This window comes from Toxorhynchites rutilus, chromosome 3 (assembly GCF_029784135.1).
Source record: "Toxorhynchites rutilus septentrionalis strain SRP chromosome 3, ASM2978413v1, whole genome shotgun sequence".
NCBI classification, from domain to species: Eukaryota; Metazoa; Arthropoda; class Insecta; order Diptera; family Culicidae; genus Toxorhynchites; species Toxorhynchites rutilus.
This window is the reverse complement of record NC_073746.1, coordinates 248289564-248393276: the sequence shown is the minus strand read 5'-3', so window position 1 is coordinate 248393276 and position 103713 is coordinate 248289564. Positions and strand designations below refer to the sequence as shown.

The following is a 103713-nucleotide window of genomic DNA, read 5'->3' as shown; positions in this document are numbered from 1 at the left end:
TTACAAAACGTGGTGTATCGTCCTTCGGTTCTTCCAAGCTCACAAAATACTTCTCATTCCTGCTCATATGCAGACTTGCACCTGAGTCAACGATCCAATTCACGGCAGCATCATCCCAGACACTGAATGCAAACTTTTCTTCCTCCGATTTTGCAATTCTGGCCTTCGGTTGTTTGGGGACAGGTTTTCGATCATCCACGGTATTACCGTTCTTCTGGTTTCGATCGTTCTGATCCTGATCCTTCAGCCACAGCTTACAATTCCTTTTCTTGTGGCCAACCTTCTGGCAATGATGACACACCACGCTCTTGGTTTTCCCGTCCGCTTTCAACACAGTTGGATCCGCTGATGAAGATTCATTTCGCTTCAGAACTTCGTTGATGATCTTATTCTTCACGATTTCCAGCGTAAGTTCTTCTTCAGATCGATTCTCCAGAGTCGTTATCAGCGCGTCAAAGGAACTAGGTAAGCTTCGGAAGACCAGGATCACTTGAAGATCACTGTCCAGTTTCGTACTGGCGTTCGAAAGCTTCTCAAACAAATCTTCGAATTTCTGTAGATGCTCTTCGACGTCGTCGCCTTCGTGATACTTCAGATCACATATTCGTTTCAAGAGATGCACTTTTGAAGTTAGCGATTTCTTCTCATGTTGCTTCTTGAGATTTTCCCACACGGCTTTGGCAGTTGTTGTATTCCGGATGTGACCGTGTTGGCTCCGGCTGAGGAGTAACCCAATCGTCGCACGAGCTTGTTGATCACCATCTTACCATGCAGCAACCACAACAGCATTCGACTGATCAGCAGCCAGCTCCGGTTTCGTCCCAGGAACTACATACTTCCACAAGCCTTCCCGAACGAGTAGGAATTCAACGTCTAGCTTCCAAGAATCGTAGTTCTCGTTGGTTAACTTGACGATTCCGGTCCTCTCCATCTTTTCAATTCTTCATAAAACGCAGGCCCATAACCTGTTGAGAGTATTAAGTGGAAATAAAAAACGTCTGGTCGAGTTGAGAGAACAAATTGGAATGAAAATTTTATTTGACTACTTCTAATATACCAGAGTACTACGATGAACAAACAACTGTTGCGATGTTGTTATAGTAACGTTAGTTACAAGTTGCTACGCTTCCATCAATGACATACGTGACAATTGTCATCCCACCTCAAACACCGCGCAGAAACAGGCCGATTATATTACATATCAATATTTGTTTACGAATGCTGCAATCGTTCGTTGTTATCGGGGGTTATTGGGTATTCACAAGGAGGAATCGATTCCCCCTTTTAGCGTTAATAATTCTTTTCTGGCGGTGTACAGGAGGACGGCGTATGGAGGCGAAGGATGAACCACGAGCTCACGCGACTCACCGGTGAACCCAGTATCCAGAAAGTGATCTAAGCTGGAAGGATTCGCTGGGCAGGACATGTTGCAAGAATGTCGGACAGCTATCCTGCAAAAATGGTGTTCATCGGGAATCCGGCTGGTACGAGACGACGAGGAGCACAACGAGCAAGGTGGTTAGACCAAGTGGAGCATGACATGGTTAGCACGGGGTTCTTTTCTGGCTAAACGAAGTGGTATGATACTCACTTTATTCGAAAGATGAAATGTCTAAGATTTATATGCTTGTTACTTATTTATTGCTAAGTCAACGTTAGTCGTACGTCCACTTTGCGGTTATATCAAAAATATAATCCACTTCTTGTTTTTTACCAGAACTTGACGAATTGTCACCAGCGTAACATTAAAATTAAAATATTGGTTTATTTGCATAAGCGATTTTGAGGTATTCGAAGCTGTTCTGACTATTTCCCGCTTATCCCGGCCAGAGAGCTTCGATTTGCGTGGAGCTGTTTCTCCTTCTTGTCGTATCCTTGAGGATTCGTCAAATAATTGTGCACTACTTGATGGGATTGTCCAATCCGACGAGAAACCTCTGATACCAACATTTTCTTGGTGAAATGCATCGATTTGTCTTTCTTTTCTCTCCGTGAGCACTTTTCTCTTCGGCATTTTCCAGATTTATTGATCAAAACAACTAAAGCAACGGAAAAACGTAACTGGTCTTATAGAAACTTGACACTTGAAAAATACAAAACCTTTGGTTTACGCTCAGCGCTTGTACACACACATATGAAAATCATGCAGTGTATGGTAGTCACCAATCTTGCATCATTTATTTGCAAATATCTGAAAAACCGCATTCCCGGTCGACTGGATGCAGGGCATCCTTATCACGGTCCCAAAGGGCTGAATGCGACAACTGGTATCAAGCTGCTGTGCGTATTTCTTAAAGTCATGTGCAAGGTAATCCTCAACACGATCAAGGAGAAGCAAGAGGCGACGCTCTGATGGCAGCAGGCAGGATTTAGAGCTGATAGGGCCTGTAACCAGAGATGCCAACCTTCCTGATTTTTCAGGATTTGCCAGACTTTTTAGCACGCTCCCTGATATCCTGACGAACTCTCAATTTATCCTGATTTTTCTTAAATGATCCTGATTTTTGTACTCTTTACATTATTCGTAATAAATATAGGAACCAGCCAAAGTTTTCTGTCATGGTAGTTGACCGGTTCGCACTTGTATATATCATACATTAATTTGAACTTTGTACTTAAATTTTTTATCTCTGACCTCAATTGTTTCGTGTCTTCCCAAAACAGTGCTAGAAAAATTCATGAAACCAGATTGTCTGACGAATTTATGAAATTATAACGAGATTGAGTTTGAGGAACAACATTGATTTATTGAGGATAATGTGTATGTAGATGTATCCCCAGAGTTGTTAATGTAGGAAAACGTTTCAAAGTGTAAAATTACTCAAGAGAAAAATTTTGAATTCACAGTCAATATAAAAAGATTTTATATGTAATTTGTTCGTCTGATTCAAAGTAGAATAAACTTTAATGATGGGACTATGGTAGATATATCTATAGTCGTACTAAATATCATAAAAATTAGGAAAAATTCAACAAGTCTTCCACTGTTGATATGCTTTCCTCATTCGTTGGGTAAAGATTTATTCCATAGCATGGATGATGAATTCAGTGAAAATTTGAATATTGATTTCCCTGCAATTGACTGTAGTGATGATGTAGGTTTTTCGGAAAAAATATAAAAAAAGTCAGGTGAAACACTAGCATTCCGATTATGCGAAGATTTATACAATGCTTACTAATTCTTTTACATATCCGTTCTTCACCCGAAGGAAGATATACTCTGTTTCTGGTGGGATTTGGAATGGAATCTGTATTATGAGCTACTACCAAGCAACCTGTTTCTCACATGTATGGCTCGCAGCAGTTTTATGCGAGGAAGCAAACATGTTCCGGGATGATAGAATATTTAAGCTGTGTGAAAGATAGCGAAAGATTGTGAAACAGAATCATGGATATAAAATTAAATTATAATGCTTTGATTAAAAATGCTGTTTTTGTTTTCTTAAAAATCGACACTAACTTTTCGGACAACCCAATATCTATCCTGATTTATCCTGATTTTTATTTTCATTCTTTCGATTTTTTCAAATTATAGTTGGCAACCCTGGTAACGACCACATTGCTACACTGCGCATCATTATCGAGCAAATCAATGAATTCCGGAAGTTCTTTCACCTGGTGTTCGTCAAGAAAGATTTCGACTACCTCTAATACGATAACCTCTGGAGCTCCCTGAGACGCCAAGGAGTTCCGGATGAACTAATCAGTACGAGGCCTTTGAGTGCCGTTTTGCACAGGTCTTGTCCGAAGAAATCCGGGTAGCGGCTGGTGTTAGGCAAGGATGTTTACGAGGGCAGTCCGATAAATACTTTGGAAACAAAAAAGTCGTACGGGACCAAATTTAGAGAATATGGTGGATGGGGCAACAGTTCGTAGTGCAATTCGTTCAATTTGGCCGTGGCGATGGCGGAATTTTCATTTTTTCCATTTTTCTGAAATCCGCGGACACGCCCGCTTCCACACACGGTCAAAACAAAACTACGAGTCCGATTCGGTTGAAATTTTGACAGTAGCCGTTTACGAGAATGTACCTCACGATAAGTGATCTCTCTTGCGATACTGACACCATCGGGCAATGAGGCTAAGTACTTATCGGACCACCCTCGTACTTCTATCACTGCTGTCCCTCTTCGTCATCGACGAGATCATGAAGGGCACTGTCGACCGTGAACCGAACCGTAAACTTAGGATGAAACACCTCAACGACTTGCTTTAGCGGACGACATTGCACTAGTATCGGTGCGACGCTCTGTTATGCAGAGTAAGTTTGACGGCGGCATATTAAGGCCTGATAAAGCATTTATTTTACCTCAGAAGTACAATTCAATAAGTACGCACTCTGCCCCGTACTGTGCGCACCTTTGCCCTCACAAGGGGCAAAAGTACGCATTTGTCATTTTGTATTAAAATAGGTTTTTGTCTAACTACAAACAAAACTCGAGAAATTCTTGCACTACGTTTCAAAGGTAATATATATAGTTACAATTTGGTAAGCAAACTGAATTTTATTTGCTTTTATTTCAAGAGTTATTGGTCTCGCACTACTTTAAATATATGCGATTGCAACACATGAAATTCGAGCTCGGTAAGAAATTATCTCGATTTACAAAATACGAAATTTTGCTCGGTGTGATAATAATGATAGTGATTGGATCGAATTCTCGATTGATTTACATAATAGGGCCCTATAATAGTACAATAGAGCTAACGAGCAAAATTCTTATCGGGCCTAATTCTCGAACACACTTCACGGTGGAAACAGAATAAACGGCACGCCACTGAACTACGTTTTACGAGTTAGTGAAGTGTCGAAGATAATAATGAGTTTTCAGGCAGAATGAGCACTTCTGAAATAAAAAAATCATTAATGAAAATTAACTTCTTCGTATCAAACTGGTATTCAATGTGAGTGGAAAACTTTGTTTTCTTCGTGTGATATAATAATCTTATACAAAAATTTCATCTGAAGATAATTTTATATTATGATGATAATATAAAATATTACACCGTACCGTTGTCATCGCGGATACGTTTCATTCCGTTTCCACCGTGAAGTGTATTCGAAGTCTATTCGAGAATCAGGCCCATCGTCTTCGATGTCTATAATAGGGCCCTATATACTGACTCGATTATATAGTTCGAAAAAATTATATTATTATATTGTATTATATTATAATTATATTTCAAATATGATTTTTTCAAGAAAAAATGTAACATTTCAAGGTTAAGGTGAAATTTAAGTGTTAAGTACAGTGGTGTAAAAATCGTGATTTTTGATTATTTTGCTTGAATTTTCACCAGGAATTGTTTATATCGATATTGCAGCAAAAATAAGAAAGATAAAAGTTGGATGTCAAAGAACAAATTGTAGAGCGGTTAGAGAGCTTTATTCTGATTTATAGAAATGATCATGTTTAATATGTATTTTTAGGATAAACCTCTCTTCCAAAATGTTTTTTAAAGATACTAATGCAACCATTCCATGTCAAACCAATGTAATGGTTTTCAGATTTTCGTGAAAAGTGGTAATCTACACATTATACCCGTTTTTTTTTATTTTTTCATTGGGGTGACCATTTCCATTTTTTCCTCTTTTTTCTAAAAAATGATTTTTTTTAAAAACTCATAACATTCGAACTACTACATCAATTTCGATGATCGACGTATCAAATTAAAGGAAATGATTTTTCGTATCATCGGTGCACATTGAAAAATCATAACTCAAGACTATGTTAACTATGTTAACTATAAAAACAAAAACAATCAATAATTACGAAAACAAAATCCATTTATATCACAGACTGATTTTTTTTAGAAAAGACTAGAATTGACTTCAATTTGATATGTTGATCATTGGAATTGGACCGGTAGTTCAAAAGTTATGAATTTTTGAAAAACGTGATTTTCGGAAAATGGGGGAAAGATGTTTTCTTGGATAACCCTAAAATGGAAATGGGCACCCTAATAAAAAAAATTGAAAAAACGGGTCTAATAAAAACTCTATACAGGTAAACTTCGATATAACGTACATTTCACTTTCAAAATTGTACGTTGTATCGAATTGTACGTTATATCGATGCATAATAAAGTACTCACAAACGTAGTCTATAATACATTATTGTGTTGCTGTTTTAGTCAAGTTAATGAATAACTTCAATCAGAAGACGAAGCCAGCCTTTCTCATGATGATTCCCTTCGTACTGTTGATTAAAGCTTGATTCATTTAGAATCTGGAATCACAAAACCAGCTGTATTTCGAGATTGATTGAAGGTACAAAACTTGTTTTAGCATCACAATACAGATAATTCATTGTTCTATCAGAAAAAAAATTTCCTTTACACTTTGAAAAGTGTACGTTATATCGAGGGTACGTTATAACGAGGGTACGTTATATCGAAGTTTCCCTGTATCGGTTTGGCATGGAATGGCTGAATTCAGATGTTTCGCGACTATATCCTGTACTAAATATTCTCATCTTATAAATGGAAGACTATGGACTATATCCTGCACTAAATTTTCTCATCTTATAAATGGAAACAACAGAATCGTCCTACGTAGCACACTTTTTGAAGCAGAGCCAGTCAAAGGCAAACCGAGCCCGGATTCATATACACCCGCTTATTCCACGCGGCGAGTGACGTGAGATAGCAAAGTTTCTCGCTTCATTGTGGAAGCTACCTTACTATTCAACTTCTTTTTGATACCCGAATCGATAACATATTAGGAGACGACTTCAAATCTCACCTAGTGACAGACTATAGTCACGCCATTCGCCTACGGGAATGCAGTGACTTGAGCCATTTCACCTCATTCGCCGCGCGGAATAAAGGGGACAGTGAAAAGAAATTTGAAACGGTATATAAACGAGTCCGCCCTGTATTACGTTTCCAACCGGTTATATGGTTATGAAACATTCACGTTTTTGTGTATTCAACTGTTTCGTGCCTGACTGAAGCAATGAAGTTAGTTTTGTTTTTGAAAATAGTGATTGTTCCCTATTCTATATGCATCATTTCGACCGAGCTGTTTAATAACTCGAAAAATAAGAGTAGTTCTAACGTTATGAAACAGTGTATGGAGATTTCTTTCAATATAATGAAACTATTGTGAAAGTATGCGTCTAAGAAGGTCGAAAATAGGCAATTAATAAAGGTATAAATTCAGCTAGTGTAATCGAGATCTGGACTTGATGATTTCAAACTCATTTTCAGAAATTTGGATTTCCAAGTTTTCTAAACCGCTGACCTGGATAAGAAAAATCTATTTCAAGGATACATGTTTTTTTCGAGGAAATGTACCATATGTTCGACCTCTGTTGATATTGAAATAGTTCTTTTATTGGTTTGTTCCTCTTTGTTACTCACCTTTGTTTCTGATCACTGATCAGTCCAGCTATTAGAAAACCTCAGTTAGAAAACTTTATTGTAACTCTTTTCAATACATTTGGGTGGTCCACGCGGGGGATGTTAGAGGAGGTGGAACACGTGGACCGGAGAGGATATAGAGGAAAGAGGTAAGAGTGAGGGAAGGAATGAAGCATTATGAAATATCGCTTGATCTTTGGGAGACAGTGTGCCAGGGTACGATAAGGGGATCTTAGGGGAATTGAAGATTTATTTTTCTCTTCGTAGGGTTTTTACTTTTCAAATGTTTCTTTCGTTGAATGGACAGATTTATGTTTCCATTCGTGACATTTTTCATCGTTAAATCTAAAAAATCACAATATTTTCCATGATACTAACAAAAATGCTTATTGTGATTGAACACAAGTTACAAATGATGAAAATTTTACAGGTTTGTTTGATACACGCCATCACATCTCGGATTTTTTTTTTGAGATACTCTGATTCGTTAAGATCGTTACAGCACATGACGGCGATTAACCTTCACAAAAATATGTTCAATATTATTCTTTTTTCTTTACAAACATCTAGTGCAGAGTTCATTATTTGCTGACTCGATTGGTATATTGGAAAAATAATCAAAATATGGTTAATTGCTACTGCCTTTTACCGGTTACCTTTGTTCAGTTTCTCTAGAATCATAATCGCAAATTTGTGTTTCTCGTCGCAAATGTGACGCTCAAAAAAGCAGTAACAACAATAGAAGAAATGGGGATCACAGAACAATTATAAACATTTCTACCATTTTATCTCTTCTCTATAATGTGTGTAGCTCCTAATATTTATGTTTGTTTGCTTATAAACCTAGGGATTTTCCATTGTTTTTTGCGGGTTGTTGTTACAATCTCAACATCTTTGATTTTGTTTGATCGTTTCGCCTTGTTGTATCACACGAAGCAAAGTAAAATACCCACGCGCACACAGCGTACTTTCCAATTTGCCTTTGAAATTCATGTCTATAATCATGCTGTGTAAACCGTTTTCCTATAATATACAGGAAAACCAGTTCGAAATGCCTGCTGTGTTTTTCGCATCGTGCGTGCATGCGTGTGAGTTTACAACATCACATTCCACAAACTATTAATCTAATGGAGGCTCTCTTCGCTTCGACTTCTTTTCACAAGTACACGCACGACATCTCTTGATGTTTTTCTCAAAATAAAAGTAAAAACAGTATGGGTTGTGTTATTTATACATATCGCAGATTTTGTGTTCCTTCACTCATTGTTTTCTGTTGCTCTGAAGATGGTTTTCCTGCTTTGACTTTGGGAAATCATGATATTCGGAGAAAAAACTAGTGTAACATTGCTACAGATCGGTTGAAATAAGCGAAATATTACATCATTCAGACATATCGATGTTTTTTATGTTTTTTTTTATTTTTCAATAACGATAGGACTAGAAGAAAAGAAAAGATAAAATCACAAAGCGTGTGAAATTACTAAAAGACTTAGAATACAGGTACCACCATAAAATGCCGCCAGGTTATTAAGAATGAAATACAGGTCTACATCAAACTGTCGAGTTTAGTATTTTGAATAGTTTCAAGAGAAGATTTTTGTAAACCGTAACTCTACCTATCTCTGCACACTTTCGGATTTTTTAGACTAAATACACCAATTGACTATTTAGACTATTGCGTATTAATACTGTTGAATAGTTTGTTCTTTTGTCTTTGTTATCACCCAATATTTCACCAGAAAATTTTGACTGCACCCGGGTACACGATTTGTAGATGCAGTATGATCCGAAAAGTAATCTGATTTTTTTTTTTTAATATAGGGAAACCATTTGAGATCGGCTATGTCGCAATCTCGTCTGAACAGTTTGTCGATCTTGCCAGTTGAAAAGGAATTAGCAAAGGCAATCGATTTTAAAGAAGTTATTAATCACCCGTACCTTGAAAGCCGAATGAGTCAGAATCACCCGAACGGTTCTCAATTTCGCATTGCTGAAATTCGATCGAGTCAAATCCAACCGGGTTGTGCGAATGTTACAACATTACCACGCAATTCAACAGTGACGACATCGAATTTCGCGTTCTGTTTGTGTAAAACGAAAATGGTAGCGGATTTTCAGGTGACAAAATTATAAATGAAAATTTTTTTTTTTCGTATGAAATATGTGTTCTCTGAAATAGAGTAACATATTTTGTGCAAGCTGTGAAAAAATATTGAATGATAATTTAACTGATATTGATGTCATAGTACTGATAAATTTTTAACGAAAATACCAGTAAATTTATCAGAAAATAGTTAAGTAAAAATCAGGACTACAGTATTTAAAAACGATCAATAATTATTTTGATTCAAACTTTAACAATTCTAAGCTGCCTTAGTGCATGCTAATTTTAAAGAAAATTATTTCACAAATATGGATGAATTATCTTCAAGTTCGCTTTGCGTCAAGGCAAGGTTGCTACATTTGCATAAGTCGATTGGATTTCCAGAGTAAAGAGAAAATCAATCTAGATAGAATTGTAAAATCCGTTCGAGTTTCAAATCCGATCGGATTCCGGAAGATGTGTGAATAATTTTGCTTCAATCAAGGCCCAAGGAATACTATGCTGATATATTTGTAAATGATTTTAATAGTGTTTTTTCATCTATACAGTACAACTTGAATAAGTTTTTATTGTATAGAATAAAATGGATTTCTTTCTTTTTGTATAACGACACCATGAGAAATCCAGAGCTTCTGATTGACACGAAACGTTCGGAGACGCCCGGTGCATATTTTCTTCGAACCATTGAAAGGGAAACGCCATTGAAAGCACGTGCTGCTGGATACGAGTGACTGAATGGTTTCCTAAGACGCCATCCCGACATCAAGGGAAGAATTCCAAGTGCGCTTTTTAAGTTCACTGCAACTTACGGTTGCATAAAATCCGGGAGTGGTTTCGGAGGTAGATGATTACGTCCGACAAGCAGATATCAGCAACTTAGAAGATTCTACATGAGTGCGCAACATGGACGAATCCTCCATAAGACTTATTCCAACACAGAAAGTGATTTTGGCACAAGCTGACGAAAAATACGTCCATGGGACATATATCAAACATATAGAGCAAATATTGGTCATGACATGACATTTAACAATATTTGCCAATAACTATTTTAAAAACACACCTGCGCAGATTTAAGTAATGACTTTTTAAAATAGTTTTCTGAAGCATTGTTTGCAGTTTCTATTTTCAATGATATAGTTTCAAGACTGCAAAACCTGGTTTGTGATGCGGTGCATATATTTTCGTTACAGAATGGTTTAAGCCTTGAAAAGTCTTTGCTGTGCAGAATATGGTGGAGTTACGATACCAGAATGTTGAAGCGGAACTCTTCACAGTGGAAGGAAGACGATCCAAAATCCAACTGTTTGTGGTTAAACTGAAAACATTATACCCAAAATATGTGTAATTGTATGTTTGTTGCTGACCTTCTTCATTGAAGTGTGAAATGTAAAAATAACTAAAGTGATTTTTTTTGTCGATTATGTCTGAATGGGTACAACATGTCCGCTTACTAATGTTTTCGATAGGAAAAAAACGATACTTTGTATCCAATTTCATATAGATAAGCACTCAAACATCACATTTCCTTAACAAAACAGATTCTTCTCTTTATCAAACTACTAACCGATTCAGCTATAATTTGATACATTAGTATTCTGTAGAATTCCATTGTAGGTTGTTGACTGTGAGCTATTGTATTGAAATTAAAGTTAGTTTACTAGAGTGTGTGTGCGGATAGATAATTTGTTCTTCTGAATAATTCCTTTGATAAACCTTAGTTCCTTAATCGAATTTATCTGATTTGTTCATGCAAATTTTGAGGTTCGTATCAGTATCGAAAACAAGAAGCTTCTCAATGTAAATCCTTATCGATTCTCCAATTGGTGTTATAAAATTGTCCGTAGATTAACATTTGATGGGCATCGTTTGAGTCCATTTCAACAACCGACCAACCGACAGCTTCAGTTGCTTTGGAACTAGAAATCGCTCATCAAATGTTATTCCAAGCTCAATTTCTCCTGTTTGCTTGAGATTAATTTAAGAATAAGTTTTAAAAGACGATTGAGATCAAACGAATATTTGCAGTATTATTGTTTGAAAAATATAAAATATAAAAAAATGAAAAAAAAAATTATTGCGTATCTCGGTTTATTTCTTCGTTCGCTTTTTTTCTCTGTGTTGTTCTGTGTTGAATTTAGAGGATGAGCGCATCTGATTCAATAAAATTTTCAGTGAAATTTTTAGAGCGTATATATTTTTTGAGTGATGGCCATATATTTTATACATGCCATTCCAAATCGAATTAATTGCACTGGACTAATGACTTTCTTGATGTCAAAGATCAAACAAAAATTCAATTTATATTAAATTTTTGTGGTCTAAAATAAAGTTGATGTGCAAAATATATTTTTTTCTGACAGGGAGAGAGTGAAAAAGTAACATACACAATGATCATCAATAGCAGATATGATTTGCTCACATTTTCACAAAATTTTTCAGTGGTAAAATTGAGTTCAAATCATGTTTGTTGTCGATGAATTGATGGAGATTTTTAAGGGCGGAGTAACGGAACTTTACTAAGATTAATCGAGGGTTTCGTTTACTTTCCACTGCTAAAAAATACTAGAAGGCACACTTTCTTCTAACATGTTCAAAACTGTGCTATATTTACAAGAGATCATCTCTTCAGATACCAAAACAATTATCAAATGCGCGTACTGATGATAAAAATAGATTTAGCAATAAAAAAGGAAATGTTTTACTCCGCCCTCGAGAGGTCAAGGCCAGCATTACAATAATCCTTCTTCTTCAACATCGTTCTTTCCATTACGAGAACATAGAATCGACACCGAACTACCGAACAAAACACAAAATGGTTCTATCTCTCGGGGGTTATCGGTGTCGAAAATAGATTCTCAACAAAAGAAAAAGAAAACTGTTTATAGATGCATTTGCTTTGCTGAGTGAACGAGAATGTTTGTTTGTTCACACTTGATGTGTGTGTGTCGAACCATCAGCATCCTAATCCTCCTCGTCATAATGTGTGTGTGTTCCTAATTGTGTTGATTTTACTTATTATCATTAGTGAAAAGTCTTTCGATTCTCGTTTGTTTTTATATATTGTCACATACACTCGTCATCTTTCTCGCTTTTCACTACAATTGGTTTACCTTCCTTCCATCATCACATCACTTCAGTGTTTTGCTTAGCACAAACATTTTCTTACGATCGGAGTTAGATTTGCTTGTTATTATTATAAATCATACATTAATTAGTTCGATTTTGTACTGTATTTGTTTTCCTCCTCATGCATTTTTTTCATTTGCTGCTTTAACTTTACCCAAAATCACGCATTCCCTGTTGCATCGATGGAAACTTTATCTCGAGCGCAATTCGAGAATGGTTAATTGACCAGTGGATCGAACAAAAAAGCTTATTGAACATTTGAAACAGAAAAGATGTTTTTGATAATCAATGAATCAACGGTTTGAACGAAAAAAAAAAATGGATGGAACATAATTGCGCTGAAGGTTAAGTTTCCACAACACAAGTATTTACTTTTATCAGCGTGTTTGGTTTTTTTTGTTGATCATGCATATACTAATTATCTTAATCATCGTCTCGTTAAGGAACAAACCTCAATATAATGTATATTCAGTGAGGTTTTGAAACATACTGAACTATTTATACAATCATAAAATTGAAAACAACGAAAATGACTATATAATGCAAAAGTAACATTTTGTAGCACGATTTTGGCAACCTTTTACAGTGTTCCAGCATTAGTTTGGCAAATATCAACGCACTCAAATGACAAAAAGAAGTTAAACAAATAGCTTTTTTGAAATGGTTACACGGAAAATTTTTATCGGACAAAAATTAAAAAAGTTTATTTTGAATCAATGCTGGACTGACTGTAACACGCCCGCCAAAATAAAGCCCAAATGAAGATAAAAAAATTAGGATACCTTTTGCAATGGCTGATGATCATTTGTGACCAGAAAGTGTCACACGTTCCGATTTAAAATTTAATGTTAAAAATAAGTGTAACTAGAATCCATAATCAATAATCAATATTAGTACATGTGTTTCAACTCACATTATTCATCCATTGTGGCTGCTCCTGCTTGTTTGATTGTTGTTAATATGTAAAATTTAATTCGATGATGATAAATTTGGTGTGTTTTGCATATAAAGTTTGAATTGGTGGTTTTTGCTTTCAAGATTTAGAAACAAAACTTATTTTGTTCCATTCATATGTGTGTTTATCCACACAAAAACCTGCCTGCTTTGATGTCGATATTACTTCGGTCTGGTCTGGTCTGGTGTGGTGGTGTTGTTGCTTTAACACTCTCTGCTGAGCCACTACTTATGAATTGAGTTGAACGACGATCATGGCATCGCGAACACAATGCAATCCGCACCTCGTTTGGCCCCGGGCACATTTCTTGGTTAAGCTTGAACGTTCAGGATCATTTTGAGATTGTGCGTGAAATCAACGTTTGCTTTGGCTACCGAAGTAGCGCATGACATCGCTGGTTTCGTGGAGGATTTCGCCTTGGCAAACGATATTGCGCTAACTTTTTTATTGACAATAGACGTTGAAATTGTTGGTTTGACATTGGTTGTACCTGAAGAATCCGATGTTGATTCTACCGATGAAGCGGAGGATTGAATTGGTGACGTCCAGTGTACGGGTGGTTTTGGTAGAGCGGTGGGTGCCGGAGCATCGTAACACTTGCTACCAGCGAAATGGGAAAAGTTGGGTGGTGATCCAGACAGCGTTCCAGTATACATTCCATGTGATGTATTGAAGCTAACCCCACCAGGACTTGACCGTTGATGGGTGGTGGAGGAATTATTAAAGCTATGACACCGTCTATTGGGCGAGCCAGCGTGCTGGTGGTTATTTCCGCCTTTGCTACTTACAGGCGACGTCGATTTTGATATTACAACAGTGTTGAACGTTGAAATGCTCCGAAAATAGTTCGAGCTTGGCGATTTTTGTACCCTCGCTCCATTTCCACTACTGTTATTAGTAGCGAAGTTATTTCGTTTACCATTACTGCCGCCCAGCTGTTGTGGACTGTGATTGTTGAAATTCCGTTCGACATTACCGCCGCTTTTGTCAGCCCTGTTGTGCGAGTTGGTCATTATGGATTCACTTCACTTACTAGTAATTCACTCGACTTTTGCTTGCGATTTGCTCCTTTCCAGTCAATTGTTTACGATTATGATTTAAAAACTATTATCACACTTTATTATTAATCTTCAAATATAAACTACATGCGTATTTTCAATTTCACTGCTCAGTTGTTGGATATTATTTTGCTTCAGCGTGGTTTATCTTCCTTGGTTGCTTTTTTTTCTGAGTAAATATGCTGGCACTGGCTTCAAATACAGAGTACTCAACATAATCAAGCGCGCCGATTAAGACTTACAACTTTTGCTACGATGAGCTTCACTGATAATCGATGTTTGTTGTTACCCAAACTTTTTATTCACCTTGAGTACTTTCTTTTTTTCATTCCAGCGAACATAAGCAGCAGATCTCGGTCACTGTTCCATTAACGCTACTTTTACTTTCAGCATTTCAGGGATGGATATTCAACCTTCCGGCGCAAATATTCTTCGAAGGCTTCTTCTTCTCGTCAAGAAACAGGAAACACTATCACAGAAATAGTACGGAATCAATAAATATCTTCCTTGAAAACTGCAGCTTCGCACAATTTCCCTGCGTGTTTGTATTCAATATAGTCTTCTTTGTTCTCTCGTCGATGCACTGCCTTACTACACACACATACAAATTCGCGCCTAATCGTGACTTGTGTGCGTGTCAACAGTTTGGCCACACTCTGGATGTACTTCTCCGCAGGCAGATTCATACACTGCGTTTCTACAATACAGATTTAGGTACTGCGAAATCTGCAGGAAACATGTAGCGAGTGTGTGTATTCGTGACAACCGCTGTTGCGCTCTAGAAATAAGAGAAAAAAGAAGCAAACGAAACCAGTTTGATATGAGCGTTTTTGTATATAACTTGAGTGTGTTATTTTTTTCATTGGAAATAACACTCCGTGCCTTTGCAAACGTCTGCGTCGTTTCAAGAGCCCTGATGGGTATATGAATATCTATTACCTCCCGTGGTGACGTAAAAGAAACAAAATGGCGTATTTACAGAGCATGAAGCTCGGGTAGTTTCATAATTGAAAGACCAGCTACGGTGAATGAAATGAATTAATCTCTCCTCGTATTTACCTCTCGAAAATGCGAACAAAGAAATACTTCGGAATTGGCCGTTGAATATCTTTTCTATATCTTCAGACTAAAGGATATCCCTTACTGCGCGTTATTGCAACTTTCTGTTTTACATCGATATTTTGTTATTTTTTTTTCTCATTAGAATCACATTCAATTTAACACAATCAAAATTTAAAGAACTCTGAATTTTAGTTCCTTTTGAAAAGATATAACTACACTTATGGTTTAGATTCACTCTCTGGCGCCAGATGCTTCTAAGAAACTGTTCACAAACAAGCAAACCCTATTAGAATACCTCCCGACTCGCGATTCTATTTGATTTCTTACACTCACTGACTATTCCAATTTTCCAATTCTTCTTAACTGGACGAGTAAACCCGTTACGATCTAACTCGCTATTACGACGTATTCACACTGACACTCTCTTTGCAACTGGACGAATGAAAATCGAATGGGTCGCCTCAATTCAAACTGAACGCACACACACACACACACACACACACACACACACACAACTAGGGTAAACACGAATTTCGTATACCAAGTAGTACACACAAAATATAACAGTTTACGAATTTGTCATCCTAAACGGTGGGAACATTTTATCGCCCTCACGACCAACCCAAGGTGTGTATATATATACTAAAGGTGTGATTGTGTCGTTAACAAATGCGCGAGGGGAAACGGTATAAATATACAGAGGACTGTGGAAAGGGAGAGACCGTATTGCATTTATCGTGGACCAATCCAATGTCCTGGAAAAAAAGGTAATGAAGATGGTGGGTTTCCGAGCAACATAGCAAGCGCTGCCATAACTATTTCTCAAATAGTGATTTTGTACCGCGGGACCCTGGACTTGCACTGGGACAATATTACGACAGGGTTAATGAAACGCGCACGATACAATAAATAAAAACAAACTTTATTCACGACATGACTAAACGATACATTTCACTATGGACGATAAACAATGACTCTGTCCACAACAATAACAATGTAAACAACAACAAGTGACAACCACATTAAAAACACATATATGCGCATCTCCAGCATCGCTCAGTGACAGTCATGCTGTCGCACGCGAGCCCTGCGATCTGAGCTGCGTCGGATGAATAACGTATCCGAGCGCGGCAAAATAGGGTTGTCCACAACATCTCCCCTCTTAATAGAGGTGGTACGGATCAAACCTTACTGGCGGTCTTCGTAGTCGTGAAGAGCGCCTAGGGATGTCTACAGCTAGTTCTACTTCGACAGCGGACTCGAACTCTGTCGATGTTGGCGTTGTTGTTGTTGATGATGACGATGCTGATGACGGGACGAACGCCGAGACCCCATGACGTGGCGTAGACGTTGCAAGAGTCGGCCCGGAACCTACCACGGTTCTCTCAGCACTGGAGACAGGCTCTGGTGAAGATGGACCTGGTGATTGGCTTGAGAGATCCCAGGCATCCAGCAGAATGTCCAGCGGCAGCGAATGCTGGTTTAAGATGACATGCACAGTGGGTTGCTTCGGTATCGCGCCAGCAGCAAGGCGACTCCGAAGTTGGTTGATATGCGAGCGTAGCATTCGTCGATCTTCGACCCACACGTTGTACATAACGTCTCCGATCTTCTCGACGACGACACCAGGAGCCCACTTCCAACCGGTACGACCATGTAGTTTGGCGTACACGGTCTCGTTTCGGTTGAAGGACCTCGATTGCTTGCGGTCATCGTCGGTTGGCACTGGGACACGTACCGGTGGTGGACGCAGAAGCTCGAGACACGTTCGGATTTTGCGACCAAACATGATCTCAGATGGCGACTTCTGATCCGGCAGAGCACGACTGGGCGTGCTTCGGTACGTCAGCAAGAAGACATCCAGTGCTTCCTCAATGGATCCTCTCCCCTCTCGGATTTTCTTGATGGCTCGCTTGAAGGTATCCACGAATCGTTCCGCCTGGCCATTTGATTGTGGATGGAACGGTGCTGTCGTGAGGTGCTCGATGCCATTGGAAGCGCAGAAATCGGCGAATTCGGCGCTGGTAAACTGGGTACCATTGTCACTGACCAAGGTTACGGGCATACCCAGCCGCGCGAACAACCCACGCAAGATGCGATGCGGGTCGTTCGGATGATCTCGGGCCACTTAGAGAACGAATCGATAGCGAGCAGGTAGTAGTCGCCTTCGATTGGACCGGCGAAGTCGACGTGTACGCGTTGCCACGGAGCGGTCGATTTGGGCCACGGCACCGGTGAAGAGTAAGGAGGTGATCGAGCTACAGACGCACACTGCTGGCATGCCTTGACGAAGCTGACGATGTCGGCATCCAACGTATGCCAGTACACGTAGCTCCTAGCGATGGCTTTCATTCGCTGCATGCCCGGATGGCCACGGTGCAGCTGTTCGAGGCACCGTTTCCGATGCAACGACGGGATGACGAGTCGTTCGGCAAACAAAATACACCCATCCACCACAGAGAGCGATTCCTGGCTTGATTGGAACCGGCGAAGTTCTGACCCATCGAGTGTTGACTGGGGCCAGCCGTTCTGAACGTAGCGGTGGACTTGACGGAGCAGCGGATCTGCTTGGGTGCTTTGCGCAACGACTCTGAAATTGAGAGGCAACACTTTAACCGTATTAGTTACTACTGACCTAATATCCTCTTCCAGATTGAGACTCGCTATGACGTAGTCCTCTTCAGGCTTGATGTGCTGGTCGATCAACCGGGAGAGCAGGTCTGCGTTGCCGAACTTCTCAGTGGACACGTACTCGATCTCAAAGTCGTAGAGCAGCAAGTTGAGGGCGAAGCGTTGCAGGCGGTTCGCAGTGTACACTGGAATTCCCTTCTTAGAGCCGAAGATACGAAGCAGCGGGCGATGATCGGTTTGCAAACGGAAGTGCCGTCCGAAGAGCATTTTGTGGAACTTCGTGACGGCGAAGATGATGGCCAGACCTTCGCGATCGGACCGACTGAAGCCCTGTTCTGCCTTCGTGAGCGCCCTGGATGCATGTTGGACCACCTTGATGGTTCCATCTGGGAACCTATGGCTAATGGTAGCCCCAAGTCCAACGGATGAAGCGTCAGCAGAAACGATGATCGGATCGTAGTGTGTGAGAAGAAGATCCGACGAGAGAATCTGCTTGAACCGGTCGAACGCTTTCTGGCACTCCGGACTCCAGCTGAACTTCGTCTCCACCTTGAGGAGATTGTCGAGCGGGTAGCGTAGCATGCGCATGTTGAGGACAAACTTGCCGTAGTAGTTGATGGCCCCCAAAAACGATCGCACACCGGATACATCGTCGGAGGCGGCCACTTGGTGATCGCCTCGATTTTCGCCGGATCTGGTCGCAACCCGCGACTGTCGATGATGTGCCCCAAGTATCGGATTTGCTGCTTGCGAAACGAACACTTGTCAACACGAATCGTGAATCCGAAATCTTGGATTCGCTTCAGGACACCCCGTAGATTGAGGTCGTGCTCCTCTTCAGTTTCTCCGCCGACGATGACGTCATCGAGGTAGCCAGAAGTGCCCTTCAGTCCGGCTAACATTGTGTTGATGAGCTGCTGAAATGCGCCAGGCGCGATCTTCAAACCCGGCGGCAGGCGGTTGTAGAGGTAGAGACCACGATGCGTATTGATCGTCAGCAAACTACGGTACTGCTCGTCAACTTCCACCTGTAAGATGGCGTCGGACAAATCTATCTGGCTGAAGATCTTACACTTAGCCAGCTTGGCGAAGATGTCATCCGGAAGTGGAAGTGGATACTGCTGTGATTGGAGAGCTGCATTCAAACCCGTTGAGTAGTCTCCGCAAATCCTGATGGAGCCATTGGACTTGCGGACTACGACGATCGGAGCGGCCCACTCCGAATAATCGACCGGGGTGATGATGTCCAATTTCTCTAACCGGTCGAGCTCGCGATCAACGGTATCATACATAGCGTAAGCTACCGGACGCTTCGGACAGAAGACGGGTCGAACGTTTTCTTTCAACTCCAACTTCACTTTTGTTCTGGTGCACAAGCCGAGCTTCTCGCTGAAGACCTCTGGAAAAGACGACATGAGTGCACCTGTCCACACTGGCGTTCCAGACACGTGGCAGCAGAAGGTGTCCATAGGGACGGCCCAAAGGTTGAAACTGTCGACCAAATCGAATCCGAGTAACTGCAGCTGCTTCTCGGTTACACGGATGAGCTCACGTCGTGTACTGCTTCCGATGGTGACGTCGCACTCGAACTCCCCATCGAGCGATAGTATGCTGCCAGATGCCGTCTTCGCCTTCACCGTTGCTGACAATAACGCAGGACTGCCAATGCTCCGCCAAATCTCCCTGCTAATGACGGTGATGTCTGAGGCGGTGTCGAGTTGCAGGCGAATTTTTGTTCCAGAAAAGCCCACGGAGACATATCTGCGTCGTTGCTGCACACTGCACACATCGACGACCACCACCTTGGCGGACACTGGTTGCTTCCTGCGCCTCGTTCCAGTTTTTCGGGGTTTGGCACTGGCACAGTACCACTCACGATGCCCGAACTGGCCACATTCGGAACAATTGTGGCTCTTGTATCTACAGTCCCGAACGTAGTGGAATCCACCGCAAAACCAACATGGCGAATTTGGTTTCCTGTCGGTGTGTCACTAGAAGGATGTTTCGGTGACTCACGGTCACGCTTTCCGTACCGCTTCCCACCAAACTTTCGTATCGATTGTACTTGGTCGTACGTGGACGGAGATTCGATCATGGCGCTGTCATGCTTCAGGTTGTACAGCCGCTGGCACTCCTCCGAAAGCTGCTCCAGCGTCACATCGTTCCTCTCTTCGATTTTCGTGAGGAGGCGGGTGCGAATCTCGACGTCGTTCTCCGATTTCAAACCACACACGTAGACCAAGCACTTGAATTGCTCCTCCGAGAGCTTACCCAGCTCAAACTCCACGCAAGCTTTGTTCACGCGGCAAGCGAATGCCACATGGTCCTCTGCCGGGTTTTTGGCTATCTGCAGGCATCGGTAGCGACGGCTGATCACCGATTCTTTAGCTCCGAACAGGCTCTTGAGCTTAGCCACTGTTTCTAAAAAGCTAAAATTTTTCGGGAGTTTCGGTAAAATATAGCTCACGTACCGTTCGTGCTCCGATGCACCCATCTTTCGCAAATGAAGTCGAACCTTTGGTTCACCATCCAATCTAGCAGCGTCTTTTTCAAAGAGATCGTCGTACCTCGAGTACCAAGCCGCAAACGTCACGTTGGAGTCGGCCTCGAACCGGAATTCCTTGATGTTGCCGGCCAAAGAGTCAAGGATCTGTTCCGGATTCGGTGGTACCTGCACGTTGATTGACGATGCGATCGTACGGAGAAAGCGTTCATGCTTCTCATCACTTTGCTGCTGCTGTTGAATCAGCTGGGTCATCATCTCTCGGTGCTGCTGCTGCATCATTTGCAAAATTTACACGAACACATCGCTACCGACCTGTGCTTGCGGTTGGTGGGGCGGGAAGGGCGCGTACTGCTGTTGCTGGGCGGCAGAGACGGGAATAAACTGCTGCTGATAGTGGACCGCCGGCACGGGGATAATCGGCTGGTTTTGTTGCCGTTGATTGTTTATCACACCCGTGGGTTCAACACTATTCTGCCCGTCGTCGTTGCTCGCCATCGCACTTTCACTCCACTTTCTTTTCTTACGCGCGGGGGGCGAAATGTTCAGTGTGTTTTTCCGACGGTGAAAAACAATTATTAAATCGCTTTATATATAAATTTTCAAATTAATTTTGAGCTGTTAAAAGGTAATTTGTGCCAAAATAGATTCTGTATCATAATTAAGTGAATTTTACAATCGTTTCATCTAAAGCAGATAGAACATAGAGTTTGTTAAAAATTAAATAGTAGCATAGAATTGAGCAGCAAGGGGGTCTTCGTAGCCACTTGGTTACGCGTTCGCTTACTAAGCGATCGATCGTGAGTTCAAACTCAGGGCCCTCAATTGACCAACTTTGTGTTATTATAGAATAACTACGTCCACGCAATCATCATTAGCGATGGAGATCGATCCACGGTCGAAATAAGATCGATTCATCCATACAACTGCTCTGCTCTGCAAGAAACATCGGGCTGCTGTTCTATAAATAACCCAACAATGATCAATATCAACTGTCTCCGCTGTCCGGTCTGCTGAACAATGGAAGAACACATAGAATACCCTTACGCCTAAATGGCTACTACAGTGTAATTTACCATAATGTGATGGAACAGAAAACCTAAACGCCTAAATGACTACTACTACTACTGTGTAATTTACAATTTATAGAAACATTAATATATGTACATGTACACGATAAAAACCCGGCTCTGTTACAGATAAAATGCTAATGAGCCTAATAAATAAATAAATGGGATAAAAAAAATAGAATTAAGCATAATTTACACTGGAATGTGAGTATGAAATATCTGAATTTGTTAAACCTAAAACTGAGAAAAAATTAATAAAAATTGCAGCTTTGAAGCTGTAACTAACAGCTATTAAAATTTCGGTGTTTGCTTACCGCAACATTAACTTCAAAGATTCCATCGATTTCGACAACGAGAACAGTTTTCTCGGAATACGATGGAAGTAACAAAGGATTCTACAATGGACGTCCACCAGAATCCACCCGAAGGCACAGAGAATTGCGCTTTGTGCGATCGTCCCAATTCGTACGACAACCTAGTGCAGTGTGACTGTTGTGATCGGTGCGTGCACTACAGCTGCGCAGGAGTCAACGATTCTATAGCTAACCTCGATCGCAGTTTCGTGTGTAAGCGGTGCACAAAGAGGGATGAACGGACGTCCAACAGATCCAGAAGATCCAGCCAGGGATCTCGTAGTAGCCGAAGTTCGGCCCAGTTGGCATTGAATTTGAGAAAACTGGAAGAAGAAAATCAACTACGGCTGAAAAGAATTGATGAAGAGGAGCGAATCAGAAAGATGAGATTGGAAGCAGAGGAAACGTTAATTCGTCAAAAGTTCGATCTACTTCAAGCGGATCTTGATAGAGATGATGACAGGGCTAGCGACAGAAATGAGGTTAGTAGATAGGTAGTCCGAGAAAACACTGAGTCGTGGGTTAGAAAAGGTCAGACTGAAGGAGCAATCAGTAATGCTGCCGCGTCGTCCAATAATCACCCACAATGGTGTCCACCGAACAATGATGAAGCAACTATTCAGCCGTCAAACCCTTCTGCCCTAGGACAGTTAGTAGAACTAAACGTTCCAGTACAAAGACCTTCGGAGTCCAACAAAACAAGTACTCCTAAAGACGTTTCGGCAAGAACCAGCATTATGCACAAGTCAACGTCGGTGTCGGTTCCCAACACCATTTCGATCGTTTCTTCCGCACGATTAGCGTCAGTAGCACATCGACCGCCAGCACCAGTATCCAGCGTAATTGTTGCCGTTCCAATGAGCAATGTGACCACTTCGGTACAAGTACAGCCTTCAAAGCCGATTTCAAATAGTGCAGTGACCTTTTCTTCGACACAAGGGCAGTATCCAGTTACGAATCTCGAACCTGTTACGGCAGCTATGCCATGTTATCAACACCCGTCAATCCCGTTCAACAGTGGCGAAACATCAACGTCGGTACACTTTCCGAGTATGAAACACACTAATCGTGAAACATGTATTGGTCCCGTAACAACAGTGCCTACAATAAATGCGACATATCACGTTCCTCCGTCTAGAAGTTCGTTGGTTCCACAGCCAATGCCGACTCCACAGCCGTCGGGTTATTATTATTCGTCAGTTCATGACATGATGCCGTTAGAAACGCGACCAAAGCATAGCCAGACAAAACAGATCAACCCTACAACAGTAACGTCAAATCCGAAGCAAAAATCTAGGTTCACATCATATGATTACCGCCCACCTCACGCATTTCGTTCGCTGGTATCAGAGCCACCATTACCAGTATCGCGTAGTTTTACAACAGTCAGCTCGTCCACTGGAACAATGCCAATCCCTCACACGTCATTTACTCGATCACATATGTCAGGTCGTCCTCCGTTAGAATTTGGACAAACTAACGAAAGAACAAACACGAGCGTACCACGTACCACAAATATTTTTTACGCTACCTTTATATAAATTATGTATATGTATATAAATCTTTTTTTCTCTGTAATTATAGGCCAAATAGGCATATAAATAATACACTAACGATAATATAATTTTTATTTTAATAATTCTTTTAATTTATATATATATTTATTTATATATATATATATATATATATATATATATATATATATATATATATATATATATATTGGTCCCCTTTGTACCAACACATGCGATACGCTAAACGATGACGAACGACGAATAACGAAGCTAGAGAGAATCGCAAAGTCGTAGTGTTGATATTTTCTGAGAAATGAACGAATTATTGATTCCTCGGTCTGACAGACCAATGCGCGAGTATAGGAGTGTTAAAAACCGTCTCGTTGTTAGCCAAGACGGGTCTATGGTACTAGGTGAGGCCGTTTCGTCACTAAGTTGGTTAGGGGAGCGGTATATGAAAACAGTACGGAAGAAAGCAGAAGGGGAATTATTTCCTTGAAGCGTGAAAGAGACAGACTGATCAGGAGCGATCTTCGGCACTAGCGTATTGTATTTTGTTTACAAACAAAACACAGTAGACTTCCAAGATGGCTGAAGAGTGGTTTTAGCAAGTTGGCCCACCTTAGGATATACTTCTACGCGCCTTGGTTGTTAGCATGAACCAAACGTCGGTAATAGCTGTCAGTAAGAAGGAGGATTATCGGATATTTTTTCGGTAAAATTATGGGGTACTTAGCTTCGTATGGGGCGAATGAGGCAGCCCCAATACGACTGCCCATTCGGATAACCCCAGATTGATCGATGAATGGAGACAGTTTATATAGCGGACTAGTTCTATCCACCAATGACCTAACGTTTTCGTTTTCATTCATCCGTACATTTAGCACCGCTGCAGACGTGCCAAGTTTTCGGCATCACTGTATCTGCATACTTGAGTGGAATTTCGAAATGCACTGTGAAAAATGGGCCAGTCCTGGGGATCTCCTGCGGAAACTGGTAATTCTCTCGGTATAACTTGCCGAGCAGCTACTCGTACTGCATTTGGCCCTACATTGCCTATAGGGTAGCTTTGCCCCGACCCATTAGATCTATTAATAAATATATTATATATATATATATATATATATATATATATATATATATATATATATATATATATATATATATATATATATATATATATATATATATATATATATATATATAATATATTTATTAATAGATCTAATGGGTCGGGGCAAAGCTACCCTATAGGCAATGTAGGGCCAAATGCAGTACGAGTAGCTGCTCGGCAAGTTATACCGAGAGAATTACCAGTTTCCGCAGGAGATCCCCTGGACTGGCCCATTTTTCACAGTGCATTTCGAAATTCCACTCAAGTATGCAGATACAGTGATGCCGAAAACTTGGCACGTCTGCAGCGGTGCTAAATGTACGGATGAATGAAAACGAAAACGTTAGGTCATTGGTGGATAGAACTAGTCCGCTATATAAACTGTCTCCATTCATCGATCAATCTGGGGTTATCCGAATGGGCAGTCGTATTGGGGCTGCCTCATTCGCCCCATACGAAGCTAAGTACCCCATAATTTTACCGAAAAAATATCCGATAATCCTCCTTCTTACTGACAGCTATTACCGACGTTTGGTTCATGCTAACAACCAAGGCGCGTAGAAGTATATCCTAAGGTGGGCCAACTTGCTAAAACCACTCTTCAGCCATCTTGGAAGTCTACTGTGTTTTGTTTGTAAACAAAATACAATACGCTAGTGCCGAAGATCGCTCCTGATCAGTCTGTCTCTTTCACGCTTCAAGGAAATAATTCCCCTTCTGCTTTCTTCCGTACTGTTTTCATATACCGCTCCCCTAACCAACTTAGTGACGAAACGGCCTCACCTAGTACCATAGACCCGTCTTGGCTAACAACGAGACGGTTTTTAACACTCCTATACTCGCGCATTGGTCTGTCAGACCGAGGAATCAATAATTCGTTCATTTCTCAGAAAATATCAACACTACGACTTTGCGATTCTCTCTAGCTTCGTTATTCGTCGTTCGTCATCGTTTAGCGTATCGCATGTGTTGGTACAAAGGGGACGTGTGCCACTTTTTCAACACTTTCGTTCTGACACACCGACGCGAGTATAGGAGTAACTTTTTTGGACAAGTGCCTTTTTTCATATTCTAGAATATTGTTAAATGAAATGTTAGTGGCGTGGAATTTTTATTGATTGAAAATTATGTATAAGATCATTACCGGACTATTCTTATTTTATTTCAGTCCCTTTTGTAACTGGATTGAACGAAACCATATATTAACTATTCGTCGTTAGATTCATAGATTCAAAAGCAAAATATAAAAGTTTGACTTTCATATAATTATTCGCTAAATATGATGGTCATACATATATACACTTGTGAAATAATTTCACTTGTGAAAGAACTGTAAACAGTAAACTATAAACTAATCGGTGGCTTATGGTAATTTTTAACAGTTACAGTTTCGGGGATATTTTTTATAATGGTTCATTATCGACAAGAAAACAAGAAAAAGAAAAGGAAGTTCCTAGAAATCCTTTTACATCATCTTTTTATGCCCCATCTAAAAAAAGGCATTAATTCTTAGTTTACCAAGAATACAGAGACAAAGAATATTAGAAATATGCAAACTTTATATTCCAGAACCTTTATCATCTGGTGATTATCTAGAAGATCGTTATACATTCTTCTCTTCGATAAAAGACTCGAAAAACACGCAACAACTGCATGAAATGTACAAAATATGTTTGTTTCGAGCATGCAGTTTTGCTATGTTCTGATTCTAACTCCAATGAAACCACAATCGATTAAAACGTTTTTATGTTATTTTATAGCTCTCTATATTTCCATGAATTATATTCAGTTGATTACTTCTAATTAATAACACATAAAAATTCGATTTTCGTTATTTGTGTTGGAGTTTCAAAAATTACTCTGTTTTGAGGAGGCGAATTAGGTGACTATTAAAACATAATAAAGACGAGGAACACATATTTTTTGAAGTTTTTTAATTTAATAATACCCTCTTCTTCAAATAAATGCCAATAAAACCTGAAAAATACACAATGGCAACATTACAGAGAAGTTCAATTTTCGGTCTGAGACACCGTGCGCGAGTATACGTGTTATGATTTTGCACGCGAGTACAGGAGGGTTAAGGACTTTCTTAAAATCGCCTGAAAACAGGATAACGTTGAGGCAGAAGCAATGTTGATCCCGGTGCCAACTTCACTTGGGGGATCAAATGTGATTGGACAACAATCGGTAGTTTACCACGATGACGATTTTAAGCAGGCAAGTTGGTGCACAAGAGGTATGAAATGGTCAATTGCACATGTTAATAATATCATTTTTTGTCTGGAAATCTCACCCTTGAACGAAAGCTCCAGCCGTTCGGAACTGGTTGCAATCAAGACGGGTCTATGGTACTAGGTGAGGCCGTTTCGTCACTAAGTTGGTTAGGGGAGGGGTATATGAAAACAGTACGGAAGAAAGCAGAAGGGGAATTCTTTCCTTGAAGCGTGAAAGAGACAGACTGATCACGAGCGAGCTTGGGCATAAACGTATTGTGTTTTGTTTACAAACAAAACACAGTAGACTTACAAGATGGCTGAAGAGTGGTTTTAGCAAGTTGGCCCACCTTAGGATATACTTCTACGCGCCTTGGTTGCAATAGGCTTGTGGTCCGACATCTCTGCTTGCATCCTTCGTATGCTTGAATTTGTTCAGACAGAGAAACTCGGAGGAGGTATGATTGTGAGAAACATTTCGGGAAAATAGATTTATTGTTTCTTTTCATTTCAGAAATCATTCCTTGCTTTGTTTTGATGGCTTACCTTTAGGTTATTTCTTATTTATTGTGCGCCCTCGGAGACGGTTCAGTTTTTTTTCTTCGTCGTGGGGAAAAATGCTAACCGATTAATGTGCGATTCACATAGCACGTTACGGAGAAGAACGTCTACGTTCCGTCAACGTCTCCACCAATTCACACATGCAGTCAATGCTTCCACCAGCACCGTCACGTCAAATGCCAAACGAATGATTTATTTAATTTTATTCATGGTGTCGCCACCTACAACAATTTTAAATTGCAATGCCCTCTTTCAAATCAGCATGCCTAGAATCAGTTCTAAATTTTGAAAAATTCAATTCAATTATTTAAATGCTTAAACCCCGTAGTCCGACTCTTAGGCAATAACAATAATAAATAGAATAATTCTTTCAACTAATCGCGAATGATTTTCACTCCGAAATTTGGAGCTAAGAGATATGTTGGCATAAAAAGTACAGTTAGTTACTTATAAAGCGATATGCTGAGACACCACTCAGTGTCGCATTGGAGTCGGTTTTGACCAGTAATTGGACATTTGCGACTGGTGGCGACTTTCAATGTGGGGCCATAATTTGGGCCCCGAACTCAATGTTTACAAAAATGTCCAACTAGAGGTAAAAATGTCTAATTAAACGTGTTGCATCACAGATCTGTTCATTTAGCCTTATGTCGATGTAGATGTTAATTACTGTATAACCAAATCAAAACAAAAGCCGAGACACAAAGCCCAGACAAAAACCAAACGAGCCGTCCGTCTCCGTCAATTATTCTTTTCTACAAACCCTGCCGGTCGTTTTCGTTGAACGTATGCTGACGGGTCGTTACGTTGCTGGTGTATGTGAATGTTTTCATGAGAATTGCATGGTAGAATCATTGACGTATCGTGACGTGACGGGACGTGAACGTGACGTGTATGTTGTATGCGAATCGCACTTAAAAGACCAAAACAAGAGTTATGCTTGGAACCCAGCCGACGTTCCGGTCACATTCGACGACAAAGTGTTCACATGTTCGGATCGCCCAACTGTTATTTACAGCTCTAACCAAAAGTTGGTTTTCTCGAATGTCAATCTGAAGGAAGTAAATCATAAGTGCTCACTTAATGCCGAAGCGTATCAGGGCAGTTTGGCTCTTGCAACCGAAATATTCGGTTATTGGTACAATTGATGAGACGCAAAAGTTGCACATTCGAACGGTGCTGATGGGTGAATCACCACGTCGTCTCGCATACCATAAAGCTTCTCAAAGGTTTGTTATTATAACGGTATGCTGTCACTAATTTCGGCGAAGTTGAGTAACGATCCGAATACTTATTACATCATCGGCACAGCACTGGTTGATCCAGAGGAACCGGAACCCAAAGTAGGATGAATTATCATCTATCACTGCGCGGATGGAGCCCTCACTCAAGTTAGCGAGAAGGTAGTATGAGTGGACTGATGATAAGGATTTGCGACATGAATGTAGCCATTTCAATATCATGATGGCATTATGTTGTAGAACCAAGGGTAAACTAGATGTTCTTTTTTGAACAGGCAACTTCATTTTGGTGGGTGATTTGATGCTATCTATCACCCTGATGCATTACAAGCAAATGGAAGGTAGTTGTGAGGAGATCGCTCGCGATTATCAACGAAATTGGATGACAGCAGTAGCAATATTAGGGTGGGTTTAGACTAGTGATATATTCATATGAAGAAATATGATGAGATTTATAGAAATCGCATGAACCGTTTACACTAGCGTGAACTTCTATAATGAATATATTCATATCTTCGGTGAATTTATTCACCTGAAGTAGAACTGCATCCAACTTTAGTGATTTCTCACCAGTGAGAAATTCACAAGCGTTTACATATGCTGAATTTATTCATGTTATATATACCTCGAATAAGTGTATCATATTTATTCTTACCCGTTTACACCTATTTCACGTGAATAAATCCATCTATAGCTATAGATCTCCCTAATGTAAACCCGCCATTAGATGACGATGCGTTCCTTGGGTGGACAACAGCTACTATCTATTTGTTTGTCTAAAAGATAGGTAAGCAGGGATTCCGTAGCTCTGTTTATCATAATTTTTGTACTTCACAACAACGGACGACGAACGATAGCAAATGCCAGAGGTTCCTCAATTCCATCTCGGTGATATGGTGAATGTATTCTGCCACGGTTCGCTCGTGATGCAAAACATTGGTGTTTGCTATTTGCCACGGCAAGCGGTGCGATTGGTCTGATCACAAATAACACTCGATTATTATGAATTTCTTCGAAAGTTACGGGAAAGTGTGATACAATCAAATCTGTTGGCAAGACTGATTATTCGTATTGGCGTAGTTTCCATACCGAAATGGAAACGGGACGTTGCGAGGGATTTATTGATGGACCTTGTGGAAAGTTTTCTGGATTTAAGTCGGGAAATAATATACGATGCATTGGGATTGCAAACCGACGTGGCTGGAACTAAGAAGGAAGTTGATTCAAGCAAGCAAGTGGATCAAGATTGTAGACGACCTAACAAGGATACATCAGGATGTCCAGTTGTTACTTTTCGCCGATGGATAAGAAAGAGATGTTCCGATATTCCAAATATATAAATAAATATCTTGATTAGCACACTTCAGCTATTATTTTAGGACTATTCACCTCTACCTTTAATCCGATTCGTAGAAGATAACAGTTAAAGGTTAAGCTCAAATGTTAGCTTTAGTTTAGTTTTTAATGTAGAATAGGATATTGAATTTTTATTAATAGACATAAGATTTTAATTCAATTCTCTTACTGTGTTATTACAGTAGTCATAGATAATTATTCTTATTTTATAACTACTTTAGAAATTTTCCAATTTAGATATAGTTCATAGCACGTTGTATGCATGGCAATCACCTTTTTCTATGATAATCAATAGATTATTATTCGCCTACACTGAGAGGAAAATTTAGTATATATGACGATTTTTTTCGTAAATGTTACCAATTCGTTATAGCTGATTTACACATTGACCAGTAATTGGCGCCAGTTACTTGAACGTCAACGGCACGCCATATTTAGATCACCAGTTGACTGGTGCTGTGCGTTTATACACATTTTCAGCAACTGAACAGCTTGGCTGTCACTTTATCCTCGATGACGAATGACAGTGGCGACATCTGGTGGCGATAACCATTTTGGGAGGCAAATTAATCTTTATCGGTTTTGTAGGTCCGGAGGCAGTTTTAAATTGTCAAAATTTGAATTAAAAATTTTACTTCTTGTTAATTTACTAATTAAAACACGTCGTACTGAACCTTCATCAGCTGTTTTTATATAAATTTCCTGATATTTCCATGATTTCATTGTCTATTATCATTTTCGCTTCACAAATCGAACACATGAAGCACAATGCCGTCAACGCGAATGGAGATTCTTCCATGTATACGTTGAGGGAATTGAATTTGATATTCCTTGTACCGTCCAAGGCGCCTCTATATGTACCAGGTGAAACAATCATATGAAATGCAGTTTCAGCCATATTGGAAATGCTGTCGGTATTGTTTACAAATAGCATCAGAACGCTGCCGGCGGCTCTCTACAAACTGCTACGACGCTTATTCGAACGATGCCTACTATGTTCGGGTTTCGCGAATTTATGTGAAAAAGAAAGTATGATTTTGTAGAATTTCATTCTCATAACCACTACTCTCGCATGTGAAAATGCAAAAATGGCGTATCCTAGCAATAACAAAACAAACAACCCCCGCTCTACAAACCGTAATCCCCTTCTTATTGAAGTGATGATGTTGCTTCACCTGTTATACATTGATATAAGCGCCTTGGTACCGTCGAACCATCCAGTGTTGGCAAATGTACAGATTTATCCGGAAAGGTATATTTTTTCAGTTTTTTTTTGTTTTGTTCTGTACAGTAAGAACACATATTTTTCTCATAAAGCACCGATAGGAACTGTTTTTAAACGGTTTTATTTAGCTTGCCCTGTAATTTGTATGTTTGTAACATGTGTGTCTGTAGCGCATTACCACATCGATAGAAATTTGAGCCCCTTCCTGTTGACCGATTGATCTGAAATTTGGAACACACCTTGATCTCTGCAGTCATTATAAAACTGGGAATTCCATGATTTTAAAACTCCAAGATGGCTGCCGCTACAAAATGGCGGATTACATATTCTCCCAAACTCCTTCAATATGGGTATCAAATGAAAGGGCTTGACTAGTAGAACATAATTATTCATGAGGAATGCAAATCCAAAATGGTCGCCACCACAAAATGACGGATTACATATTTTCTCAAAACCCCATTAATATGGGTATCAAATGAAAGGGCTTGACTAGTAAAACACAGTTATTCATGAGAAATGCAAATCCAAAATGGCCGCCACCACAAAATGACGGATTACATATTTTCTCAAAACCCCATCAATATGGGTATCAAATGAAAGGGCTTGACTAGTAGAACACAGTTATTCATGAGAAATGCAAATCCAAAATGGCCGCCACCATAAAATGGCGGATTACATATTTTCTTTAAACCCGATCAATGTGGATATCAAATGAAAGTGATTGACAGTTATTTATGAAAAATGCGAATCTAAAACGGCCGTCACCACAAAATGGCGGATTACATATTTTCTTTAAACCCGATCAATATAGATATCAAATGAAAGGGATTGACTAGTAGAACACAGTTATTTATGAAAAATGCGAATCAAAAATGGCCGCCATCTCAAAATGACTGATTACACGTTGTCTCAAAACCCCATCAATATGGGTATCCGATAAAAGAACTTAACTAGTAGAACACAGTTATACATGAGAAATGCAAATCCAAGATGGCGACCACTACAAAATGGTGGATTACACATTTTATCAGAACCCCATCAATATGTATATCAAATGATAGGGATTGACTAGTAGAAGACAGTAATTTATGAAAAATGCAAATCCAAAATGACCGCAGTCCCCAAACAACTAATTACTTTTTAAATGGTTTCATTCAGCTTGACCTGTTTGTATGTATGTTTGAATGTTTGTAGGGTTGTCCCATATTAATAGAAAATTGCCCCGTTCTTATTGACTGATTGATCTGAAATATGGAACGTACTTTTAATTCTACTGCCATTATCAAACTACGTATTCTATGACCTTGAAAAATTTATTTTGGCCTTCGCTAAAAATGGCTGAATGACTTGGCATGAAGAACACGAAACATAATAAACAACATAAATTCAAAAAGGTCGCCGTCACTAAATGGTCGACTATGTATTTTTCGCAATTCCCTCAATATCGGTATAAAATAAAATGATTTGACTAATAGAATACAATACATCATGAGAATATTCCGAAGAAAATTAGGTAAGAAATAAACGTTGGATTTCCATTATCCACAGTTAGTTGTTTCATCATATACTCCACGATGTTATTTTAATCTCATCATTGCCCTAGATCAATGAAAGAACGGATGTGATAATTTACTTATTTTATTTCCTAGTTTCTCTACATTAAAACCATTAAAAAAATTGTGTTTTTTAAATTTTTGTTTCTTACCTTACTTTCTTCGGAATATTTCGATGGTGTACTGTATTCTATTAGTGAAATCATTTCATTTGATACTAATATTGAGGGGATTGCAAAAAATACATAGTGGACCATTTTATGGCGGTGACCTTTTCGAAATTATGTTGTTCATAGTGTAGTGTATTCTCCAAGTCAAGCCATTCAGCCATTTTTTAGCGGCGGCCAAATTAAATTTTCTATGAACATGGAATACGCAGTTTTATAATGACAGTAGAATTAAAAGTATGTTTCGATGTTTGTTGGGATTTTTCATGATCTACTGTGTTCTAACAGTCGAGCATCTTCATTTGATACCCATATTGATGGGCTTTGAGAAAAACATGGCGCCATTTTATGATGGCGGTCATTTTGGATTTGCATTTTTCATAATTTTCCATAAATTTCTGAAATAATGTAATCCACCATTTTGTAGTGGCGGCCATTTTAGATTTGCATTTTTCATAAATAATTGTATTCTACTAGTCAAGCCCTTTCATTTGATACCCATATTGAAGGGTTTTGAGAAAATATGTGAACCACCGTTTTGTGGTGACGGCCTTTCTGGATTTGCATTTTTCATGAATAACTGTGTTCTACTAGTCAAGCCCTTTCATTTGATACCCATATTGATGGGGTTCTGAGAAAATATGTAATCCGTCATTTTGTAGTGGCCACCATCTTGGATTTGCATTTCTCATGAATAACTGTGTTCTACTAGTCAAGCCCTTTCATTTGATACCCATATTAAAAGGGTTTTGAGAAAATATGTGATCCGTCATTTTGTGATGGCGGCCATTTCGGATTTGCATTTCTCATGAATAACTGTGTTCTACTAGTCAAGCCCTTTCATTTGATACCCATGTTGATGGGATTTTGAGAAAATATGTAATCCGCCATTCTGTGGTGGCGGCCATTTTGAATTTGCATTTCTCATGGATAACTGTGTTCTACTAGTCAAGTCCATTCATTTGATACCCATATTGATAGGGTTTTAAGTAAATATGTGATCAGTCATTTTGTGGTGGCGGCCATTTTGGATTTGTATTTCTCATGAATAACTGTGTTCTACTAGTTAAGCTCTTTCATTTGATTGCCATGTTGATGGGATTTTGAGAAAATATGTAATCCGCCATTCTGTGGTGGCGGCCATTTTGAATTTGCATTTCTCATGGATAACTGTGTTCTACTAGTCAAGTCCATTCATTCGATACCCATATTGATAGGGTTTTAAGAAAATATGTGATCCGTCATTTTGTGGTGGCGGCCATTTTGGATTTGCATTTCTCATGAATAACTGTGTTCTACTAGTCAAGCCCTTTCATTTGATACCCATATTGATAGGGTTTTAAGAAAATATGTGATCCGTTATTTTGTGGTGGCGGTCATTTTGGATTTGCATTTCTCATGGATAACTGTGTTCTACTAGTCAAGTCCATTCATTTGATACCAATATTGATAGGATTTTAAGAAAATATGTGATCCGTCATTTTGTGGTGGCGGCCATTTTGGATTTGCATTTCTCATGAATAACTGTGTTCTACTAGTCAAGCCCTTTCATTTGATACCCATGTTGATGGGATTTTGAGAAAATATGTAATCCGCCATTCTGTGGTGGCGGCCATTTTGAATTTGCATTCCTCATGTATAATTGTGTTCTACTAGCCAAGCCCTTTCATTTGATACCTATATTGATAGGGTTTAGAGAAAATATGTGATCCGCCATTTTGTAGCAGCCGCCATCTTGGATTTTTAAAATAATGAAATACCCAGTTTTATAATGACTGCAGAGATAAAGGTGTGTTCCAAATTTCAGACCAATCGGTCAACAGGAAGGGGGTTAAATTTCTTTTAATGTGGTAAAAAAATGTATGTCTACAAAAGTATGCTTTTGGTTTTTTCCTTAGAATCGGCACCAATTTTTCAGGACAATATTTAGCATGATTTAACAATTATGAGTTGTAGGTCAACGGAATCATCGATTACGATGATATTGCAGATGTTTTGTTTTTACTAGGTTCATTATAGCCATCAGGCACTACCGAACCTGTAAAAGCGAAAGTCATTGTTGTTTAGACGAGAAAATTCTGTTTTCAAACAAAGTGCTTGATTTCATTGTCTGATTTTTTGAAAACTCAAACAGCCAGCCAGCTTTAATAAAAATCCTCGAGAATAAGCTCACAATCGATATTTTAAAATGGATATGGAGATAACGTAAATAGAATTCGGAAAAAAATAATGAGCTCCCGGACAATGTTGAAAAAAATCGAAGATTTCAAGACAAATCGTTACCATTGGTAAGGCTATAATTTTTATCAATATACATATGGAATAGAAAATAGAAACAAACCTGAAATGAAATTTAAGCGAAAAAAATAGAATTTCTTGATTTTTTCCTTAAAACCGGAGGAATGTCCACGTGGACAACAGGGGGAGGGGTATAAGAAATGTCCACGCTTGTCCACGGAGGGGGAGGGGGGTGTCTAAAATCATGCTTTTTCTGTCCACGTGGTATGTGGACAGCCCCCTAGAGCGATGCAACAGGAAGATGAACGGGAACTTTCCTCGTGTACGCTGCTCATAGAATAAGTTATATATTATTATTATAATGTATTCTAAGTATGTGGAGTTAAATGCAATCAAATAGAATTTTTCAAATTAAAAATAATTTTTAAAAAACATTTTTACTATCCCTGATGATTATCTCTCACAAATGAGAAACAAAATTTTCACTGATATTGTACCAATGTTGGACCAACAATGTTGGACCAACAAACAAACATGTTACAAACATACAAACATACAAATTACAGAGCAAGCCAAATAACACCGTTTAATAATTGTCTTCACCATAGCCGTAAAAGATTTTTCCCTTCCAGTACAAATAAATATATGGCACCACTGAAACTGCCTGGCATTTCGACTTCACACAAATGTCTAATATGACGCACTGTTTGGAAGAAATTGTCATTTATCTATTGGCGCCAGTATCTAGAAAAATTTCTATTCGCTGGCGTGGCCAATTACTTGTGCGATACTTGCGCAAGTAACTGAAGCCGGGTGTTTACATGGCTCTAATAACTAGACTCTAGTGATTGGATTCTTCTACTAGCGCGTTGACTGGCACCGTCTAAATCAGCCTTTAGTCATTTTCTACCCTACTAATCATTGGTACATATTACGAAAGAAAAATGGTAGGCACAAACGTCAAACAAACTACGATTTGTTGGTCCAACATTGGTACAATATCAGTGAAAATTTTGCTTCTCATTTGTGAGAGATAATCATCAGGGATAGTAAAAATGTTTTTTAAAAATTATTTTTAATTTGAAAAATTCTATTTGATTACATTTAACTCCACATACTTAGAATACATTATAATAATAATATATAACTTATTCTATGAGCAGCGTACACGAGGAAAGTTCCCGTTCATCTTCCTGTTGCATCGCTCTAGGGGGCTGTCCACATACCACGTGGACAGAAAAAGCATGATTTTAGACACCCCCCTCCCCCTCCGTGGACAAGCGTGGACATTTCTTATACCCCTCCCCCTGTTGTCCACGTGGACATTCCTCCGGTTTTAAGGAAAAAATCAAGAAATTCTATTTTTTTCGCTTAAATTTCATTTCAGGTTTGTTTCTATTTTCTATTCCATATGTATATTGATAAAAATTATAGCCTTACCAATGGTAACGATTTGTCTTGAAATCTTCGATTTTTTTCAACATTGTCCGGGAGCTCATTATTTTTTTCCGAATTCTATTTACGTTATCTCCATATCCATTTTAAAATATCGATTGTGAGCTTATTCTCGAGGATTTTTATTAAAGCTGGCTGGCTGTTTGAGTTTTCAAAAAATCAGACAATGAAATCAAGCACTTTGTTTGAAAACAGAATTTTCTCGTCTAAACAACAATGACTTTCGCTTTTACAGGTTCGGTAGTGCCTGATGGCTATAATGAACCTAGTAAAAACAAAACATCTGCAATATCATCGTAATCGATGATTCCGTTGACCTACAACTCATAATTGTTAAATCATGCTAAATATTGTCCTGAAAAATTGGTGCCGATTCTAAGGAAAAAACCAAAAGCATACTTTTGTAGACATACATTTTTTCGATCATAGATGCACCGTTTTTAACTGAGTATTTCAGCATCCTTCATGCAACTTGAGAATTCCATCCTCTCAGAACTTATGCTATGCAGTAAGTTGAAGTTCTTACAAGAATCTTAACAGTTAAGAATCTGAAGATGCAATCTGGTGTGTAAGGCGGGTGGAGTTTTAGAAGTGCCCTAGAAGCGTTCTGGATCGTTGATTTTCAAACGTTCAGCTGCTAGCAGTACTTGTTGGAATTCATCGAAACTAGTTGCTTGGTAGATGCTCATGATACAGATTTTCTTCCAGTCCTACCAGACCCAGCCATAACTTTCTTCAAGCGAAAACCTGCTTCGGGGTTCCATTCACTTGCTAAGATTTTTTTAACTCAACATTCTTGTAAATGATTTGCCCTTTCCAATTCGTTACAAATATGTATTTTTGTCGCGTTTATGAAACGAATCGCAGATTGAGATAAGTCCTTTCAAGTGTTTTTCGGTAAAATAAACCCTTATTCCGGAATCCGGTCGGATTTGAAATTAGCACAATGTTGCGTTCTTTAAGAGGGTATTCTAGTCTAGAATTTTGAAAAAATCAATTTCTTTTCTTCATATTTCTCTAATTCAGACATTTAAGAATATACCATAGGAGAGCCTTTTCGAAAATCTCATTATTTACCAAGTTATAGCCATTTTAGTGATGCGATATCTTATCTAGTACGGCCATAACAATTAACTTCAAACGCGTTTTTCTCGAAACATGTTTTTTTCAAACTGGCCTACACGATATCTCAAGTTCTACTTATCCGATCTATGTTTATATGAATACAATCTGTATGTATCTTTCTATCGCATGAACCTATAAAAAATCATGATTTTGTAACTTTACTATTTTAAAAAAATCAAGAAACTTGAAAAAATGTTTTAAACAGCATTTTTTTTCTTCAAATTACCGCCATTTTATCAAAAAACACGTTTTTGACTTGTCCGAGGTTCATGCGATAGTGGCATCTTTACTGATTCAGAATCTGTTCGATTTGTTCGAGAACCTAAAGTGCTGGAATCTTGTACGCCATGGCAAAACTTTTTTTTGAACCCCCTCACTTGATCAGCTTCTAATTATGGATATATTTTTTTTCGTTCAATTTTCGTTTTATTGTTGAAAGATAGATAAACGAATAGTGATATAATGGATGGTAAAAATATTCTTTGTTTTACTTTTTCGGAGCTCGAAGAAACGTCCGAAATTCGGTCTCTATCCCCCTTAATCTGATCGAGTCAGATCCTATCGGATTGTACAAATGTTGCAACCTTGAAATGCGGAATGCAAAAGTTTATTTCGTCGGATTGCGATATGTCAAATCCGATCGGGTTCCGTAATATGGGTTAATATGTAGTCCACGCAGTGTTGCATGTTTGCATGTTGCATGCATGTTTTTCGTGATGTTTTGTTTCTGTGATTTCGGTGATTTTCGACATGTGTAGCGAATCTACTAATTCATGTGCATGAAAGATTAATCTTGTCTTTTAATTAATCAACAGTAGCAGCATGAACTTTCCAGACAACTCAAAAGAAGCGCATTACAAAAATTACCAGACATCAATGAAGAACAACATCATTGCAAGAAATAGATCTCCAGAGATACGGCCCGTACACTCATGGAAGAAATTGTTGTTCGTTTCAATGTTCAGAAATCCTTGGGAGTTCTCGAAAAAAAACAGTTTTGTCATCAAGAGCAAAAGCTGAATTCAACCCGCACTTAAGTCGTGAATATAGTAGAACCCCGATTATCTGCGGAATAGTGCGGCAAGGCCTCCGCGGATTACGAAAATCGCGGATAACGTAATAAATTACTAAAAATGAGATTCGAACACAAAAAAAATATTTCGGCATGATAACTAAGTTTTATGAATACAGGCATCATTAAACTATGCATCTGTAAAGTCGTACACACCAGGGGTCAATTAATGTAAAAGCCAGAACCAAAACAAAATAGCAAAAGCCTATCACTCACTGATCAATTCCGGGAAAGTCCATAGAATTACTATGGAACTCACTTCCACGGATAAACCGCACCGCGGATCATCCGCTCGTGGATAATCGAGGTTCCACTGTACTACAAAAATCCAACTTTTTTTTTGTTATTGGGTGTCTTCATCCTGGCGGATTTAATGGCCCTCTATTACCGATTGGAATAAATTGGATCCTAGTTCATGTGCGTTACTTTCAGAATATACATTTCAGGAAATAGGTTCAGTCAGATGAAAAAATATGGATGTTTGACCGAGCAGCACTCTCAGGCAGCTCAGTATTTTTATTGATGAATACTGAGTACTCAGGACGTGCGTGAAGTTCAGAAAATCGTGTATATACAAAACATATCTCATTCAATTTTGACTACTAACTTGAATGTTTTACTTTAAAAAATACTTAACGTGTCCACGTGGACAGTATCAAAACCCCCTCCCCCCTCACCGTGGACAAGCGTGGACATTCTCGTAACCCCTACCCCCCCTAAAGTTGTCCACGTGGTATGTGGACAGCCCCTAGTTAGCATTATGTAGGGAGTGTCGGTAGCACCAGCACGTTTCATCCGCATTTTGTTCTCTCGTGTCTCTATGAAGAAAAGAAATACATATGTTAATAATATTAAATATGTATATATGTAATGAAACGTAACATCAAAAAAATGCTTACCTCCGAATCGCTTCATCTCCAAAATAGAAATGGCGATTTGCAAAGTGCGCACATCACAGATGTTAGGTATGACAAAATAACAAAGTTACTAATGGTATGAAGTAAAATCTACGAATCTCTGGTAGGAACGTTCATTGCGTCTGACATCGCTTTTACGCAATTTTGGTAATATTTACAAAACATTTGTATAATTTACCAATGTTTTGGCTACTAAAGATTTGGTAGCTGCTTTTACTAAACAATTTCTCCAGTGTGAAAACGTTGTTTTTTTATTTGTAAGAGATAATGATAAGGGATAATGACATTATGTTGTTGATAATTAATTCTTATTTATAAAGCTGTCTTCAATCATACACTGGAGAAATAGTTTAGTAAAAGCAGCTACCAAATCTTTAGTAGCCAAAACATTGGTAAAATATACATTTTTTTTGTAAATATTACCAAAATCGCGTAAAAGTGGTGTCAGACGCAATGAACGTTCTTACCAAGGATTCGTATATGTTACTTCATACCATTAGTAACCTTGTTTGTTTTGTCATACCTACACTGAGAGAAATAATTAGTAGATATAACGTTTTCTTTTTGTAAATACTACCAATCTATAGTCATTTTCGACCGTACTAATAAACACATATGTCAAGCAGAACCATGATTCGGAAGCCCAATATCGGCTACATTTTCTCGCCGAAAATGCACGTATCAGAATTATATCCTTATTATACCTCCGTATTGCCTTATGGGAACAATGAAAATGGTTAATACGCGCTTTTCTCACCAATTTTCAGATATGACAATATCCAAGCTTACTAATGTTATCGAGTAAAATATACTAATCTCTGGTAGTGATGCGGGTTTGTTGACAATATGTACAAAAAAATTGTACATTCTACTAATTTTGCATTACCAAATGTATTTAGTAGTTTTCGACCGAGGATTTTTCTAAGGGTAACAGCTGTGAAGCGCGCACTTTGCAATTGCCATTTCTCTTTTGGAGACGAAGATAGATATTCGGAGGTGAGCATTTTGTTGATGTTATGTTTCATTACATGTATACATATTTAATATTATTAACATATGTTTTTCCTTTGTTCATGGGGACACGAGAGAACAAAATACGGATGAAACGCTGTGCTACCGACACTTTGTTAATCAGCTATCTCCGTCCCTAAATAATGCAAATCAGAGCGATGCAGCAGGAAGAGGAACGGAAACTTTTTCGAGTACTCGAGACTTTGGAAATGCATATGAAATTGATGTGGTTGAGGCTGCGATAGTAATTTTCCCCTTGTACGCTGCTCATAGAATAATTGATGTTATTAAGTACTGTTATTGTTATTCACAATGATAATTTTTATATTGTAGAATAATTGATACTGTTTATAGAATAAGTTATATGTTATTAGTATAATGTATTCTAAGTATGTGGAGTTAAATGTAATCAAATACATTTTTTGAATTAAAAATAATTATTAAAAAATATTTTCATAATCCCTGATAGGTATTCATCACAAATGAGAAGCAACATTTTCACTGATATTCAACCAATGTTGGACCAACAAATCGCAGTTTGTTTGACATTTTTTCCTACCATTTTTCTTTCGTAACATGTACCAATGATTAGTAGGGTAGAAAATGACTAGAGAATTGGTGGCATATACCAAAAAATTCGTCATATTTACTAAATTTTGCTCTCAGTGTACATTATCTTTTACACAGTAATTTCCTACATCCTACATTCTACATCTAAACATTGCTCGTGCAAATAGACAGATTTAATCGCAGCCTTGACCGAATCAATCTCATATGTTTTTTCAAACTCTCACTCATCAAGGTTTTGCTTCTTTTCCTGTTGCACATTTTCATCCTTTAGGACAGGAACAACTGATTAGTTGGCAGTTGATGGGACCAGATCGCAGTACATTTCATCCGCATTATTTGCTCTCCCGTTTCCTGATGTATGATTATGGTTAGTTATAAATATGGGTTTGTGATGAAACATATGTGATTACCTGAGATTTCTTTGTGTTGCACATGATCAGTCTAATATACATTGAATTTTCCACCAGTCAACTGTGCAATTTTAATCCAAGGTTAGAAGCTGAAAATTAAAAGGGAAAGGATTGTGTTGAAGTTTATTTTTATAAGATTCCGTCTATTAAGATTTCAATACAACGAATTGAACTTTTGTTTTCCCGCAGCGAAAACAAGTTCTCGATATCTTTGTGGTCGAGAATTTGTTTTCGCCGAAGAGAAACAAAAGTTACATATATTTGAATCTAATAAAAACCAAAAAAACCTTACCTCCGAATAGCTTTGTTTCCTCAAGAGGAACGACGACTGCGAAGTACGCACATTACAGTTCCTAGAAATGAAAACAATCAAGGTTACACATGCTATGAAGTAAAATGTACGAATCTTGAGTACACTGGAGAAATAGTTTAGTAAAAGCAGCTACCAAATCTTTAGTAGCGAAAACATTGGTAAAATATACACATTTTTTGTAAATATTACTAAAATTGCGTAAAAAAGATGTCAGACGCAATGAATGATCCTACCAGGAATTCGTATATTTTACTTCATACCATTAGTAAGTTTGTTTTTATCGTCATACCTAACAACTGTGATGTGCGCACTTTGTCTTTTGTCTTTTGGAGACGAAGCGATTCGGAGGTAAGCACTTTGTTTTTATTGAATTCAATTATGTATTCATCTCCCCCGAGAATTTGTTTCATCTTTTCGGCGGGGAAAATATCACAAGAAATTTTGATCCATATTAACATAATTGACCTAATACCATTTTTTTCTTTTTTAGTTGGCCTTAAAATTATATGCAGTTCAATCATTCATCATAAACAAATCGGAGATAAGTATTCGTTTTTTTTACATCATTACATCAGTCACCTCGGTCGGGAAACTATTTTCATATTCCCGCCAAGGATAAACATCAGTTATATTCTGTACATTACAACACTATTGACCTTTTTCCTTATCTTTACAGCTGGCATGATCCCAGACTCGTAATACTTGTTTAACAAAAACCATCCAAGCTATGGGATTGAAGGTAACGGCGAGTTTGTCGCTAAGATTGGAATCTTTCTTCAACACATCATCGACCGTAAAAAACTTAAGGTGAACATACATAATATTTAATATCATTAACATATGTATTTCTTTTCTTCATAGGGACACGAGAGAACAAAATACGGATGAAACGTGCTAATTCTACCGTCAGTCTGTTAATCAGCTAATGCAAATCAGAGCGATGCAGCAGGAAGAGGAAAATTTGCCTCTTGTACGCAGTTGTTAGAATGATTCCAACGAGAATTATTGATGTTGTTTATAGAAGTTAGAAGTTATTAGTATAATGTATTCTAAGTATGTAGAATTAAACGCAATCAAATACAATTTTTTAAATTAAAAATAATTATAAAAAATTTTGAAATATGAAGCAAAATTTTCACTGTTATTGCACCAATGTTGGACCAACAATTTGTAGTTTGTTTGACATATGTGCCTACCATTCTTTTTTTGTAACATGTACCAATGATTAGTAGGGTAGAAAATGACTAGAGAATTGGTAACATGTACCAAAAAATTCGTCATATTTACTAAATTTTCCTCTCAGTGTAGGGATGTGTATTACATAAGACATCCGTTTTACAAAGTTTTGGTAATATGTACAAAAAATGCGTACATTTTACCAATGTTTCAACTACTAAAGATTTGGTAGCTCCATTTACTAATGTTTTCCTCCAGTGTATACACGGCTTACAAGGCTACAAGCTACTCCGGATCTAGGTAGTGCGGACTGAATCAAAACGGCTGTCAAAAAAGATCCAATTGAAATGTCAAAAGAGATCCAACGATCAGGAGAGTTATTTTTCTTATGATAATCAACACTATAAAAGAGGTATTGTTGTCAAGGGCAAAAATAAGTAAAATTATAAAATGAACGAACTACATTTTTCCGTCAATTGTTTAATTAACCATTGCATCTCTAAAAGACCATCTCAGCCTTTCACTGAGCAACGCATTTTTAATGTCCCCTCTCTTTGTCATAACGTTTTTCCGAACGTAATAAAAACAAACAAAGTCAGAGTCACGTAAATGTTTACTCCTGCGATTTGGAAATATTCGATAAAAAGTGGAAGGAAGAGCTGCCAGATGATTTTTAAAAAAAGTCTGTAAAAACATGTGAATGTCTGTTAAAAATGTGGAAAAGTCTGTAAAAGTGTACAGATCTATAGAAATGTCTTTTAACGTTAATTTTCACTTATTCATTAATACTTTGTACATCACGATGCACGTAAGATTGTATTCTGTATATATATATACAGCCATTCCATGCCAAACTAATATAGTGGTTCTCAGCTCTTCGTCAAAAGTGGTAATTTTGTTCTTTATCGCAAAACATTAAACTCGTATTTTTTTAATTTGTCATTAGGGTGCCCATTTCCATTTTAGGGTGATCCCAAAAATCATTTTTTCCACTTTTTCCCAAAATGACTTTTTTCAAAAATTTATAACTTTCGAACCACTCAACCGATTTAGATGATCGACATATCAAATTTAAGCCAATGAGCTTTAATTGAGAAATATTTAACTTGCATATAATATGGATCCTATTTTTAATATGGATTGAAAGCTGAGAACTTTTGCATAAAATATCTCGATATCAGAGATGCTATTTTTTTCGTTTTTGAAATATGATTTTGCAAAACTAATCGATGGTTCGAAAAACAATTTTTCCCCATTTTTCCCACTACAAAAAGTCATAACTTTCGAACTATTGGACCGATTCATATCATCGACATATCAAATTGAAGCTTACGAGATATATTTTTTTAAAAAATATTACTTTTGCGAAAAAATTGAATTTTGTTTTTGTAATTATGGATTGAGTTAGTTTTTCATAGTTTTCTCGGTTAAAGATAGGAGCGCTATATTTTTTTATATTTTTTTATGGAAAGCTGAGGAGTATTTACTTAACATATCTCGATATCAGAGATGCTATAATTATTGTTTTTAAGTTAGAATTTTGTAAATTTAACATGTTTTAAGTCTTCGATCAATATTCATATGTGACTAAACTAGACCTATGCTACTAGAATCCAATCTTCCCGCAAGTGTGAGTTTTGCTTATTGGCTTCAATTTAATATATCGATCATCTAAATCGGTTCAGTAGTTCAAATGTTATGATTTTTTGCAGAAAGTTATTTTTGGACAAATGAGGAAAAATGATTTTTTTTTAAAATCATATCTAAAAAACGAAAAAATAGCAACCCTGATATCGAGATATGTTGTGTAAAAAATCCTCAGCTTTCAAGAAAAAATATGAAAATATATAGCGCCCTCTAGTCCAAAGTCATAAAAAAAATAAAAAACGACTACAATCAATAATTACTAAAATATAATTATGTTGTAAATTTACAAACATATTTGTAAATCTGGCATCTCTGGTGGTCTGAGAATTTATTGCAAGAAATCGCTTGAAAACATGCAAGAATTTGCTTGAGAATGAAGTGGATTGAGTCCGCACCACTTAGCTCCGGATCAGTCATTTTTTAGTGACGTCATCTGAGTCGTTGAAGTAAACAATGTGTTCTTATTTTTTATTTTTCGTGCTTTGTAAGTTTGTGCGTTGATAATATAGTTGATTATATTTAACACCATGAATAATTTGATAAAACATTTATCCACAAAAAACATAATTCTCGGTTTTTCGGAAAGCGAAAGAATCTCTTTTTTGGTCCGATAATGTCATTTTCATAATTTATACACCCGCTCACAGCGCATTGAACCATTTTCGATTTTTCATTTCAAGAACATTTACGCGTAAGTCGGAAAACAAAATACAACTGGCGACTGTTTACACTGACAATTCGGATGACGTGATCAAAAAAAATGTTTACTCGCTAAAGAACTAGCCTTGTCTCTGTAATGGCGGGTTTACATTAGGGAGATCTATAGCTATAGATAGATTTATTCACGTGAAAATAGGTGTAAACGGGTGATAATAAATATGATACACTTATTCGAGGTATATATAACTTGAATAAATTCAGCATATGTAAACGCTTGTGAATTTCTCACTGGTGAGTTGGATGCAGTTCTACTTTAAGTGAATAAATTCACCGAAAATATGAATATATTCATTATAGAAGTTCACGCTAGTGTAAACGGTTGATGCGATCAAGGCGCGTAGAAGTATATCCTAAGGTGGGCCAACTTGCTAAAATCACTCTTCAGCCATATTGGAAATCTACTGTGTTTTGTTTGTAAACAAAACACAATACGCTTGTGCCCAAGTTTGCTCGTGATCAGTCTGTCTCTTTCACGCTTTAAGGAAATAATTCCCCTTCTGCTCTCTTCCGTACTGTTTTCATATACCGCTCCCCTAACCAACCTCATGACGAAACGGCCTCGCCTAGTACCATAGACCCGTCTTGGATGCGATTTCTATAAATCTCATCATATTTCTTCACATGAATATATCACTAGTCTAAACCGACCCTAAGCCGTGTCGCCTATACTTCTGTCAGTATCCGCGTTGACGGCATTGAGTTTGACATTTCAAATTAGGGGGTGAAACGTAAACAAACGCAGTGAGAAAAACTATAATTTTTGTTCAAAGTTATCTTGAGATTCTATAGCTTTCTGCAAAAATGGTGAGTAAGAAAATATCATATACCATATGCATAATCTTTTTTCACCATTCGTGCAAATCGTACTTGTATTGTTCGTCCATAATTAATATTCAAAAACTAGTATGATTTGCGAATTGGAATTTCATATCTCGTTTCGAATCAAAATTATGAATGAAAATCGATGTTTCGAGGTTTCTTCCTGAATCTGTGGTAAAAATCTTTAGTTACTTTAGTGCGATTTGAACAAAAAATAGTTCCCGAATATTTCTAATGCAATGAAAAGCTAATGAAAACCTTTAATATTTCTTTCTTAAACAGGCATCCAATGCGATAAACTCTTCGATGATGACGGTAAATTTGCAGCTTGCCGATATTTTTCAATACGTCGGAGGAGGAAGCAGGTTGATAGTCGAAGGTGAACGGGTGTTTCAAGCTAACCACTTGCTTCTTGTCTTGTTTGACTTGACTTGTTTGAAGTCATCATCACCTAGAGCTGATCCACACAAAATTTCCATCCGCACCAGACCTTCCTGTGAAAAGTGGCCTTTTCAGTGTTCGTGCAAAGCTGGAATGGGAAAATGCAAACACATAATGGCCGTTTTAAAACATCTTCTAATGTGTTTTTTGTGATTTTCTTGAATACAAATGGCAAAAATCAATTTTTCTATTTTTAGGTTCCCTTCAGTTCCATTGCTTACAGTAACAGATTTGCAACAAAAGTGGGGTAAAATTGCAGAAAAAGTTGCTGACGATATGTACAAGACAACACCATTGACCGCATTCTGCAAAAAAATGACGAATACAAAAGATACGACTGAAGCTGCCTCGCCGGCGGGTTTGACTCACGATGAGGGTACCAACATTCTTCAGCTTTTCGTGAAAGGTTTGCTTCCAATTTATTGATCGATTTTTTAAAATAAAATTTTAATTATTAATTATTAGGATTCCCTGAAAGCGGTCTGGCATACGAAAAGAAAGGACGAGATATGAAAAATATTGACAAAAATGATGAATCTGATGTTCTGAATACATTTCTCGATATAGATGTGCAAAGTCATTCTACAGAATCCATTGATTCGTTAATTTCTATTGAAGAAAATATGACTTGCAGTCTACTTAAATCCTTCCTGAGAAGATCGTTTCATCCTGATAACTTCACGATGATCGATCGTGAAATAATGGAATTTATAGGTCCGTTAGAAAAGGATCTGCAACTTCATTTCGAATTTAATGTGAAAGTATCGGAATACGAGTCTTTGAAAATATGTACAAGAACTATAGAACAAAGAGTATCATCGCAATGGAAAAAAGAACGAAGCCGGCGCATCACTTCATCCAGTGCATACTCTGTGTATACATACTACACAAATCAACCCGACAAGAACAAAAATTGGAAAAGTAAAATCCTGAGTATGGTGACACCGAAACATCTTTCAACACCAGCAATCGTACATGGGATCCGATGCGAATCAAAAGCCATAGCAGCATATGAGCGAGACTACAGAAAAAACGTTTGGAGTTGTGGTTTCGTAATACCCCCACATATTTCATGGCTGGGATGTTCTCCTGACGGAATTGTTATAAACGAAGGGAGAATAATAGAAATTAAGTGTCCAAAAGAAGGGGAAAATAAATCATTGAGTGATTTAATTGATTTTCTTCCCTATTTTACAAGATTAAATGTTTTGAAAAAAAATCATCAATATTACGCACAGTTGCAACTAACTATGTTCATAACAAAATGTAGAGTAGCAGATTTTATAATCTATTCAGAATATGATGATAAATGCTATGTTCAGGAAGTTCAATTCGATCCAGATTATGTTAGAACGATGGTAGCAGTGCTGAAGGAGGTTTATTTTAATGTTTTTTTTGAAATATCTATATTCGTCTGTTTAATATATGTATTCTAAAGTATTATTAATAAAAACATTCTAATTCTAAAATCGTTCGTTTGACAGAATTGGCTTCGAAATATTGACAATTCCACAGGCAATGTATATTAAATCATCCAATATAGGAAGAAAACGTGTATCGAGTTTGTTGTTGAATATTTCGAAAATTTTTATGCGTTGTATAGCTCGTTCCACATGTACTCTTGACGCGGCTATAGAAACATTTACACGAGCATCCATTGTACTCAGCTGATATCGAGGAGCCGTTAGAAATGGTGGTCGCACAAGCTTCACTCCGAGGGCTTTACATTCAGTATCTATGCTGAAACCTTTATCGGTCATCACTGCTTCACCAATTTTAAATTTTTCGAGCAATTTTTCCGCAGTAACTATTTGCTTATCCGAAGCCTTCCCGCCATATCCATGACTTATATAGCATATTGTTCCTCCTGGAGTAACTGCAATCAAGTACTTCGCAGTCTCACGTCCTTTATAATGCGAATATGCGTTGATCCTGCAGTGGAGACATTTTGGTTTTTTAATTGGCATTTCAGTGCAATCGAGTACAGCGATAACGTCAGTATAATATGGTCGGAAATAGTGTGGCATATTGCGATTAACTTCTTCTTGTGTTGGCCATGGTACTAATGGAGTGCACATCATCTTCAACAATGGAACTGTCCGGTAAAACACCTGAGAAATAGTCTGGTAATGTAAGTTAAACAGAGCACTCATGCAAGAGAACGATATATTCGTTTTCATTTTCACAAACACTACAAGCACTTCCTCTTCTACAGGAACGGTAGAGTGCGATCGCTTCTTATACGCGGCCAACGAACATAAGCCCTCAACGATGGTATCCAACATTTTGAGGGAAGCTAACCCTGTCCAGGAGTTCAACTCCGAATCGGTTTTAAAGTGGACAGACATAGTTCTACGACGACCGATAAAAAGTTTATCCAAATCAAGCGTGTCCACCTGAACAGCTGCTTCCACAAAGTCCGGTGATGTAATAACAGCTGCTTGCACAAAGTCCGGTGATGTAATAACAGCTGCTTGCTCAAAGTCCGGTGCTGTAATAATGTCTATTGCGTCCTCAGTATCATCACAGATCGACATTTGGCTGTCCTCCATATAATGATTCAGATCTGGTTTAAATTCATTCCGCCTGGCTGCTCGTTCTGCGCGATTTTTAGCTGCTATTTCTCTCACTGTGTTACAAATTGGTTTAGGTAAGTTGATGTCTGGTATGGCTGTTCTTTTTAAAATCATCCGTTCAGTAAGCCTTCTCGCAGCTAGAATAAAATATTAGACATTAGTATTTTAGAATGCAACAGAAAAACACTACTTACTAGGAACAACAAAGTTTGTAATGCTAAAATGTAAGCTGCAAGCTTTCGACGACGGAGATGGCTCATAATTCAGTCGCAATTTTGTCAACCAAACCTTATACCGTTTTCTATCCGCCTTCGGGGGAAAGTTGTGGAATGAATATCCTTGGCCATTCCGTGTACGACATCCAGGAACTATACAAACCACTTTACTAGAATGCGGTGTTATAGATTGAATCCCGATATTTTCATCACAAGGCTCGTTGCAAGGTTCACTTTGCTTCCACTCGGCCATTTTCTCCACGAAGCACTGCACTGCAAATGAATTGTATCGTAATGTTTTTCGCTTTATTATTAAAGACAATGAATTGACAGAACTGTTTAATATAACAGCACTTCATTTCTTTTCAAGTTTCATTCATAATTTTATTAAAGAAATTACCCTAAAATCTCAGTCCTCCAGATGCGCCTATTTTTTCTGCCTCCTACAAACGCTGAATGAGGCCAGAATATTCGTTATTCACCGTAATATGCTGTTTGAAAGCTGTTTAAAGATTCCTAAAACCAGCAGACGACACAATCAAAGAATTACAATGGTAATCACTGTATCAAATTTGTATATTTTCGATGGCGGTTTGTTTATGTTTTGCCCCCTAATGAGAAGCCAACACCTGCCAACACCAGGAGGCACTACCGTCGCACTGTCAACGCGAATACAAGCATGGGCGCGCGGCTTTGTTTGTGGGCACAGATATCTGAGGAGCGACAGAAAACCGAGGGGTTGTAACACCAGTGTTGATCATTATTATTGAATCGATGCTATCAGTTGTTTTCTGACACAAATGCTGGCAAAAAGAGAAGGTATACATTTTTCTAAAAAAGTTGATTAATCAATCAACTCATTAAAAGAGATTTTCGAACTGGACGAACTATAGAACCAGATCGAGCTAAGCTCATGAATTCCAGCAATAGTCGCGAAAAATAATTTCATGTTTGTTAGATAATAAAGAAATTCCAGTGAACTTATTGTTTACTACCAAGTCTCATTATTTTAATTCGAATAGTCATGTACGGTGGATTTCTCTCTCAAAACTATTTAAGAGTTTTATCAATGCTTTATTACTTTCAGAATGAGAAACGTGGAACAGCCAGGTGGAACGCGGCAAGCGTGGGAATTGTTGATCGAAGCGTGATGCGTGTTTGGATTTGATGCTCTTTAGGTAGGTAGATATCAAACTGATTAAACTGCTGACGCTTTCTTATATTTCCTGTACGAGAAATATTGAAATATGTTATGAGATACAATTTGAATGGATCAGGTATACCTGTAAGGTTGGATAATTCCTAGCGTTCGCATCTTCTCATCGGACTTGACACTTTCAAGAGTCAAATAATATTCTGGAGAAATATCGACTCTACGAATGAACGAATAGGTTAGTTGATACTTGGACTCTTCCGAATGCGATCATATTACTTATTTTATTCAGCTTCTTTCGCTCGAGCTGATCCTGCAGCGCGATGCCTTTCTTGAACTTTTCCTCAAGCGAACCTATTATGCCACCACCACCGTGGCTCTCATCACTGAGCAGAACTGAAAGACCATTTGCACCTGCAGATGACAACAGAAAAATGTTGCTGCTGTTGGTGCAACTGAAGCTGGTGGTGGTTTCCCACTGAAGCCTATGTGGATTGGAATGAGCGACCATTTATGCGAATACGTGCCACTACTATCGTGCGGATCGTTCTGGGACTAACGCTTACTATCGCAACCTCCATCGCTTGTGCTGTATTCAGAATCGAAGGGAGTACGTCTGTTCCGGGTACCGTTCAACAGACTTCCGGAGAAATTTTTCGACGAGAGCGTCGACCTCCGTAGGGTAGCGTGCCTATCGAGATCATTATTCGATTTCTCCTTTTTGGCTGCCACTGTTTCTAGATACTTGAACACGTGGACGAAACTTCGAACGCAAAGCTCTGAGGTATACGAACTTATGTGTCGAAGTTCCACTGGCAGGGTAGTGACTTGTTGCAGCTGATGTTGAGGAATATCAGCTGCAGCACGGTGAGATTCCGCGGCAGTTAGACGAGCTGATTGTTACGCAGAGTGAGCGAACGCAAATTCCGTAGATCGCCCAGCCTGGGAGGGAATTTATATCGTTAGATGTGTGAATGCAAGTATTCCAGATAATTAATAATTGAAAAACTAGCTAATTGAATAGGATATTAACACGTTAAGCCCCACGTCGTTCCCTGGGGACTGACACTGAAATGTCCGTATTTTTTGCGCCGATCTCACCGACTGACAGCAGACCTCTCGTTCGGATAGTGTCGATATTGGAAACGACAACAACAAAGTTACAAAATGATATTTAGAAAAGCCCACTATTGTTTCGCTGGGGCCGATACGGGCCAGACGAAAACTTCATTGTCGGTCCCCTATTTCGGTCGAGGCTCAACGTGTTAACAAAAATGTGTAAAAATAATTATGATTATGCAGCAATATGCTTGCAATAGGTGATCGACTTAGCTGGCTTATTGAAGCGGTTCATATGTATAAAGCTGAAAATTTATTTCGATATATCATTCCTCCCATCTAGCATATCTTGTTCCACCTGTCTGATGTATGTGGCGTCTCCTGTCAAAGCAACGCGATTTTCGCATCAAAATCTTGAAGAGTTCTATCTTTTTTCGCACTGTCATGGGGGATTTCGCGCTTTGCTATGATTGGTTGACGAATAAAAATCGTTATTGAAGAAAAAAATTCGCTGAACAAAGAAACAGAAGGAATACTTTTACGCCTAAATGGCTATTGTGCAATTTACAATTAATAATTTGAACATGTAATGGCTTTATGCTAAATTCTGTGTGTGGTGCCTAAACTAAAGAAATGTGTGTGGCTAAAATTCTAATGAGTCTAAAAATAAATAAATAATAATAATAATAATAAAGCTACTGACGAAAATGGCTTCAGTTGCGCAGTTTATGACCAAACGTGGTTAAGAATCTTACCAAAGCGGCCCAGCTAAAATGCAGTTCTACTGAAGTGGGCCGACTACTGTACTAAGCAAAAGGTAAGTAAATGGCACTGAGAAAACGATTGATTGACCTTATTTCCAAGATTTCCGGTCAATGTTTGATTTTTCCAAAAAAAATACAAACTCTACATCTTTTAGATTATCTTCTCTATGTTTCCGTCAAATGAATGTCAAATGACAAAAAAGTCGATTTTTCACGTATCCCCACATCTGGCATCACTTAATAAATTAAATCAAGTATGAGCCCTTCAGAAATGTTCGCTATTGACAGCTAAAACATCGCATGCGTACGCACACGCAAGGAGTAAAACTCATCCGTGATCATAGAGCATAGATATTTTATCGAGTCCTATCAATGCGAAAGTAAAAAACGTTTTCAGTGCAATTTTGGATTACGTCGCGATATTCGATACGTCCGAAGTGTTTCTTCATTATCTAATCGGATAGCACAGATAAGAATGTAGAAACTTTGAAGTTCACGGATTCGGCGAAGAGACCCAGACTGATTCAATGTTGTGTGTTTGTGGTGATCGGAGGAGTCGTCATCATTCGCTACAATTGCGTAGAAGTATAAGAAGCAAAACGCATTTTCTCGATTTCCTGCTCGTCTTCTAGGATACGAGTAAAATAAAACTCCCCTAAAAAGTCTCCACGGACGTTCGTAGTGATTATTATTCTTTTCTAATCTTCATTTGGTAAATTCGTTGGTAGTTCATCGTGTAACAACAATAAGAAAAGCCAACATAGGAAAAGATAATGTCGTCTTGAGTGAGGATAGCCTATTCGTGTGTTGATATTCTATCCTATTCTGGAATATTTTTTTTCTTTCGTTATTCTGTGTGTTTTGTGAACTTTACCCGATGGTTGGTGTGTGTTGTATGTTGTATTGTTTGTAGCAGAATCGCAACGAGTTTGTGAATGGAAATACATCATCTCACAGTGAGTATCCTCAATAAATATATAAAAGTCAAATACGCATTAGATTAACCATTCGTCATGTCGCGTCCGAATTTTGTCAAATTATATGCTGCAGCATTGGATAGCGGAACTGAATTGATAAAAAAATAATTCTAGACAGTTGCTGAAATCTGTATGTATTAATTCGGAACCACATCGTTCAGAAAAAAAGGTAAAACACACATTCGGTGGTTACAGTGTTGCCGGAACTTATATCAATATTTACTGAGAATTAAAACACCTAAGGTAATGGTAGCAAAATTGATACATATCGAATCCGTGTATGGTAGCATTAGCATCTATTGCCTACTGTTTACAAATATTTCGAAATCAGCAGTAATGTTAATGAATAGAACGCAACACATTTCATATTGTTATATCATCTGTTTGTTTTATGAAACAGCTTCATTTGACCATCAGGATTGCTCATGGTTATGTGCCTTAGTTTTGGCATTCAATATACAATTAGGATGTGTTATTCGTCATCGGTATTCACAATTGAGTAATAAATTGAATGACAAAATTGTGCTGTCTCAGAAACGTTAGTCTTCTTAGGGGCTGTCCACATACCACGTTGACAGAAAAAGCATGATTTTAGACACCCCCCTCCCCCTCCGAGGACAAGTGTGGACATTCCTTATACCCCTCCCCCTGTTGTGCACGTGGACATTCCTCTGGTTTTGAGGAAAAAATCAAGGAATTCTATTTTTTCGCTTAAATTTCATTTCAAGTTTGTTTCTATTTTCTATTCCATATGTTTATTGATAAAAATCCTTATCAATGGTAACGATTTGTCTTGAAATATTCGATTTTTTTTTCATTATTGGGAGCTCATTATTTTCTTCCGAATTCCATTTACGTTATCTCCATATCCATTTTAAAATATCCTTTGTAAGCTTATTCTCGAGTATTTTTATTAAACCTGGCTGCCTTTTTGATAATGAAATCATGCACTTTGTTTGAAAACAGAATTTTCTTGGCTAAACATCAATGACTTTCGCTTTTAAAGGTTCGGTAGTGCCTGATGGCTATAATGAACCTAGTAAAAACAAAACATCTGCAGTATCATCGTGATCGATGATTCCGTTGACCTACAACCCTTAATTCTTAAATCAAGCTAAATATTGTCCTGAAAAATTCGTGCCGATTGTAAGGAAAAAACCAAAAGGATATTTTTGTAGGCATACATCTTTTCGATCATAGGTGCACCGTTTTTTCCTGAATATTTCAGCATCCTTCATGCAACTTGAGAATTACATCCTCTCAGAACTTTTGCTATGCAGTAAGTTGAAGTTCTTACAAGAATCTTAACAGTTAATAATCTGAAGATGGAATATCTGGGTGGAGTTTTAGAAGAGCCCTAGAAGCGTTCTGAATCGTTGATTTTCATACGTTCAGCTGCTAGAAGTACTTGTTGGAATTCATCGAAACTAGTTGCTTGGTAGAAGCTCATGATACAGATTTTCTCCCAGTCCTAACTTTCTTCAAGCGAAAACCTGCTTCGGGATTCCATTCACTTGCTAAGATTAACATTAACATTCTTGTAAATGATTTGCCCTTTACAATTCGCTACAAATATGTATTTTCGTCGCGTTTATGAAACGATTCGCAGATTGAGATAAGTCCCTTCAAGTGTTTGTCGGTAAAATAAACCCTTATTCCGGAATCCGGTCGGATTTGAAATTAGCACAATGTTGCGTTCTTTAAGAGGGTATTCTAGTCTAGAAATTTGAAAAAAATAATTTTTTTTTCACATTTCTCTAATTCAGACTTTTAATAATATACCATAGAAGAGACTTTTCGAAAATCTCATTATTTACCAAATTATAGCCATTTTAGTGATGCGATATCTTATCTAGTACGGCCATAACAATTAACTTCAAACGCGTTTTTCTCGAAACATTCAAATTGGCTTACACGATATCTCAAGTAAGTAAGTAATATCTCTATGTTTATATGAATACAATCTGTATGTATCTTTCTATCGCATGAACCTATAAAAAATCATAATTTCGTAGCTTTACTTTTTTTTTTAAATCATGAAACTTAAAAAAAATGTTTAAAAAAGCATTTTTTTTCTTCAAATTTCCGGCATTTTATCAAAAAACACGTTTTTCACCTGTCTGAGGTTCATGCGATAGTGGCATCTTTACTGATTCAGAATCTGTTCGATTTGTTTGTTTCTGAGAACCGGAAGTACTGGAATCTTGTACGACATGGCACAATTTTTTTTTGAACCCCCTCACTCAATCATCTTCGAATTATGGATATATATTTTTCCGTTCAATTTTTGTTTTATTGTTGAAAATTTCCGTATATGGGGCTCAGAAAATCCACACGTGATTGTTGAGAGGCCATTGCATCCGCCAAAAGTCACTGTTTGGTGCGCATTATGGTCTGGTGGAGTCATCGGGTCGTATTTCTTTGAAAATGAGGACGGCGAGATGGTAACTGTGAATGGTGAGCGCTATGGCCGCATGTTAACCGATTTTTTTTTGCCACAAATTGAAGATATGGATACGGATCACATGTAGTTTCAGCAGGACGGCGCCACGTGCCACACAACACGACCGAACATGGTCATATTGCGAACGAAATTTGAGGGACGCATAATTTCGCGTTTTGGTGATGCCAATTGGGCGTCCAGATCAAGCGATTTGAACCCGCTAGACTTTTTTTTGTGGGGTTATGCGAAAGACCGTGTCTATGCCAACTCTCCGCAAACTCTTGAACATTTGAAAGACAACATTCGTGAAGTTATGACCGAGATACCGCCCCATATGTATCGAAAATTACCTGTTGCGGATCAAGGTGTGCGAGGAAGCCCTAGGTGGACATTTGAATGATGTTGTATTTCACACATAATGGCATAAACCAAACTTTAATTTGAAATAAAAGTTTCATCGAAATTCGAATTCTAAGTGGGTTTATTTCAATTTACTTTCGGAATTTAAAGTTGGAAAACCCTGTACATTCCCGTTTTCTAATCTCTACAGAGTGCAGATGCACTGGATGTTAGAGCAAAGGCTGCTTTTGCAAATCGACTAATCAGAACGCATGATTTCCATTCGTTGAGATTCAATTTGTCTATGACGAGCTGGACTCGTAATTTCCGTTCAAGGGGTAATTGCATGATTTATATTATTTTATTCAATGTTTTGTATTGTTATGGAGTGCCCAAATCGATTAACGCAAAAATCTCATAAATCCATAATGAAATGATTGAGTAATAAGCGTTTGAAATTGAACATTTTCACAATGCGATCGATTTTCGTTTTCCAATTTGTACTCCCAACATATGTCCCCGAAAGACGTAATCCTACATCAAAATATCTTCAGAAATGCACGTCAGGCAAACAAATATTGATAATTAAATGATTTTTAAAACTGAACCGAAAATTCTTTTTTTTCGTAAAAACTCAACGTATTTCAACTTACTCCATGTTTTCCAACTCTGGGGTTAATAGATAATAGTCAGAAATTCGACTAGAAAGTAATCACATATTGTAGAAACTCCGAAAACAAATCATATATATTTTTATTTTCTTATTTTGTAACTGGCAGTCTTAGTCAGTCAGCACTTTCCTATCAAAAAGTTCGACGTCGGTTCCTAAGAACCGCATTGGTTTTGGATTTCCCGTTCAGAACATCACACACTGTGGGTTTCGAAAATTTAATAACTCGAACGGAGACGGAATTTTCGTTTTGAGCGTGCAGGATTTAATCCCAACGCCACGATGGGAGGAAATGATCTTATCCTGAAAATCAGAACCTACTGTGATTCTACATACTCTTAGCTTGATTCAGTGAAATTTTGAAAAAGGCTCAATGGCAGTGTTTTCCATCTGTCCGGTTTTTTCATGTTCAATCTATATTTAATACTAGCTGATCCTGCGAACTTCGTCTCGCCGAATATTGATTTTTTGATATAAATACTCTCGAACATTCACTTTTTTTTACTAAGCGAACGTTCGTGAACGAATACTACAAAATAAGTTGGACGATTCCTACCTCGGGGTTTGCGCTTTTGCCTTCCATTTCAATTTATATACAGGAAAACCTGCTTTTGTGTGGTTTTTTGTGCGATTTTTTTGTACGGTTTTGGAAAAGAAGCATATTTGGCGAAGTTATCGGCCAATTAGTTTTTTTTTTTCAAATTGTGTACCGAATACGATTTTTTAAAACTACTGGTGAAGTTTCGCTCGATTTTTTATGCGATTTTTTGTGCGGTCCCTATACTCCGCACAAATAAGGTTTGCCTGTAGATAGAAAATATAGGAATGCGTTATTTTACCTGAAAATCCATTTCCGCTTTCGAACAAAAATCAATTTCGTAAGCGCAAATATCGAATGGACTAACAACGCTGATCATGATGTGATTGTAAAATAATTGGGAATTAAATTTTCCTTCCTCAGAGTTTTCCGAAAATTTTCTTTCTCTCCGCTATATTGATCTACGAAAAGAGACGAATATAACAAAATAAAGACGGCTCGAATCGGACCATTCCTTCCTCGGGTTTTGCGCTTAGCAACACATTTGTCCTTCTATTTTTATTTATATAGATAGAAGATATAGGAGTGCGTTATTTCGCCTGAAAATCCATTTCCATCTTAAACAAAGGTAAATTTCGTTAGCGAAAATAACGAATGGACCAACAACGCTTATCATGATGTCATTTTCGAACATATGGAAATTCAATTTTCCAAATGTTCCGACCTTTCTTCAGAGTTTTCCGCAAAATTTACGATTTCTCTCTCCGCTATATTGAATTATGGGCTGAGACCAACACAACAAAATGTAGATGGCTCAGATCGGACCATGCCTTCTTTCAAGTTTTGCACATTTGGTCTTCCATTTTTATTTATATAGAGCAATTCCAAATGAAATCGACAAATGACAAAACATGAGTATTTGTGATTCGAATGAAAGTTTGTATTCCGTTTGAGTTTTAGGAAATATGAGTTTTCCGCAGTATTTGGGAATTTTTTGACTCAAGTGTAACTTTCGAAAAAGGCGTATCGATTTTAGAGAAATCTTTGATATTTTAAATCTCAAAAACTATGAGCCCTACCGAAATAGTGTCTTAGAAAAAGTTATAGAGTATTGATGGCCAAACATAAAAAAAAATATTTTTATATTCGTTATTAACGTTAACTTTATTTCATAAAAACGTGACCTGTTTTCTGATTTGGCACCCTTCCTGAAAGACGTAGTTCTACGCCAAAAATACATTAATTTGCAATCTGGGGCTGTCCACATACCACGTGGGCAGAAAAAGCACGATTTTAGGATCCCCCTTCCCCTCCGTGGACAAGCGTGGACATTTACATACCCCTCCCTCAGTTGTCCACGTGGACATTTTTCCTTATTTTTTTAGAATAATTGAGGAAATAACTGAATTGCACATGAATTAAATTTTATTCCCATTTAGGTTTATTTTGTTTCAAAGTACAAAATTATAATTATAAGCTGTACCCTGCCTCCACGCTTTGCTATGCACAGAGTTGCAAAACAAAGCATATGTTTCATATGAGTTTAATTGTGAAATACTTGTAATACTTAGTTTTTCTATTATCTGCGAAGATATACAGGCTATCTGGTTTGCCAACACGGAAATGCGCAATATACAGTAGAACAATCCGCATCCGAATATAAAACACACAATTCCACAATTGATCTTGAGCAACGCCAATCGAATAAAAATAGATGGATTTAAAATCATTATCGGACACAATTTTAGCTTTCGATTTACCAAGAAAAGAAAATTGCAAGAAAATGTGTTGCTATCACATAAAATACATATTCAATACTAAAAAATTAATTAACGTTCACAGATTTATTTCAGAAGTATGCTTATTGACGTAGGACTTTGTCTTTCATTTCTATACTGGAGTGTAAATTCAAAGTTTCGAAAACGAAAGCGTTACGCCAGAGAACTAGATTTGGAGCGTTAATAGTTTCTAAACAACTGAACGAAATGGTATGATAAACACTTCATTCGAAAAATAAAATGTCTACGCGTTATATACGTGTTACTTTTTGATCCAAAAACTTGTTTCAATAGCCTTAAAATTGCTTTCAAAACAATTGTTTGAAATTGTTGACAAGACATGGCTAAAAAAGATAAAGTGTTTTTGGTTTGCTTTTAAGGTTTCTATAGATTTAAAAAATATATTCCAAATAACAAACCAATCAACCTGATTATTTCGCTTCCATTTGATTCATAGAAAGTTTCAGTAGAACTATTTTCTACAGCGATATTCTCTATCGAATGAAAAATTATCCTTCAATTTTGAATTAGGAATATTTCATGAAATAATGAAAGCACAGCAAATCGATGCCCGAGACTGCCCACTGCAAACTTGAAAATATTCTATAAAAAGTTCAGTTGTTGTTTTACGAATGCATTGTTTTATAACATAATTACAGTGTTTCAAAAATCACTCATAATTTTCGATGTCGCATTCTGCTCTTCTATTTGTTTGTCGAGTGTAGTTCTTTTCCCACTCCTGAATACGATACTTTTCCGCCATAGTTCGGGGAATTTTCAGAGGGTACTAATAGCGTATTCAAAATATTTTCAATATAATAGGAGTACCGGGTAAGTTTCTTCGTTTTTTCAAAAATTAATGCTTTATTCTGCAAAAATTGTACAAATTTAATATTCAAAGAATTGCGCATCGCTAGTCATAACTTTTTCCCATCTTTCTGGCAATTCCCTTTGCGGAAATAATCGGCTAACCACGAATCGATCCATAGTTTGACTTCATCAAAATTGGAGAAGTGCTGGTCAACCAGACATCAATGTTGCATCAATCGAATAAGGTAGTAATCGGACGGAGCAATGTCTGGAGAATACGGCGGGTGGGATAGGACCTCCCATTTCAGCGTTTCCAAGTATGTTTTGACCGGTTTCGCGACATGCGGCCGAGTATTGTCTTGCTGCAAAATAACTTTATCGTGTCATTGTTCGTATTGTGGCCGTTTTTTCTTCAGTGCACGGCTCAAACACATCAATTGTCGTCGGTAGAGGTCCCCCGTAGTAGTTTCATCCGGTTTTAGCATTTCATAGTACACCACACTCAGCTGGTCCCACCAAATAGACAGCATAACATTCTGGCCGTGAATATTCCGCGCGGGCGTCGATGTTGATGCGTGGCCGGGTTATCCATACGTTGCCCGACGTTTAGGATTGTCGGAATGGACCCTCTTTTCATCGCCAGTAACGATTCGATGCAAAAAACCCTTTCTTTTATGCCGTTGGAGCCTCCTTTTACAGTAAAATGATCCTGTTATTCGGGCAATTGACAACATCCCCAAAACAAAAATTCTGTGTAGCAGACTGTAAAAAAACGAAATTGAATTCAACCAAAGCGAATCATAAACCCACAATATGGCATCGGACGATAGTGATCATTTTCTCCAAGAAGGCAGATCCGAATCTTTAACAGATTTTTCTATTTCGGACAGCTCCTGGAATCAGATGTCTTCGGGATCTGGTAACTAAGACAGCCAAAGGGCTGCCATGAAGTGTAGAAGCGTGTTAAGAGGGCTGATCTGCATTTTTCAAAATTGAGTTCAACCACAACGAACCAGGTGTAACGCATTCCCAAGTCAATTTATTTTCAATTATTGAGATATTATTTTGTCAAAATCAGCAAAAGTGAGTCAATATATACATTGGGTTGGGGAAAAAGAAATGTCGTATTTCTGATCGAAATTTAACGCTTTATTTAACATACTTTAAATTATCCAATTTAAATCAAATATGCGCCGTTTTGTTCGCAAACTTGTTGCCATTTAGAAGGCAACTTCATTATCCCTCCCCCCTCTTATAAAACCCTCCTTATTTGCGAAAAACTCAGACAGACAGTTTTCGCAAGCCTCTTTTGAGGCACTTAGTATCACCAAGAGCGTTTTGCATGTACCGGAAGAGATGATTATCACTTGGAGCCAGGTCCGGATACGGTGGGTGCAATAGGACATCCCATCCGAGCTCCAGTAGCTTCTGGCGGGTCACTAAAGATGTGTGAGGCCGGGCGTTGGCCTGGTGGAAAACAACACCATTCCTATTGATCATTTCTGGCCGCTTCTGGTCAATCGCCTGCTTCAAACGGTCAAGCTGCTCTCAGTAGAGAACCGAGTTGAGGGTCTGGCCATAGTTGAGCAGCTCATAGTGGATGATTCACTTCCAATCCCACCAAACACACAGTAAAACCTTCCTGGCAGTCAATCCGGGCTTGGCGATGGTTTGGGTCGGCTCACCGCGCTTCGACCAGGACTTTTTTCGCTTCAGGTTGTCGTACGTGATCCACTTTTCATCACCAGTCACCATCTTCTTCAAAAATGGGTCGAGTTCGTTCCGTTTCAGCAGTGCTTCGCAGGCGTTGATTCGATCTAAAAGATTTTTTGCGTCAACTCGTGTGGCACCCATACATCCAGCTTTTTTTGGAATCCAATCTTCTGCAAATGGTTCCGATCGGTTTTATGGTCTATACCCAGTTCCTGGCCAATCTAGCGAGTGCTCACATGCCGGTCTACTTGGATGATTGGGAGTTGGAGGTTGGGAGTTCCAACCCGATACCATTCATAAAATTAGTCAAAAGCCGTTACAAAATACTAATGTGTTGTGTAATAATGTTAACACTTTGGCGTCCGGCGACACCACAGTGGTTACGTGCGCATAGTAGCTCAGTGACTGGTAACAGCATTTTACTATCGTTTGAATTCTGTTGGGGTTTTGTTTAGGTAACAATAACTTACACACGCCAACAAGTTTTATGTTTTTATAAGTAGAGTTTCGAAACTAATGTTACTTCAAACTTAAATACATTTTCTTGAATTTCAATATACTGTTTCTCGAATAAGTCGGCCGAATGTTTTTCAATGTTTTTACTAAAATTAAAACCCACCGAGAAGTAGAACATTTTTTCGATGATTAGCCGCATGTACATATAATGGGAGAATATGGACAGGTTTGTAATATTTACGTATGTATATCTTCATAATTTCATAAAAGTAGGGGAACAGGGTTGAGAACTTATGGAAACTAACGATGAGATTAGTAAAACTTAACAATTTATAATTTACCGATAATGTCGAGAACGGGCGGCGACAAGCCAAATAATCCGAATTAGCGGGGCCGGCGCCAAGCGAATATTTTTTCACGAAGCGAGCGGACGTCAAAGTGTTAATAGCTAGCATGTACTTGGTTCGCACTGGCTGCAAAAAGAATGAAGTTTTGCGTGTCTAGCGACAACATAATTTTGGTTCTATTCATTTCCCTAAAGGTTCAGAATCAGGAATTGAAGAAGATGTGTGCTTACAGCATGAAAGGGAGTATTATGTTTGACATCCTGTTTGTACCACGTGAGCGAAAAAATGATAGATTTGATCAGACACAGTTAGTGGGAGCCCAAACTTCAAATTGAAATGTCTCAAAATAATGTTTTTGGCCCTTGGTTCGTTTTGGCAGAACCCCGACCATATACAGGATTAGTTGCAAAACAATATACATATAATTATATACAGTGGAAAGAAATCAGAGACTGTATATAATCGAGTCCGCTCTGTAATTGTAAAATATATTGAAATTCAATTTTTCCGAATTTTCCAACCTTCAGAGATTTCCGAAAATTTTTCGATTTTTCTCTCCGTCATATTGAATTATGGGCCCAAACAAATACAACAAAATGAAGATGGCTCAAATCGGACCATTCCTTCTTCAAGTTTTGTGCTTAGCAATACATTTGGCCTTCCAATTTTATTTATATAGATTTAGGGGGAAAATCCTCGAAAAACTATTGAAGTTGTCGTATACGATAAATTAATATATAAATTGTTGATTTTTTCAGTGATGACGAATTATCCAATAATGGACTCCCCCTGATATTTAATGCAATTGATTGGATCAACCAATTTACAAACTCAAGAGCCAGGATCAAATTCAATTGTGTCTAACAGCAGGACATGTTAATGGGCCACTTCACACAACACTATCTAATTAACGGACGATATGTGTACACTAGGGTGCCAATGAAAATGGTCATCTCTAGTTTCAAAAAGTTACCCCATAAAAATGTTCACCACCTCGAAAAAACACCCTATGCAAAATATCAGCTCAATCGGACTTAAGGGAGAGTGGGGCAAAGCGGTCAAAGTTTGAGTTCTTTGAAAATCCTAAAATCACCCAAGGGGAGAGTAAAGGATCTAGTGGAACGACACTTTTTTTCGGAATACGAGACGAAACGTACGGTTTTGGGTACCAATAAAAATAGTTATCTCGATTTTTCATTCGGAACTCGCTGCGAAATGTTGATTTGCCCTATGCAAAATATTAGCTCATTCGAACTTCACAGTGTGTCATTAGTGTCACAGACTTTAAAATTTGGGTTTTTTTTTTGAAAAACCAAAAATCACCGAAAATCGGGGTTTTTTTTAAAAAAAAGGTTGATGCCAAATGTCTTAAAATTGCATTACTCGTCGAGATTTACGTAAAAAAAACTTTTTTTGGCGCTTAATCGTTTTTCCGTCTGAAAAGACGACTTTTGAAAAAAATTTATTTGGGATAACTGTAAATCTCGACGTTTTATGCAATTTTAAGATTTTTTTTTATCCAAAATATATATTTTTATTAAGGCTCATATAGCGTCAGCCTAACGGGGCCGGGAGTTCAATATTTCGACAATGTTTGCTTACAACTATGTTAGTAATATGTAAACCGATTACTCGCGGTTGGCTCGAGGTTAGTATTACAAGTGTTCTCATAATTGGTATGTTGCAGTCTTCGATGCTCTGTACGTGTGCTCGACACGGGATACTTCCTATTGGGATGCAGCTGACCATTAATCAGCAACGCCCCCCTAGTCTGTACCCCATATCTAGCGTGGTGCGTCTAATTTTAAGATATTTGGCAATTTTAAGATATTTGGCATCAAAACAAATTTTTGAAAACCCCGATTTCCGTTGATTTTTCGGTTTTCAAAAAACTCAAATTTTAACGTTTGCCACACTAATAAATAAAGTTCGAATAAGCTAATATTTCGCATGGGGTATATTATCGTGCAAATCAACATTTCGCAAGCAACATGTTCCGAATGAAAAAGCGAGATAACTATTTTTATTGGCACCAAGAACCATACTTTTCGTTCCGTATTCCGAAAAAAAACTAAATCCCAGAGCGTCAATTTTTGATATTTTTTTTTTCGAGATGACACTAGATCTTGACGTTTCATGCAATTTTAAGACATTTGGCATCAAATTTTTTTTTCAAAAACCCCGATTTCCTTTACGGCCCTCTTGGGTGATTTTTCGATTTTCAAATAACTCAAACTTTGACCGCTTCGCGCCACTCTCCCTTAAGTCCGATCGAGCTTATATTTGGCATAGGGTGTTTTTTCGAGGTGGGGAACATTTTGTATAGGGTAGTTTTTTGAAATTTTAGGGTCGATTTTTTCCCATACATTCATTGTCACTCTAGTGTACACCGTTTGACCCACCTAAGCAAATCGCCTAATATTTCCAAACCAATACGGTCTAAATAAAAAATGTCACATTGTATACTTAGCTACACTTGTTTTCTCTCAATCAATAATGTTTAATCATTATATCAAGCTTTAAACTACCAAATATATCATAAAATAAAATAGACGATTTTTAGACATTAAAATTTTATGCGGGGTGATTTGGACCGTCTGTGGGGTGATTTGGTCCAGTGTGTGTTTCATCGAAAAAAACATACTTATGTTTATGTAAAGAATTTTGGAATAATGTTACAATCAGTAACAGTGTTTTGGGATCGATACCAGGTATCTTGGCCAGATTCTAGACCAGAAAAATTGGATTGAGATCATCTCGAATTCTGCATGGATTTTTTCACTGTTGTTCGAGTATTTTCAAACACTTTCGATGCTTGTTCAAAGAAAATCCGTTCTTGATGGCCTGCATTGTTCTTTCAAGCTCCTCCTTCTCCCAACGTTATCTGCCCATCCTCTTTTTGTAATTCAGCGGCATCTGGAATCAATTAGACCAAAGAAAAGCCTCAAACCTGTAGGACCAATTCACCCCACAAAAACGTGTCCATGTCACCCCACACAACATGCAAAAATAAAAATGCTATTAATTTAATTTATTGTTATCAAACTTACAGTTTCGCTGCATCAAATTGTTCCTCTTAACCTTAAAACCACGGGAAAAACCTTAAAACCACGATCGGAAAATTCACATTTTTTGACAATCAAAGTGCTCGCTGTGTTCATGTTACCATTTCCTTCCACTTGTCGAATTTTACCAAAGTTTTTTGCGTTAGTTACATACAGTTCATTAATGAAAGAAGATGACATATTAAAAAAACCAAGTTGAGCCGTACTTTTCGAGATAATGGGGTGGTCCAAATCACCCCGTATGTCCAACTCACCCCGTGTTACCCTATTGAACGCGACCATTCAATGGGACTATTTCTGAAAATCGTATAAATATACAAAAGCTTATGCGAGTATACCGTTCAATGGCCAGAAAGCCGAGTAAACACACGTGTGTGTAATGTGCACGTAAATTCATTGGTTACTTGGCAAAATACTCCGCTCCGTTCATCCACACCCAAAATTAAAAGTATATTTTTGTTTTTGTTTTTTTCAATTCTAGATTAAGCCTTATGATTCTTGTTATAAGATATAAACAGCAAAAATCTGTGTCCGATGTAACTGATGATTATTTATAATTTCTCAATTCATCTCGTTGTGAGTTTTATATGCTATTCATCGATATTATTCAAACGTTTCCATTTTCCAAAAGTTTCTTGGCAATGAAAGGTAGTTCTGTACATTCGCATGCAAGCTACGATCTCATCGTCAGGACACAGCGTATTCGTATTGTCTAGGTTAGGGATTGACACTGTGCACAATTGTTTTTTTTTCCTGTAAAATTGAATGTGAGTTCTGAACGATGGGCCATTTGTGTTCGTTCATAGTTTGTTACAATTACGAGTCCACTATCATGTACATTCTGGTAATTGGTAACAATTGGTCTGATATGTTGAAGACGAATCCGCCGATCTTCAACTTATTAGTAACACAAACAACGCATAGACTTTAGACGTGCTCTCGCCGCTGTGTATAAATACGACAATGTGCATGTCCTCTTGTGCTCCACATAGGATTTGCGAAAGAAAGCGTCAGCGTACGATTCCTTTCTCACTGTTTGCCAATCACATAACGATGGTGGCGCGCGCAGAATAAGAAAAATTGAAAAATAGAGGCGAATGAACTGAAAAGTTTAAACCCTCTTAAAGCCAAAAGAAGAAGAAGAAGGAAATTGTAAAAAGAGAGTCATCTTAACTTCTATCAATTCGTTCGCTTAGACAGACATCTCTCTTCGCTTAAACATTTTGATTCCACTGCCAAATGATTGACTTAACACATAGTCATATATGACGTTGTGTCAACAAGAGGTTAGACGACAGGTCGTTCATATTCAGGATCAGACATTCTAGAACAAAATATTGGACATTTTTTCGATGTATGTTGGGTCAAAAGAACTTAGAACAAGACCATTCCATTTTAGGGTGGCCCGTAAAAAAAATTTTCCCCTCAAAAATTTCTTCGACATTTCAGATTCAAGCCAATTGGCTAGTCTTCTTTGGAAGAAATATTTTGGCATAACATCTTTACAATGTCACGTACCAATCAAATTCTCGATGAACACCATTTTTGCAGGATAGTTGTCCGACATTCTTGTATCTAGTCGGGTCCTGTCGTGCTCGGATCCGGAAGCTCGAGGTCTGGAAAGTAGGCTTCCGTAGCGGCGATGACCTCCTCATTCGACTCAAATTTTTGCCCGGCGAGAGACTTTTTCAAGTTTAGAAACAAAAAAAGTCGCACAGGGCCAAATCTGGAGAATACGGTGGATTGGGCAGCAGTTCGTAGTGCAATTCGACCAATTTGGCCGTGGCGATGGCCGTTTTTTTCTGCAATTCGGCGTCGAATCGACCCAATAATTCGGCATAGTAGAGCCCTGTGATCGTTTTGCCCTTCTCCAGGTAGTCGATGTAGATTACACCTTGTGAATCCCAGAAAACGGTGGCCATCACCATTCCGGTCGATAGGGCAGTTTTCGTCTTCTTCGGAGCACGTTCGCCGGGTGAAGTCCACTGTTTCGACTGTTCCTTGGTCTCTGGTGCGTACCAGTGGATCCATGTTTTGTCGACGGTAGATATGGGCAAATCAGCTCATCATGGTGAGCGGCTCAGAGCCGTTCAGTTCATACAAGTGAGCTGATCGTTTGGAACAGCTCATCAGCTCAGTAAAATTTTTCGGTTGTTTACACAATTGAATCAGGAACGTATCTTTGCTTTAGTGATAGTATGCAAACTCCCATACATTCTAATATAGAAAAATATTTTATATTATAATGTTAATTCCATATGTTTTTTTCTCATGTTCTATCCGTTTTTATAACGTGACTTATGAATGTTCGTAATGAGAATGGATCAGAAGAAACGTGCATCGTCGATGTTGTTATTTAAAATAACAATTTAATAGAATCCAAAACCTACTATAATATATTATTTTATATCTGTCTTTTCACCCATAATTTTATTTAAAAATCGCTGTAAAATATAGCTATAAAGGTAGTTCTTCGGGAGGTGACATACGGTGCCTTTCAAATATTATGATTGCTAGAAAAAACAAAAGTCGTTGTTGATTGTTTGAACTTCCAAACAATAAGCAGCATGGAGTTTGCAGAGCATTAATTAACATAATGACGGATTGTTGATATTCAAATTCAAGATAAATTATCTGATTTTTCTGTTATTTTAGTACAAAAAGAATTAAACGTTTATAGTAAGATAATCATTTATTTTATTCATTTTCTCTATTCGTTTCTGTTTACATATTATGGTTAAGGAATAAAATCTGTGAAATGTGCTCCGGTGATAAACTACTCCTCTTCTCTGTTACTATCTGGCCAGCCTTTGAAAACAGTCTTTCACAAGGAACAGAAGTCGACGGAATGCATAGACGTTTTCTTACTAACTCATAATGTTTTGGATATACTAGCTCTCTGGCTTTCCACCATACAAGTGGATCATCTTTTCTGGCAAGATATGGCTCTGCAAGATACTTATCTAGCTCTACTATCGATGCTGATGATGGATCCTGCCTTCCCTGAATCATCAATACAGTCTCCTCGAATTCCTGCCATAAAGATTGAACGGTTTCTGTGGTATCATTCATTGGTTCACCCTGCGTTTCATTTACTTCTACCCTTCTGCTTTGTCGTAATTTCCTTATAACGGATTGAAAAGCATGTTGAAACTTATAATCATCTCCGAATGCTTGCTGCTTGAAACGCGGGTCTAACAGAACTGCTTGAGATCTTAATTCACTCTCTTCTATTGAGCCAAATCTTTTCTGTAGACTTACTACAAGTTCGTTTCTTAATATCTTCACACTTTGTGAGAGAGCAGCTTCTGAAAATGTACCCATTTTCCGCAACATAATGCGGTACAACACACATGTTTTGGAAAGAGATACATTTTGTTCTGATGATATCTTAACAGTTACCTCATAGAATGTTCTCAAAACATTTACACTCTGTTCCACTACTTCCCAATCAGAACTATCTAGAGCAATAGTTGAGTTCAGCAAAGCCAAGGTAGAAACTATTGTTTCTTCATTAAGTAATACGGACATAGGACGAGTTCCAACGAGTTGAAACATCTTGCTTGAGCTGCAGTGCTGCTTTATTCAACGTTTTCTGCATGTCGATTAATTTCGATAATGCAGAAGAACTTTTTTTTAAATATTGAACAATGAGTTCTACTTTTTCAATTACTACCTTGATTGATTGATTTCTGAACAACTAAATTCAGTGAGTGAGCATAGCAATTTAAGTGTCGAACATTCAAGAAAGAGGCTGCGGTATTCATATTTGAAGTGTTATCCGTAACAATAGCGGTTATTTTGAAGTCAATGTTGAATGATTTCAAAACATGCTTTATCCACGAACCAATATTTTCACCTGTATGTTTTTCCTCAAATTCAGAGCATTCAAGCAGATAAGATCTTAAGACTCCACTTCGATCTATGAAATGAGCCGTCAAAGCTTTAAAACTTTTATTATTTATGTTGGTCCAACCATCACTAGTCAGGCTAACCGCTGTAGTATGTTGTAAATCTTCTTTCATTTTTATTAGAACCTCATTATGCGAAGCAGGCAACAAGCTGTTTGTTAGTGCCTGCTCGGTAGGGTATACGTTGGACAAAGCATGTGAATATTTTTTTTAAATTCAACATCTCCTACGAGCGAAAACGGATGATATTTTATACATATCATCTTCAACAGCTGCGAGTCTAGAGATCTGCTTTTAAGGATAGATATTGGTCGGTGGACGTCAATAAACTTAGTCATTGACGGAATCTGGGAAGTCTGTGGCGTCGAACCCAGTGAAGCCAAACTTCTTCCAGAAGTTTCGCGAACGTCTCTGTCGATGTCACATGTACCGGAGCTAGATATATTTCCAGTCTGCAGATGACTATCTGGAAGACTATCCCTTTCGTCTGCCGCTCTTGCTTCGTTACTACCACAGGATGGAGTAATGGTCCCCGTCGCCATAATTCGCTCAAAGAATACGAATGGATGCTTTCCTTTTAAGTGCCGTTTCATATTACCGGTCGATCCGTTCGACGTCGAAATCAAAGAGTGGCAATAGCGACATTTTGCTTTGCCACCGTCCTTCGTTAGTCTTCCTCTGGTAGACATGGTGATAAAATCTGAAAGAAATACCAAAGCTCAGTAAAAAAGATACTAATTTCAAATGGAATTCATTCTCAGATACTTTTTCAGAAAAGATTTATAAAAGCAACCAACGAAAAATGGTCCAAATATGTATTGGAATACGATACCACAGCGTCTCTCACTGAAATGAAATTTGAATCTGTTTGGAGTGATGAAAATTTATAACAACTTGTTTTTTCTGAAAATTTGTAACAACCTTCTTGTTTCAAACGAAAATACGAAAAATATCGTACTTCAGGTATATTCCTCCCTTTCAGACTAGAAAAATTATTTCATAATGCATTTATGAATTATAAATAATATCCTCACACTTTTATATACGATATACGGCACAAGACGAAAACGAAACTACTCTTGCACCGAAAATATGACCGCTTATTTGATGCGTTTGAGAAAAATGTGTCTATTTTTTTATCTAAAAAAAGAAAGAATAATATGATTATTTAAGATATGTAGTTACATCTCATGAAGTATTTCACTTGCCTATATTTGCTTTCAGCGAATAAAGAATGCTAAAAAAACTTTTTTGAATAAAACTCTCGAGCGAACTTTTTTAACCTCTAACCATGGGCAAGAAAAATATGCGAATAATTTCAGGCAATCCGCGATGATAGATGTACAGCGTTGACATCTGGTAGCGATATCCGCGATGACAACGGTACGGTGTCGACATCTGGAAACGACATTAATTTTTTTGAGATAAACTACTCTCTCAGATTGGCCGGCCCGAAGGCAGTTACAAATTGTTAAAATTTGAATGAATATTACAACTTGGCGTTATTGAAATACTTGAAGCACGTTGTTCTGACCCTAACTTAACCTATAAATTTTACGATATTCCCATTATAATATAAAATTATCTTCAGACATATTTTTATATGAAATTTATTATCACCTGAAAATAACGTGTTCTTCATTCACATTGATTACTAATTTGATACGGAGAACCTAATTCAAAGTGTGTGTATTATTATCATTCACGCTTCATCAACTCCTAAATCGAAGCTCAATGCCATCAACGCAAATTCATTTAGTAAAGTAAATTAATCTCTATCAAATTAGGTCGCATTATCATTATTAAATTGTTAAAAGTAGAATAAAAAATTACTTTATGTCATTTGATTATTTAAAACTCGTAGTATTGATCATTACATAACAATTTTGTATATAAATTTCCTTATATTACGTTTAGATTTATTATTATATCAAAAACAATTTTTGCTAAATATTTTTCCACCTCTTGCAAAAAAGGGGACGCAATTACCACGTGTACATGTTTTATACGGACAAGCTAATTTTCATTCATTACCTTCATTCGCTTATTCCACCTGAAAATCCGTTATCATTTTTGCTTCACAACAACGTAATACGAAGCACAATCCCGTCACCTTAAATGAATGAAGAGGAACAAACAAAAACAAACTGACGTCATATCACGAAGAGCGGGAGACAGATTATTCTTTCCCATCGCACAACTCACACTCTCTGCAGCTCTGCCACTCCACAGCTCAGCAGCTCTTCAGCTCAACCGCTCAGCAGCTCAACAACTCAGCAGCTCACCAGCTCAGCTGCTCTTCAGTTCAACAGCTTTTCAGCTCAGCAGCTCAACAGCTCAACAGCTCCGATATGAGTTGCGTTTTTTTATTGCGAGCCGATCCGGATCAGCTCACTGTGATGAAGCGATTCGGATGAACAGCTCATGAGGGGATGGCACATCTCTAGTCGACGGTTACGAAACGACGCAGAAACTCCTTCGGATTGTGCTTAAACAGCGTCACACACTGCTCTGAAGTGGTCTCACGGTTGCGCTTGTTGTCCGGTGTGAGCAAACGCAGCACCCCTCGCTTTTTCATGCCCAAAGTTTCATGCAGGATATGACCCACGCGGTCTTTTGAGATGCCTACTGTTTCAGCTATCTCGCGCACCCTCAATCGGCGGACTGCCAATACGAAATCGTGGATTTTTGTCACGTTTTCCTTTGTGGTAGCCGTTTTCGGGGCACCGATGTGCGACCTCGTCGAAACTCATTAAACCAATTTTTGACGGTCGCCATCGAAAGGGAAAAGTCACCGTATACAGAATCCAAGCGCGATTTCCATTCCGAAAACAAGAATCGAATCACCGACCAATATTGCTCTCAATCTTGTCGATCCATATAAGCGATCATTTTTGCCTGCCCAACAGATTACTAATACATATGCACACTGCAAGCGCCCTATGCTACTCGTGAGAGAATTATCATATTAAAAACATGAGAAAGTTTTGTTTACTCCGTTCCATTGACGTGGTTGTACCATTATTCTTCGGAACTTGTTCAGCTATTTCAGTGATATTTTGGCAGTTTTTTTTATCGCTTTATGATGAACCGAAAGAAGACTACGCGAGATTTGTTATAAAAAATATTATAGATTTGATTTTCTGGAAATGAGCTCCCTCGGTATGCCTTTTAAGGCTATCTACTGTGTACCATGCACGATAAATCGGAAAGATAATATTGGTCCGATTTATACTGAAAGGGTTCTCTCAGTTACCTTCTCAGGACACCCTCTTGATGTCCTGATTATGTCATCCTGTAGTGTACATATATCGGTTTAGGGTTCGTGTTTATGGAATTACATCACTTACCGCAGTGAAACCTGATTCTTACCTCTCCCCACTAACAACTATTTCTCCCTTGATAATCGCTAGGGAATCATGCTATAGAGGGGACCCTTCTGACTTTCGGGCGGCGAATATCATACTAACATTCCTACCCGTCCACTGATGACTGTAAGGACGTGGCCTGCGTCGTTATTGACTATTTGAAGCTCGAATTACCGAAACTTGCACAATGAGAATTATTTGCCACTCCCAAGCGTCATTCAGTATGTTCTTTGTACAATTTCGCTGGTTCAGGTCAATCACGGAGAGTTTATCGCCAATAAAGACTAAGATTTCTATAGGAGAGGCACCATTAGGCTTCAACATGATAACAAATTATACAACAAAACGGTGCATATTTGACCCAAATCAAACAATCTGACGCTTTTTAAATGAATTTTTGAATTTCACGCAAAAATAATGGATTTCTTTTTCCCCAACCTAATACAAACCAACCGTTAAATTTATCTCGAACACCCTGTGTGTATAAGTCTTTCGATATGTAACGTTGTATGTCGAAATTAGATTATTACTTTCTATATTCTTGCATAAAAATTTAGAATACTGTATCGAAACTGTTCAAATAATAAATACCCAACGCGACGATTTTATGTAAAAATCTCATACTGGAAGTACACATCATTTCAAAGCCCCAAGCAAGTCCTCCCCCTTCGATAAGAAGAGGGATTTTGTTTTGTATTTACCGACTGCATACGTACTAATCCGGTTTTGTCCGCTACGTATATATTGATTCACGTCAAGCGATGATTCAATAAACAATATTTTCCATATTTACTTTGCAGATCTAAACAACAACAACAACAGCGCCAGAGCCAGCCGTTGATTGAAACGAGACAGATTTTCATCGCATCACAAATTGCAGTTTGCCAACGTGTATGTGTCTGTGGTGACCGGTGAAAGTGCACGCTTGTGTGTCCCAAATCAACATCGCCTATCAAACCAGACATACCTCAACATTGTGACTTTACCAGTGCAATTTGGTGGCTTGCGACCAAAACCGCGCTAAAACTAGACTACGATGTCTTCAGCGGGGGACAGTAATCAACCACAGGCGGTGCCAATCTCGCAGCCTACTCGTGTCACCCAGCAACCGACGACACCCGCCCACGTGGTTAAGGAAGGTTGGCTGTACAAACGTGGTGAGCATATTAAAAACTGGCGCTCGCGTTACTTCATACTGCGAGACGATGGCACCCTTGTTGGTTACAAGAACCGACCCGATGCCTCCTTCCAAGCGGAACCGTCTAACAATTTCACAGTGAGGGGATGCCAGATTATGTCCGTCGATAGACCCCGCCCGTTTACGTTTATCATCCGAGGACTCCAATGGACAACCGTAATTGAAAGAATGTTTCACGTCGAGGAAGAAAAAGAACGCCAGGAGTGGGTCGAAGCGATTAGAAGTGTGGCCAACAGATTGACCGAAGCCGAGGCTTATCAAACGGGCTCACATTCGAACGAGGATGTGGAGATGGCATCCATCGCCGAAGATGAACTTTTGACAGAGAAGTTCTCCGTGCAGGGAACATCCACCGGCAAAATAAGTGGTAGAAAGAAAGTGGTCAGTAAATTTTCAACTTTAATATTTGCTTTCTTGTTGTGTTTAAAATTATTTAATTCTAGACCCTTGAGAATTTTGAGTTCTTGAAAGTTCTTGGAAAAGGAACGTTTGGTAAGGTCATCCTATGTCGTGAGAAGACCACCGCTAAACTTTACGCTATCAAGATTTTGAAAAAGGAAGTCATCGTGCAGAAGGATGAAGTCGCCCATACGATGGCAGAAAATAGGGTGTTGAAAAAGACTAATCATCCGTTCTTGATAGTACGTTTTTGTATGGTTACTTAAAAGATCAACATTTGTTTGATTCAGCATATCATTCGTCATTTCAGTCATTGAAATATTCGTTCCAAACTGTGGATCGCCTATGCTTCGTGATGCAATACGTTAACGGTGGCGAGCTTTTCTTCCACCTCAGTCGGGAACGTGTGTTCTCAGAAGAGAGAACCAGATTCTATGGAGCAGAAATAATATCGGCGTTGGGGTAAGTGCAGACAATTTCAAAGTTTCGATTAATTTGTTGAGAGATAACTCCTATGGTGGAAGCGCAGCAAATATATAAAAATAAAAGCAACTGACGCGCCGAAGTGTAGATTCATAACACAAACGGATGGGGGAAACAAATAAAGCTTGAACGTCAAAAACCGATGACTCAAGTGATTTTCATGGGGAAACCCAACATTCCAGCGAAGTAAACAAACAGCCATTTGTTACTTACACTTTTGGCGAATGGTGGTTTGGGCGGGTGAATTGACCGCGACATCGAGCGGAGTGGTGTTCGAGGGCGTAAATTTTGTTTTGGAATTTTTTAGTGTCTCTCTGGTTTAGTGTCTCGTGTCATGATAGACGCGAGTAACTCAACAAAACATAGCGTATTACACATGTGACACAAATCATGTTAAAATGCGATCGAAATGATGAGATATTTCCGATAGTATGGTTCTCTAAACATCCAGCTTTCAATGTAATCGGTTTGCGAGCCATTTATGTTTCCATTTTCTCTCGGTAATGTTCAATATAATGAAGTTTTTTTTTCAAAGTACACTGAAGTCGCTTTTTCGCGGTTTTAGGAATTTACGCGATTTTTTTTCTAAGCGGATTTCGAAATTTACGCGGTTTTTATTACGCCGCACGTAGCTACCGCGAAAAAAAATGTACTAATTGATGTGAAATAAGTTTGTTTTGTATCACTGATTAGTAGCTGAGAAATAAAAGGAAAAACAGATATCATGATTGTAGCATGCAAACAAATTCAGTTAATTGTATGGAATCAGAATATGGGTTGCATTTTAAACTAATAATTCACTGTTTGTTAGGTTTTTACACGGGTTATGAAATTTACGCAGTTTATTTTACGACTCCAGTATATTTCTAACGAAAAACTGAATGTGAGTCCCTAGGGACCGACACGGGGTTCAACATCCTAAATAATTGCCATGATCAAGTACTTAGCGTCATGCATAGAATGCCGGGAGCTTCGGGCTCGAGTCACGTTCAGGTCGGGGGATTTATCGACAAAGAAATTCCTTCCGGTATTCGCTGTGGTACAAGCCTATGCATAAGCTTGCCAAACCAGGAAAAATCAGATGAATTAATATTTTTAATTATTACTTAAATGTAGTGCACTTGTATGTTTTGTATACATTGATCTTCAATCAGAGAGTCAACGGAGTTTTTGCCTACACTTGAGTTCCTCCTAGATTTAAAGTCTCTAGTCGATGCAAGTTGGTTATTTTTTTTTTTTTTATTTAAATCGTTTATTTTTACAGGCTCAGTTACATAGGTTTAAAGGAGCCGAACTCCTTACTGTATTGTTACTAGTATATATATACATTTTTCCTTAATTCTAATGTTAATAATATAGGAAACCGATTACTCGCGGTCAACTCGAGTTTAGAAGGGTGACATATTTTCTTCAGGAAAAGGAGGGGATATGAGGATATGTTGACATTGATCACACTCACACTCTCAATCACACTCATCACACTCAATTCTTAAACCTATCTTATATCTAATATGTATTTACATTTCATCTTATTCTTAAGAAGGGATCCGATCTCTCACAAAGGAAAAGGAAAAGGAAAAACTAAGGGTATAAGGACAATCACACACGAAGATCGATAGCTTTAAGGAATACATATATTTGGGACATGTAATCAAGGTCTAACCGAGCCAACACGTCTCTCACCGGCACATTGGGCTGCCTTCCTCGGGCCCGAAGGGTGACTACTAAATTCGATCTGGCGACAAGATACAGCTCGCACGACCAAACAACGTGCTCGATGTCGTGGTAACCTTGGCCACAAACACAAAGATTGTTGTCGGCAAGATTAATACGAAAGAGTAGCGCATCTAACGAACAGTGATTGGACATGAGTCGGGAGAAGGTGCGAATAAAGTCCCGGCTCAAGTCCAGACTTTTGAACCATGGTTTGAGGCTAACCTTAGGGATAATCGAGTGGAGCCACCGGCCCAATTCATCTTCGTTCCATTTGCGTTGCCAGTTAACTATGGTATTTTTGCGGACTAAAGAATAAAATTCATTGAAGGCGATTTGACGCTGATAAATATCGCCTTCAATTGCACCTACCTTTGCTAATGAGTCAGCCCTCTCATTACCCAGAATTGAGCAATGTGAAGGGACCCAGACAAAGGTAATGACATAACAGCGTCTGGATAAAGCACTCAAAATTTCTCGTATTCTCTCAAGGAAGTACGGCGAGTGCTTTTCCGGCCTCACTGAACGGATAGCTTCGACAGAGCTAAGACTATCCGTTACAATGTAATAGTGTTCAACAGGTCGTGAGGCGACGCTGTCCAGCGCCCAGTGTATCGCTGCCAATTCAGCAATATACACTGAGCAAGGATTCTGAAGACTGTGTGAGGTGCTAAAAAATTCGTTGAACACTCCAAATCCTGTGGACTCATTCATAGAGGACCCATCAGTAAAGTACATATTATCACAATTGATATCCCCATACTTTGCATCGAAGATCGTTGGAACGATCCTCGATCGAAGATAATCTGATGTTCCATGGATATCCTGCTTCATGGACAGATCAAAATGCACAGAGGAATTGATGTAGTCAGGAAAACAAACACGGTTGGGAATATACGAAGAAGGATCAACCTGCATGGAGACGAATTCATGATATGAGCTCATGAATCCAGAATGAAAATTTAGCTCGATCAGCTGCTCAAAATTTCCGATCACCAATGGGTTCATAACCTTACACCGGATGAGGAACCGAAGAGATAATAAATTGAAGCGATCTTTTAGTGGGAGTAGGCCTGCCAAAACCTCGAGACTCATGGTATGCGTTGAGGGCATACATCCCAACGCGATACGGAGACAAAGATACTGAATTCGCTCGAGTTTAATGAGGTGTGTTTTGGCAGCTGATTGAAAACAGAAACTGCCATACTCCATCACTGAGAGAATAGTTGTTCGATACAACATTATAAGATCTTCGGGATGGGCTCCCCACCAGGTGCCGGTAATTGTACGGAGAAAGTTTATTCTTTGTTGACATTTTTTACTCAGATACCTAATATGGGCCCCCCAAGTACATTTAGAGTCGAACCAGACCCCAAGATACTTGAATGACATAGCATGAGTGATCGGTTTACCCAAAAGTTGAAGCTTTGGTTTTGCTGGTTTATGCTTCCTAGAAAAAACCACCATCTCTGTTTTCTCCGTGGAGAATTCGATCCCTAGCCCAATGGCCCAGGTTGAAAAATTGTTCAAAGTATCTTGTAAGGATTCTTGCAGGTCGGATTCGTTTGATCCTACGACAGACACCACTCCATCATCTGCAAGTTGTCTTAGGCTGCAATTTTGTGTAAGGCAATTGTCAATGTCGCTTACGTAGAAGTTGTACAAAAGGGGGCTTAAACATGAGCCCTGGGGGAGTCCCATGTAAGAGACCCGACTTACTGCCGAATCTCCGTGAGAAAAGTTCAAATGTTTCTCACAAAGCAAGTTATATAACATATTATTCAATAGAGGCGGCAGACCCCGAGATTGTAATTTGTCTGACAAAACCTCTATTGAAACAGAATCAAAGGCCCCCTTTATGTCCAAGAATACTGAAGCCATTTGTTTTTTTTCGGCGTAAGCCAGTTGAATTTCTGAAGAAAGCAACGCAAGACAATCATTCGTCCCCTTGCCCCTGCGGAACCCATATTGTGTATCTGAGAGTAGGCCATTCGTTTCAACCCATCGATCAAGGCGAAACAAGATAATTTTCTCCAACAATTTCCGTATACAAGACAGCATTGCTATTGGGCGGTACGAATTGAAGTCGGACGCGGGTTTTCCGGGTTTTTGAATAGCTATAACTCGTACTTGTCTCCAATCATCTGGAACAATATTATTCTCCAGAAACCGATTGAATAAGTTCAACAAGCGATGTTTCGCCACATCAGGGAGATTTTTCAGCAAGTTGAACTTAATTCTATCCGATCCCGGAGCAGAATTGTTACATGAAAGGAGAGCAAGAGAGAATTCTACCATCGAAAACTCGGAATCAAGATCGCACCTATCTTGTGGTATATCTCGAATAATTCTTTGCACTGGAGCGGAATCGGGACAAACCTTTCGTGCAAAATTAAAAATCCATCGATGTGAATATTCCTCGCTTTCATTGGATGAAGAGCGATTTCTCATGTTTCGAGCCACTTTCCATAATTTTTTCATTGACGTTTCTCGTGACAAACCTCCCACGAAATTTCGCCAATAAGCACGTTTTTTCCCTTTGATCAAGTTTTTAAATTGATTTTCAAGGTCCAAATACTTCTGAAAATTTTCAGGGGTTCCACGTTTCCGAAAAGCTTTAAATGCATTCGATTTATCTCCATAAAGCTTGGAACACTGGCCATCCCACCATGGATTGGGAGGCCTTCGACGAATAGTGGAACCTGGGATGGGTTTCGTTTGAGCGCGAACCGCGCTGTCATATATCAAACGAGAAAGGAAGTTATACTCCTCCAATGGAGGCAAACCATCTCTGGAATTGATGGCTAGAGCAATCGCGTCCGCATATTTTTTCCAGTCAATGTGTCTTGTGAGGTCGTATGCCATGTTTATTGATTCAGAAGAATTCAACCCATTGGTGATAGAAATTTTGATTGGCAAGTGGTCACTACCGTTGGGATCCTGGATTACATTCCACTTGCAATCTAACGATAGTGAATTCGAGCAAAGCGAGAGGTCAAGAGCACTTGGTTTAGCAGGAGGTTTAGGTACACGTGTTGTTTCCCCAGTGTTCAAAACGGTCATATTGAAGCTGTTACAAAGGTCATATATCAACGATGAACGATTGTCGTCGTACTGTTCCCCCCAGGCAGTTCCGTGAGAGTTGAAGTCTCCCAAGATTAATCGTGGCTCAGGAAGGAGTGAGCACATGTCAACAAGTTGCTTGCGGCTAACCGCAGCTCTCGGAGGCCAATACAAGCTGACTATACAGAGGTCTTTGCCTCTGATGTTTGCATGACAAGCAACAGCTTCGATCCCTCCAATAGGTGGAAGGTCAATTCTAAAAAATGAGTGACACTTATTGATCCCCAATAGTACCCCTCCGTATCTGTCATCACGGTCCAAGCGTATTATATTAAAATCGTGGAAAGAGAGATTATTTTGAGAAGAGAGCCAGGTTTCGGATAGAGCAAAAACATCACAATTGAGTTTATGAATTAGAAATTTGAATGTATCCAATTTAGGGATAAGACTACGACAATTCCACTGTAAAACAGTGATATCTCCGACCTCTCTATTTAAATTAGACATCAAGAGAGATAATCATTGCAAGGAGGGGCCATGTTTGCATCAATTGCTGCAAAATTGTCTTTAGTACTGGAAGCATTGCGGTGACAATGGTTCTGATGGAGTCGGAAACATTAAAACACGTGAAGATTTGATCCACAAGGTCAGACAACTTTATAAATCCCGATTGGGAAGTTGAACTTGATGGAAAAACAGGGACAGTTGGGGTTTTTGATGTCCCCTCGAGTGCTGGGTCGTTCGAAGGTGAACTATTACCACGGAGGCCAGGAGGGACCTGATTTTGCTTATCCGCTGCACTCGATTTTTTGGGCAAGCTAACAGGGGGTATCACCGGAGGGACTTGTCCTTGAACTTTGGGAGTGGTCACATTTTTGCGCCGGGGATTCCCTTGAGAAATAAACGGCGTGCCCCCGTTAGCTGTATCCGCTTCCATTTCGTCAACTGGCAACGTAGCGAAGACATTGTGTGTATTGATTGGTTGTTGTTCTTGAGCCAGTGGAGAAGCGCCCTTCAAAATTTCTGCGAAAGTGCGTTTAGAGCGTTCCCTCAAAGAGCGCTTCTGTTTCTCCCAGCGAGCCTTGTATGTTTCACAAGCTGAGAGCACGTGTGGGGATCCCCCGCAATATGGACACTTATGCTCAGTCGCACTGCAGGATTTCCCCTCATGTTGCTCTCCGCAAGTGGCACATCGTTCTTTATTGGCACAATAAGCAGCCGTATGACCAACTGACTTGCACTTTAGACAAGTCATTGGCTTTGGAATAAAAAGTCGCACGGCTAACCTCAATTTATCTACCATCACGTAGTCAGGGAGAGCTGAACCAGCGAAGGTGACTCGAAACGAGTTGGACGGCGTAAATTTCTTTTCTTCTCCTTCATGGGAGACTGTTCCGAGCTGGCGGCAACCCAAGATCTTAACAGTCGTCGAGGGCAGTTTTTTAAAACGGCCGGTACCTTCACTCGTAATGTATTCGCACGTCAAGCCCGTTTCGGTTATCACACCCTCAATTTCGACTATGTGAGAGGGTATGTAGACCCGATACTCAATTGAAAAATGCTGATCGACAACAATCTTGTTTGCGTCTTTTCGATCATTCACGACAACTCGCAATTTGTTTGGTCTAACCTTCGAAATTTCCGAAACGGAGGTATACCTTGCCAGATCTTTCGCGATCTGCATGACTCTCAACGCCTTTCCATTTGGCTTAGGCCTGAAGAAAACAACCCAGGGACCAGTTCCGGGCGCATCTTCTGGATAGACCTTTACACGGGGAGTGGGAATAACAGGGGGGGAAGGCGAGGACGGGGATTGAGAGTGGGAAGGCGAAGGTTGAGAAGGAGCGGGAAGAACAGAGGGAGAAGACGAGGTTGAAGGTAGAGTGGGATCGTTAAGGGCAGATGGGAGATTTGCTAGTTTTTTGGAGGGAGGCTTGGTAGGGTTAGCTGACTCGTCCCCAGAAGAAGTATCTTCCGTATTTGGAACACGTTTGAGTGACTTTTTTTTATCCGTTAGGAGGGAACTAGAGTCAGAGACCTCCATATCCGAAGGTCCCCCACTCTCTGCCATTTTAAATTTTCACTTATATTCTAAGTATTTTTTTAAACAATATTTCACAATAAAATAATTCACAAAAACAAAAAAAAAAAAAAAAACTTATAATTATTAAATATTTTCTCTCAGTATATTCAATCTTATTCACCTATGAACGCACTCCAGTGCAGATGAACGGGAGCGTGCTGAAAGCTCGTTGGTGGTGGGAATGTGCCTACGACACCACTACACACAGTCGTCGGTGAAAGCTTACCCGCACTGTCACTGTTGGCACGATGACTCGGCGAAATCTCCAATGTCGGCGAAGCAGCGACAAAACAAAAACCAATGCTTGGCTTTCCGAGGATGAAAGCCTTTATCCACTTGCAGGCAGGGCACTTCACTCACTATCCAGATAGTGAAATGAACTCTTCAGCGGCAAAAAAACAACAATCACGCGGTAACCGATAACGGAACTTGGACGCGACTTTCCTTCGTCTGGTTACTTCGGGCAATCGGCGAAGAATGAAGTTGGTTATTGACCAAGGTTTTTTTTATCTTCCCACAAACACAACCTTAAAAAATTACACCATTTCTTTTGATTAATTTATAATTCAGACTGTTGAAAAACGTGAGTATTAAGAAATCAATTACTAAAAATAATAAAAATGAAAACAGTCGCTGCCAAAGAAGATGCATCGGAAATCGCAGTCGTGGGTACAGTTCAAAACAACTGTAATTTGTAATTTGCAATCTCCACTGAAACGCAGAATACAGACACTAGTCAGGTAGTGAGCTCATATGGGCAATCTTCCTCAGCATGTGGTAGACCCGAACCCATGAAACTCTAGTGCTCTATTGCTAAGCTCCTACGGCATATGTTTCCGGACAGTGAAATAGAACCAAAGATACAGCTCAGCAGAACTAAAATGACCTACCTGATCACATGGGGGAAGTGGGGGCGTAGTAGTCACCCTAAGGAATATATCCATTTCCAGCGTCCACATACCGTTTCAATTTCCATTTTTCGAAGAATAGCCCAATTTTTTGTTGTTCAACATAGCAAACGACTTTTACTTTAAAAAACTAAAATAGTGCATTTTTCATAATTGAAAGAAAAGTTGAAAAATTGAAAACTTTTTTTGGCCTTGAGGTAAAATGGTCACCTAGTTGGGGCAAAGTGGTCACATGCACATATCATGCTAAATGGGATAGATTTATGCGTTTTTCTTGTTCAAATTTGTTTAAATCATTATTGAAATAGTAGTTACATGTATGAAATATGAAGGGCCTACGTGATAAAGTATATCAGCTTTAATAAACAGAACAGTTTAAGTCGTTAGAGAACGGTGGAATCCAGGTATAACATAGAATAATAAAATCGGGGGAACTGAAAAATCTTGAATAAGACCTTCAAAAGTTCAAATCCTAAATATAAAAATCTAAAAATCCATGCATTCGAAATTCTAAAAATATAATGATTCAAAATTCTAAGAATCTAAAAATTAAAAACCAAATATTTAAAAGTCTAACTGAAAAAAACTTATGGTCTTCCTAAGAAAATGAAAGTTTTGAAATCGAAAAATTGGAAAGTCAGAAAATCAAAAATTCAAATAATTGAAAAGAGAAAAATCAACAATTTAAAAAAATCAAAAAATCAGAAAATTAAAAAAATTGAAAAATCGAAAACCACTAAATTTGAAAGTTGAAATTCTGAGGTCTACAAATTGAAAAATCCGGAACCTGACACAATAAATCTAAAATAACTCACGAATCGATTAATCACGACTATATCGTCGGTCTGTTGTACTGTAGAGGTGTTTTTTCGGTTACCTTCTAAGGTTTCCATGAGGTTTTCATCACTACAAGTCGAAAATTTTTAAATAAATCATGAATATATATATATATATATATATATATATATATATATATATATATATATATATATATATATATATATATATATATATATATATATATATATATATATATATATATATATATATATATATATATATATATATATATATATATATGCAGCGTTTACAGCATCACATCACTTACCGCAGTGAATCATGATTTTAAACCTATCCCACTAACATATATCCCTTCCATGATAAACGCTAGGGAACCATGAGGTGACCTTTCTGGCATTCGGGCGGCGAATATCATACTAACATTTCTTCCCTTCCCCTGGTGACTGTAAGGACGTGGCCGGCGTCGTTATTGACCATTTAAAGCTCGAATCACCGAAAATTGCACAACGAGAGTGATTTGCTAGTCCCAAGCGTCATTCTCTGTGTTCTTTGTGCAATTTGGTTGGTACAGGTCAATCACGGAGAGCAACTACGAATTGTACAGTCTACCCAAGCTCAAGCTCAAGCTCAAGAACGGTGGAATCCAGGTAAATTGGCTCAGCTTTTCTGAGCCCAACGCGTGCACTCGACTTGATCCACGGATTGAAGAAATGCTTTGAAGCTAAACCTAGTTTGAAGCGGATCAACTCAGCATTAACAGTCCTCATGTTAATTGGAGAGTAATGAAGCAGTTGAATGAAGAAATCCGTGAAATCCGAGGCAGCCAAAACTACGAGCTAACGAATATAGGTAACTGAAAGAGACTGGTTGGAAAATTGATGAATTCCTCCAGTGTTTATGCAGTTAGATAGATCGAAAACCAACCGGTGGCAGAAATAGCCCTAGACATGCTGCCGTTCCTTTAAACCTACGTAGCCACAGTCTAAGCTCCGTAGAAACTTTGCTGTTGTTCCTTCCTTTAGAGTAGTTGCAAAGGCTGCTGATTATAAATTACTTGGGGACTAAACTAAGCTTTTTCTTTCATCAGCTGCTGCAGTTCAACCATTTATGACGAGTCTATGTCACCTTTCTTTAGAATCTGAAGTCCCTCAGGAACGTCCATCTTTCTGATGATTCGTTTCTGCCTGCAGCTAAAATTAAATTGGTATTTGCTGTGAAAGCTGCAATCAAAAGTGTTGTGGAGAAAAATCAAGTCTTTGAGAGAAATATCTTATATTTCTCATAGGCGCAGCGGGAATATAAGAACATAAGAATATACAAACTTGTTTTACTTTGTCAAAGGGATCCTCATTCTGTCGCATGGCAATGCTACATTTGAGAGAGGTTTCTCCGTGAACAAAGTATGTTCTGTTGTAAACCAAAATGACCAGAGCTTGGCAGCATCATTGTTGACAATGAATTCATCTTGTTTCGCAAACCTGTAGAGAGTTTGGATGTATATTAAAAACCAGGATTTTTTTTAAATCTACTAGGAAAACCGGGAAAACCCCAGGAATTTCAAAAGACAAATCAAGTTGCCACCCTGATTCAAGGTAACTAAGTACTAATAAAAATGACGCGAGTAATACAATGTTGAGACGGCCTAGTTCTTTCGGAAACGCTAGTGCTATTGAAGAAAAGAAAAGCCGTTTATTCTTCCGAAATCAAAAAATCTCTTAAGTTTTGAAATACGATCAGAAATATTTATCATGAAATCGATTTCAGTTCCTTCGCATTCGTTCATGTCTTTAGTCTCGTGGTTTGAATGGGTGAACAGAGTGAGTTTTACTCATATTGGCATTTAATTAACACCAGGATACAGTGATGGGAACAAAAAAAATCCACCCCCATTTGAAATCAAAGTATTCCAATCTTAAAAGTTTTTTTTCAAACTTTTCAGTATTCCAGTCAATACTACGTAAAAGCAGATAGGTAGACCATTTTGCCATTTCAGTATCGTTGATTTATTTTTCACAAGAACAAAAAAAATTGTTCTTAAATGGGTACTTTAATGCTATGACATAAAAAAAGTTCACTAGCGTAAATTTGTTTTACCGTGTTTTGTTCATCGATGCACCCCTCGTAAGACGTAAGACTGATGCAAGAACGGACACGCTAATCATCAGGGATGTAAAGAAATAACCCACGAACGACCATTCGGGCGATTAAAGAAAGAAAAAGCTGAATGAACTTTCCAATCGCACCATTTGACGACACTTGGTGGAACGGGACCTGAAGATCTACTTCGCCAAAAAGCGACCGAAGATCAACAACAGTAACAAAAAAACGACTACAGATTGCGAGGGACCATGTCAACAAGCCGCTGAAGTTCTAGAGGCGCGTTATTTGGTCGGAAGAGTCCAAGTTCGAGCTGTTTAACGAGAAAACGCGACTCCGAGTGTGGCGAGCGAACGGCGCGGGCCTCTGGGACTGGCATCTACAATCGACTATGAAGCACGGTGGTGGCATCATGGTGTACGGCTGTCTCTCGTGGGTAAGTGAGACCCCGTGTTGACCCCCCAACACCTCCGGAACCTCGCGGAGAGTATGCCAAAGCGTTGTCTGTTGGTTATCGAGATCAAAGGGGATTATATTGACTATTAACCCTTTCACGTACAACGTCGAATCACGCTCGTCGTGATTAGGCTGTGCCCGAACGTACAACATCGAAACTCACTCATTGTGTATCGATGTGAAATGGATACACGCTTCAGGCATATGATGTTCGTGTACTGCTTCGACCATGTAAGATGCACACGCTCGGCATAGTAACGGAACGACTCGATATGCTCGTGATTGGGCCGTGCTATTGTAAAATATGGGCAAGGGGTTAATTATTTGTTTGTTATTTTTTTTAAATAAACCTTGAAGTGATTTTTTATGTCAATCAAAGTGCCCATTTTGGAACAAAAGCCATTTTTTGTTTTTTTTCTTAATAAATCAATGATACTGAAAAGGCAAAATAGTTTACTAATTATCTACTTTTACTTAGTATTGACTGGAATACTGGAATTTCATATGGGAGCACTTCGATTTCAAATGGGGATAGATCTTTGTGCACATCACTGTAGTTTTTCAGTTGCTGTTGAAACCATAATCTGAATAGGAGAAAAGACGAACAATAGAAAAATAAGCAACTAGTTTTTGAATACTTCCCTCCTGTTCTCTCGTCTACGGCAAACATTTATTTGTAAAAAATGCTCTTTGCAATAGGCTACCCTGTAAAACGAGTATAAAAGGTGAAATGATCAAACTTAGTTGAAGAAAAATGCGTGTAATTTTCGAATTTTTAATTCAAGAAATCATCTCATTTACATCATGGCCTGATTTAAAATTTCTGGAGTATTGTTCGTTGTTTGGTTGTTTCATTGTGCAGCTTTCAAAGCCCTCGTTATTTTACTTGAAAACCTTCGTGATTCTGCTATTTTACGTCCTAAGCATCACCAGACCTAAACAAAGATGCTTAAAGCGGTGTCAACTCACTTTGAAAAACTGTTTTCGGCATTCCTTAGAGACTGGCAATGCTCATTAGTCATCCCCTCCTCCTACCGTAGAGAGTTCCCCCGAGCCAATGTAAGCCAGAAACACGATTTCCGATTTCCTGACCACAAAGGGGTTCGAAACCGTGACCCCCCATCTTGGTAAGCGGCACGCAAACCACTAAGCCATGAGTTCTTTTTTTCATTCGGTAGTTTAATCAAACAAAATATACTCATTCAAGCATCCGCTTTGCCAAACCCGAACAGCCGGGTCTACCGCTCAATACCCGCCATTAAATTTTGAAGAGCGCCCCCAATGACTTTGTTCACCGCAGAATGTCAGTTTTCTTCAAACTTTTCTCGTTTTCCGCCATTTTTTTTGTGTCTTCAAGTTCCGCCTAGCCCAATATCTCTATGTATCGGAGCTTTGGCGTATAGGAAAGGATGATATATATGTCCACCACCATAACATTACTCTCGGTATACCGTCGCACCGACTTCTTCCCACAACGGCAGAATGCCAAATCTGAATAAAATATATAATTTGATGCATGGTTTGATCTTCAGAATTGCAGTCACTGCTTGTGCGGCGACCAAAATTGAGTTCCTAGGGGATTTGGAAGAGAATAAACAAGTGCAAGTATCCAACGGGTATCCGCGAAAGCAAGTGCTAGAGGAAGGATGAAGGATGCTCGAACACAGTCCATTCGAATTTTTTCAATTTCTCTTGAGTTAATCGACCAGAACGGGGATGCGCATTATCGTGGATGAGGAACACTCCTTTCGTCAATAAACCTGGCCTTTTGTTCTTAATCGCGGTTCTTAATCGGTCAAAAACTTCACAATAGTACGGTGATGAAACAGGCGTTCGGCGGTCAACGATTCGATAACACTGAAGAAATTCGTGATGCAGTTACATCGTACTTCAAAAGGTTGGACGCTACGCACTTCGCGCCCATTCTCAATAGTAGAATGTCCACGTGGACAACAAGGAAGAGTGTAGTCATTGTCTAGGTTTGTTCATTGAGGGAAAGATGGGGATCTAAATTTGGGATTTTTCTGTCCACGTGTTATGTACACGACCCCTTATCGATCGGCTGATCGCGTGCATGCCCCTTGACACAAATGAGATAATATCATGTCACAAATGATTTATAACAGATCCCTTCTGTTTATAACAAAATTTTTGAATTCAATTTATGTCCTCTTCTAAAATTTGAAGAGAAACTTCTAGTTTTTTTTTGTTTGAAAACAAATGCTGTCACCCAAAAAATCAGCATGAAGACCATCTCCAGTACAACCAATAACATAAATAATCTTTTCTATTACTTTTCCCTTACGTGCCCTGGTGGACTACATAATTATTCTACAATCAGATACTTACACTCACATGAAATCGTTTATCGAGATTTGAAATTGGAGAACCTGCTGCTCGACAAGGATGGACACATCAAAATAGCTGACTTCGGTCTTTGCAAGGAGCAGATCACATATGGACGAACAACTAAGACTTTCTGCGGTACACCGGAATATCTCGCTCCAGAAGTGCTGGAGGACAACGATTACGGGTTGGCCGTGGATTGGTGGGGAACCGGGGTCGTCATGTATGAAATGATGTGCGGTCGACTACCGTTCTACAATCGCGATCACGATATTCTATTCACGCTAATCCTTCTAGAGGAGGTCAAATTCCCGCGAAATATTAGCCCGAACGCGAGAGATTTACTCAGTGGGCTTCTCATGAAACAACCCAAAGATCGCCTTGGGGGTGGCCCGACGGATGCGAAGGAAATTATGGTTCAACCCTTTTTCTCGAGTATCAATTGGAACGATCTAGTCCACAAGCGAATCGCACCCCCATTCAAACCTCAGGTCACATCCGACACGGACACACGCTACTTCGATTCGGAATTCACCGGCGAAAGCGTTGAACTTACGCCTCCCGACATAAACGGTCCGTTGGGTGCAATCCAAGAGGAACCGCATTTTTCACAGGTAAATCACAATCGTTGCATTAATCGAAAAATATAAACTGATATTTTTGTTCTCAACTCAATTACAGTTCAGTTACCAGGACATGGCTTCCACGTTGAACACTCCCTCGTTCATAAACAATCCGAACAGCTACGTATCGATGCAGTGAAATTATTCACCGACAGGATGTTGACTCATAGCTAAAAGCAGCGCACCTGTAAGATCTTGAGGCATCTTAAGCATCCTTTGGGATTTGCCCCGCGTGATAAGCGGCGGAAAACAGTGTTGCTGTCTTTTTATTCGAATCCGTAACAGATCGTTTTGAACTTTGGATGTGAGACATGTAAACCAGGTGGGCCTTTTCCGTGTAAAGCTTTTTTGCAGTTCGGGAGTTACGCAAACCGGAATACAGATACTTTGTTTTGGTTAGAAAGTGATAGACACAGAAATGTAGTTAATGAGTAGCAGTACAGAATAGCGTGTACTCTATAAATTAGCTAAAGATATTCCCGATAACCGATAACCAGATAACGACCACACGAGAAAACTCTAAGTTTAGTCCCGCAATGAACACATGCTCAGCAATAGACCGGCTTTTTTTGGAACTGTCGATACAGGAGCAAACGCCAAGTGGTTGTCGGAAATAAAGACCACACAATAGCCCGAAAATTGATTCACATGGCTTTCAGGGTCAAGCGATCAATACAAAACTCCATTCCAAATTCCAACAAACTTATTAGTTTAAACAGGTAAAATAGAAGTGCAAGTTCGCAAGAAGCACATACCACACATATACATAACTAGTTAGTTGAATGAAAACTCATATAACAGAAACCGTACACACCTCCCCTGCAAATGAAATGGCTCTTCCTTTTCAAAGTAAAACTAGATTCGCTATTAGAGTAAGGAACGAGAACAAGAAAAACTACACTAATATATAATGAAAAGGATCAAACTGTGATAGAACGTAAAAACCAATTTATTAAGAGAAAGAACTAAGGAATACAAGTAAGAAAAAAATCCTAATTATAGTAATTACTATTATATCATAATAAACATTACTGTTAATGCGAAATGTGAAAGGAATGGATTTCAGAAAAAAACTTCGTTTGCCACGGACTACGCTATAAACTTCAGAAAAATTAAATACTATTGTTAATTTATCCAGCTCAATTGTGTACCGCATGAAATCGGTAATGTGTCCTGTAAGTGGGACAGTTCATTATACAGATCTTCGGGAACCATTGGAAAATATGAATATTTTTTGACGTTATGAAACATTGTTTGAGAATCGGCTACGAAAGAGATGATAAAATAGTGTCTGAAGGAGTTTTTGTTGTTAGTAATAATATACAAATACTCTCTGAAAAAAAAGTTCACTTCAGATTATTTATTCGTTCTTACCAAGGTGGATTATTGAAGTGGAAGATTTCCAAATGTTGGCTGTAGTATTTATGAACATCATTTTTGACATATTGGAGTAATAGCATGCTCGAAGCACTTTCTTTGTGACACCATGGAACTATTCTACTGTTTAAAAATATTCTCTATTCTGAACCCTTTTTGACGAAATGTTTTCGGATGGTATTAATAAGTTCACCAACAGTTCACATAAACTGCTTACCCAGTTCAGAACGAACTGTGTACGAAGATCGCTGGCTGAACTGTGTATAAAGGGCGTGTCACATCAAATTGCATCACGAAAAAAACGCTGTAGAAATTCGCCCAGTAGACCGATCCCTTTGAAAATTTTAGAAAGTAAAATAAAAACTATTAAACCACTTTTGGCATTTTCTTTTTATTCATACTTCGAGCCCAAGCCCGTATGCTCGCACCTTCCTCTTTACCCCGTCCATAAGGTTCTGTACAACGTCAGGTTGTAGTTTTTTTGAACAGAAATCCATTTTCTCTTGAAGTCCGCCTCCGATTTGACAACTTTTGGGTTCTTCCGGAGGGCCTGCTTCATAATCGCCCAATATTTCTCTATTGGGCGAAGCTCCGGCGCGTTGGGCGGGTTCATTTCCTTTGGCACGAAGGTGACCCCGTTGGCTTCGTACCACTCCAACACGTCCTTTGAATAGTGGCACGAAGCGAGATCCGGCCAGAAGATGGTCGGGCCCTCGTGCTGCTTCAATAGTGGTAGTGAGCGCTTCTGTAGGCACTCCTTAAGGTAAACCTGCCCGTTTACCGTGCCGGTCATCACGAAGGGGGCGCTCCGCTTTCCGCAAGAGCAGATCGCTTGCCACACCATGTACTTTTTGGCAAACTTGGATAGTTTCTGCTTGCGAATCTCCTCCGGAACGCTGAATTTGTGCTCTGCGGAGAAGAACAACAGGCCCGGCAGCTGACGAAAGTCCGCTTTGACGTAGGTTTCGTCGTCCATTACCAGGCAATGCGGCTTCGTCAGAATTTCGGTGTACAGCTTCCGGGCTCTCGTCTTCCCCACCATGTTTTGCCTTTCGACGCGGTGAGGAGCCTTCTGAACCTTGTATGTACGCAGGCCCTCCCGCTGCTTGGTCCGCTGGACGAATGAACGTGACAAATTCAGATTATTGGCGACATCCCGGACCGAACTTCTCGGATCACGTCTAAACCGCTTAACTACGCGCTTGTGATCTTTTTCACTGACGGAGCATCCATTTTTGCCGTTCTTCACCTTCCGGTCGATGGTTAGGTTCTCGAAGTATCGTTTTAGTACTCTGCTGACCGTGGATTGGACGATTCCCAGCATCTTACCGATGTCCCGATGTGACAACTCCGGATTCTCGAAATGAGTGCGCAGGATTAATTCACGACGCTCTTTTTCGTTCGACGACATTTTTCCAAATTTACGAAAAATTGACAGTGAAGCATGGCCATCACGTTGGCTATACACTCTTATCTGGTTATAAGCAAAAGCTGAAGATATTTCCTAAAAATTAAATTTCTACAGCGTTTTTTCCGTGATGCAATTTGATGTTACACACCCTTTACAGTTCAGTGCAGAACGAACTGTGTACGGTGAACGATGAACTTTGTATGCAGTTCAGAACCAGTTCCGAACGAACTGTGTATTGGTATTGAGATCATTCTCATTTTTAATGAACACCCGTTAGTTGCCACGACCTTATAAAGGCCCAGTTTTCGACATTGTTTTCCAAACATTTCAGTATCTGCCTTTTATCTTCGAATGCAATGAACAAAGCATCTCGAGATTGGTTTTGAACTTCATTTGTCTCTGCATGATTTGCATGATTTTCATGTCCTTGGAAACGAAAGTGACTTCGTTGGCTTCGTATCATTCCATGACATCCTTTCGTACCACTCCAGGACATCCTTTGAATAGTGACACGAATCTAAATCTAGCCAGACGATCGTAGGTTGCTTCAACAGAGGAAGCAGACGCTTATGTAGACACTCCTTGAGGTAGATCTGCCCCTTTACAGTCCCGGTCATCACGAACGGCGCACTCCGTTCACCACATGAGCAGATCACTTGCCAAATCATGTTTTTCTTAGCAAAATTTGAAGGTTTCTGCTTCCTTACTTCCTCGGGAACATCAAACTTGTGCTAGGTGGTGAAGAGCAGTAGTTGTAGTAGACGCTCAGGGCTTCGTAGTAACTTTTAATCACACGACTCACCGTTGGCTGCACGATTCCGAGTTGTTTTCCGATGTCCCGATGAGAAAGTTGAGGTTTTTCAAAGTGCTTGCGCAAAATCAATTTGCGATGTTGCTTTTTGGGTGACGCAATTTTCTAAAACCTAAGAGAAGACGTGACAACTGGCTTCTTAGGCCGAGGACATAGTAAAAGCGGTGCGGTACGATGCGAAGCGATCAATTGGAGTTCATCGCTATGACATTTGCATTTGATTTTCACAGTCGTAAACAAAAGAGCTTTCGTGTTTACTATGTCCTCGGCCTGAGAGTGCATACCATGAGTACATTATGTCGAAGTATATTTTCAAATATCATTGGCAACTATTAAGAATTGACCAATCAGCAGCTGGTCCGAAATCGACCCCCTGTTGTCTAACAGCGATAAAAATACAGTGTAAACAATACACTTTAAACTTCTTGTAGCCAAATTTTCAAGAGAAACTACACAATGGGTAATTTACTTCGGCGTGTTTTCCGTGATGTAATTTGATGTTGAACACCTTTGAGGCCACTCAAAATATTACTGCTAGAAACTACTCGTCTCTTGCTATGTAAATTGCACGGTTTTTTTTCTCAACAAAGCTCGTTTTTTGGGATTCACCATATCAGTTTATTTGTGTATTACAGATGTGTTTTTAAGAGCACTAGTAGAGTGTTATCTGAGTAAGTTAAGTCGAAAGATGTTCTGCTCTACCACTATTCGATGTCTGTAGATAGACAACAAATGGTAGTAAATTGAAAGGAATCTTTCGGATGTCTAACATAATTTGTAGAGGGGACGCAGGATAAGAATAGATGCTCACTAAACATATTATAGATAATTCATTCCAAAATATATGAATCAAGTTTAGGCGCAAGGTAAAACAAAATTAAAATCCCGAAACTCTTTTCATGTGCTTTCGAAAGCAGCGTTCTCTGTTTGAACATAACCAAGAGTTTGTGTTATTTTTGTCTGAAACAAGACGAACAAACAGGATTTGTGTAGTTAAAAATTGTGACTTTGGTCCACTTTTCTGTTTAATTTAAAGAACAAAAAAAAACAATAGATATCAAATGAATTAAATTCAAGATAATGCGTAAAAATTTACAGCACACAAGCTATTTTTTGACAAAAAATTTAAAAAAAAATACTGGAGACTGGCGAAGTGTTTACGCCACGAAAATGTTGCAAATGTTTATATTATCGGATATAAAATACACGAAATCTGGAAAACATCACTGCCTTAGATAAGAAGCAAGTAATATGAGATCATCAAGTGTCGCACGGAATAGGACAGAAGCTAGAAATATTTTGCTTGCTGCATTAGGCTGTAAGCAATGAGAGTGAAAAATACATTTATTTGTAGAAGTAACACTGTAATGTAATTTAATGTTATGCAAGCTTACCATAAAGTCAGCAGTTGACTAAAAACTAATGTATAATACGAACTATCAAACATAGCGGATGAATCTTTCAAGAGAAAGAGATAGAGATGGAATCGAAAATTCGAAAAAATATGATGCTTTAATTTATAGTGCGAAATAACATGCGAGAATGGAGAAATAAATGTAAATGAATATTTTAGGGCTGATATGCCATCGCATCAGGAACAAAATTTTGTAGTTACAAATGCGAACGGCGAGTGGCAGTATGTTCTAAGCACACATTTCTTATTTACGATTTAACTTATAAGGGTGCTCACTTAACAAATCTGTCAACGGTTAGACTAAGAATAAGTGTCACAAGTACAAAGTATTGGCGAGCGTTATTTTTCGGTTTTAAAGTGCTAAACCTTATTCGGGCCCCAACAAAAGTAATGACGAAACAGTTCACGTGAATTTAAGAAAAAAATGATTATACTTCCGTATAAATATTATGATGAAGTAATACATCCTTTGTTTTGCAGCCTGCTCCTCATAATTGGTGAAGCCCGCTATCTTTGTACTTGATTCAGCGCATACACATCGGTCAAGTACCGACGGGAAAAGTTGAACTAAAATGTTTAAACAGGTTAGAAGAAGTAATTAGAAATAACTAAAGTGAGAAATAAAAGTTATTTATAGAAATGTTCCAACTGGGTTCTATACATCCGAAATTTCCTGCGGATATCTTCCTGTTCGCGACCGACAGCGCGAAAATTAAACAACCAGTGTTTGAAAAGTTATCCATGTGCAACAAGCCACATATCAAATCCTGAGCTATCAACCCAGACCTCCTTAGCCGAAGGATTCGCCATATTCCTCAATGGTGTGAGCCACCGCTTCCTATCACGCAAATGAGTATCCTACTTCAACGTGATACAAGACTCACATCTTAAGGATCTGCTCCGATGATGATGATGTGATGGATTATAGAGGCTTTAAACTTTTCAGTTTATTCGCCTCTGATCTGCTTTGAAAATATAGGATCATTTAAAAAGTATCCAAGTCATCCGTCAGTATTGAAATCGAATTAACCAAGTGAAGGTAAACCTCATTTTCCATTCACTTGACTAGATTATGTATTTTGCCCACTTTTCTAATGGTTATTTGTTGTATTTTCAATGATTTTCCTGTTGTCACATTGTTTGCGTTGTTGATATGTCCAACTACAGGTCACAATCGCATCTAATGCGACACTGGGTGGTTCCTCGGTATGACCAATTAGAGGCAAATCAGTGCATATACTAGTCGTTATTTTGGTAAACGACTGGACTAAACATACCATTTGTACTTTGCGTACCTGTAGGCATGAATTAGACCCCATTCGTGGTCTTGTCCAGTAACACCTATCCCTACTTCCTTGCGATGCCGATTGGGGTACCAGTAACCATAATAAAGATCGGGTGCCAGCCCCGGTGGGATCATGGTTGTATGTTGACTCTAAATAGAGTTGTGCACGATGATCCCCGGCGAGACTACAAGCCATCCATAAAAATGAAAATTCACAAAGAAGTTCGAAACAGGACAACCGGACTAGACCCACGCAAAGAACACAAAGAACATCTAGTCCGATGAAACTGCAAGTCTCTCAACTTTCTTGGGAGTACCCGAATTCTTTCGGCAACATTGAGAGCCCGCAATTTCAACATTGTAGCGCTGCAGGAGGTGTGCTGGAAAGGTTCGATGATGCGATCGTTTCAAGGTGGCTATACCATCTATCAGAGCTGCGGCAATATACACGAACTGGGTGCAGCTTTCGTCGTGATGAGGTGCAGATAGGACGATTAAATAATGGCCAATCAACGAAAGAATGTGCAGACTGAGAATACGATGCAAGATCCTCCAAAAGTGCCGCGAGTATCAGCCTACGCACCCTACGCACCACATCTTTGTCGATTTCGAGGCCACATAGGATACAATCGACCGACGACAGCTATGGAGAATCATGGACGAACATCGCTTTCCAACGAAAGCTGACAAGACTGATTCAGGAAACGATAAGCGTTGTGCGATGCAGTATGAGAATTTCAGGCGATTTGACGGAATCGTGTGAGACTTACATAGGACTTCGACAAGACGATGGACTCTCCTAACATCTCCTAGTCATATCGATTTCCCCCAACAACGGGAATACAAAAAGTGGTATTCTGTAGTAACGAAGGGCTCGTAATGTCATTCGTTCCTTGCGCCAGAAGTAGCGTGCCCAAGTAGTGTTCCACGCTGCACGATCCGCACTTAAACGTTAAATCAAGCTCAGAGTCGTATATACAAATATGCCTGTTGAACTTACTTGGAAAAACAATATACAACAAACTAACAAATATTAAAGGTAGTAAACAAGGCTTGTTGAAGAGACAGTTCAGATTCCGGAGAGGCATACCGACACTTGGTTGGCGTTATCATCTCAAACGACGGATTTGTACTATTGGAGAGGATGCTAAAGCAGCGGATGTTAAGGGCGAAAAGGAGAAACAGCCCAAGATCGCGATGTTTGAAAACAGCAAATAGCGAATGACAATGGTTTTATTATAGTTCGTTAATTACGCGATCACTTGTTAGGAAAGAATGAGATGGCCCAAATCACTATCCGTAGGCGAATGGCGTGACTTCTTCTTGAATGGCGTTAACGTTCTCTGTGGAACTTTTGCCGTCTCAACGTATGCATTAACTAGCGTCATTTATTAATACTTAGTTGACATTTCTGTGCTGAATAACACGCCATAAATGTATTCTGGAGTGGCAAGTTCTAGAATACGCGTGACCACAGTGCAAATCGAAGGAAATTTCTTTGATGAAAAATCCCCGGACCAGAACGGGAATCGAACTCGAACACCCGGCATGATAATGTGAAACGCTAACCACTCGGCCACGGGTGCACGGGAATGGCGTGACTATAGTTTGTTATTAGGTGAGATTTAGGGCCCTATTCCAAAAAACGAGACGAGCAATTCGTCTCGTCTCGTCTCGGCTTCAGTCACTGTCGAGACGAGCAAAATATTCCATTCCAGTACACGAGTTTCATTGAAATCTTTTAAACGCGATTCACATACAACATCCACATCACGTTCACGGTCCGTCACGTAACGTTGCGTCAATTAAGTGCGATTCACATACAACATACACGTCACGTTCACGTCCCGTCACGTCACGATGCGTCAATGATTCTACCATGCAATTCCCGTGAAAACATTCACATACACCAGCAACGTAACGACCCGTCAGCATGCGTTCAACGAAAACGACCGGCAGGATTTGTAGAAAAGAATAATTGACGGAGACGGACGGCTCGTTTGGTTTCTGTCTGAGCTTTGTGTCTCGGCTTTTGTTTTGACACAAAACACAGTAATTTACATCTAAATCGACAGTAAGCTCTGTGATCTGTGATCTGTGTGCAACACGTTTAATTAGTCATTTTTACCTCTAATTGGACATTTTTGTAAACATTGAGTTCGAGGCCCAAATTATGGCCCCACATTGAAAGTCGCCACCAGTCGCGAAAGTCCAATTATTGGTCAAAATCGACTCCAATGCGACAATGAGTGGTGCCTCAGCATATCGCATTATAAGTAACTTACTGTACTTTTTATGCCAACATATCTCTTCGCTCCAAATTTCGGAGTGAAAATCATTCGCGACTAGTTGAGAGAATTGTTCTATTTATTATTATTGTTGAATAAGGGTCGGACTACGGGGTTTAAGCATTTAAATAATTGAATTCAATGATTCTCATTGAATTTTTCAAAATTTAGAACTGATTCTAGGCATGCTGATTTGAAAGAGGGCATTGCAATTTAAAATTGTTGTAGGTGGCGACACCATGAATAAAATGAAACAAATCATTCGTTTGGCATTTGACGTGACGGTGCTGGTGGAAGCATTGACTGCATGTGTGAATTGGTGGAGACGTTGACGGAACGTAGACGTTCTTCTCCGTAACGTGCTATGTGAATCGCACATGGTTCTTCCATGCAATTCCTATTGAAGCATTCACTTACACCAGCAACGGCAAGTCGAAGTTGCCGTTGCCGGTGTATGTGAATGTTTGTATAAGAACTGTTTGGAAGAATAATTGACGCAACGTGACGGGACGGAACGCGAACGTGACGTGGATGTCGTATGTGAATCGCACTTTATTCGGTAGACTGGAGAGACTTCAGTCAGTTTTTCTCGGTATGATCAGTGATGTCAGATGAGAAGACATGTTTTTGTTTTGAGAAAAACAACAAACAGTTTTAAAATTGATCAATCTCTTTTCTCAGTGCCAAAATATTTAAAAAAAACATAACAAAAAGGAATAAGTTTCATATATCTTTTGGTTTCATTGATATATTTCCTCGAGCATATGGTTTCATCACTCAGACGTTTTGTTATTATGGATTTATTGGGGGCAATGTTTGTTCACCTTCTTCTTCTTCAATGGCACTAACGTTCCTAGAGGAACTTCGCCGTCTCAACGTAGTATTACTTACGTCATTTTTATTAGTACTTAGTTGAGATACGCCTTGAATGCATTCTGAGTGGGCTCTAGAATACGCGTGATCACAGTGCCAGTCGAAGGAAATTTCTTTGACGATAAATTCCCCCGACCAGAACGAGAATCGAATCCGAACACCCGGCATGTTAGTTATGACGCTAACCACTCGGCCAAGGGAGCATGTTTGTTCACCTAATCAACGATTCAAGAAAAGTTTTAAATCTATATATATATATATATATATATATATATATATATATATATATATATATATATATATATATATATATATATATACATGTATTCCTGATAAAGTAGTTGTTTTGAATTACTCATTTTCGTTCAATATGTGAAGACCCTTTTCGTTCCGTGTTAATATAAAGTGTGTGTCACATCAAATTGCATCACGGAAAAAACGCTGTAGAAATTCGCCCAGTAGACCGATCCTTTTGAAAATTTTAGACAGTAAAATAAAAACTATTAAACAACTTTCGGCATTTTCTTTTTATTCATACTTCGAGCCCAAGCCCGTATGCTCGCACCTTCCTCTTTACCCTGTCTGTTGCGTGAGCAACAGGAACTTTTCCAATTTTTTGAACCTTTATTCTTTATTCGGTGGTAGGTTAAAAAATCCCTAGAAGTTTAACATAATTCAATAACATGGAATAAAATATAAAATTGAGTTTTCCTACGTTTAGTGTTCCTATTATTCACTATAATTTACACTTTGAATATTTATTCTTAAAACTGCACTATCTTTCTTCTCTTTACTTCAATATGGAAATGAAAGGATCTTCAGTGTAAGAGCGCCTTTAAATCTTACTATAAATAAAATCGCTAAAAAATAAAGCGCGGTCGTCGTGAACAGTCGTAAACGGTCGTAAATGTTCGTATTCTTGACGTAAACACAAACATAGTGAGAGAGTGAGCAGTGAGCAGCTGCGATGCGTTTTTTGTGTGAGAGAGTGTGTGCGTCTGCGTTGTTGCGAGAGTCTGTTTGAGTGCAACAGCAAAGCTATTCCAATGACTTTGCGGTAAACTTATTAAAACATAGAATTGGGCCGCTAGTCAATTTGAACAATAAATTCAAAGTTTTTGTTCTATACAACATAAATCCTTTAGTTGCGTACAACAATTATCGAGCGCAAGGTTTGTGTGATATCGAGGTCCAATAGTTTGATTCCGAAAAGGCCTTTTCAGATGGCGGTTTGTTGCAACCGTTGCAACCATTGTTTGTGGATCATATGTCTGTCATTGGTTTGCAACACTCCCCCACGGTACGACGAATCTCGTTCGGCTTACTTATATTATATACCGACATCTAAAACGGCGATTTTCACGGCCGGCCTCTCCAATATTCCATGTGAAGTTTGAACGGCTGCTCGACGAACCTGACCATCTTTGGAAAACACCACATCCACGACCCGACCCTTGGGCCAACAGTTTCGAGGGAGATTGCTGTCTACTATTAATACGATGTCTCCCTTCTCGATGGGTTTTATCGGCTGGAACCATTTTGTTCTTCGTGTCAAGGTTGGAAGATATTCAGAAATCCACTTCTTCCAAAATTCGTTGGCATAAACTTGTGACATCTTCCAGGATTTCTTCAGCATCGATGAACTGCCGTCAAAGGGGATCAACGGTTTACTACCATTAGACGAGCCCATTAAAAAGTGGTTAGGAGTCAATGGAAAACAGGATTCATCATCTAACGGTACATGAGTGAGTGGGCGTGAATTAATCATCATTTCCACTTCTATCATCATATTTTGCAGGATCTCATCAGTAGGATGTCGAGGGAACTTCATCTGGTTCAACACCTTTTTAACCGACTGAATCATTCTTTCCCAACAACCTCCAAAGTGCGGTGAAGCTGGCGGATTAAAGGTCCACTTGGTGTCCGGACCCTCGAAGTACTCCATCATCCTCTCTTGGCTAAGTTGTTGTAGGACTGCACGTAATTCGCGGCTAGCGCCAATAAAATTTGTACCACGATCGCTGACGATTTCAATAGGAGATCCTCTACGTGCAATAAAATTCCGCACAGCGAGAATACACGAGTCAGTTGTTAAAGAATGTGCGATCTCGATGTGAATCGCACGGATTGTTAAGCAGGTCAATAATACTCCCCAGCGTTTCTCCACTCTTCGTCCTACTACCACCATGATGGGTCCGAAATAGTCTATTCCAGTGTAGGAAAACGGACGAGTAAATGCTGCAAGTCGAGCTGCTGGAAGATTCCCCATGATGGGTGGTTGAGGATTTGCTCGACGAATTTTGCATAATTGACAATTTCGGCGCACACGATTGTATGCTGATCTAAGTTGCGGAATGTAAAATTTCTGTTTGATTTCGTTCATAGCGGTTTCATGGTTGATGTGTTGGTATTTCTGGTGGTAGTCAGCTATCAATAAGTCTGTTACATGATCTCTTTTCGGAAGCAAAATTGGTTGCTTGCAACAGGCGAAAGCGAATGTACATGCATCAATACGACCACGCATGCGAAGAACACCATGTTTGTCTACAACTGGGCTAAGTTTATATAAATTACTTGTTTTTGGAAGTAGGCGTTCACTTGTTTCCGGATTATGCAGTAGCTTCACTTCCTCTGGATATGTTTGTTGTTGCAGCTGTCGGTATAGGAAACGTTCTGCTTCTTGAAACTCGACTTGTGTAAGTGGTCCGATGGTTATTGATTTACGCTTCCTTTTCAGGTGAATGTTTGATACGAAACGAAGAACATATGCGACAACGCGGAGTAAACGCTTCCATTTTGAGAATTCATGCGAATTTATCAACGGCTCATGAAGTGTATGATGCAAAACACTCGAACGTAACTCTTCTGTGGTCGTCTCTGTGTCTCTTTTTTCTTGTGGCCATTCGTTTTCGGGCAGCCACAGAAATTCTGGACCACGGAACCATCGATTAGATGTAGCGCACATTCTACAATATCATTTTGTTTGAACCTAAAGTACGCCACTGCTGAGATGCCATTCTCGCTTGCATCTACGAAAATATGGAGCTGGATGTTTGTATTTTGAATTGTGGTAAGTTGACGGTAGCATCGTGGCACTCGAACAGATTCGACCATGGGCAGGATTCTCAGCCAGGTTTTCCATTTCTCATACAGTACTGGTGATATACTATCATCCCACCCGGTCCCAGATCGCCATATTTCCTGCATAAGTATTTTAAGAAACATCAGGAAATTGGCTATAAGGCCGATGGGATCGTAAATTGTCATTAGAGTTTTCAAAACTTCTCTTTTTGTGGGAATTCTGCATCCAGAGAGTAGTTCCATGTCGTGCCTTGCGGAAAGTCGGAAGGTGAAAACATCACTTCGTGTGCACCAATATATTCCGAGGATTTTTTCGGTTGCCATTTCGGTACAAATATTCATGTTCTTTTCTTCAACATGCATGTCTCCTAATGTCGTCAACACCTTATTCGAGTTGGAGAGCCAATTTCGTATCTCAAAACCAGCTTGAGAGTGTATAAATCGTACTTCACGAGCTAGCCTGACTGCTTCTTCTTCTGTTTCAACACTGGTAGAAAGATCATCAACATAATGTTCTTTTATGATACATTCGGATGCTCTAGGATATCGGAGTTGGAATCTCTCAGCATTTAAATTTTTTATAAATTGTGCGGAGCTAGGTGAGCATGTCGCTCCAAATGTCATTACTCTCATGACATATTCATCTGGATTGCGAGTTGCATCACCGTCTCTCCAGAGGAACCGTTGACTTTGCTGATCGTTTTCATTGATGAGAACCTGGTGGAACATTTCTCGAATGTCGCCTGTTAGGACGATACGGAATTCTCTGAATTTGTACAGTACTGACAGCAGTGAGTTAAGCTGGTCGGGACCGGTTAATAGTAATGAGTTGAGTGAAACTCCTCTATAAGATGCAGCTGCGTCCCAAACGATTCGTATTTTTCCCGGTTTGTTCGGGTTTACTACGGGGAAAATCGGCAAATACCAGATTCGCGGGTGATTTATCCTAATTTCATGCGGATCTAGTTTACGAATGTAACCCTTTTGTTCATATTCTTTTATTTTCGATTTCATTATTTCTGCTAATTCATTGTCTCGCTTCATTCTTTTTTCCAGGCAGTTCAGACGTTTCAACGCCATTGATTTGTTATTTGGTAGTTTTGCATCGTCATATCGCCAAAGAAGACCTGTCTCGTAACGACAATCCTTCAATTGTGTTTGAGATGAGAGTAATTCTAGAGCTCGTTCATTGTCTTTTGATAGAATCGGATCGTTGTATTTGGAAATCCCGAGACTATCAATGGAAAAATACATACTCGAACTCCGTGGTATGCTGTATAGTGAGCATTAAGCGATCCACAGCCGATTGCACATGGACCAAAGATGCACCACCCAAGTCGGGTTTTTGCTGCAACAGGTTCATTTGTGTTACCTTCTCGACTATTGATTGCATGCCCCAAATAGCAATTATTGATACCAATAAGAATTCTAGGGCAAACGTTTTCATATGACTTTATAGGTAAGCCATTGAGGTAATCGTATTTATCTGTTAATTCACGTATTAATAAAGACTGCGATGGAAGCGATAGACTTTTGACAGTGTGAACTTCAGAAAGCATAAATTCTCGTTGATTATTCACTCCAGATATTTTGACGGAGAGTTTCATCGATTCTTTTTCGTATCGGTGTTGCCCTGCAGTCCAGTTGAGGCACAAAGGATGTGGTGAGCCTTCGAGTTGTAATTCATCCATCAGACTATGCTCCATGAGCGTTGATGACGAACCATCGTC

General features: G+C 38.8%; 4 protein-coding genes, 2 long non-coding RNA genes and 1 pseudogene across 8 annotated transcripts; 3 read left to right on the top strand and 4 right to left on the bottom strand.

Annotated features, from left to right (window-relative positions):
• Window positions 1-7560: 7560 nt before the first annotated feature.
• Window positions 7561-16104, bottom strand: LOC129777806 (uncharacterized). Of its 3 annotated transcripts, none has more exons than XR_008743294.1 (3): window positions 16001-16104; window positions 15671-15935; window positions 7561-15389 (listed from the first exon to the last, which is right to left on the bottom strand). XR_008743294.1 is itself a non-coding variant. In XM_055784296.1 (2 exons), the coding sequence occupies exon 2, from the start codon at window positions 14564-14566 to the stop codon at window positions 13865-13867; it is 702 nt and encodes a 233-aa protein (XP_055640271.1). In that variant the 5' UTR covers window positions 14567-15389; window positions 15671-16094; the 3' UTR covers window positions 7561-13864. The 3 variants fall into 3 exon arrangements, 1 of the variants encoding a protein (XP_055640271.1); XR_008743295.1 differs by having other exon boundaries at window positions 16007-16101; XM_055784296.1 differs by having other exon boundaries at window positions 15671-16094.
• A 731-nt stretch (window positions 16105-16835) lies between these two features.
• Window positions 16836-21086, bottom strand: LOC129774115 (uncharacterized protein K02A2.6-like; annotated as a pseudogene).
• An 18677-nt stretch (window positions 21087-39763) lies between these two features.
• LOC129777507 (uncharacterized) lies at window positions 39764-42359 on the bottom strand. Its single transcript, XR_008743253.1, has 4 exons — window positions 42268-42359; window positions 41976-42064; window positions 39967-41916; window positions 39764-39885 (listed from the first exon to the last, which is right to left on the bottom strand). It is a non-coding gene; the product is annotated as an uncharacterized LOC129777507 (long non-coding RNA).
• A 4153-nt stretch (window positions 42360-46512) lies between these two features.
• Window positions 46513-48538, top strand: LOC129774114 (uncharacterized). The gene is made up of 5 exons (XM_055777813.1): window positions 46513-46635; window positions 46933-47029; window positions 47289-47497; window positions 47557-48467; window positions 48530-48538. The coding sequence occupies exons 3-5, from the start codon at window positions 47368-47370 to the stop codon at window positions 48536-48538; spliced, it is 1050 nt and encodes a 349-aa protein (XP_055633788.1). The 5' UTR covers window positions 46513-46635; window positions 46933-47029; window positions 47289-47367.
• A 16-nt stretch (window positions 48539-48554) lies between these two features.
• Window positions 48555-50395, bottom strand: LOC129774113 (uncharacterized). Its single transcript, XM_055777812.1, has 2 exons — window positions 49862-50395; window positions 48555-49804 (listed from the first exon to the last, which is right to left on the bottom strand). The coding sequence occupies exons 1-2, from the start codon at window positions 50133-50135 to the stop codon at window positions 48555-48557; spliced, it is 1524 nt and encodes a 507-aa protein (XP_055633787.1). The 5' UTR covers window positions 50136-50395.
• Window positions 50396-53171: 2776 nt separating this feature from the next.
• Window positions 53172-94272, top strand: LOC129775278 (RAC serine/threonine-protein kinase). The gene is made up of 6 exons (XM_055779799.1): window positions 53172-53814; window positions 74074-74852; window positions 74915-75112; window positions 75181-75332; window positions 88816-89434; window positions 89502-94272. Exons 2-6 carry the CDS (start codon window positions 74310-74312, stop codon window positions 89580-89582), a joined length of 1593 nt encoding a protein of 530 aa, XP_055635774.1. The 5' UTR covers window positions 53172-53814; window positions 74074-74309; the 3' UTR covers window positions 89583-94272.
• Window positions 94273-100195: 5923 nt separating this feature from the next.
• On the top strand, window positions 100196-100936 carry LOC129774430 (uncharacterized). The gene is made up of 3 exons (XR_008742725.1): window positions 100196-100458; window positions 100525-100647; window positions 100701-100936. It is a non-coding gene; the product is annotated as an uncharacterized LOC129774430 (long non-coding RNA).
• The last annotated feature ends 2777 nt before the right edge of the window (window positions 100937-103713 follow it).

Coding starts and splice junctions, on each gene's coding strand:
- LOC129777806 (XM_055784296.1), bottom strand. CDS start 14,566: ATGACCAACTCGCACAACAGGGCTGACAAAAGCGGCGGTAATGTCGAA.
- LOC129774113 (XM_055777812.1), bottom strand. CDS start 50,135: ATGGCCGAGTGGAAGCAAAGTGAACCTTGCAACGAGCCTTGTGATGAA. Junction 49,805..49,861: donor TACAAACTTTGTTGTTCCTA/GTAAGTAGTGTT, acceptor ATTTTATTCTAG/CTGCGAGAAGGCTTACTGAA.
- LOC129774114 (XM_055777813.1), top strand. CDS start 47,368: ATGTACAAGACAACACCATTGACCGCATTCTGCAAAAAAATGACGAAT. Junction 47,498..47,556: donor TCTTCAGCTTTTCGTGAAAG/GTTTGCTTCCAA, acceptor ATTAATTATTAG/GATTCCCTGAAAGCGGTCTG.
- LOC129775278 (XM_055779799.1), top strand. CDS start 74,310: ATGTCTTCAGCGGGGGACAGTAATCAACCACAGGCGGTGCCAATCTCG. Junction 74,853..74,914: donor TAAGTGGTAGAAAGAAAGTG/GTCAGTAAATTT, acceptor ATTTAATTCTAG/ACCCTTGAGAATTTTGAGTT. Junction 89,435..89,501: donor AGGAACCGCATTTTTCACAG/GTAAATCACAAT, acceptor ACTCAATTACAG/TTCAGTTACCAGGACATGGC.